General features: G+C 39.0%; 3 protein-coding genes across 9 annotated transcripts; all 3 read left to right on the forward strand.

Moving 5' to 3' along the window:
• Positions 1-66,300: 66,300 nt before the first annotated feature.
• On the forward strand, positions 66,301-93,527 carry LOC112715492 (protein LATERAL BRANCHING OXIDOREDUCTASE 1). 7 transcript variants are annotated; one of them, XM_025767272.3, is made up of 4 exons: positions 66,301-66,836; positions 66,961-67,024; positions 67,505-67,835; positions 93,110-93,527. In XM_025767272.3, exons 1-4 carry the CDS (start codon positions 66,728-66,730, stop codon positions 93,365-93,367), a joined length of 762 nt encoding a protein of 253 aa, XP_025623057.1. In that variant the 5' UTR covers positions 66,301-66,727; the 3' UTR covers positions 93,368-93,527. The 7 variants fall into 7 exon arrangements, with proteins under 7 accessions (XP_025623057.1, XP_025623054.1, XP_025623052.1 ...); XM_072204753.1 differs by lacking the exon at positions 93,110-93,527 and adding exons at positions 71,378-71,526; positions 72,700-73,987 and having other exon boundaries at positions 66,471-67,024; XM_072204752.1 differs by lacking the exon at positions 93,110-93,527 and adding exons at positions 71,378-71,526; positions 74,899-75,565 and having other exon boundaries at positions 66,472-67,024.
• Positions 93,528-96,135: 2,608 nt separating this feature from the next.
• LOC112718216 (jasmonate-induced oxygenase 2-like) lies at positions 96,136-100,842 on the forward strand. Its single transcript, XM_025770070.3, has 3 exons — positions 96,136-96,753; positions 97,752-98,082; positions 100,337-100,842. Exons 1-3 carry the CDS (start codon positions 96,248-96,250, stop codon positions 100,592-100,594), a joined length of 1,095 nt encoding a protein of 364 aa, XP_025625855.1. The 5' UTR covers positions 96,136-96,247; the 3' UTR covers positions 100,595-100,842.
• Positions 100,843-107,322: 6,480 nt separating this feature from the next.
• Positions 107,323-112,023, forward strand: LOC112718217 (jasmonate-induced oxygenase 1-like). The gene is made up of 3 exons (XM_025770071.3): positions 107,323-107,919; positions 108,918-109,248; positions 111,503-112,023. The coding sequence occupies exons 1-3, from the start codon at positions 107,414-107,416 to the stop codon at positions 111,626-111,628; spliced, it is 963 nt and encodes a 320-aa protein (XP_025625856.1). The 5' UTR covers positions 107,323-107,413; the 3' UTR covers positions 111,629-112,023.
• Positions 112,024-139,261: the final 27,238 nt, after the last annotated feature.

Here is a 139,261-nt window from a genome sequence, read left to right on the forward strand (position 1 = left end):
TTTGATAGCCCAAACCGGCGTTGCAAATCAGCTTCAGAATTCCCAGCGTTTAACGCGGGAACTGGCACAAAAATTGGAGTTAAACGCCCAAACTGGCATAAAAGCTGGCGTTTAACTCCAGAAAAAGTCTCTACACATGAAAGCTTCAATGCTCAGCCCAAGCACACACCAAGTGGACCCCAGAAGTGGAGTTTTACGTCATTTACTCATTTCTGTATACCCTAGGTTACTAGTTCACTATTAATAGGACCTTTTGACATTGTATCTCTACCTTATGACACTTTACACGTTTCTCATTGTATCTTCTACGGCATGAGTCTCTAAACCCCATGGTTGGGGGTGAGGAGCTCTACTGTGTCTCGATGGATTAATGCAATCACTACTGTTTTTCATTCAATCACGCTTGCTTCTATTCTAAGATATCACTTGTTCTTCAACTTGATGAATGTGATGATCCGTGCTGTGACAGAGCGCGTTGAACATTTTCACTGAGAGGATGGGAGGTAGCCATTGACAACGGTGAAACCCTACATACAGCTTGCCATGGAAGGAGCCTAGCGTGCTTGAAGAAGAAGACAGTAGGAAAGCAGAGGTTCAGAAGATAGAGCATCTCCAAAACCTCAACCTGTTCCCCATTACTGCAAAACAAGTACTTATTTCATATTCTTTTGCTTTTTACAATCAACCCTGATAATTATTGATATCCTGACTATGAGTTACAAGATAACCATAGCTTGCTTCAAGCCGACAATCTCTGTGGGATCGACCCTTACTCACGTAAGGTATTACTTGGATGACCCAGTGCACTTGCTGGTTAGTTGTGCGGGATTGCAAAAGTGTGATTGCAATTTCGTGCACCAAGTTTTTGGCGCCGTTGCTGGGGATTGTTCGAGTTTGGACAACTGACGGTTTATCTTGTTGCTTAGATTAGGACTGTTTTATTTTTGTTGGTTTAGAGTCTTTTATTTGAGTTTAGTTTCATATTCTAAGTTTGGTGTCTTCTTTGTGTTTTCCTTTAAGTTTTCGAAAATTTGTGTCTGATTTTCTAAAAAATTTTAAGTTTGGTGTCATTTTGTTGTTTTTCTCTTTCCTCATTTCAAAAATTGATTCTTTTTCAAAATAATTTTCAATCATATCTTTTCAATTGCTAATTCCAAAATCTTTTTTTTTATTAACTAATTGATTTAGTTTTGAATCTGTTTTGATCTTATTTTGTTAGTTTTCGAAATTTTATTTTATTTTTCTTTAAATTTTTTTGGTCACCTAAAAAAAATTACTTTACTTGTGAATCCATATCATATTCCCTTTCTCCATCATGGACCTAAGTGGAATTGAACAGTCCAGAAGGACTCTGGGGTCATATGCTAACCCCATTACAGCTGTATATGGGAGTAGCATCTGTATACCTCCCATTAAAGCAAGCAGCTTTGAGCTAAATCCTCAACTCATTATCATGGTGCAACAAAATTGCCAGTATTCCGGTCTTCCACAGGAAGAACCTACTGAGTTTCTGGCACAATTCTTACAACTTGCTGACACAGTACGTGATAAAGAGGTGGATCAGGATGTCTACAGATTATTACTGTTTCCATTTGCTATAAAAGATCAAGCTAAGAGGTGGTTGAATAACCAACCTACAGCAAGCATAAAGACATGGAAACAGTTATCAGACAAATTCCTGAATCAATTTTACCCTCCAAAAAGGATGACACAGCTAAGGCTGGACATCCAAGGCTTTAAACAAGAGGATAATGAATCCCTTTATAATGCCTGGGAGAGGTATAGAGGTACGCTAAGAAAATGCCCCTCTGAAATGTTTTCAGAGTGGGTACAGTTAGACATCTTCTACTATGGGCTTACAGAAAAAGCTCAGATGTCTCTAGACCACTCAGCTGGTGGATCTATACATATGAGCTTATAGATACTGTTGCTAGAAGTCAACATTTGTACTCTAGCAATGAGTCCTCTACAAAAGAAGAAGTTATGGCAGTAGCCACTGATCCTAATCCTCAAGAACAGATGGTTGAGCTTAATCAGCAACTACACCTGATGACAAAACAGTTAGCAGAATTTAAAGAGATGCTCCAAGAAACTAAAATTGCTAACAAGAACATAGAATCACAGTTGAATCAGACAAAATAGCAGTTATCTAAACAGATAACAGAATAATGCCAAGCAGTTCAACTGAGAAGTGGGAAGACATTGAATAACACTGCTCAAAGTAGCAAAAAGCCAACAAAGGAACAGTTGACAGAGGATAACCAAACCACTGCTCAAAATTCCTCTGAGGACAGTAAGAGCCCAGAGAGGAATACTCCTGGCGTTCAAACACCAGAAAGGGGGGAAAAGCTGGCGTTAAACGCCCATTCCCTGCCCAGTTCTGGCGTTCAAACGCCAGAAAAGGGGGAAAAGTTGGCGTTAAACGCCTATCCTTCACCCAATCCTGGCGTTCAAACGCCAATGAGGAATCAGACACCTGAGAGTGCTGATAGTAACCACTCTAAAAAGGCTTCTCCAACCACTTCTGTAAGGAATAAACCTGCAGCAACTAAGGTTGAAGAATATAAAGCCAAGATGCCTTATCCTCAGAAACTCCGCCAAGCGGAACATGATAAGCAATTTGCCCGCTTTGCAGACTATCTAAGGACTCTTGAAATAAAGATTCCGTTTGCAGAGGCACTTGAGCAAATACCCTCTTATGATAAGTTCATGAAAGAGATCTTAAGTCATAAGAAGGATTAGAGAGAAACTGAAAAAGTGTTTCTCACTGAAGAATGCAGTGCAGTCATTCTGAAAAGTTTACCAGAAAAGCTTCAAGATCCAGGAAGCTTTATGATACCATGCACATTAGATGGTGCTTGCACCAAGACAGCCCTGTGTGACCTTGGAGCAAGTATCAATCTAATACCTACATCCACTATCAGAAAGCTTGGGTTGACTGAAGAAGTCAAACCAACCCGGATATGTCTCCAACTTGCTGATGGCTCCATTAAATATCCATCAGGCATAATTGAGGACATGATTGTCAAGGTTGGGCCATTCGCCTTTCCAACTGACTTTGTAGTGCTGGAAATAGAGGAGCACAAGAGTGCAACTCTCATCCTAGGAAGACCTTTCCTAGCAACTGGACGAACTCTTATTGATGTACAAAAAGGGGAAGTAACCCTGAGAGTCAATGAGGATGAGTTCAAGTTGAATGCTGTCAAAGCTATGCAGCATCCAGACACATCAAATGACTGCATGAGCGCTGACATTATTGACTCTTTGGTGGAAGAGATCAATATGACTGAAAGTCTAGAATCAGAACTAGAGGACATCTTCAAGGATGTTCAGCCTGATCAGGAGGAACCAGAGAAAACAAAATAATTTTTGAAAATTCCTCAGGAAGAGGATAAGCCTCCCAAACCTGAGCTCAAACCACTACTACCATCCCTGAAGTATGCATTTCTGGGAGAGGGTGACACTTTTCCAGTGATCATAAGCTCTGCTTTAAATCCACAGGAAAAGGAAGCACTGATTGCAGTGCTAAGGACACACAAGACAGCTCTTGGGTGGTCCATAAGTGATCTTAAGGGCATTAGCCCAGCAAGATGCATGCACAAGATCCTATTGGAGGATAATGCCAAACCAGTGGTTCAACCACAAAGGCGGCTAAATCCAGCCATGAAGGAGGTGATGCAGAAAGAGGTCACTAAATTACTAGAGGCTGGGATTATTTATCCTATTTCTGATAGCCCTTGGGTGAGCCCTGTCCAAGTTGTCCCCAAGAAGGGAGGCATGACAGTGGTTCATAATGAAAAAAATGAACTGGTTCCTACAAGAACAGTTACAGGGTGGCGTATGTGTATTGACTACAGAAGGCTCAATACAGCCACCAGAAAGGATCATTTTCATTTACCATTCATAGACCAAATGCTAGAAAGACTAGCTGGTCATGATTATTACTACTTTTTGGATGGCTATTCAGGTTACAACCAAATTGCAGTAGATCCTCAGAACCAAGAGAAAACAGCATTCACTTGCCATTCTGGTGTGTTTGCCTACAGGAGAATGCCTTTTGGTCTGTGTAATGCTCCTGCAACTTTTCAGAGATGCATGCTATCCATCTTCTCTGATATGGTGGAAAAATTCTTGGAAGTTTTCATGGATGACTTCTCAGTATATGGAGACTCATTCAGCTCCTGTCTTAACCACCTAGCACTTGTTCTGAAAAGGTGCCAAGAGAATAACTTGGTTTTAAACTGGGAGAAACGTCATTTTATGGTGACTGAAGGAATTGTCTTTGGGCACAAAATTTCAAGCAAGGGAATAGAGGTGGATAAGGCAAAGGTAGAGGTAATTGAAAAATTACCACCACTTGCCAATGTTAAGGCAATCAGAAGCTTTTTGGGGCATGCAGGATTCTACAGAAGGTTTATAAAGGATTTTTTGAAAATTGCAAAACCTCTGAGCAACCTGTTAGCTGTTGACACACCATTTGTGTTTGACACACAGTGTCTGCAGGCATTTGAGACCCTGAAAGCCAAGCTGGTCACAGCACCAGTCATCTCTGCACCAGACTGGACATTACCATTCGAATTAATGTGTGATGCCAGTGACCATGCCATTGGTGCAGTGTTGGGACAGAGGCATAACAAGCTTCTGCACGTCATTTATTATGCCAGCCGTGTTCTAAATGATGCACAGAAGAATTACACAACCACAGAAAAAGAGTTACTTGCAGTGGTCTATGCCATGGACAAGTTTAGATCCTATCTAGTGGGATCAAAGGTGATTGTGTACACTGACTATGCTGCTCTTAAGTACTTACTCACAAAGCAGGATTCAAAACCCAGGCTCATAAAATGGGTATTGCTTCTGCAAGAGTTTGATATAGAAATAAGAGACAGAAAAGGGACAGAGAACCAAGTAGCTGATCATCTGTCCCGAATATAACCAGTAGCTGGGGCGTCCCTCCCTTCTACTGAGATCTCTGAGACTTTCCCAGATGAGCAACTTTTTGCCATTCAGGAAGCTCCATGGTTTGCAGATATTGCAAATTACAAAGCTGTGAGGTTCATACCCCAGGAGTACAGCAGGGTGCAAAGAAAGAAATTAATTTCAGATGCCAAGTACTACCTATGGGATGAGCCATATCTCTTTAAGAGATGTGCAGACGGAATGATCCGCAGATGTGTACCCAAAGAGGAAGCACAAAGGATCCTATGGCATTGCCATTGATCACAGTATGGGAGACATTTCAGAAGTGAGCAAACAGCCACTAAGGTCCTCCTATGTGGCTTCTACTGGCCCACTCTCTATATAGACGCCCGAGAGTTTGTGCGTAACTGTGACAGTTGCCAAAGAGCTGGTAACTTGCCTCATGGATACGCCATGCCTCAACAAGGGATTCTAGAGATTGAATTGTTTGATGTATGGGGTATTGACTTTATGGGTCCGTTCCCACCATCATACTCAAACACTTACATTCTGGTGGCAGTGGACTACGTATCTAAATGGGTAGAAGCAATTGCTACACCCACTAATGATACTATGACCGTGCTGAAATTCCTCCTGAAACACATCTTCAGCAGGTTTGGTGTTCCCAGAGTACTAATCAGTGATGGGGGCACTCATTTCTGCAATAAACAGCTGTACTCCGCTATGGTCCGATATGGAATTAGCCACAAGTGGCAACCCCATATCATCCACAGATAAATGGGCAAGCTGAAGTCTCTAACAGAGAGCTAAAAAGAATCCTAGAAACGGACTGTAATTGCCCGTAGAAAGGATTGGGCAAAGAGCTTGGATGATGCTCTGTGGGCATACAAAACAGCATTCAAGACTCCAATAGGAACCTCTCCATACCAACTTGTGTATGGCAAGGCCTGTCATCTGCCCGTGGAACTGGAACATAAAGCCTACTGGGCAACCAGATTCCTAAACCTGGACGCTAAGTTAGCTGGTGAAAAAAGATTGCTCCAGCTAAATGAGCTAGATGAATTTAGACTCAGTGCCTTTGAAAATGCAAAAATTTATAAGGAAAAGGCAAAGAAGTGGCATGACAAGAAGTTGTCATCCAGAGTCTTTGAGCCAGGACAAAAAGTTCTGCTCTTCAACTCTAGGCTCAGACTGTTCCCAAGAAAATTTAAATCCCGGTGGAGGGGTCCGTATGTGATTACAGGCGTGTCACCATATGGATATGTTGAGCTTCAGGATACTGATTCTGACAAAAAGTTCATTGTTAATGGACAGAGGATCAAGCATTATCTTGAAAGCAATTTTGAGCAAGAATGCTCAAAACTGAGGCTTGATTGATTCTCAGTGAAGGTCCAACTAAAGACATTAAAGAAGCGCTTGCTGGGAGGCAACCCAGTCATTAGCAGGTTATCTGTTTTGTTTAATCAAAGTTTGATACATATTCTCAAAGAAAAATCATCAAAATTGAAGGAATTCACAGAGTTACAGAAGGATTCAGTGCAGAAAGCAGAGAAAAGGAGCTTGCTGGCGAAAAAACGCCAGTAAGGGGTACTTTGGGCGTTAAACGCCAGAATGGGCACCATTCTGGGCGTTTAACGCCAGTAAAGGTGCCATTTTGGGCGTTAAACGCCAGAATGGGCTCCATTCTGGGCGTTTAACGCCAGGTGTGCAGCATCCTGGGCGTTTAGCAAAACGCCCAGTGATGAAGGGGTTTCTGGCGTTTAACGCCAGCCAGGGTACCTGGCTGGGCATTAAACGCCCAAATTGGCCAACATTTGGGCGTTAAATGCCAGAATGGATACCATTCTGGGCGTTTAACGCCAGAAAGGTAGGAGACAGAGATTTTGCTTTCCACTTAAATTTTTTTCAAACTTTCCTGTTTTAATCCATAATTTTCTACAATAATACATTTCAAACTTTCATCATTCACCTTCAAATTTTCAAATTTAAAATCATTCTTCAAATCTCTTTCAAATCCTTTCCAAATATTCAAAAAAAACTCAAATATCTCTCAATTTCTTCCCATATCTTCTCAAATCTCCTTCAAAATTTTCGAACTCTCTCTCCCTTCTTTATAAATATATGTTCGGCCACACCCCCCTTCCCCACCATTCGAATTTGCTCTCCTCCTCTCTCTCCTCTTTCCTTTCCTTTGCTTGAGGACAAGCAAACCTCTAAGTTTGGTGTGTTTTTCCGTGATCACTAAGTTAAGGCTCATCAAGATCATGGCCCCCAAAGAAAAACAAACCAACTCAAGAGGCAAGAAAGAGAATGCTCCAAAAGACCTTTGGAGTCAAGAGAAGTTCTTAACCAAAGAACATGCAGACCATTACCACAAAATAATGGGTCTAAGGTCAGTGATCCCGGAAGTTAGATTTGATCTGAAAGAAGATGAATATCCAGAGATCCAAGAGCAAATTCGAAACAGAGGATGGGAAGTTCTAACCAACCCTGAGACAAAGGTTGGGAGAAATATGGTTCAGGAATTCTACTCAAATCTGTGGCTGACAGATAAGCAGAGAATGACTGGAACCACTTTTCATACCTACAAAACCATCGTCAGAGGGAGAATTATTTACTTCCATCTGGATAAAATAAGAGAGGTCTTCAAATTACCTCAACTACAAGATGATCCTGAATCCTTTAATAGGAGAATGGTGAGAGTAGATAAGGGGTTGGATCAAGTTCTAGAGAACATATGCCTCCCTGGAACCAAGTGGATGACCAATTCAAAAGGTGTCCCAAACCAACTCAAGAGGGGAGATCTCAAACCAGTTGCAAGAGGCTGGTTGGACTTCATAGGGCATTCTATCTTGCCCACTAGTAACCGTTCTGAGGTTACTATCAAGAGAGCAGTGATGATTCATTGTATTATGCTGGGAAAAGAAGTGGAGATTCATCATCTGATTGCTTGTGAGATTTACACAATTGCAAACAAGAACTCCACTGAAGCCAAACTGGCTTACCCAAGCTTAATCTCTTTGCTATGTAAAGATGCTGGGGTGAGGATGGGAGTAGATGAATTCATCCCAATTGAGCACCCAATCAACAAGAGGTCAATGGAAGGACAAATGTAAGATAACTCTATCAAAAGGAGGGCGTAGGAGTTCCTCCCTGAACTTCCTGAAATTGACTACTGGACTCGTCTAGAAGCATCTGTTGCCAAGCTGCAAGAAGCTATGGAACAAATTAAGGAAGAACAGCAGAATCAAAACTGCATGCTCTGCAAATTGCTGAAGGAACAAGAGAAGCAGGGGCATGAGCTACAGGAGTTGAAGCGCCAAAAGCTCTCCCTTGAAGGGTCAAATACCCCACAAGTTGAGGGAGCATCCACTTCTCAAAATCAAGGTTGTTGAGTCCTAACTCTGTGATAACCTCTATCATTAGGAGTCTATTTAAATTTTTTTTTCTATTACTATTAGTCTTATCTTATATCTATTTTTGAGTCTTGTTCTTAATTCGTGATTAATAAAATTTAAGGTTCATGTCTTAAAGCTATGAATGTCCTATGAATCCATCACCTCTCTTAAATGAAAAATGCTTTAATCACAAAAGAACAAGAAGTACAGGATTTCAAATTCATCTTTGAAACTAGTTGAATTAGTTTGATGTGGTGACAATACTATTTGTTTTCTAAATGAATGCTTGAACAGTGCATATGTCTTTTGAATTTGTTGTTTTAAGAATGTCAAAATTGTTGGCTCTTGAAAGAATGATGGAAAAGGAGAAATGTTATTGAGGATCTGAAAAATTATCAAATTGATTCTTGAAGCAAGAAAAATCAGTGAATACAAAAAATATATATATAATAATAAAGTTGTGATCCAAGGCAAAAAGAGTGTGCTTAAGAACCCTGGACACCTCTAATTGGGGACTTTAGCAAAGCTGAGTCACAATCTGAAAAGGTTCACCCAAGTATGTGTCTGTGGCATATATGTATCCGGTGGTAATACTGGAAGACAGAGTGCTTTGGGCCACAGCCAAGACTCATAAAGTAGCTAGGTTCAAGAATCATCATACTTAACTAGGAGAATCAATAACACTATCTGAGTTCTGAGTTCCTATAGATGCCAATCATTCTGAACTTCAAAGAATAAAGTGAGATGCCAAAACTGTTCAGAAGCAAAAAGCTACTAGTCCCGCTCATCTAATTGGAGCTAAGTTTCTTTGATATTTTGGAGTCTATAGTATATTCTCTTCTTTTTATTCTATTTTGATTTTCAGTTGCCTGGGGACAAGCAACAATTTAAGTTTGGTGTTGTGATGAGCGGATAATTTATACGCTTTTTGGCATTGTTTTTAGTATGTTTTTAGTATATTTTAGTTAGTTTTTATTACATTTTTATTAGTTTTTAGTTAAAATTCACTTTTCTAGGCTTTACTATGAGTTTGTGTGTTTTTCTGTGATTTCAGGTATTTTCTGGCTGAAATTGAGGGACCTGAGCAAAAATCTGATTCAGAGGCTGAAAAGGACTGCAGATGCTGTTGGATTCTGACCTCCCTGCACTTGAAGTGGATTTTCTGGAGCTACCGAAGCCCAATTGGCGCGCTCTCAATTGCGTTGGAAAGTAGATATCCTGGGCTTTCCAGTAATGTATAATAGTCCATACTTTGCCCGAGATTTGATGGCCCGAACCGGCGTTGCAAATCAGCTTCAGAATTCCCGGCGTTTAACGCCGGAACTGGCACAAAAATTGGAGTTAAACACCCAAACTGGCATAAAAGCTGGCGTTTAACTCCAGAAAAAGTCTCTACACATGAAATATTCAATGCTCAGCCCAGGCACACACCAAGTGGACCCCAGAAGTGGATTTTTACGCCATTTACTCATTTCTGTATACCTAGGTTACTAGTTCACTATTAATAGGACCTTTTGACATTGTATCTCTACCTTATGACACTTTACACATTTCTCATTATATCTTCTACGACATGAGTCTCTAAACCCCATGGTTGGGGGTGAGGAGCTCTGCTGTGTCTCGATGGATTAATGCAATCACTACTGTTTTTCATTCAATCACGCTTGCTTCTATTCTAAGATATCACTTGTTCTTCAACTTGATGAATGTGATGATCCGTGACACTCATCATCATTCTCGCTTATGAACGTGTGCCTGACAACCACCTCTGTTCTACTTTAGATTGAGTGAATATCTCTTGGATTCCTTAATCAGAATCTTCATGGTATAAGCTAGAATTGATGGCGGCATTCAAGAGAATCCAGAAGGTCTAAACCTTGTCTGTGATATTCTGAGTAGGATTCAAGGATTGAATGACTGTGACGAGCTTCAAACTCCTGAGGGCTGGGCATTAGTGACAGACGCAAAAGAATCACTGGATTCTTTTCCGACCCGATTGAGAACCGACAGATGATTAGCCGTGCTGTGACAGAGCGCGTTGAACATTTTCACTGAGAGGATGGGAGGTAGCCATTGACAACGGTGAAACCCTACATACAACTTGCCATGGAAGGAGCCTAGCGTGCTTGAAGAAGAAGACAGTAGGAAAGCAGAGGTTCAGAAGATAGAGCATCTCCAAAACCTCAACCTGTTCCCCATTACTGTAAAACAAGTACTTATTTTATGTTCTTTTGCTTTTTACAATCAACCCTGATAATTATTGATATCCTGACTAAGAGTTACAAGATAACCATAGCTTGCTTCAAGCCGACAATCTCCGTGGGATCGACCCTTACTCACGTAAGGTATTACTTGGACGACCCAGTGCACTTGATGGTTAGTTGTGCGGGATTGCAAAAGTGTGATTGCAATTTTGTGCACCAACAACACTGATCATAAAAATAAGTCATACACCATAAACAGATCATCTAAATAGGTGCGAACTGGTGAAGCAACGACGGGGAACCCGTGTCCTTTGGCCTCTCCGGACGAGCGGCTCCTCATCCACGATGTCATCCTCATCATCATCCGGGTCTGCCTGTGTAAGTGGCCTAGTTTGGACTGGCAACGGTCGTGAGAAAGACCATGAAGGAACCAACTCTCCGCAGATAGGTGCCCTAGTCGGTTCGGAAACTGAATGTGACCCAGCAGTATAGGCGGAAGGAGGGGTACCACCCAATGCAAAATAGTCAAGAGCAGGCACGAAAGGAGGCTCATTCAGATCGACATCTAACGGTTCCTGTGTTCCCGTCATCTGAACCTGCCGAAGTGCCGCATCATCCTCCTACATAATGGCACTGATCTCATCTAGGAAGTGTGACCCGCCGAAATCCGCATCAAGACCATCATTGGCCAGCAAGTCTGAACATAGCGTCCCTGGACTAACCTATGGCTGACTCTCCTGAAGTGTGTGGTCGTCACCGGGGACACCAACGAAGTAATCGCCGAGCGGCCCTAATCCAAATCCCCCGTCACCATGGGCCGAACCATCTCCCATACCGGACCCATACCACTCTCCACCATGACCGCCATGATGAGGACTAACACCCCCTACACCAGCATGGCCTCCAGCGTCTCTCCCAGCAGGCCCGTGCTGATCACCATCATCGTCGTCATCGTCACCATGATCACCGTGATCGTCCACCGCAGCACGCGCTCTGCGTCTTCCTCGACGCCCTCGTCATCTATCTCCACCCCTACCCTCCGCGTCAACCTCCTCCATGGCCTAGTCGAGCCACCTCCACTCACGCTGGCTCCGTCGTGTCCCGACACGAGCTCTCCGCTCAACCCGATGCCAATCCAGAACGTTGTCAACACGGTCCATCTCAGGAACTCATTTGACACCCCTCTACGTCGCTTCAACAGGAATAGGCACGGCTCTCGAATCCCCCAGGTACATCTCTGGTGACAAGAACCTCTTTCCATGCTGACGCCACCAGTCCAAGAAGTCATGTGAGGGACCCGGGTCTGCGACAACATCAAATCGGAGAACGTGATCCGCACGGCTCTCCAAATGAAGATGCCAGAACTGCAAACTGTATGGGAACCAACGATCACCGCCTCTACCGTCCTTCGACATCAAGAAGTCGATGTTCATGGAGGGCTGGGGGCGGGGCGGTACTTCGCCAAACTGCGGTAACACCCGATCAATCTGATGCCACTCTATCACGGCAAAATATATCAATGCCGTCACACACCGCCATAACGCCGTATGACGAGGCTCCAACACCTCCGAATGCACAACCTGAAGGACATCGAGAAAGCTATACGGCATCCAGATAAACTGCAAAAACATATCATGAATGTTAGGCCATATCGTGATTCGAAGTATGAAAGGTTACTTAACTAAACATAAGCGGTTAGTGTTCCAAGGGTTACCTGAAACTGTGGGTCGATCTCGGACGAGACCTTCTATGCTGGTCGGTGCTGTTGTGTCTGACTTGGTGATGGTGCTAATCCTTCGTCCCAGAGGGTGGGGGGTACCTCCAAGGGACTCCGATGCTTAAGTTAGCAAGGGTCTTAAGCAGGTATTGAGTAGAATCAGAGTATGAGTTATACCTGGGTGCTCCAATGTATTTATAGTGATGAGGCGTGACCTTTAGATAAGATAAGTTAGTTATCTTATCTTATCTTACCTTCTATGTGAGGTCAGCTTATCTTTCATGGGAACCGCCCTTCCCTATGTAGGCTTGGGCTGCCTTAGGATTTGGGGCGTGTTCCTCTATTTGGGCCCTTCTTTGGGCTTTTCTGGTGACTTGGCTGAGCTCTTTGGAAAGTGGTCAGGTTGTCCTGACCTGAAGAGGTCGGTTGCTTTGTCTGTAGAACATCCCGGGTCGGATAGCTTGATCCAAGGTATGAACAGTGCCCCTGCTCGAGCTCGATCTTTATCTAGAGGTCAAGTCTTGGTCTTCGAGCCTGCTCGGGTAAAGCTGAACTCGAGCATTTTGTCGCTTTATCTTTGTAGAGCTCCTTTTTGAATGTGGAACGTTTCTGCTTCTTTAAGCGCGCGCTTTTGCATTAACGCTCTAGCTTTGGAAACGTGCGAGGGTTTAACACCCTCATTAATAGGCTTTTAATGCTCCACTTTCTCTAGGTCTCTTTATTGTTAAACTTCGCATTTAAGAAACGGTTTCTCTTCTTCGTAACCTTCTTTCTCTCTTTTCTGTTTTCTCTGTTCATTTCCTTCTGTGACGTTTGCTTGGCAATCGTTTGGTGTTGTTCTTGGAGTGCGATTTTGGTTTCCTTCTTTCTTCACCTTCTTCAGCGCTTCCTCTTTTCCTCAGGTTGGTTCTTTTCCCTGCTTCTTTACTTGCTTTGGAATGTGATTCTTCAATAAATTTTTGATCTTGCCTGCATCTATGTTGGAAAGCTTGAATCTTTTCATATTGCCATGCTTGACTGTGGCTGTGATGTACGTGTTTTGGTCCTCTCTTCGCCCTTTCGTTTAGTGTCTCTAGGGTTTTGCATGTTGCCGCTGCTTGAAAAAGGTTGCTCCTTTAGTGGTTTTAGGTTCTGTTGGTAGTTTCTCTTTTGATGAAGACGATATTTTCTTGATTATTTCTACTTCGGTTGTTGTTTCTGGTTTAAAAGGGAAGGATTGTTGCTGTGGTATGAATCTTGTAAATCTTCTTGGGTTCTTGTATTGTGGCTGCCTGACGTGGTGGAAATTGGCGAGTTAACAATTTATTAATATGGACACGTTGCAAGTACAGTCCTTAACCAGCCGAAAATCCGCTTATCAATTTAAAAGGGGTTGTCACAATATTGAAAATTAAAATACTGGGAGTATGAATCCCAGGTCGTCTCCCAACGAGTTGCAAGGAGGTGTGCTATTTTATCAATCGGGCATTTTCAAAAATGGTTTAGTTGATAAGCAGGAAATTAATCTAGAGAATTTTACTAATTTTAAATAAAATCCTTGATTGTGGGTGGATTAGTTGGACGCCCTATTCTTGTTGAAATACTCTCAAGATTAATTAATAATTGGAAGTTGCTCTGCTTAGTTAACCCTTACTAGGTAAAGGAAAGTCAAGCAAGTTAGAAATATGTTTCTAGTCATAAGTCCTAATCCTCTCCCTTGGGAAGGACTAGAGTTAATGATTAGAGGGTGATCCAACAATAAACCCAATTATAATTTCTCTCTTGAGTAGTTCAACCCAAGGGTTCCTTTCAATCATCCCCCAATCAAGTCATGGGACTACTCACTCATCATAATTATAAATTTCACAGAATCAATGGTGAAAATAAAAGAAGACATGATAAATAATAATAAAAGGATTAATTGAAAATAAAAATAGTCTATATTAATAACTTGTAGAAATAATCCAATGTCAACTCTAGAGGGATTAAGAATATGGAAGAATAAATATAAAAAGTAAATAACAAAATAAGATGACGAGTACCGGAGGTAGACTCTTCTCAAAAGCTAAAGCCAAAATCTTCCAATCCTAATTATGAATGCTCAAGTGAGTGAAAAACCTAGGGGAGGAGTAAATCCAGATCTAAAACTAAAAATTACGCAGAATGAAATGTGTCTCTCTGTTTCTGCATGTTCCCTGGCTCTAGTCTGTGTTTCTGGGCCAAAAACTGGGTTAAAATCTGACCCAGAAACTCTGCTAGCGACTTCTGAAATTTTGCAGATCGCGCAAGCCACGCGGTCACGTCATTCATGCGGACGCGTCATTTGGCGTTTTGCTTTCCCACGCGGGCACATCGTCCATGCCTCCGCGTCACTTATTCTTTTCCAATCCGCGCGGTCGCGTGAGCCATGCGGCCGTGTCACTGCGATTTCCTCTCTTTCACTCGGTCGCGTGAGCCATGCGGCCGCGTCACTTCTCGCTGGTCATCTCCTTAATTTCTTGTATTCCTTCCATTTTTGCAAACTTCCTTTCCAATCTCCAATTCATTCATGCCCTATAAAGCCTGAAACACTTAACACACAGATCACGGCATTGAATGGGATAAAGGAGAATTAAAATACCTAATAAAAAGTCTCTAGGAAGTAAGTTTTCAATCATGTAATAATTTTAGGAAGGAAATATAAATGCATGCTAATTTTATGAATAAGTGGGTAAAGATCATGATAAAACCACACAATTAAACACATTATAAACCATAAAATAGTGGTTTATCAACCTCCCCACACTTAAACATTAGTATGTCCTCATGCTTAGTTGAAGGAGATAAAATAAATGAGTAGGAACATGTAAAAACTCATGTAATGCAATGCAACCTATATATGTGAATGCAATTATATGATTCTTGTCCACTTGATCAAGAATAAATAAGCTCTTCAAAACAATTACAAATCAAGCTCCACTAATTCAATTCTCATATAGTAAAAACAGATAAAGATGCAAGAAGGTAGCTCATGAAAGCAGGGAACATAGAATTTTAAGCATTGAACCCTCACTGATGATGTATGTATATTCTAATATCTCCAGTGTATAGGGTAATCACTCTATCCTTCTCTAATCATGCTCCCTAAATTTTGTTCTTTTCCTAATCAATCAACAACATTTAATATACCAATGCAACATCATGAGGTTTTTTCAAGGTTGTAATGGGGACAAGGTAAAGGTAAGGATACATATATGGTTAAGTGAGCTTATAAATTGAATCTTTAATTAACTCAAACTCTAACATAACCTATATATTTTATATAACTATGGAGTTCGTACCTAGCTACCCAGAATTCTCTTTCACATTCCATACTCATGTATCAACTGTTTATTTTAATTTTATCATACATGCATTGACCTTTGAATTCTTAACTCAACATTGGGGTAATTTTGTCCCCTTATTTATTTATTGAATTTTTTTTAAAACATAGCTTATCAATGCACATGGATTTTTGATTTTATAGTTTCACATGAGTAGGTGTCCAAATTCCCATTATATTATCATGACATATCCCCTTATTATCTTTTGTTCCCATAATTTCCCATACTTAATTAGCACACACAATTCTATCTTAAGCTAACCAAAGATTCAAATTGGGGTATATAATTATTTTTCCGCTTAAGGCTAGTAATGTGGTAAATTATAGAACAAATGGGATTCAAAGGCTCAAAGTGGCTAACAAAGATAATTGAAAGGGTAGGCTTAATTTGGATAAGTGAGCTAAACAATTAATGGCCTCAATCATATGCAGCATATAAATATATTAAACATTGGACATATAGGATGGAACAAAATATAGGTTACAATCATAGAGAAGTAAACACACAAGAATAAATTCTCACAGGTTGTGTGTTCTTTAGCTTTAAAAATCATGTTCCAAATACAACTTCAAGCAAATTTAACATAAGAGTTTTAATTAAAATTAGTGAAATTTTGTTCCAAAGATAGAGTTTTAGAAGAAACTTATTGTCTTTTCAATCAAGTAGAACATGCATGCAACTAATATATTACTATGTAATTTATCCTATTCTACAAAAAAAAAAAGAAAAACTAACTAAATATCCTAATTTATTGGTGTTTAGGGAAGAAAAATTACCTTCGGAAGTCAGGAACTGACCGACCTCCCCACACTTAAGGATTTGCACCGTCCTCGGTGCCATCTGTCAGGAACAGTGGTGGGCTGGTGGCAGTGTCTCCACAGTCGGAACCATCATGGCTCCCTGTGCTGGTGAAGAAAGTGAAGTCCGGAGTGCCTAGATCGTCATTGGGTCTGTGATTGCCTGTAAGTAGCTCCTTGAGGTGTTTGAAACGACAGTGGTTGCAGCGCTCTCGGAGCTTTGCTTTCTTTTCTTGTTGGTCCAATCGCTTCAGTATTTGGTGCAGCAGCTGACTAGTAGATGATGGAGGAGCTGCATCATCCTCTGTGGACTGGCTGATAGTGGCAAATTGTGGCCTGAGATATCTCCCGTTAGGGACATTGAAGAATGGAAGATTGATGGTTTAGAAGTTATAGTAAACTCTCGTTGTAAATATAGTTACTAAACCAAGCAATCAACCTTTCTTACAAATGTTTTGGTTGTCACAAGTAACAAACCCTTTTAAAATTGATAACTGAGTATTCAAACCTCGGGGCGTCTTCTCAAGGAATTGCAGGGAGGTATATTCTTATTATTGGTTATGAGTTTTGTAAATTGGGGGTTTTGGAATTTGGGCAATGGGCACAGATATAAAGGAAAATAAATTAATAACTATATAATAAACTCTTGGCAAGATATGAAATTTCGGAAGTCCTATCCTAGTTACTCCTATAAGAATGGAAGTTAATCCCACTTAGTTAACCTTTGCGTAAGCAAGGGAAAGTCAAGTGAACTAATTGGTTAGATTTCCCAAGTCCTAGCCAAATCCTAAGGAAAGACTAGAGTTAGTGGAATTCCAGTTAATTAGCCGACATAACAATCAATCATGAATAGTTGATAACTCAAGAGCTTCCAGTTAATCAATTAAAGCCAATAATATAAAAAGCTAAATATGAATCTTAGATCTGAAATACCTCAAATAACATACATTCAAAGCAATAAAATCTAACATGGACAATATTCATAAGCCAATTGGGCAACATAAATAAAATACAAATAAAAGCATTAAAGTATCTCAAAGTAGAAGAGAAGTCAAAATAAAGGAATATTGAACCTGATGTGAAGATGAGATAAATCCCTAATTTCTAAAAATCCTAATCCTAAATCCTAAGAGAGAGGAGAGAGCCTCTCCCTCTAAAAACTACATCTAAAACATAAAATTGTGAATTATGAAAGCATGATTATGAATGGATGCATTTTCCTACTTTATAGCCTCTAATATGTATTCTCTGGGCCAAAAACTGGGTCAGAAACAGCCCAGAAGTCGCTGATTGTGAAATCTGGTCCGTACAGGTCGCAGCAAAGTGACACGGAGGCGTCGTCCACGCGTCCGCGCGAATTGAAGTTCGCAGATGCGACGCGTCTGCGTGGAGCGCGCGTTCGCGTCGCTTATCTGTACGGCCACTATGGCAAATTATATATCAAATCGAAGCCCCGGATGTTAGCTTTCTAATGCAAGTCGAACCGTATCATTTGGACCTATGTAGCTCAAGTTATGATTGTTTTAGTGCGAGAGGATCAGGCTGACAGCTTTTCAGTTCCTTCAACTTCTTGTATTCCTTCCACTTTTACATGCTTCATTTCCATCCTCTAAGTCATTCCTGCCCTGTAATTCCTGAAATCACTTAACACACATATCAAGACATCTAATCGTAATAAGAGAGGATCAAATAAAAGGAAATAAAAGCCAAGGAAGCATGTTTTCAATCAAAGCATATAATTAGGAAGGCAAATACAAAACCATGCAAATAATATGAATAAGTGGGTAAAGAATAGATAAAAACCACTCAATTGAGCACAAGATAAACCATAAAATAGTGGTTTATCAACCTCCCCACACTTAAACATTAGCATGTCCTCATGCTAAGCTCAAGAGAACTAAAAGAGTGAAGGAGAATTGTAAGAATGTATGAAATGCAACCTATAAATGCAACTACATGCTAAGATGTTTCTACCTACTTGGTTAAAAATAAGTTTTCCAAGACAAACATAAATCAGATTTCACTAATTCAAATCACATAAAATAAAGACAAGTAGACTTGTAAGAAGATAGCTCATGAAAGCAGGGAACATAGAATTAAGCACTGAACCCTCACAGGAAGTGTATATGCACTCTAATCTCTCTATAGGGTAATTCACTCTACTCTTCTCTAATCATGCTTTCTAAACTTTGTTCTTCATCTAACCAATCAACAAATATTTAGTATACCAATGCAAACATCATGAGGTCTTTTCAGGGTTGTAATGGGGCTGAGGTAAAGGTAAGGATGTACATATAAGGCTAAGTGAGCTAACAGAGTGAATCCTTGATTAGTCTAAGATCTCACCTAACATATACATACTTTATAAAATTTAAAATTCTTTACCTAGCTACCCAAATTTTTCCCACTTTTGTATTACATGCTCATGTATCAAACTTATTTTTGAATTTTGTCCCATGTGCATTGCTTTATTTTGCATTTGGGGAATTCTTTTGTATCCCCTTTATTTAAATACTGGATTTTTTTTATATGCACATGGTAATTTAATTACTTTGATTTCACATGAGCATGCTTCCCAAAAAATTTTATTTTGAAATATCTTTATTCTTTTTACTTTTTACCTTGTTTCTATCATCCGTGTTCCCATAAAGTTTCCCCACACTTAAACAATTACACAATTTCTATCTTAAGCTAACCAAGGATTCAACTTGGGATTTTTATTTTGTTTTTCTGCTTAAGGCTAATAATGTGATTTATAGAACAAGAGGAGATTAAAAGCTCAAGGGGGCTAACAAGGGTGATGTAAAAGGTAGGCTAATTTGGGAATGGTGTGCTAGAATCAAACAATAGCCTCAATCATATGCAAGTATGTAAATATACTAAATAATGGACATATAGAATGGAACAAAGCAAAGATTGCAATCATAGAGAAGAAAACACACAAGAATAAAATATTATGGTTAAATAATGTAACCATACAATTAAGCTCAAATCTTACAGGTTGTGTGTTCTAGCTTTTACCTATGTTCCAAATAAAACTTCCAAACAAGTTTTTCACAAATTTTTTGATTCAAATTAGTGAAATGCTATAAAAATTTCTTGAAAAAGAAAATATTACTTCAACCAAGTAGTAACTAAATGCATAAAATCAAACAAACATGCAATCAAATATGCAAATGCAGCAATGAACAAACAAAGAAAATAGAATATTGGTGTTGAAAAGAAGGTAACTAACCCCTGGAAGTCGGTATCGACCTCCCCACACTTAAAGATTGCACCGTCCTCGGTGCATGCTAAGTTGTACAAGTGGATGGGGGTTGTGGTTCCTCAGCTGGTGCTCTTTTTGTTCCTTTCCTTGTCAGTGGTTTGGGAGTAGCTTTCTCTTTACCTTTTTTGGTGGCCATCCTGAAAGGAAACGAGGAAAGACATTAGCATTCAAGGGTTATAGCAAGGAAAAGAATAGGAAAGGTGGTAATCAATGCACAGGTATGGATAATGATGTAAACACATGGTCATGACTACATGTGGCAAATCAACAATGGAAATATAGCAAGTGCATGTGAGGAAAATTGAATGCAAGGTGTTTATTGGCATGCCGGCAAAGGGCATGAGTAGCATAGGTCAAGCATTCAATGTCCAAATTAGATTACCAAGTCTCTCAAATTAATAATACGTTTGTAAAGACAATTATATTTAAATAATAAAATAGAAAAGGGGTTATGTGAAAAGTAGGCATTAAGAGTAGTAGATTTAAAAGAAATCCAAGAATAGTGCAAAATGCCATATGGGCATTTTCAAAAACACAAAGCATGCATATTCAATAAGGTATGGAAAATATTAATTAGAACATGCAAGTACCCTTATAATAATATATAATTGTTTAAACAAATCCCAAATAATCCATAAGCAAAATATGGGAAATAATGACCCAAATACATTTCCAACACCAATTAAAAGAAAAAAGAAAGAAAAAGAAAGGAAGGAAGAAAGAAATAAGAAGGGAAAGAAAAGATTTAGATTTGGGGAAGAAAAGAGAAGATATCTTGGCTGATCTGGATAAGCTGTGCGACACAGGCGACGCGGATGCGTGAGTGACACGTTCGCGCAGACAGCGCTTTTATGAAATGACGCGGACGCGTCATCCACGCGGTCGCGTGGATCGATTTGTGCCATTAGCGTGAGGGCAGCCTCGCGGTCGCGCAACTCTCTGTTAAAAATTCATATTGCCAAAACTTTGGGTGACGCGATCACGTGGTGGACGCGATCGTGTGGATGGCCTAGATTTGAAAATGGCGCGGACGCGTGAGGCACGCGTACGCGTAGTAGGGCTTGTGTTTCTAGAACGAGTCTAGCCCAATTTTAGCTCAACTTTCGGCCATACATCCGTTTTACGTCGATTTGGAGGCACGCGTTCGCGTGGGAGGCATTTTTTCCACATGACGCGGACGCGTCAATAACGCGGTCGCATGGATCAAGTTGTGCCAAAGGCACGCCTCCAGCCACGCTCTCGCGTGACTCTCTGTTTAAATTATTTTCTTCCCAACGCACTTGTGACGCGGACGCGTCAACGACACTGTCGCGTCGCGTGCAATTTTTTTTCCGTATGCAGAATGCAAAATGCAATGAATGTCATGCAAAAATTTCAGGTTCAATAAAAATTCAAAAACAGACTAAAATTAAAACTAAAAAGAGAACGATCATACCATGGTGGGTTGTCACCCACCCAGCACTTTTAGTTAAAGTCCTTAAGTTGGACATTTGGTGAGCTCCTTGTCATGGTGGCTTGTGTTTGAACTCATCCTGAAATCTCCACCAGTGCTTGGAGTGCCAGCATTCTCTAGGGTCCCAAACAAGGCACATAAAACCTTTGAGCAGTTTCAAACAAGTTTTCAGGGTCCCGGAGTGACAAATATCAGAATATTTTCCAGGATCCCAAACTTTGCTTTTGAATCCGCCTTTGTTTGGATCTATATGCTTCCATTCGGGCGGTTTAGAAGTTATATTCTCACCAAGGTGACCAAACGTCTTTCGAGATCCATTCGATTGAGCTTGACACCAATCCTTGCACTTCGAGTTGAAGCGTGGAACCTTATTGAACCTTGTGCACCAGCTCTGAGTATGAACCATTTCCCTCTTACTTTTAAAGCCGCAAAGAGCTCTAAGATGGCCATCTGTTTCAAGTAAACCATATTCAAGTGGAAAAGAAAAGATGAAAGTCAAGGATTCTACCCACTTAAAGTTGGAGTTGGGTGGTGGTGGCCTTGGGATAAATGTTTCCAGTGGTTCTGCAAGTTCTACTCCCTTGTGGTCTTCTGTGAATTCCTCCACTTCTTTGCAAATTTTTTCAACTTCACCCATGTCTTGATCAAAGTCATTGATATCTTCCTCGTCACTTGAGTCATAAACAGGAGGTTGAGAAAAGTTGACCTCTGCATCATCTTCATATTCACTTGGGGAAGATTCTTCCATCTCAAAGAATTCACTTGCGGATGCAAGTTCGTTACTAAGAGAACTTGACTCGTGATCATCGTCATCAAGGAAACTTGCTTCTTGGGTTATTCCGTCCAGTTCTTCATAAGATATCTGTATTGGAGGTTGTGCACTATCCTCCTTAGCATCAATTGTAGCATTCTTGACGGAATTCTCCACAACTCTAGATTTAGGTGGCGGTTCGGCATCTCCTAAATCTTCAACCAACTCTTCTTCTTCTACAATGACAGCTTCCTCTATTTGTTCCAGTACGAAGTTATGCTCTATGCTGTCCACTGGAGTTTCTAATGGCTTCTTCACACTACGTTCTTCATTAGATTCTCCATATGAAGCCATGGGAGTCTGTTGAGTGCCTGAACGTCTGGAAGAAAATTGATTTATTGCTTGCTCCAGTTGATGAAGGGTTGCATTAAATTGTTTTACTGATTCTTCGAGGCGAACCTATGATTCTGAGCTTGATGGATATGGACATGGTGTATAGGGGAGTGGTGGTTCTTGGGAGTAATTGGATTGGCGTTGGGGTGGATAAGGATCATGTGGTAGTAAATGGTGAAAAGAAGCTTGTGAGTGTGGTTGTTCGAAGTTATGTCGAGAGGATGGTCTCTGAGCACAGGGTGGGGCTTGTTGGTAGCTACAAGGCGGTCCACCGAATCTATCAGTTGGGTATGCATTGTAGAATGGTCTTTGTCCATGATATCTAGGAGGATGTTGTTGCCTAAAGGGGTGATCAGATCCTTGTGGCTCCATCCATCTTTGATTGCTTAGACCTTGATGCATAGTCCTGTTATAGCTTCTATTCCTTGCTACAAAATTAGAACCAAACTCAAAGCGAGAGGGGTGAGAATTCATAATAGATATCAGAAATAAGAGGGAAGAGAGAAAACAAATAAACAAGTAAAAGAAAAATATTTTTTATTTATTTTATTTTATTTTTTTTATTTTTTTTTGAAAAATATTTACAATAACTAATAATAAGGCACACGTTTGCAATTCTCCGGCAACGGCGCCATTTTGAAGAATGAAAGATTGATGGTTTAGAAGTTATAGTAAGCTCTCGTTGTAAGTATAGTTACTAAACCAAGCAATCAACCTTTCTTACAAACGTTTTGGTTGTCACAAGTAACAAACCCTTTTAAAATTGATAACCGAGTATTCAAACCTCGGGGCGTCTTCTCAAGGAATTGCAGGGAGGTATGTTTTTATTATTGGTTATGAGTTTTGTAAATTGGGGGTTTTGGAATTTGGGCAATGGGCACAGATATAAAGGAAAATAAATTAATAACTATAAAATAAACTCTTGGCAAGATATGAAATTTTGGAAGTCCTATCCTAGTTACTCCTATAAGAATGGAAGTTAATCCCACTTAGTTAACCTTTGCGTAAGCAAGGGAAAGTCAAGTGAACTATTGGTTAGATTTCCCAAGTCCTAGCCAAATCCTAAGGAAAGACTAGAGTTAGTGGAATTCCAGTTAATTAGCCGACATAACAATCAATCATGAATAGTTGATAACTCAAGAGCTTCCAGTTAATCAATTAAAGCCAATAATATAAAAAGCTAAATATGAATCTTAGATCTGAAATACCTCAAATAACATACATTCAAAGCAATAAAATCTAACATGGACAATATTCATAAGCCAATTGGGCAACATAAATAAAATACAAATAAAAGCATTAAAGTATCTCAAAGTAGAAGAGAAGTCAAAATAAAGGAATATTGAACCTGATGTGAAGATGAGATAAATCCCTAATTTCTAAAAATCCTAATCCTAAATCCTAAGAGAGAGGAGAGAGCCTCTCCCTCTAAAAACTACATCTAAAACCTAAAATTGTGAATTATGAAAGCATGGTTATGAATGGATGCATTCCCCCACTTTATAGCCTCTAATCTGTGTTCTCTTGGCTGAAAACTGGTCAGAAACAGCCCAGAAGTTGCTGATTATGAAATCTTGTCCGTACAGGTCACGGCAAAGTTACGCGGAGGCATCGTCCACGCATCCGTGCGGATTGAAGTTCGCAGATGCGACGCGTCCGTGTGGAGCGCGTGTTCGCATCGCTTCTCTGTACGGCCACTATGGCAAATTATATATCAAATCGAAGCCCCGGACTTTAGCTTTCCAATGCAAGTAGAACCGTATCATTTGGACCTCTGTAGCTCAAGTTATGATCGTTTTAGTGAGAGAGGGTCAGGCTGACAGCTTTTCAGTTCCTTCAACTTCTTGTATTCCTTCCATTTTTGCATGCTTCATTTCCATCCTAAGTCATTCCTGTCCTGTAATTCATGAAATCACTTAACACACATATCAAGGCATCTAATGGTAATAAGAGAGGATCAAATAAAAGGAAATAAAAGCCAAGGAAGCATGTTTTCAATCAAAGCACATAATTAGGAAGGCAAATACAAAACCATGCAAATAGTATGAATAAGTGGGTAAAGAATAGATAAAAACCACTCAATTGAGCTCAAGATAAACCATAAAATAGTGGTTTATCAGACATACTGATCATCCCGTGGAAGAATGGCTTTGGTGTCTCCAGCTCTGTAGGATACTCCGGCTGCTGAGATAAGATCAGAGACCAAGGTGGGGAAAGGTAGGTTGCCCGCGATCTGCACATGTTCCATAGCATTCCGGATATGTCTTGGTAAATTTAGAGGCTGGTCTGTGAGGATGCACCATAGTAGAACGGCCATGTCTGCTGTGAAGGAGGATTCATGAGTACTTGGGAAGACGTAATGGGACATAATCTGTACCCATACGTGAGCCTCTAAAGTAAGTGCGGAAGCCGAGATGCTCTTAGGATGAGAACGATGGTATCCAAAGATCCATTTGCTGCCAGGTTGAGCGATAACTCTGAGAACAGCGTCCCAGTCAAAGGTGTATGCCTGGCGCTTGATTGCGGCTTTCTGAAAGGCGTCCAATCCTTCTGGAGCAGGTGGAAGATCTAAGGCTCGCTGAATGGCTTCTTCTGTAATAGAGACTTGCTTCTGACGTATATAGACAGACTGCAGGATTGGCAGGTGGAAGTTAGAGTAGAACTCAACTACCCAAGAAAGATTGACCTGTCGTGGCTGTTTCTGTAAAAAGCCCCAGTGTCTTTGTGCAATTTACGGCTCAACAAAGGCGTCAATATGAGGCGGAAGGATAAGAAGGTGTTCATTGTTGTAATTCTGAGCTGCCAGAATAAGGAAGATCTGCTCACAGTAACGATTTGGAAATCGTGCAGTGTCCTTTGCTGGGAAAGCTCTCTCCTTTTCATCAACCTTTATTATCCTTTTAATTCTTTTTGTTGAGGGCTTGACTGCAGTTGAAGAAGGTTCTGCCACTAATGCTCTTTTTGTTCCTTTTCTTGCTGTGGGTTTGGGGTAGCTTTCTCTTTGCCTTTCTTAGTGGCCATTCTGAAAAAGGAAAGAGAAAGTAAATTAAATTTAAAGAGATAAAGTAAGGAAGAGGGTTGAGTGAGTGATAGTCAATGCACGGTAAAGATAAATGAAGGGAACACATGGTCATGACAACATGTGAAAAGTTCATCAAAGGGAATAAAATAAGTGCATTAGAGGGTAAGTAGATGCAAGATGTGTATTGGCATGCCGGCAAGGGCATGAGTAGCATAGATCAAGCATCACTTCATAACAAACTATCACGTTTGTATTGACAATTAAATTCACTTAATATAATAATAAAGGGAATTTGTGAAAAGTAGGCATTAAATAGTGGAATGGAATAATGTAGAAAAGTGCATGATGCCATATGGGCTTTTTCACAAACACATAGCATGCATGGTAACTAAGGTATGGAAATTATTAGATTAAACATGCAAGCAACCCTAAAAGAAATATATAATTGTCAAACAATATTTTTAACAATTCTCAAGCAAAACCATGACCCAAATAAATACTGACACCAATTAAAAGAAGGAAGAAAAGAAAAGGGGAAGAAAATATGGATAGTGAAAGTAATAGGAAAAGAGAAGAAAATAAAATAACATATAAAATTAAGAAGAATAATAGAAAAGTAAGGGGAGAAGAAGAAAAGAAAACCTTGATAATGGTGGTAAGAGAGAGAAAAAGTAGAAAGTGAGAAGGAGGGAAAAAGGAAGAAAGGGGAAGAAAGAAAGAAGGAGGAAAAAGAAAAAAAAGTAGGATTTGGGGAAGAGAAAGATAAGATATTTGGCAAATTAGGATAAGTTGTGCGGCGCAGGCGACGCAGACGCGTGGGTGACGCATTCGCGCATATGCGCATTAAGTTAATCGACACGGACGCGTCGGTCACGCGGTCGCGTGACACATATTATGCTACTGGCGTGAGGGCAGCCTCGCGCTCGCACAACTCTCTGTTCGAAATTTTATTATTGCCAGATCTTGGGGGACGCGATCACGTGGGTCATGCGATCGCGTGAGTGGCCATTAGAAGGATATGACATGGACGCGTGAGCCATGCGTCTGCGTGGGAAAAATTTGTGCGTTCAGCAACAATCCAGCACCACTCTAGCACAACTTTCGGTCGTGCACCCTTTTTATGTCGAATTCCAAGGCACGCGGCCGCGTGAGTGACACGGACGCGTGGGAGGCCAATGTTTTCACTTGACGCGGACGCGTCAGCGACGCGGTCGCGTGTGGAGATTTGTGCCAAAGGCACGCCTCCAGCCACGCTCCTGTGTGACTCTGTTCGTTTCTTAATCTTTCCAAACCACCTGCGACACGGACCGTCAATGATGCGGTCGCGTCGCGTAATTTTTTTTTATGCAAATGCAGTATGCAGATGAGGTGCAAGATATAGCTAGTAGTATGGAGAAGAGTTATAGATGAGGGAAGAGAAGGAGAAGAAGAGGAACGATCATACCGTGGTGGGTTGTCTCCCACCTAGCACTTTGCTTTAACGTCCTTAAGTTGGACGCTTTAGTAGCTCAGTTTTCAATTGCGAGTGGATCCTCCAGGAGGAAGATATCTAACTCCTTATTTTTCGTCGCCTTCTCACCATGGTAGAGCTTCAAACGATGTCCATTAACCTTGATGAGTTCAGAGCTTGAAGGGTGACTTAGATGGAAAACTCTGTACGGCTCAGCCCTCTCGACTCTATATGGACCTTCCCACCTTGATCACAGTTTGCCTGGCATAAGCCTCAGTCTAGAGTTGTAAAGAAGGACCAAATCCCCAGGTTGAAACTCCTTTCTCTTGATGTGTTGATCATGCACAACCTTCATTTTCTCCTTGTACAGTCTAGAGTTCTCATAAGCTTCTAGACGAAGGCTCTTCAATTCCTGCAGTTGCAACTTCCTTTCAGCTCCGGCTTTCTCAAATCCTATGTTGCATTCCTTTACTGCCCAAAAATCTTTGTGCTCCACCTCAACTGGAAGATGAAAAGCCTTTCCATAGACTAAGAGAAAAGGACTCATCCCAATGGGTGTCTTGTATGATGTTCTGTATGTCCAGAGTGCATCTTGTAGTCTGGTGCTCCAGTCTCTTCTATGAGGTTTGACTATCTTCTGTAAAATGCGCTTTATCTCTCTGTTAGACACCTCGTCTTGCCCATTAGTCTGAGGATGGTAGGCTGTTGCTATTTTATGAATGATCCCATGCTTCTTCAGTAATCCTGTTAGTCTCCTGTTACAAAAATAGGTGCCTTGATCGCTCATGATTGCTCGTGGTGATCCAAAGCGACAAATAATGTGGTTTCTAACAAAGGAAACAACAGTGTTAGCATCATCAGTACGGGTAGGAATCGCTTCCACCCATTTAGAAACATAGTCTACAGCTAACAGTATATAGAAGTGGCCATTAGAATTTGGAAATGGACCCATGAAGTCAATGCTCCAAACATAAAAAAATTCACAGAAAAGCATAGTTTGTTGAGGCATTTCATCCCTCTGGGATATATTACCAAACCTTTGGCATGGGGGACAAGATTTACAAAATTTAGCAGCGTCTTTAAAAAGGGTGGGACACCAGAATCCACAGTCTAAGATTTTTCTAGCTGTTCTTTGAGGGCCAAAATGTCCTCCACTCTCAGATGAGTGACAGGCCTTTAAAATGGACTGGAATTCTGATTGAGGCACACACCTTCTAATTATCTGGTCAGCGCCACATCTCCATAAATATGGGTCATCCCATATATAATATTTAGACTCGCTTTTCAGCTTGTCTCTTTGGTGCTTAGTAAAGTGTGGAGGAAAAGTGCGGCTAACTAGATAATTAGCTACAGGTGCATACCAAGGGACTACCTCAGATACTGCTTGTAGGTTATCAAATGGAAAATTATCAGCTATAGGGGTGGAGTCATCCTTAATGTGTTCAAGGCAACTCAAGTGGTCTGCCACTAGATTCTGGTTACCACTCCTATCCTTTATTTCTAAATTAAATTCTTGTAGTAGTAGTATCCAACGTATAAGCCTTGGTTTGGATTCCTTTTTAGCTAATAAATACTTTAGAGCTGCGTGGTCTGAGTACACTACTACCTTCGTACCAAGTAAATAGGCTAGAAATTTATCCAGAACAAAAACAATAGCAAGAAGCTCTTTCTCAGTAGTAGTGTAATTGGACTGAGCGGCGTCTAAAGTTTTAGACGCATAAGCAATAACAAAAGGGTCCTTACCTTCACGCTGAGCCAGCGCTGCTCCTACTGCATGGTTGGAAGCATCACACATGATTTCGAATGGCTAGCTCCAGTCCAGTCCTCTCACAATTAGAGCTTGAGTTAGGGCGATTTTTAGCTTATCAAACGCTTGCTTGCAATCCTCACTAAACTCGAATTCAATATCCTTCTACAGTAGTCTGGATAGGGGAAGTGCTACCTTACTAAAGTCCTTAATGAATCTTCGGTAAAAATATGCATGTCCAAGCAACGAACGGACTTCCCTCACAGAGGAGGGGTAAGGCAAACTAGAAATAACATCTACCTTTGCTGGATCTACAGAAATACCAGTATTAGACACAACATGTCCTAATACAATTCCTTGTCTTACCATAAAATGACATTTTTCAAAATTCAAAACGAGGTTTGTACTGACACATCTATCTAATATTCTAGATAAACTATCCAAGCAAAGGTTAAAAGAATCACCATAAACGCTGAAATCATCCATAAAAACTTCCATACAATCCTCGATAAGATCAGAGAAAAGACTCATCATGCACCTTTGGAAAGTAGCTGGTGCATTGCACAAGCCAAAGGGCATTCTCTTGTAAGCATAGGTCCCAAAAGGACAGATAAAAGTAGTATTTTCTTGATCCTCAGGAGCTATATGAATCTGGAAATATCCTGTATAACCATCTAAAAAGCAATAATGTGATTTACCTGACAGGCGATCCAGCATTTGATCAATGAATGGAAGAGGATAGTGATCCTTTTGAGTGGCTTGATTGAGACGCCTATAATCAATGCAGACCCTCCAGGCGTTCTGAACTCTGGTAGCTATGAGCTCTCCATGCTCATTCTTTACTGTAGTGACTCCAGACTTTTTGGGTACCACTTGTACTGGGCTCACCCATTCACTGTCTGAGATGGGGTAGATAATACCTGCCTCTAATAGTCTGGTCACTTCCTTCTTGACAACCTCTAAGATAGTGGGGTTCAGTCTTCTTTGGGGTTGACGAACAGGTCTTGCTCCTTCTTCTAAAAATATCCTGTGCTCACAAACTTGAAGGTCAATGCCTACTATGTCTACTAAACTCCACCCAATTGCTTTCTTGTGCTTCCTCAGCACACTAAGTAACTGCTCTTCCTGCTGAGAAGTGAGGTCCCATGCAATGATAACTGGAAACTTCTGCTTGTCTTCAAGGTAAGCATATTTGAGGTGTGGAGGGAGGGGTTTCAAATCTAACTTCTGTTCATGGTCCGGCTCTGGATTATCTGGAGCTGGTGGCAATGGTAGAGTACCGTTATTGTCCTTAGAATTCCCACACTTGGACCTTGTCCTATGTACTTATCTTCAAACTCTTCCTGGTGAATTTCAGCTTCGGTTTCATCTATGATATCACACTGGAAGATAGAACGGTCTTCTGAAGGGTGCTTCATAACTCCATTCAGATTGAAGCTTACTACTTGGCCGTCTATTTCAAAAGAGTATGTGCCTGCGAAAGCATCTAATTTGAACTTCGAGGTCTTCAAGAAAGGTCTTCCGAGTAGGATTGATGATGGTTTCTCTGAGTCATTTTAGGGCATCTCCAGGATGTAAAAATCAATGGGAAAGTGAGACCTTTGATACCCAGTAATACATCTTCAGCAACTCCAGCCACTATAATAATACTTTTATCGGCTAACACAAAACGAGCTGTCGACCTTTTTAAGGGGGGGGAACCTCAAAACATCATATACAGATAAGAGCATTATACTAACACATGCTCCTAAATCACACATGCAGTTAGAAAATATCACACCTCCAATTGTACAGTTAACTATGCATGGGCCTGGGTCACTACATTTTTCAGGTATATTTCCCATTAAAGCAGATATAAAACTTCCTAAAGGAATAGTTTCTAATTCATTAATTTTGTCTTTATATATGCACAAATCTTTTAGAAACTTTGCATATTTAGGTACCTGTTAAATGACATCAAAAAGGGGAATAGTTACCTCAACCTTTTTGAATATTTCTACGATTTTGGGATCAAGTTCCAACTGCTTCCTGGGCTTTCTTGCAAGTTGTGGAAATGGAATAGGAACGGCGTCCTCTATAGTGTCTGCGCCCTTTGGTGCTTCTTCCTGTGACTTAGTGTCTTCTTCCTCAGCCATGTCCTATATATCAGTTTCTTCCTCAACATCTTCTGATTTCACTACCACTTCAGCTGAGGCGTGTTCTGGTGAGTTTGACTCTTCTTGATTCCTCTCTTGCAATGTGGTTCTGGACCTTAGGGTGATGGCATTAATCCTACCCTTTGGATTGGGTAATGGTTGAGAGGGGAGTCCACCAGAGCTTGAAGACTGGTTGTTGGAGTTGGTCATTGATCCAATCTGTGAGATAAGGGCTTGCAAAGTAGAAGTCAAACCATTCAGAGTTGCATTAAAGTTATTTTCCATAGCCTGTTGTCTCTGATCAATGGCTTGTAGTAACTCATCATTAGGGGATGAAGAGGGATAAGTGATCTAAGAGGTTTGCTGAGAATTTTGAGGCTGTCTGAGATGAGGTGCTCTGTAGGCCTGATTCTGATTCTGCTGCCTGAAGTTGTTATTGTTATTCCACCTCTGATTTCCATTGTTATCTCTACCTCCTCTGTTATGATTGTCCCTCCAACCCTGGTTAGAATTGTCTCTCCAGCCTTAGTTAGAGTTATCCTGCCATCCTTGGTTATAGTTGCCACCTTGATTGTACCCTTGATTGGGGCGGTCATGAAAGTTATGAGTGGCTGCTACAGTGTTGTCTTCCGGTTGAAGTTGCGGACACTCATCGGTATAGTGACTGTAATCTACACAAATTTCGCATACTCTTTGTGGAACCAACTGCTGGTTGTGCTGTGGTGTAGATGGCTAAGCTTGTTGTGGTTGTTGTTGATTTAGCTGTATCTGCTTCAGCAAGTTAGTCATTTCACATAAGCTCTGAGCTATAGCAGCAGTCTCTTTACTAGTGGATACCTCTGCAACAGCTCTTGACCGGCCTTGTTTCTGTCTGTGATTTCTGGTAGATTCGGCCAAGTCGTTGATCAATTGCCATGCTTCTTTTGTAGTCTTGTTCTTTTTCATAGACCCATTGCTAGCACCTTCCAATGTGGTTCTATCTTGAGATTTCAAGCCATGTGTAAAGTAACCGAGCAACACTATCTTGTCAATCATATGGTGCGGACATGCTTCAAGAAGATTATTGAAGCGTTCCAAGTATTCATAAAGAGTTTTAGATTCATCCTAAACGATCATGGACATGTCTTTCCTTAGTTTATCGGCAACCTCAGCTGGAAAGAATTTCTCCAAAAATTCTCTTCTAAGTGTATCCCAGTTGGATACAGTTGTTCCGGGTTGAGTGTAGTACCACTCTCTTGCCTTTTTCTTAAGAGAGAATGGGAAGGCTTTTAATAGAATGGAGATCTCATCAGTGCCATTACGCTTGACAGTAGAACAAGCAGACTGAAAATTCCTCAGGTGTTTGATAGGCTCTTGAGCTGGTAAGCCATGAAACTTGGGCATCAAGTTGAGTAGTGAAGACTTTATTTTGAAATCTACAGCTACTACTGGGTGGTGTACCTGGAATGGTTGGAGCGTAAAATCAGGGGCTCCTTCTTCCTGGATAGTGACTCTCTTAGGTGCTGCCATGTTGCCTGCACGTAAATCAACTGGATCAGTAGAAGGGGAGCTTGTTTCTTCCTTAGATGACGGTTCAAGTTCGTCCTCAAAGAGGACTCGCCGACGCCGAGCTTGCCTTATATGTGAAATAGTTCTCTCAATCTCAGGGTCAAATGCTGGCAAGCTTAGATCAGGAAGTGAACGCGTCATTTAACGAAAGAAACGTACAGCTCATAGTGACAAAATAAAAATAAAAATATTGCAATAAAATAAATACCAATCACTAAATTAGCACACTGTTGCAACTCCCCGGCAACGGCGCCAAAAATTGACGTGGCGGAAATTGGCGAGTTAAGAATTTATTAATATGGACACGTTGCAAGTACAGTCCTTAACCAGCCGAAAATCCGCTTATCAATTTAAAAGGGGTTGTCACAATATTGAAAATTAAAATACTGGGAGTATGAATCCCAGGTCGTCTCCCAACGAGTTGCAAGGAGATGTGCTATTTTATCAATCGGGCATTTTCAAAAATGGTTTAGTTGATAAGTAGGAAATTAATCTAGAGAATTTTACTAATTTTAAATAAAATCCTTGATTGTGGGTGGATTAGTTGGAAGCCCTATTCTTGTTGAAATACTCTCAAGATTAATTAATAATTGGAAGTTGCTCTACTTAGTTAACCCTTACTAGGTAAAGGAAAGTCAAGCAAGTTGGAAATCTGTTTCTAGTCATAAGTCTTAATCCTCTCCCTTGGGAAGGACTAGAGTTAATGATTAGAGGGTGATCTAACAATAAACCCAATTATAATTTCTCTCTTGAGTAGTTCAACCCAAGGGTTCCTTTCAATCATCCCCCAATCAAGTCATGGGACTACTCACTCATCATAATTATAAATTTCACAGAATTAATGGTGAAAATAAAAGAAGACATGATAAATAATAATAAAAGGATTAATTGAAAATAAAAATAGTCTATATTAATAACTTGTAGAAATAATCCAATGTCAACTCTAGAGGGATTAAGAATATGGAAGAATAAATATAAAAAGTAAATAACAAAATAAGATGACGAGTACCGGAGGTAGACTCTTCTCAAAAGCTAAAGCCAAAATCTTCCAATCCTAATTATGAATGCTCAAGTGAGTGAAAAACCTAGGGGAGGAGTAAATCCAGATCTAAAACTAAAAATTATGCAGAATGAAATGTGTCTCTCTGTTTCTGCATGTTCCCTGGCTCTAGTCTGTGTTTCTGGGCCAAAAACTGGGTTAAAATCTGACCCAGAAACTCTGCCAGCGACTTCTGAAATTTTGCAGATCGCGCACGCCACGCGGTCGCGTCATTCATGCGGACGCGTCATTTGGCGTTTTGCTTTCCCACGCGGGCGCATCGTCCATGCCTCCGCGTCACTTATTCTTTTCCAATCCGCGCGGTCGCGTGAGCCATGCGGCCGTGTCACTGCGATTTCCTCTCTTTCGCGCGCTCGCGTGAGCCATGCGGCCGCGTCACTTCTCGCTGGTCATATCCTTAATTTCTTGTATTCCTTCCATTTTTGCAAACTTCCTTTCCAATCTCCAATTCATTCATGCCCTATAAAGCCTGAAACACTTAACACACAGATCACGGCATTGAATGGGATAAAGGAGAATTAAAATACCTAATTAAAAGTCTCTAGGAAGTAAGTTTTCAATCATGTAATAATTTTAGGAAGGAAATATAAATGCATGCTAATTTTATGAATAAGTAGGTAAAGATCATGATAAAACCACACAATTAAATACATTATAAACCATAAAATAGTGGTTTATCACTGCCCCCAAATGGTGCCCCAGGATTTTTAGTGTAAGTCCTGGGGACTCCTTTTGTTGCTTGTAATGCACTGGGTTGTGTAGTCGAGTTGTTTTGATGCTGTCCGAGATGTGTTTTAGTAATCCGATATTCTTTTCTTTATTGTAGGACTAGTTGGTCTTATGGCTTCTCGCAAGAATATTGTTGAGACGTCTTCCTAAGTCCCTGAAGGCATGGCCGATTGGGTGGATTCCATGGTTCTTCTATGTCTCTCAGTGGTGGATTCCGACTTCTATAGAGAGCTGCAAAAACACCATAGGGTTTGTGGCAGTAGTGCCCAGGAAGGAAATTACGAGCTGGTAGCGCCTGATTCCAGTGGGAGAGTTTGTTTTCCTACTTCAGTTGTGGGGGAGCATCCCTATTTTTATGCTTATGAATACTTCTTTAGTCTGTTGGACATTACTTTTCCTTTTTCCGCTTTTGAGACCGACTTGTTGTGGTCTTGTAACATTGCTCCATCCCAGCTTCATCCCAATTCGTGGGGTTTTATAAAAAATTTTTAGCTGTTGTGTCAAGAGTTAGGCATCAAGCCTTCTCTAACTCTTTTCCTCTATTTGTTTGTTTCGGCCAAGCCTAGGGCCTCTTCAAAAAAGAAAGCTTCTTGGGTTTCCTTTAGATCTGCTCAAGGGCACAAAGTCTTTGCCATGTATGATGAGTCCTTTAAGGACTTTAAAAACTATTTTTTAAAAGTTTGAGCTGTTGAGGGGGTTCGCCCCTTTTTTCTTGAGGAAAATGATGAACCTGCTTTTCCTCTTGAGTGGCAAAAGAATGTCATGGTGTCTTGGTATACTTGGGAGATGTTGGACGGGATCGAATAGGCCTTTGTGAGTGTATTGGAGGATATTTGCGGGGAGCCTCTGCATCTGGATACTAAGAAATTTTTGGGGGACCCATCTTTGGTCAGAAAAGTGTTGGGTATTGACTGACATGTTATTTTATTCTATTTTACCCCTGTGATCTATGACTTTTGTTTGTTGATTCTGTCTTTTCTATTTTTCAGAAATGTCGAAAAACAACGACTCCATGAAGGCTTTCAAAAAAGCCAGGAAGGCAGCCGCTGCACAAAACATCTCGGTCAAGGCGGCTGGGGAGGGATCTTCTCAAACCATCATAAAACTGCCCGTGCCGAGTTCCCCCAGGCCGAAGAGGGTAATCCCTACTCCTCAGGTTTACCTGGCAGATCCTCCATAAACTTTTACTGCTGCTTCTGGTGATCCTTCCTCGAAAAAGCAAAAAACATCTAAGCCCTTTAACATGGATGCCCCTAATTTTGATGCTGTCGAGTTTGTCGACCAGCAAATTGTCCCTTACGGTGCGCTTTCCATGGATGATGTGTCCCTTCTTCAACAGTTAGATTTCATCACCAGAAATAGTGTGAAGATGGCACATATGGGTGCGGCTATTTTCCGAACTGCTCAGGGTATCCTGATTCATGCTACGAAATCCTTCATGGAAGAGGCTAAATCGGAGTTTGATCGGATCAAGGGTCTGAAGGAGGAGTTGGAGGTGAAGTTGGCGGAGGTAGAAAAGGAATTGGAGGGTGAGAAGGCTAGCTCTATCGCCTTGGCGGCTTCCTTGAAGTTGGCTGAGGACATGGCATTGAAGCACAAGGATAGCTATGTCTCAGCTTATAGGGAGTTGGTGCATCTCCGAGATGACTTGAAAACTACTCGGGTTGATTATGCTGAGCTCCAGGGTCACCTTGTAGGTAGCGTGACTGCCGCCTATGAGAACCTGAGGGAGTAGGTCCGGATTATTGCCCCTGATGCCGATTTGACCCTCTTTAGTCTTGATAATGTAGTAAAAAATGGCAAGATTGTCCCGGATGATCCTGATGATGACGTTAAGCCTCTTCCTGCGCCTTCTCTTAAAGCTTCTGCTATGTCGGTCACTTCAGCCCCCTCGACCGTAGTTGAGTCAGATCCTGATTGTCAGATCTTTAGTCGAGGCAACGGGACAGTAGATGCGGTGCCTCTCCAGACTCATCCTCCTTCACCTCATGTTGATGCCGCTAATGAGGGACTTCTGACTTCTCTTTAATTATCCTTGGTATATTTTGGTGTAGCCCGGCCTGTAGGCTTTTGAACTTTTTATTTTGTAAAGCATGCTTCTGACTTTGGTACTTCTTTAGTTGCTTTGCTTAGCAACTTTATTTTCGTTAAACAAAGTAGTCTTCGAACTCTTGGGCTTGACTCTGCTGGCTTCTTGAGTGCATTCATTACTGTGACTTGTGTTTGGATTGGACCTTTTTTTTTTTTTGCTTTATGTTTGTAGCCCAACTTCTGTTAAGGCTGAATCCACCTTGTATGTTGGTCTTCTTTCTTTGTCCCGAAGTTATCTTTAGCAATCCATTTCGGTTGGAGCCTTTGTGAGGTCTCTATTAGGATTTGCTTTTTAAGGTTTTTGGGTGGCCATTTTTATCATGTCGAGCTCTTTATGAGTTATTTCTTGGACCTTGTTCAAGTCTCTTTCAGGGATTACTTTATAACTCTTTGTTGTTTATGCCGACTTCGTCATGTCGGGTTCTTCTGAGTTATTTCTGTAGCTTTATCTTTCCGGGCCGACTTTGTCACGTCGGGCCCTGTCGAGTTACTTGATAATCCTCTTTTTTGGACCTTGTTTTAGGTCTCTTTTAGGGATTATCTTTTGTAACTTTATCTTTCTGGGCCGACTTTGTCACGTCGGGCCCTGTCGAGTTACTTGATAATCCTCTTTTTTGGACCTTGTTTTAGGTCTCTTTCAGGGATTATCTTTTGTAACTTTATCTTTCTGGGCCGACTTTGTCACGTCGGGCCCTGTCGAGTTACTTGATAACCCTCTTTTTTGGACCTTGTTTTAGGTCTCTTTCAGGGATTATCTTTTGTAACTTTATCTTTTTGGGCCGACTTTGTCACATCGGGCCCTGTCGAGTTACTTGATAATCCTCTTTTTTGGACCTTGTTTTAGGTCTCTTTCAGTGATTATCTTTTGTAACTTTATCTTTCTGGGCCGACTTTGTCACGTCGGGCCCTGTCGAGTTACTTGATAATCCTCTTTTTTGGACCTTGTTTTAGGTCTCTTTCAGGGATTATCTTTTGTAACTTTTTGTAGGAGTCCGACTTCGCCATGTCGGGCTCTTCGAAGTTATAGTAATCCTCTTTTATAGGGATGGCCAGACATCTTTCCAGGGCTTTACTTATAACTTGGGTTGTTGTGGCTGGTCCGACTTTTTGTGCCGGCCAGTCTTTAAGTTATTTTATAGCAATTCATTTTATTAGGTCCTCGTCAAGTCCCTTCTATGGATCACTTTCTATAACTTCTTGCATTATTCTGTTTTCATCTTTGCCGATTTTATATAATTTGGGTTTTTAGCCCTCATTTTTATCGTGATTGCGCAGTGAATTCGATTTTCACTTTTTTTGTCGATCTGTAGCTTTACAATCGGGCAATAAATGTTTTTAGAATAATACGACTTGAGCGTTTGTAAAGAATCTAAACAAATTTTATTAAAAGAAAATGCAAATATGCGTGAGGAGTTAATTTCCTAAGTCGGGTGATTTGTAGGTCTTAGCGGGGCACCTCGTTAAAAAACCTTTTTTCAGGAAAAAGAGTGTGCCTTGTCCAAGATCTTTTATCATCCCTAGCTATAGTACCTTCTTAGGTTGCAGGCGGGCCATGATCTAGGAAGCTCTCGCCCGTCGAGTTCGGAAAGCATGTAGTAACCCTTTCCTAGTACTTCTATGACTTAGAAGGGTCCTTTCTAGTTTGCTGCCAGCTTTTCTTCTCCAGGTCGAGTTGTTCCTATATCGTTTCGGATTAGGATGAGGTTGTTTTCAACAAAGGCCCGCTGTATTACCTTTCGGTTGTATCTGGAGGCCATTCATCGTTTCAACGCCTCTTCCCTTATCCAAGCTTTTTCTCGGATTTCTGGAAGTAAGTCGAGCTCTTCCCTTTCAAGTTGGGAATTGGCTTTTTCCCTAAAATGGATTACTCTGGGTGATCCTTCTTTGACCTCCACTAGGATCATTGTCTCCATTCCGTAAGCTAATCAGAAAGGGGACTCTTTTGCCGTGGAATGTGGAGTCGTTCGATATGCCCATAGGACTTGTGGGAGCTCTTCAGCCCAGGCTCCCTTTGCCTCCTGTAATCTCCGTATTAACCCTGCTAATATAACTTTGTTAGCAGCTTCAACTTTCCCATTGGCTTGGGGGTGCTCAATAGAGGTGAATTGTTGTTTTATATTCAGGTCGGCCGCTAGTTTTCTGAAGCCTGCATCTGTGAACTGGGTACCATTGTCTGTATTGATGGAGTATGGAACTCCGAACCTTGTGGCGATGTTTCTATATAGGAATCTCCGACTTCTTTGAGCTGTGGCATTGGCTAGGAGTTCTGCCTCGATCCATTTTTTGAAGTAGTCTATTCCTACTATGAGGAATTTGACTTGTCCTGATCCTTGAGGAAAAGGTCCGAGGAGATCGAGTCCCCATTTTGCGAATGGCCAGGGTGATGTTACACTTTTGACATGCTTTTAACATGCTTTTGAAGTTGGCATGCTTTTGACATGGCGAACATGTCCTTACAAATTCTGTGGCTTCTTTTTGTAGAGTTGGTCAATAGAATCCTGCCCGAAGTACTTTTTAGGTGAGTGCTTGCGCTCCGAGGTGATTGCAACAAATGCCACTGTGTACTTCTTCTAGGATATCCTTAGTGTTGGAAGTCGGCACGCATTTTAGCAATGGTGTTGAAATCCCTCTTTTGTATAAAGTATTATTTATGATGGTGTAGTATTGTGCTTCCCGTTTTAACCTCTTTGCCTCTTTCTCATCTGTAGGGAGGGCTTCTATTGTGAGGTAATTAATTATGGGGGTCATCCATCCCTGATCACGACCTGTTATGGCTAGGACCTTTTCTTTTTCTGAGATTGATGGATTCTGTAGAATTTCTTGGATATGGCTTCTATTGTTGCCTCCTGGTTTGGTGCTGGCTAGTTTTGAGAGTGCATCGGCCCGGGCATTCTGTTCTCGGGGTATGTGTCGAATCTCGTACTCTCTGAGTTGTCCGAGCTGTTCCCTGGTTTTGTCCAAGTACTTTTTCATAGTGGGATCTTTGGCTTGGTAGCTGCCTGTTATTTGTGAAGTGACTACCTGTGAGTCGCTGAAGATGATAAGTTTTTGAGCTCCAACCTCCCTAGCCAGCTTCAAACCAGCTAGTAGTGCCTCATATTCCGCTTGATTGTTTGAGGCAGGGAACCCGAATTTGAGGGAGAGTTCAATCTGGGTCCTCTGGTCGCTTTCAATTATTACGCTTGTGCCACTTCCCATTTTATTTGAGGAGCCATCCACGTATAGATTCCATTCTGCGGGGATTTCCAGTGTGTCCGTAAATTCTGCAATGAAGTCGGCCAGATATTGAGATTTGATGGCCGTCTGAGCTTCGTATTGAAGGTCGAATTCGGATAACTCGACTGCCCATTGCAAGATTCTGCCTGCCAAGTCTGTTTTCTGTAAGTTTCCTTTTATGGGCTAGTTGGTCCGAATTTTAATGGTGTGAGACTGAAAATATGGGCGAAGTCGCCGAGATGTTATTATGAGAGCGTAAGCGAACTTTTCTATTTTCTGGTAGTTCTGCTCAGACCCTTGTAATGCTTTGCTGATAAAGTATATGGGTTGTTGCCCACTATTGTCTTCTCGGACCAGTGCTGAGGCTATTGCCCGATTTCCCACTGCAACGTACAAGATGAGTGGTTCTCCTTCCCATGGCCGACTTAATATAGGTGGCCGTCCCAGAAATTTTTTGAAGTCTTGGAAGGCTTGCTCGCATTCAGCTGTCCATTCAAACTCCTTTCCCTTCCTTAGAGTGGCGTAGAAGGGGAGAGATCTTATTGCTGATCCCACCAGGAATCTGGACAAGGCTGCCAACCGCCCGTTGAGTTGTTGTACCTCTTTGATATAAGTCGGGCTTTTCATGTCGAGTACGGCCCTGCACTTGTCCGAATTTGCCTCGATTCCACTCTATGTGATCATAAAACCCAAGAATTTACCAGCTTCTACTGCGAAGGTACATTTCGTGGGATTGAGTCGCATGCCGTGTCGTCTTATGGTGTTGAATACTTGTGTCAGGTCGGATAATAATATCTCTTCGTTTTGCGTCTTCACTAGCATGTCGTCTACGTAGACCTCCATGATCTTTCCGATGTGATCCGAAAAAACTTTATTCATTAATCTTTGGTAAATGGCTCCCGCATTTTTGAGACCGAAGGGCATAACAATATAGCAGTAATTTGCCTTTGGGGTTAAGAAAGAGGTTTTTTCTTGGTCGGGTGGTGTTCCGAGGGTTACCTGAAACTGTAAGTCGATCTCGGACGAGATCTTCTGTGCTGGTCGGAGCCGACGCGTCCGGCAGGTGTATAGCGGCCGGAGCTGGTGTGTCCGACTTGTGGAATTGAGAATGTTGTTGATCCCTTGTCACCGAAGGGTGGGGGTACCTGCAAGGGACTCCGATGCTTAAGTTAGCAAGGGTATTAAACAGGTATTGAGTAGAATCAGAGTATGAGTTATACCTGGGTGCTCTAGTGTATTTATAATGGTGAGGAGTGACCTTCTGTGGATAAGATAAGTAAGTTATCTTATCTTATCTTTATCTTCAAGTGAGGTCATCTTATCTTCAAGGGAACCGCCTTTCTCTCTGTAGGCTTGGGCTGCCTTAAGATTTGGGGCGTGTTCCTCTATTTGGGCCCTTCTTTGGGCTTTCTTGGTGACTTGGCCGAGCTCTTAAGAAAGAGGTCGGGTTGTCCTGACTTGGAGAGGTTGGTCGCTTTGTCTGTCGAACATCCTGGGTTGGACAGCTCGACCCAGGGTATGAACAGTGCCCCTGCTTGAGCTCGGTCTTCTTTTTTGAGGTCGAGTCCTTGACTTCGGTCCTTCTTTGGTGAAGCCGAACTCAAGCATCTTGTCGATTTCTTTGTAGCAGTTTTTGAATGTAGAACGTTTCCTCTAAAAGCGCGTGCTTTTATATCGGCGCTTTGGGAACGTGTGAGGGTTTAATGCTTTCATTAATTTTAGCATTAATTGCCCCGTTTCCCTTTGGCTCTTTACTCTGATTTTGAAAACCCAGAAACGGTTTCTCTCCTTCGCCCTTTTCGTAACTTCTTTTCTCCACTCCCTTCGCTCTCTATTTCTCGTTTGCGCTTCTACTTTCTCGTGTTGCGGCGTCGCTTGGCATTTTTTCTGGAGCTTCTGTTTTCACCTGGAGTTTTGCAGTTTCGTGTTTCTCCCTGAAAAGGTTCACCCAATTATGTGTCTGTGGCATGTATGTATCCGGTGGTAATACTAGAAGACAGAGTGCTTTGGGCCACAGCCAAGACTCATACACTAGCTATGTTCAAGAATCATTATACTCAACTAAGAGAATCAATAACACTATCTGAGTTCTGAGTTCCTATAGATGCCAATCATTCTGAACTTCAAGGGATAGAGTGAGATGCCAAAACTGTTCGGAGGCAAAAAGCTACTAGTCCCGCTCATCTAATTGGGGCTAAGTTTCCTTGATATTTTGGAGTCTATAGTATATTCTCTTCTTTTTATCCTATTTTGATTTTCAGTTGCTTGGGGACAAGCAACAATTTAAGTTTGGTGTTGTGATGAGCGGACAATTTGTACGCTTTTTGGCATTGTTTTTAGTATGTTTTTAGTATGATTTAGTTAGTTTTTAGTATATTTTTATTAGTTTTTAGCTAAAATTCACTTTTCTGGACTTTACTATGAGTTTGTGTGTTTTTCTGTGATTTCAGGTATTTTCTGGCTGAAATTGAGGGTTCTAAGCAAAAATCTGATTCAGAGACTGAAAAGGACTGCAGATGCTGTTGGATTCTGACCTCCCTGCATTCGAAGTGGATTTTCTGGAGCTACAGAAGCCAAATTGGCGCGCTCTCAACGGTGTTGGAAAGTAGACATCCTGGGCTTTCCAGCAATATATGATAGTCCATACTTTGCCCAAGATTTGATGGCCCAAACCGGCGTGGCAATTCGGCATCAGAAATTCCAGCGTTTAACGCTGGAACTGGCATAAAACTTGGAGTTAAACGCCCAAACTGGCATGAAAGCTGGCGTTTAACTCCAGAAAAGGTCTCTACACGAAAATGCTTCATTGCTCAGCCCAAGCACACACCAAGTGGACCCAGAAGTGGATTTTTACGTCATTTACTCATTTCTGTATACCCTAGGTTACTAGTTTACTATTAATAGGATCTTTTGACATTGTATCAGTACCTCATGACACTCTACACGTTTCTTTGTGTATCTTCTACGACATGAGTCTCTAAACCCCATGGTTGGGGGTGAGGAGCCCTGCTGTGTCTTGATGGATTAATGCAATTACTACTGTTTCTCATTCAATCATGCTTGCTTCCATTCTAAGATAATACTTGTTCTTAACCCGGATGAATGTGATGATCCGTGACAATCATCATCATTCTCAACTATGAACGCGTGCCTGACAACCACCTCCGTTCTACCTTAGATTAAGTAGTTATCTCTTGGATTCTTTAAACCAGAATCTTCGTGGTATAAGCTAGAACTGATGGCGGCATTCAAGAGAATCCGGAAGGTCTAAACCTTGTCTGTGGTATTCTGAGTAGGATTCAATGATTGGATGACTGTGACGTGCTTCAAACTCCTAGCAGGCGGGGCGTTAGTGACAGACGCAAAAGAATCATTGGACTCTATTCCGGCCTGACCGAGAACCGACAGATGATTAGCCATGCTGTGACAGAGCATAGGAACATTTTCACTGAGAGGATGGGAGGTAGCCATTGACAACGGTGAAACCCTACATACAGCTTGCCATGGAAGGAACTGTGCGTGTTTGATGAAGAAGACAGTAGAAAAGCAGAGATTCAGAGGACAGAGCATCTCCAAAACCTCAACCTATTCTCCATTACTGCAAAACAAGTAACCATTTCATGTTCTTTTGCTTTTCACAATCAATCCTGATAATTTCTGATATCCTGACTAAGATTTACAAGATAACCATAGCTTGCTTCAAGCCGACAATCTCCGTGGGATCGACCCTTGCTCACGCAAGGTATTACTTGGACGACCCAATGCACTTGCTGGTTAGTTGTGCGGAGTTGCAAAGGTGTGATTGCAATTTCGTGCACCAAGTTTTTGGCGCCATTGCCGGGGATTGTTCGAGTTTGGACAACTGACGGCTTATCTTGTTGCTTAGATTAGGACTGTTTTATTTTTGTTGGTTTATAGTCTTTTAGTTGAGTCTAGTTTCATATTTTAAGTTTGGTGTTAATTGCATGCTTTTGTTTTTCTTTTAATTTTCGATTTTGCATGTTCTTAGTTCCTTTTTGATTCATAAAAATTATAAGTTTGGTGTCCTCTTTGTGTTTTTTCCCTTAAAGATTTTCGAAAATTAGTGTTTGATTTTCTAAAAATTTTAAGTTTGGTGTCTTTTTGTGTTTTTCTCTTTCCTCTTTTCAAAAATCAAATCTGTTTCATAAACATTTTTCAATCATATCTTTTTAATTGCTATTTTCAAAATCTTTTCAATTAACTAATTGATTCAGTTCTCAATTTGCTTTGATCTTATTTTCTTTTTAATTTTCGAATTTTTTATCTTCTTTTTTTTACTTTATTTTATTTTTTTCGTTTAATTCAAAAAAAAAAAACAAAACAAAATTTATCTATTTGCAATCCATATCATTTCCCTTTATCCATTATGGACATAAGTGGAATTGATCAGTCCAGAAGGACTCTGGGGTCATATGCTAACCCCATTACAGCTGCATATGGGAGTAGCATCTGTACACCTCCCATCAAAGCAAGCAGCTTTGAGCTAAATCCTCAACTCATTATCATAGTGCAGCAAAATTGCCAGTATTCCGGTCTTCCACAGGAAGAGCCTACTGAGTTTCTGGCACAGTTTTTACAAATTGCTGACACAGTACATGATAAAGAGGTGGATCAGGATGTCTACAGACTATTACTGTTTCCATTTGCTGTAAAAGATCAAGCTAAGAGGTGGTTGAATAACCAACCTACAGCAAGCATAAAGACATGGAAACAGTTGTCAGACAAATTCCTGAATCATTTTTACCCTCCAAAGAGGATGACACAGCTAAGGCTGGACATCCAAGGCTTTAAACAAGAGGATAATGAATCCCTTTATAATGCCTGGGAGAGGTATAGAGGTATGCTAAGGAAATGTCCCTCTGAAATGTTTTCAGAGTGGGTACAGTTAGACATCTTCTACTATGGGCTTACAGAAAAAGCTCAGATGTCTTTAGACCACTCAGCTGGTGGATCTATACACATGAGGAAGACAATTGAAGAAGCTCAAGAGCTTATAGACACTGTTGCTAGAAACCAATATTTGTACTCTAGCAATGAGTTCTCTCCAAAAGAGGAAGTCATGGCAGTAGTCACTGACCCTAATCCTCAGGAACAGATAATTGAGCTTAATCAACAATTGCTCCTGATGACAGAACAGTTAGCAGACTTTAAAGAGATGCTTCATGAAACTAAAGTTGCTAACAAGAGCATAGAACTGCAGTTGAATCAAGCAAAACAGCAAATATCTAAACAGATAACAGAGGAATGTCAAGCAGTTCAACTGAGGAGTGGGAAGACACTGAATACCTCTGCTCAAAAGAGCAGAAAGCCAAACAAGGAACAATTGACAGAGGATAACCAAACCACTGTTCAAAATCCCTCTGAGGACAGTAAGAGCCCAGAGAGGAATATTATTGGCGTTCAAACGCCAGAAAGGGAAGGAAAGCTGGCGTTAAACGCCCATTCCTTGCCCAGTTCTGGCGTTCAAACGCCAGAAAAGGGGGAAAAGTTGGCGTTAAACGCCCATTTTCCACCCAATCCTGGCGTTCAAACGCCAAGGGAAGATCAGACACCTGAGAGTGTTGACAGTAATCCCTCTAACAAGGCTTCTTCAACCACTTCTGTAAGGAATAAAACTGCAGCATCTAAGGTTGAAGAATATAAAGCCAAGATGCCTTATCCTCAGAAACTCCGCCAAGCGGAACAGGATAAGCAATTTGCCCGCTTTGCAGACTATCTAAGAACTCTTGAAATAAAGATTCCGTTTGCAGAGGCACTTGAGCAAATACCTTCTTATGCTAAGTTCATGAAAGAAATCTTAAGTCATAAGAAGGATTGGAGAGAAACTGAAAAAGTGTTTCTCACTGAAGAATGCAGTGCAGTCATTCTAAAAAGCTTACCAGAAAAGCTTCAAGATCCAGGAAGCTTTATGATACCATGCACATTGGAAGGTGCTTGCACCAAGACAGCCCTATGTGACCTTGGAGCAAGCATCAATCTAATACCTGCATCCACTATCAGAAAGCTTGGGTTAACTGGAGAAGTCAAACCAACCCGGATATGCCTCCAACTTGCTGATGGCTCCATTAAATATCCATCAGGCATAATAGAGGATATGATTGTCAAGGTTGGGCCATTTGCCTTTCCAACTGACTTTGTGGTGCTGGAAATGGAGGAGCACAAGAGTGCAACTCTCATTCTAGGAAGACCTTTCCTAGCAACTGGACGAACTCTCATTGATGTACAAAAAAGGGAAGTAACCCTGAGAGTCAATGAGGATGAGTTCAAGTTGAATGCTGTGAAAGCTATGCAGCATCCAGACACACCAAATGACTGCATGGGCGCTGACATTATTGACTCTCTGGTAGAAGAGATCAATATGACCGAAAGTCTAGAATCAGAGCTTGAGAACATCTTCAAAGATGCTCAACCTGATCAAGAAGAATCAGTGGAAACAAAGGAATTTTCGAAAATTCCTCAGGAGGAGGATAAGCCTCCCAAACCTGAACTCAAACCACTACCACCATCCCTGAAGTATGCGTTTCTGGGAGAGGGTGACACTTTTCCAGTGATTATAAGCTCTGCTTTAAATCCACAGGAAGAGAAAGCACTAATTCAAGTGCTAAGGACACACAAGACAGCTCTTGGGTGGTCCATAAGTGATCTCAAGGGCATTAGCCCAGCTAGATGCATGCACAAGATCCTGTTGGAGGATAATGCCAAACCAGTGGTCCAACCTCAAAGGAGGCTAAATCCAGCCATGAAGGAGGTGGTGCAGAAAGAGGTCACTAAATTACTAGAGGCTGGGATTATTTATCCTATTTCTGATAGCCCCTGGGTGAGCCCTGTCCAAGTTGTCCCCAAAAAGGGAGGCATGACAGTGGTTCATAATGAAAAAAATGAACTGGTTCCTACAAGAACAGTCACAGGGTGGCGTATGTTTATTGACTATAGAAGGCTCAATACAGCCACCAAAAAGGACCATTTTCCCTTACCATTCATAGACCAAATGCTAGAAAGATTAGCTGGTCATGACTATTACTGCTTTTTGGATGGCTATTCAGGCTACAACCAAATTGCAGTAGATCCTCAGGACCAAGAGAAAACAGCATTCACTTGCCCTTCTGGCGTGTTTGCCTACAGGAGGATGCCTTTTGGTCTGTGCAATTCACCTGCAACCTTTCAGAGGTGCATGCTCTCTATCTTCTCAGATATGGTAGAGAAATTTCTGGAAGTCTTCACGGATGACTTCTCAGTATACGGAGACTCATTCAGCTCCTGTCTTAACCACCTAGCACTTGTCCTGAAAAGGTGCCAAGAGACTAACCTGGTTTTAAACTGGGAGAAATGTCACTTTATGGTGACTGAAGGAATTGTCCTTGGGCACAAGATTTCAAGCAGGGGAATAGAGGTGGATAAGGCAAAGGTAGAGGTAATTGAAAAATTACCACCACCTGCCAATGTTAAGGCAATCAGAAGCTTTCTGGGGCATGCAGGATTCTACAGAAGGTTTATAAAGGATTTTTCGAAAATTGCAAAACCTCTGAGTAACCTGTTAGCTGCTGACACACCATTTGTGTTTGACACACAGTGTCTTCAGGCATTTGAGACCCTGAAAGCTAAGCTGGTCACAGCACCAGTCATCTCTGCACCAGATTGGACATTGCCATTTAAATTAATGTGTGATGCCAGTGACCATGCCATTGGTGCAGTGTTGGGACAGAGGCATAACAAGCTTCTGCACGTCATTTATTATGCTAGCCGTGTTCTAAATGACGCACAGAAGAACTACACAACCACAGAAAAGGAGTTACTCGCAGTGGTTTATGCCATTGACAAGTTTAGATCCTATCTAGTGGGGTCCAAAGTGGTTGTGTATACTGACCATGCTGCTCTTAAATACTTACTCACAAATCAGGATTCAAAACCCAGGCTTATAAGATGGGTGTTGCTTCTGCAAGAGTTTGATATAGAAATAAGAGACAGAAAAGGGACAGAGAACCAAGTAGCTGATCATCTGTCCCGAATAGAACTAGTAGCTGGGGCGTCCCTCCCTTCTACTGAGATCTCTGAGACTTTCCCAGATGAGCAACTCTTTGCCATTCAGGAAGCTCCATGGTTTGCAGATATTGCAAATTATAAAGCTGTGAGGTTCATACCCAAAGAGTACAGCAGCGTGCAAAGAAAGAAATTAATTTCAGATGCCAAGTACTACCTCTGGGATGAACCATATCTCTTTAAGAGATGTGCTGACGAAGTGATCCGCAGATGTGTACCCAGAGAAGAAGCACAAAGGATCCTATGGCACTGCCATGGATCACAGTATGGAGGACACTTTGGAAGTGAGCGAACGGCCACTAAGGTCCTCCAATGTGGCTTCTACTGGCCTACTCTCTACAAAGATTCCCGAGAGTTTGTGCATAACTGTGACAGTTGCCAAAGAGCTGGTAACTTGCCTCACGGATATGCCATGCCTCAACAAGGGATACTAGAGATAGAATTGTTTGATGTATGGGGAATTGACTTCATGGGGCCATTCCCACCATCATACTCAAACACTTACATTCTGGTGGCAGTGGACTATGTATCTAAGTGGGTAGAAGCAATTGCTACACCCACTAATGATACCAAAACTGTGCTGAAATTCCTCCAGAAACACATCTTCAGCAGATTTGGTGTTCCCAGAGTACTAATCAGTGACGGGGGCACTCATTTCTGCAACAGACAGCTATACTCTGCTATGGTTAGATATAGAATTAGCCACAAAGTGGCAACTCCATATCATCCACAGACAAATGGGCAAGCTGAAGTCTGTAACAGAGAGCTAAAAAGAATCCTGGAACGGACTGTGATAGCCCGAAGAAAGGATTGGGCAAAGAGCTTGGATGATGCTCTGTGGGCATACAGAACAGCATTCAAGACTCCTATAGGATTCAGCTCAAAAAGCAGAGAAAAAGAGCTTACTGGCGAAAAAACGCCAGTAAGGGGCATTTTGGGCGTTAAACGCCAGAATGGGTACCATTCTGGGCGTTTAACGCCAGGAATGGTGCCATTTTGGGCGTTAAACGCCAGAATGGGCACCATTCTGGGCGTTTAACGCCAGGTGTGCAGCATCCTGGGCATTCAGAAAAACGCCCAGTGATAAAGGAATTCTGGCATTTAACGCCAGCCAGGGCACCTGGCTGGGCGTTAAACGCCCAAAAGGGGCAACAAATGGGCGTTAAACGCCAGAATGGGTGCCATTCTGGGCGTTTAACGCCAGAAAGGTGGGGGGACCACAATTTTGTTTTCAAATCAAATTTTTTCAAACTTTCCTTTTCTTACCCATACTTTTCTACAAAAACACATTTCAATCTCTCATCATTCACTTTCAAATTTTCAAAAATCTAAAATCATTCTTCAAATCTCTCAAATCATTCCCAAATTTTGTTCAAAAACTCACCCTTCTCTCAATTTCTTTCCATATCTTCTCAAATCTCCTTTCAATTTTTTCTTTTTTCGAAATCTCCTCTCCCCCACCTTATAAATACACGTTTGGCCCCCCTCATTCCACCACGCCATTCGAATTTACTCTTCCTCTCTCTCTCTCTTCTTTCCTTTCTTTTGCTTGAGGACAAGCAAACCTCTAAGTTTGGTGTGCTTTTCCGTGATCACTAAGCCAAGATTCATCAAAATCATGGCTCCTAAGGGAAAACAAACCAATTTAAGAGGAAAGAAAGAGAATAATCCAAAGAATCTTTGGAATCAAGAGAAGTTCTTAACCAAAGAACATGAAGACCATTATCACAAAATAATGGGTCTGAGGTCAGTGATCCTGGAAGTAAAATTTGATCTGAAAGAAGATGAATATCCGGGGATCCAAGAGCAAATTCGAAACAGAGGATGGGAAGTTCTAACCAATCCTGAAATAAAGGTTGGAAGGAACATGGTTCAGGAATTCTACTCAAATCTGTGGCTAACAGATAAGCAGAGAATGACTGGAACTGCTTACCATACCTACAGAACCATGGTCAGAGGGAAAGTTATGTACTTCCATCTGGACAAAATAAGAGAAATCTTCAAATTACCTCAACTGCAAGATGATCCTGAATCCTTTAATAGGAGAATGGTGAGAGCAGATAAAGGGTTGGATCAAGTTCTAGAGGACATATGCCTCCCTGGAACTAAGTGGATAACCAATTCAAAGGGTGTCCCAAACCAACTCAAGAGGGGAGACCTCAAACCAATTGCAAGAGGTTGGCTAGACTTTATTGGGCATTCCATACTACCCACTAGCAACCGTTCTGAGGTCACTATCAAGAGAGCAGTGATGATTCATCGCATTATGCTTGGAAAAGAAGTGGAGGTTCATCATGTGATTGCTTGTGAGATCTACACAATTGCAAATAAGAATTCCACTGAAGCCAAATTGGCTTACCCAAACTTGATTTCCTTGCTCTGTAAAGAGGCTGGGGTGAAGATGGGAGTAGATGAGTTCATACCCATTGAACACCCAATCACCAAGAAGTCAATGGAAGGACAAATGCAAGACAACTCTATCAAGAGGAGGGCGCAGGAATTCCTCCCTGAATTCCCAAGAATTGACTACTGGACCAGCCTAGAAGCATCTATCACCAAGTTGCAAGAGACTATGGAGCAACTGAAGGAAGAACAGCAGAATCAGAACTGCATGCTCTGCAAATTGCTGAAGGAACAAAGAGAAGCAGGGGCATGAACTCCAAGAGTTGAAACGCCAAAAGCTCTCCTCTCAAGTTGAGGGAGCATCCACTTCTCAAAATCAAGGTTGTTGAGTCCTAACTCTGTGAAAACCTCTATCATTAGGAGCCTATGTTTTTGCGTTTTTTTTTCTTTTTCTTTGTTTTCTATTTTTATTTTTTTTAGTCTCATCTTATATCTATCTTTGAGTCTTGTTCTTAATTCATAATTAATAAAATTGAAATTTTATGCCTTAAAGATATGAATGTCCTATGAATCCATCACCTCTCTTAAATGAAAAATGCTTTAATCACAAAAGAACAAGAAGTACAGGATTTCGAAATTTATCATTGAAACTAGTTGAATTAGTTTGATGTGGTGACAATACTTTTTGCTTTCTGAATGAATGCTTGAACAGTGCATATGTCTCTTGAATTTGTTGTTTTGAGAATGTTAAAATTGTTGGCTCTTGAAAGAATGAAGGAAAAAGAGAACTGTTATTGAGTATCTAAAAAAATTCATCAAAGTGATTCTTGAAGCAAGAAAAAGTAGTGAAATCAAAAAAAAAATTTCGAAAAAAAAAAGAGAGAAAAGAAAAATAAAAAAAAAGAAATAAAGTTGTGATCCAAGGCAACAAGAGTGTGCTCAAGAACCCTGGACACCTCTAATTGGGGACTTTAGCAAAGCTGAGTCACAATCTGAAAAGGTTCACCCAATTATGTGTCTGTGGCATGTATGTATCCGGTGGTAATACTGGAAGACAGAGTGCTTTGGGCCACAGCCAAGACTCATACACTAGCTATGTTCAAGAATCATTATACTCAACTAAGAGAATCAATAACACTATCTGAGTTCTGAGTTCCTATAGATGCCAATCATTCTGAACTTCAAGGGATAGAGTGAGATGCCAAAACTGTTCGGAGGCAAAAAGCTACTAGTCCCGCTCATCTAATTGGGGCTAAGTTTCCTTGATATTTTGGAGTCTATAGTATATTCTCTTCTTTTTATCCTATTTTGATTTTCAGTTGCTTGGGGACAAGCAACAATTTAAGTTTGGTGTTGTGATGAGCGGATAATTTGTACGCTTTTTGGTATTGTTTTTAGTATGTTTTTAGTATGATTTAGTTAGTTTTTAGTATATTTTTATTAGTTTTTAGCTAAAATTCACTTTTCTGGACTTTACTATGAGTTTGTGTATTTTTCTGTGATTTCAGGTATTTTCTGGCTGAAATTGAGGGTTCTGAGCAAAAATCTGATTCAGAGACTGAAAAGGACTGCAGATGCTGTTGGATTCTGACCTCCCTGCACTCGAAGTGGATTTTCTGGAGCTACAGAAGCCCAATTGGCGCCCTCTCAACGGCGTTGGAAAGTAGATATCCTGGGCTTTCCAGCAATATATGATAGTCCATACTTTGCCCAAAATTTGATGGCCCAAACCGGCGTGGCAATTTGGCATCAGAAATTCCAGCGTTTAACGCTGGAACTGGCATAAAACTTGGAGTTAAACGCCCAAACTGGCATGAAAGCTGGCGTTTAACTCCAGAAAAGGTCTCTACACGAAAATGCTTCATTGCTCAGCCCAAGCACACACCAAGTGGACCCAAAAGTGGATTTTTACGTCATTTACTCATTTCTGTATACCCTAGGTTACTAGTTTACTATTAATAGGATCTTTTGACATTGTATCAGTACCTCATGACACTCTACACGTTTCTTTGTGTATCTTCTACGGCATGAGTCTCTAAACCCCATGGTTGGGGGTGAGGAGCCCTGCTGTGTCTTGATGGATTAATGCAATTACTACTGTTTCTCATTCAATCATGCTTGCTTCCATTCTAAGATTATACTTGTTCTTAACCCGGATGAATGTGATGATCCGTGACAATCATCATCATTCTCAACTATGAACGCGTGCCTGACAACCACCTCCTTTCTACCTTAGATTAAGTAGTTATCTCTTGGATTCCTTAAACCAGAATCTTCGTGGTATAAGCTAGAACTGATGGCGGCATTCAAGAGAATCCGGAAGGTCTAAACCTTGTCTGTGGTATTCTGAGTAGGATTCAATGATTGGATGACTGTGACATGCTTCAAACTCCTAGCAGGCGGGGCGTTAGTGACAGACGCAAAAGAATCATTGGACTCTATTCCGGCCTGACCGAGAACCGACAGATGATTAGCCATGCTGTGACAGAGCATAGGAACATTTTCACTGAGAGGATGGGAGGTAGCCATTGACAACGGTGAAACCCTACATACAGCTTGCCATGGAAGGAACTGTGCGTGTTTGATGAAGAAGACAGTAGGAAAGCAGAGATTCAGAGGACAGAGCATCTCCAAAACCTCAACCTATTCTCCATTACTATAAAACAAGTAACCATTTCATGTTCTTTTGCTTTTCACAATCAATCCTGATAATTTCTGATATCCTGACTAAGATTTACAAGATAACCATAGCTTGCTTCAAGCCGACAATCTCCGTGGGATCGACCCTTGCTCACGCAAGGTATTACTTGGACGACCCAGTGCACTTGCTGGTTAGTTGTGCGGAGTTGCAAAGGTGTGATTGCAATTTCGTGCACCAGGAAGCGTCATAGGATTTGTGGTAACAATGCCCGTGAGGAGGATTATGAGCTTGTTGCTCCTGATTCTGATGAGAGAGTTTGTTTTCCGACTTCCATTGAGAGGGAGCGTCCCTTCTTCTATGCCTATAAATACTTCTTCAGATAGTTGAACGTTATTTTTCCTTTTACTGCTTTTGAGACCGACCTGTTGTAGTCGTATAATATTGCCCCATCCCAGCTTCACCCAAATTCATGGGGTTTTATAAAAAATTTTCAACTTCTCTGCAGAGAATTAGATGTAACACCTTCTCAGACTCTTTTCCTTTATTTGTTTGTTTCCGCCAAGCCTGGCGGTTTTTCAAAAAAGAAAGCTTCCTGGGTTTCCTTCAGGTCCGCCCAGGGCCATAAAGTTTTTGCTATGTATGATGAGTCCTTTAAGGACTTCAAGAATTACTTTTTTAAGGTTCGTGCTGTCGAGGGGGCCCGCCCCTTTTTTCTTGATGAAAATGATGAGCCTTTTTTCCCTCTAGAGTGGCAGAGGGATGTGAGAGTATCTCGCTATACCTCGGAGATGCTTGATGATGTTGAGCATGCCTTTGTTGTTGTTCTTGAGGGTATATGGGGGAAACCACCCCATCTTGATACAAAAAGGTTTTTGAATGACCCGTCCTTGGTTCGGACTGTTTTGGGTACTTGTCTGACTTGTTTCTATACTTGTTTCTTAATTTTTCCTTCCTTTTATTGAGATTGTAACTCTTTTCTGTGGCTGATTCTATATTTGCAGAGATGTCAAAGAACAATGACCCCATGAGGGCCTTTAAAAAGGTGAAGAAGGCAACTGCTGCTCTGAACATCTCGGCCAAGGTGGCCGAAGAGGGATCTTCTCAGGCCCCCGTGAAGCCTCCTGTGCCGAGTTCTCCCGGGCCGAGGAAAGCAATTCCTACTCCTCGGTTTCGTCAGGTCGATCCTCCACAGACTTCTGCCGCTGCTTCTGGTGCTCCTTCTAGTAAGAAGCAAAAAACAACTGAGCCTTTCAACCTTGTGCTCCCGACTTTGATCCGATCGAGTTTGTAGATCAACAAATCGGTCCTTATGGTGCCCTCTATATGGATGACATATCACTTCTTCATTATTTTGATTATGTAACTCGAAGTGGTATTAAGTTGGCACGCATGGGAGCGGCCTTGTATCGAACTGCTCAAAGTCTTCCTCTTCATGCCACCAAAGCTTTTATGGAGGAGGCCAAACGGGAGTTTGATCAGATAAAAGGCTTGAATGAGGAGCTCGAAGTGAAGGTGGCCAAGTTGGAAAAATATCTGGCGAATGAGAAGGCGAGTTCCCTCTCTTTGGCTGCCTCTATGAGGCTGGCTGAGGACACGGCACTGAGGCATAAGGATAGCTATGTCACGTCTTATCGGGAGGGAATGCGTGTAAAGGAAGAGTTGGAGAACGTCTGAGCTGATTACTCCGAGCTTCAAGGTCATCTTGTTGAAAGTGTAACTGCTGCCTACGAGAACCTGAAGGAGCAGGTTCGAGTTATTGCTCCTGAGGCCGACCTTACTTTCTTCAGCCTAGACAATATTGTGAGGGATGGTAAGATTGTCCCTGATGACCAGGATGATGATGATGCTGACCCTCCCCCAGTGCCTTCTGTCAAAGTGTCGACCTCCTCGGTTCCTCCTGTTATGTCTGATCCGGATTGCCAGATTCTGAACCGGGATGATGGAACTGTAGATGCTGTGCCTATTCAGACTTGCCCTCCTTCTCCCCATACTGATGCTTCCGGGAAGGCTCCAGATCTTGGTTGACCTCCTTTTTTAAGTATTTGTGTAAATAGCCCGGTTTGTGGGCTTTGAACTCTTTTTTGTAAATGATGTTTTGTTGACTGTTGATACTTCCAGTTGCTACTTTTAGCAACTTTATTTTGAAAAAAAAAATGGTTTCTCTTGCTTTTAGGATTGGCTTCAAGCGGCCTGTTGAGTCTTTGTTTTATGGTAACTGCGATATGCTTGCTTGCAGCTTTTTTTTTTACCTGGAATTTTCAGAGTTGTTTTTTATCGATCCTCTTTTGATTGCTTTTGTGGCGAGGTCGAGGTCTATCGGGTCGAGTTATCTCCCCTCTGTTGGTTGATCTTCTCAATTGATCTTTTTGAGCAACCCCTTGGGATTACTTTTTATAACTTTTTGTAGCTTTAGTCCGACTTCTTCATGTTGGTCCCCGTTTCGTTACTAGGTGATCCTTTTTCTTAGATCTTGTTCAGATCTCTTTTAAGGTTTTACCTTTTGTAACTTTATCTTTTTCGAGCCGACTTCGTCATGTCGGACGTCGTTGAGTTACTCGATAATCCTCTTTCTTGGACCTTTGTTCAAGTCTTTTTCAGGGATTTATCTTTATCTTTCCGGGTCGACTTTTGTCACGTCGGGCTCTGTCGAGTTATTTGATAATCCTCCTTCTTGGACCTTGTTCAGGTCTCTTTCAGGCACTCTCTTGTTTTGTAGGAGACCGACTTCGTTAGGTCGATCTCTTCTAAGTTATTTTTGTAATCCTCCTTGGACCTTTGTTAGGTCTATTTCAGGGATTACTTTTACAACTTGTCTTGTAGGAGACCGACTTCGTTAGGTCGATCTCTTCTAAGTTGTTTTTGTAATCCTCTTTCTTGGACCTTTGTTAGGTCTCTTTCAGGGATTACTTTTACAACTTGTCTTGTAGGAGACCAACTTCGTTAGGTCAATCTCTTCTAAGTTGTTTTTGTAATCCTCTTTCTTGGACCTTTGTTAGGTCTCTTTCAGGGATTACTTTTACAACTTGTCTTGTAGGAGACCGACTTTGTTAGGTCAATCTCTTCTAAGTTGTTTTTGTAATCCTCTTTCTTGGACCTTTGTTAGGTCTCTTTCAGGGATTAATTTTACAACTTGTCTTGTAGGAGACTGACTTCGTTAGGTCAATCTCTTCTAAGTTATAGCAATTCCTCTTTAATAGGGTTGGCCAGACCTCTTTCCAGGGATTTGCTGATAACTTGGGTTGACTTGGTCTGACTTTTTAGTGTCGGCCAGTCTTTTTAAGTTATTATATAGCAATCCATAAGACCTTGTCAGGTTCTTTTTGGGATCACTCTCGATAACTTCTTGCATTATTCTGTGTTCATCTTTGCCGATTTGTAGATGGTGGTTTCTGTCCTGGTAATCGACCTTTAGGTGAATCGCGTTTTCACCTTTGTCGGTCGATCATTCCTATCGAGATCGTACAGTGAATCTGTTCTTCACTTTCTGTTCGATCCATTGCTTTATAATTGGACGATGAATGCTTCAGATTAATGCGTCTTGGGAATTTGTAGAATATATGAAATGTATTTTATTTAAAGAAAGTGCAAATATATACAGGCGGGAGTTTTTCATATCCTTAAGTCGGATTAAATCTCAATCTTGACGCCTCATTAAAAAACCTTTTCAGGAAAAAGAGTGCATCTTGTGATGAGATCTTTTACCTTTCCTAACTATAGTACCTTATTAGGTTTTAGGCGTGCCATGATCTGGGGAGTTCTCATCCTTCGAGTTCGGACAGTCTGTAGTAGCCCTTCCCAAGTACTTCTGTGACTTGGTAGGGTCCTTTCCAGTTGGCTGCCAGCTTTCCTTCTCCGGGTCGAGTTGTTCCAATATCATTTCGGATTAAGATGAGATCATTCTCAGTGAAACCTCTTGGCACTACCTTTTGATTATACCTGGAAGCCATTCGCTGCTTTAGTGCTTCTTCTCTGATCCGAGCTTTTTCTTGGATTTTCGGAAGTAGGTCGAGCTCTTCTCTTTGAAGTTGAGAATTGGTTTGTTCATTGTAGTGGACTACTCGGGGAGACCCTTCCTCGACTTTTGTTGGAATCATTGCCTCCACTCCATATGCTAATCGAAATGGTGATTCATTCGTAGTAGAATAGGGGTTGTTCGATACGTCCATAGGACTTGTGGAAGTTTCTCAGCCCAAGCCCCCTTTGCTTCTTGCAATCTCCATTTTAGCCCGGCCAATATGACTTTGTTGGCCGCTTCGGCTTGTCCATTGGCTTGGGGATGCTCGATGGAGGTGAACTGGTGTTTTATATTCAAGTCGGCCACTAGTTTTCTGAAGCCTGCATCTGTGAATTGGGTGCCGTTGTCTGTGGTGATGGAGTATGGGACCCCAAACCTTGTAATGATGTTCCTATATAGGAATTTCCGGCTTCTTTGAGCAGTGGCGTTGGCTAGGGGTTCTGCCTCGATCCATTTCGTGAAATAGTCTACCCCTACTATGAGGAATTTTACTTGTCCCGATCCCTGTGGAAAGGGTCCGAGAAGATCGAGTCCCCATTTTGTAAATGGCCAGGGTGAGCTCACGCTGATGAGTTTTTCCGGCGGGGCAATGTGAAAGTTGGCATGCTTCTGACATGGTGGACATGTCTTTACAAATTTTGTAGCTTCCCTTTGTAGAGTTGGCCAATGGAATCCTGCCCGGAGTACCTTTTTGGTGAGAGCTTGCGCTCCAAGATGATTGCCACAAATGCCGCTGTGTACTTCCTCCAAGACTTCCTTTGTGTTGGAAGTCGGTACGCACTTTAACAGTGGTATTGAGATCCCTCTTTTGTATAGTGTGTTGTTTATGATAGTGTAGTACTGTGCTTCCCTTTTTAACCTCTTTGCCTCTTTTTCATCTGTAGAGAAAGTTTCTGTTTTGAGGTAATTAATTATGGGGTCATCCACCCTTGATCCCGACCTGTTATGGCTAGGACTTTTTCTTCTTATGATATTGATGGGTTCTGCAGTATTTCCTGGATGAGGCTTCTATTGTTGCCCCCTGGTTTGGTGCTGGCTAGTTTTGAGAGTGCGTCAGCTCGGGCGTTCTGCTCGCGGGGTATGTGGCAGATCCTATATTCCCCGAGTTGTCCGAACTGTTCCTTGGTTTTATCCAAATATTTTTTCATAGTAGGATCTTTGGCTTGGTAGCTCCCTGTTATTTGTGAGGTAACGACTTGTGAGTCACTATAGATGTTGAGTTTTCGAGCTCCAACTTCTCTAGCCAGCTTCAAGCCAGCTAATAACGCTTCGTATTCCGCCTGGTTTTTGAGGCCGGGAATCTGAATTTGAGGGAAAGCTCAAGTTGGGTTCCTTGGTTGCTTTCGATTATCACACCTGCACCACTTCCGGCTTTATTCGAGGAACCGTTCACGTCTATATTCCACTCTATGGGGATCTCTGGGGTGTCTGTGAATTCTGCAATGAAGTCGGCTAGGTATTGTAATTTGATGGCTGTCCGCGCTTCGTATTAGAGGTCGAACTTGGACAACTCGATTGCCCATTGTAGGATTCTTCCTACTAGATCTATTTTCTGTAATATCCCCTTTATGGGCTGGTTGGTCCGAACCTTAATGGTATGCGCTTGGAAGTACGGGCGAAGTCGTCGGGATGTGAGTATGAGAGCGTAGGCAAACTTCTCTATTTTCTGGTAGTTCATCTCTGACCCCTGTAGTGCTTTACTAATGAAGTAGACGGGTTGTTGCCCACCCTCGTCTTCTCTAATTAGTGCTGAGGCTATTGCTCGACTTCCTACTGCGAGGTACAATATGAGTGGTTCCGCTGCTCGTGGTCGAGATAGGATAGGTGGCTGTCCCAAGAATTTTTTGAAGTCTTGGAAGGCTTGTTCACATTCCATTGTCCACTCAAAGTCTTTTTCCCTTCCTTAAAGTAGCGTAGAAAGGGAGGGATCTTATCGCTGACCCTGGTAGGAATCTGGATAAGGCTGCCAGTCTCCCATTGAGTTGTTGTACCTCTTTGACGCAGGTTGGGCTCTTCATGTTGAGTATGGCCTGGCATTTATCTGGAATTGCCTTGATTCCTCTTTGTGTGAGCATAAAGCCAAAGAACTTACCGGCTTCCACTGTGAAAGTGCATTTAGCCGGGTTAAGTCATATGCCATGCTTCCGTATGGTGTCGAATACTTAAACCAAGTCAGACAGTAATGTTTCTTCACTTTGTGTCTTTATCAACATGTAATCCACGTAGACTTCTATGATATTTCCGATGTGGTCTGAGAAGACCTTATTCATTAGCCTTTGATAAGTAGCTCCCGCGTTCTTAAGGCCGAAAGGCATTACGATGTAACAATAGTTTGCTTTGGGTGTTAGAAACAAGGTTTTTTCTTGATCCAGTGGATACATTGGGATCTGGTTGTACCCCGAGTATGCGTCCATAAACGAGAGATACTTATATCCCGATGAGGCATCTACTAGAGTGTCAATTCTTGGTAGTGGATAAGGGTCTTTTGGGCAGGCTTTGTTGAGGTCGGTGTAGTCGGTGCACATTCGCCACTTCCCATTTGACTTTCTCACCAAGACGACGTTTGCTAGCCATAGTGGGTACTTAACTTCTCTAGTTCTCTTATGAACCCTGCCTCTAGTAGTGCTTGCCCCTGTTCTTCTACAGCCTGAGACCGTTCTAGCCTGAGTTTTCTTCGTCTTTGTTGTACCGGCCAGGATCCTAGATAGACTGCCAACTTGTGGCTGATCAGTTTGGGATCTATGCCTGGCATGTCGGCAGCTTTCCATGCGAAGAGATCAACATTATCTCGTAGGAACTGTATGAGTGATTCCTTTGCGTCTCCTTTCAGGATCGTGCCAATATTAGTTGTCTTATCCGAGGTGTCTCCGATCTGAACTTTCTCTACTTTACCTTCGGGTTGTGGACGGAGTTCTTCTCGTCTCTGAACTCCGCCAAGTTCGATTGTGTGGAACTCTCCTCCTTCGCCTCTGAGGTTTAGACTTTCGTTATAACAGCGACGCGCCATTTTTTGATCTGCTTTTATTGTAGCTATCCCTTCTGCAGTTGGAGAATTTCATACATAGATGTGGAGTTGAAACTATTGCACCGAGTTAGTTTAACGTCGTCCGACCTATTAAGGCATTGTAGGCTGAGCTTACGTTGACCACGATGTAGTCTATCTTAAGTGTTCTGGATTGGTTCCCCTTTCTAAAGGTTGTATGTAGCAATACGTATCCCACTGGTTGTACTGGGGTATCCCCAAGTCCGAACAAGCTGTTCGGATATGCTCTTAGCTCTTTTTCTTCTAAGCCGAGCTTGTCGAAGGCAGTTTTGAATAAGATGTCGGCGGAGCTTCCTTGGTCAATTAATGTACGGTGGAGGTTGGCGTTTGTCAGTATGATAGTGATGACCATAGGGTCGTCGTGTCCCGAGATGATTCCAGATGCGTCTTCTTTGGTAAACATGATTGCTGGGATGTCTGGCGCCTCCTTCTTTCCTTCGACATGGTATACTTCTTTGAGGTGTCACTTGCGGGATGATTTGGAGATTCCTCCTCCCGCAAATTCGCCGTGTATCACGTGGACGTGTCTTTCCGGTGTGCGAGGTGATCGTTCAGACCGTCCGACATCTTCATCCCTTCTTCTTTTTCTTGGCTCTTCGTCCTGGTTGGCCAAAAACCGATCTAGTTTTCCTTCTCTTACTAATTTTTCTATGACGTTTTTCAAGTCGAAGCATTTGTTGGTGGAATGTCCTCGAACTCGATGATACTCACAGTATTTGTTCCGATTCCCTCCTCCTCTTTTGCCTTTGAGTGGCCAAGCTGGGGGTATTTTTTCCGTATGGCAGACTTCTTTATAAACATCTACCAAGGATACCCTGAGAGGGGTGTAGTTATGATATTTTTGATTTTCTTCCCGTAGCGATCTTCCTTTTTCTTGGATTCTTTATCTTTATCTCGGTAGGCAGAACCGAACCTCGAGGCTTCCCCAAGTCGAGAATTCTCCTCCATGTTGATGTACTTCTGTGCCCGTTCTTGTACTTCGTCCAGGGATGCAGGGTACTTCTTTGATATATATTGGCTGAACGGTCCTTCTCGTAGGCCATTTGTGAGGCCCATAATGGCAGCTTCTGTTGGTAGACTTTGTATGTCCATGCATGTTTTGTTGAATCTTTCCATGTAATTACGAAGACTCTTCCGATCTCCTTGCTTGATTCCTAGTAGGCTGGGTGCATGTCTAGCCTTGTCTTTCTGTATGGAAAATCTGGCTAGGAACCTTTTGGCCAGGTCGTCGAAGCTCGAGATGGACTTTGGAGGTAGGTTGTCGAACCATCTAATAGTTGTTTTGGTAAGAGTTATTAGAAAGGCTTTGCAGCAAACTGCATCCGAGACGTCAGTGAGGTACATCCTACTTCTAAAATTGCTGAGATGATGGTTGGGGTCCGAGGTGCCGTAATACAGAGTCATATCCGGAAGTTTGAAGTCCTTTGGAATTTTGGTCTTCATAATTTCCCTGGTGAATGGATCTTGATCCTTGCGAGGGCTATCCTCTGGAGTGGATCGAGTAGCTTTAGTTTTGAGATCGGCTTCGAGTTTTAGAAGCTTATCTTCTAATTCTCGGCGTCGCCTTATCTCCCGATGTAGATCCTCTTCTTTTTTGCGTTGATGTTGGGCCTCTTTCTCAAGTTGCTTTAATCAATCTTGAAGCGCCTATATCACCCCTGGATTTGATGAATTTTTGTCCCCGTTGGGCTCCGGAGTATCTTTGAGTATAGCATCCACGTTCTTGTATGGCGTTCTATCTTCCAAACCTGAATCGTGGTCGTTGTCATGGTCGTCCGCCATGGTGATGGGATGACTTCCAGGCTCCCCGGCAACGGCGCCAATGTTCCGAGGGTTACCTGAAACTGTAAGTCGATCTCGGACGAGATCTTCTGTGCTGGTCGGAGCCGACGCGTCTGGCAGGTGTATAGCGGCCGAAGCTGGTGTATCTGACTTGTAGAATTGAGAATGCTACTGATCCCTTGTCACCGAAGGGTGGGGGGTACCTGTAAGGGACTCCGATGCTTAAGTTAGCAAGGGTATTAAACAGGTATTGAGTAGAATCAGAGTATGAGTTATACCTAGGTGCTCCAGTGTATTTATAATGGTGAGGAGTGACCTTCTGTGGATAAGATAAGTTAGTTATCTTATCTTATCTTTATCTTCAAGTGAGGTCATCTTATCTTCAAGGGAACCGCCCTTCTCTCTGTAGGCTTGGGCTGCCTTAGGATTTGGGGCGTGTTCCTCTATTTGGGCCCTTCTTTGGGCTTTCCTGGTGACTTGGCAGAGCTCTTAAGAAAGAGGTCGGGTTGTTCTGACTTGAAGAGGTCGGTCGCTTTGTCTGTCGAACATCACGGGTCGGACAGCTCGACCCAGGGTATGAACAGGTGGGTACATTGGGATTTGGTTATATTCCAAGTATGCGTCCATAAAGGAGAAGTATTTGTATTCGGAGGAGGCATCTACCAGTGCATTGATGTTTGGGAGCGGATAAGGATCTTTCAGGCAAGCTTTGTTGAGATCGGTATAGTCGGTGCACATTCTCCACTTCCCATTTAACTTTTTTACCAAAACGACATTAGCAAGCCATAGTGGGTATTTGACTTCGCTTATGAAGCCGGTCTCCAGTAAAGCTCGTACTTGCTCTTCCACTGCTTGAGAGCGTTCTGGTCCTAGCTTTCTGCGCCTTTGTTCTACCGGCTGAGATCCTGGGTAAACTGCTAGCTTGTGGCACATTAGTTTGGGATCTATGCCTGGCATGTCTGCGGCCTTCCACGCAAAGAGGTCGGCGTTGTCGCGTAGGAACTGTATGAGTGATTCTTTTATGTCCCCTTTTAGGAGTGTGCCGATGTTGGTTGTTTGGTCCGGGGTGTTCCCGATCTGGATTTTCTCTATTTCTCCTTCAGGTTGTCGGCGGAGCTCCTCCCGCCTCCGAACTCCACTGAGCTCGATTGTGTGGAATTCTTCTCCTCTGGCTCTGAGGTTTAAACTTTCGTTGTAACAGCGGCGCGCTATCTTCTGATCTGCCTTTACTGTGGCTATTCCTTCTTTTCTGCGACGTGGTATACGTCTTTGAGATGTCTTTTGTGGGATGATTTGGAGATTCCTCCCCCGGCGAATCCGCCGTGTATCATGTGGACATGTCTTTCTGGCGTCCGGGATGATCGCGCGGTTGGTCTGACATCTTCTGCTCTTCTTCTTTTCCTTTGTTCTTCATCATGGGCGGCCAGGTATCGATCTAGCTTTCCTTCGCGTACGAGCTTTTCTATGACATTTTTTAAGTCAAAACACTCATTGGTGGAGTGCCCGCGGATCCGATGGTATTCACAATATTCAGCCCGATTTCTTCCTCCTTTTTTGCCTTTGAGTGGTCGAGCTGGTGGTATTTTTTCAATGTTGCAAACCTCTCTGTAGACATCCCCAAGAGACACCCGAAGAGGGGTGTAATTGTGATATTTTTTTATTTTCTCTCCATGGCGATCTTTCTTCTTTCTGGAATCTTTGTCTTTATCCTGAGAGGTGAACCCGGCCTTTGAGGTCTCTCCTAATCGGGAGTTTTCTTCCATGTTGATGTGCTTTTCCGCTCGTTCTTGCACCTCGTTTAGAGACGTGGAGTACTTCTTCGATATAGATTGGCTAAAAGGCCCTTCTCGCAGGCCATTAATGAGGCCCATGATAGCAGTTTCCGTTGGCAAGTTTTGTATATCCAGGCATGTCTTGTTGAATCTCTCCATGTAGTTGCGCAGGGTTTCCCTTTCTCCTTGTCTGATTCCCAATAAGCTCGGCGCATGTTTAGCTTTGTCCTTTTGGATGGAGAATCTGGCCAGGAATTTCTTGGCCATGTCGTCGAAACTCGAGATGGATCTAGGAGGGAGGATGTCGAACTATCTAATTGCTGTTTTTGTTAAAGTAGTTGGAAAGGCTTTGCAACGAACTGCATCCGAGGCGTCGGTGAGATACATTCTGCTCCTGAAGTTGTTGAGATGATGGCTGGGATCCGTAGTGCCATCATACAAGGTCATGTCTGGAAGTTTAAAGTCTTTTGGGATTCTTGTCTTCATGATCTCCTTGGTAAATAGATCTTGCTGCTTGCGGGTGCTATCTTCGAGAGTGGATCGGCTGGCTTTAGTCTTGACATCGGCTTCAAGTTTTAGGAGTTTGTTCTCCAATTTCCGGTGTCGTCTTATTTCTCTTTGCAGGTCCTTCTTAGCTTCTCGTTGACGTAGAGCTTCTTCCTCAAGTTTTTTAAACCGATCTTGAAACGCCATGGTGTTGAAATGACATCCAGGTTCCCCGGCAACGGCGCCAATTTTCCGAGGGTTACCTGAAACTGTGGGTCGATCTCGGACGAGACCTTCTGTGCTGGTCGGTGCTGTTGTGTCCGACTTAGTGATGGTGCTGATCCTTCGTCCTCGGAGGGTGGGGGGTACCTGCAAGGGACTCCGATGCTTAAGTTAGCAAGGGTCTTAAGCAGGTATTGAGTAGAATCAGAGTATGAATTATACCTGGGTGCTCCAGTGTATTTATAGTGATGAGGCGTGACTTTTTAGATAAGATAAGTTAGTTATCTTATCTTATCTTACCTTCTAGGTGAGGTCAGCTTATCTTTCATGGGAACCACCCTTCCCTCTATAGGCTTGGGCTGCCTTAGGATTTGGGGCGTGTTCCTCTATTTGAGCCCTTCTTTGGGCTTTTCTGGTGACTTGGCCGAGCTCTTTGGAAAGAGGTCGGGTTGTCCTGACCTGAAAAGGTCGGTTGCTTTGTCTGTAGAACATCTCGGGTCGGACAACTTGATACAGGGTATGAACAGTTAGTATACTCACGTCCCTGGCCTGTAACAGGTCTATCCTCAGCCTCTACATCTGCATTCGAGGTCCCTTCTCGCTACCGGAAGGATTGTGACCTGACCACCTACAACTCACATCGGTGTTATAACGAAAGAAAAGTATGACAAAATAGTATAACATTATAAGTCATGAAATTAAATAATTTAACTCGAAATAGAAAAGCCCGACAACTTTACCTCGAGGCCAAGGGCAGCTGAACGTATCATACCCAGCAGGTCTAAACCCAGGAAAGCGCCAAAAGATCCAAGACTGAAGTAACTGTAACGGGCCAGCTAATTTGACCACATGTCTGTTGGCCACTCGGCACATACACCGGTACAACCACGCTAGTGCTGCCGAATCCCAGCTGTAGCCACCCATCTCCTCAAGCCTAGCCATATAGGGTAGCCATCTGATGTGAATACGGTTGCCGAACTTGTCGGTGAACAGCTGGGTACCCAATAGCATCATGATATAGGCACGAGCATAGCGCCTCACTGTCTCCTCGTCGGCTCCCTCGGGGCACTCTCCAAAAGTCTCCTGGAACCAAGTGCAGTTCACTGTGAACCTCTGAATTTGGTTTGCAGGAGGTAACACACCAAGCAACTCCTGGAACCACACCCAAGCTGGACGGCCACCCTTGATGTATATCTGGAAATCCGTCAAGCAACCACTGACATAACGTCCGTCGACTGGCAACCCCAACTGGTATGCCACGTCCTGTAGTGTGATCGTGCACTCTCCGAACGGCATATAGAATGTGTGCGTCTCCGGACGCCACCGCTCGACGAAAGCACTGACAAGGGGCTCATCCAATCTGAACCATCTATCGTTCAGTCTCATAAGATGGTATAATCCGGCCATCTGCAAGTACGGAACGTACCTCTCGTCGAGTCGCATGCCCTGCTGCCGCCGCATGCTCGAGATGCATAGCTGGGGCTGCGCATAAGATGGACCGCATAATTACAACAACTTATAAAACCACTAATAGAAACCACTAACAACATAAACCACTAACATAAACCACTAACAAAAACCACATGCAAAAACAAAAGCATAAACCACTTGCAAAACCGCATGCATAAACCACTAACATAAACCACATGCAAAATCACTAACATAAACCACTTGCAAAACCACTAGCATAGACCACTTGCAAAAACACTAGCATAAACCACTAATATAAACCACTTTCGAAACTACTAACAAAACCACTAATATAAACCACCAAGAAAACCACAAACAAAACCACTAAAATAAACCACATGCAAAATCACTAACATAAACCACATGCAAAACTACTAACAAAACCACTTTCAATACCACTAACATAAACCACCAACAAAATCGCAAACAAAACCACTAAAATAAACCACTTGCAATACTACTAACATAAACCACCAACAAAACCACAAGCAAAACCACTAAAATAAACCACATGCAAAATTACTCACATAAACCACTAAAATAAACCACTAAAAAAATTTCTAACTACTAACCTCGTCGTTGATGACCCCGGCTATATGAGCAACTCCATCCAAACGATATAGTCTTTCTGGATCGTCCCCCATCGGCTAAAGTATCCTGCTCGAGCCTTTGTTGAAGTGAATCTGGGTCGTTTTCTCTGAGATTTGGTGAGGTATGAGAATGGAAAAGTGATTCGAATGAGATGGGTTCGAACTCCTTTTATAACCGAATCCAGTGTAATTCGAAACAACCCCATTCGAATTACTACTAGAGGCAAAAAGTGAGTAATTTGAATCAACCAGATTCGAACTACTTGGGATTTCGTGCAAAAGGGTAATTCAAATCTCCCTTATTCGAATTAAGTAAAGTGTAATTCAAATCAGGTTGATTCGAATTAGTGAGTGTGTGCATGTGTGTAATTCGAATCTAGGTGATTCGAATTACATGTATTTTGAGTTCGAATTGACCTAGTTCAAACTATATAAAAACGTAATTTGATTGATTTATGAACTGATTTTCAATTTGGCTGATTTGTGTAATATTATGCTCCGATTGACTTAGTTATGTGATTTGCCCAAAAAAGAGCCATTGGTAGACCACAGCAAAAAAAAATATGACACTATGCTCCCTTAGCCATAGCGTGTCCTTCAAGCCTTCAACCATCACACAACGCATCATTTTTGTATATGTTAACGCACTTACATCTGTACAATAGAAGGATTCATTAAATTTTTATATAAATAAAAATAATTTTTTTATTTTTATATAATTTGATAAATAAATTAAATTATATATATAATAATTAATTATAAAAATTAATTTTTGATATATAAATAACATTTTTGATATTATATATATTGTGTTTCAAAAACCAAATTGAAACACAACCTTGATTACCAAATCGAAATTCAATACCACTGGAGTCTTTGGTTGGCTGCAAGAATGGAAGAGGAGGACCAAGCATTATTCATCCAAGAACCACAACACAGGCCAAGTGTCTCCACCATGGAAGCACAAGGAATTCCAGTCATAGACCTCTCCCCTGTAACATCAAGCAACCCTTCTATTTCTTCCATTGACGCGCTGGTGAAGGAGATCGGAAGCGTGTGCAAGGAATGGGGATTCTTCCAAGTAACAAACCACGGTGTGCCTCTCTCTCTGAGGCAGAACCTTCTGGAAGCATCCAAGAACTTCTTTTCTCAGAGCTTGCAAGAAAAGAAGAAGGTTAGCAGAGATGAAAGTTCTCCGAGCGGTTACTATGACACTGAGCTCACAAGGAACGTTAGAGATTGGAAAGAAGTGTTTGATTTTCTTGCAAAAGAACCAACTTTCTTCCCTGTTATTGCAGATGAACTTGATGATCGAGTCACGCAGTTGAGTAATAAATCTCCTCAACATCCTTCTCACTTCAGGTATTCATTCATTCATTCTTTTCCGTTTTTTGATAAGCTTTGTGATTTTTGTTCCCCTCTTTTGAGTCCATTGACTATTTGACTTGATGATTCAGTTTGACCTCCGTTTCTTTAATTCTGTTTTTCGTTTTTCTCTGATGTTTCTGGAACGTTTTCATTCTTAATTCGAGTAAATTACTATGAAATTTTAAAATTTTAATAAATTTAACAAATGAACGAAATTAATCTTTTTATTCAGGAAAGATAATTTTTGCGTGACAAAAGTAACAGAATGTTGATTTTGTTCTTGTAAAAATTTGTTAATATTTTAATTTTTTATGATAGAAATAATAATTTTTTATTTTTAATGAGTATGAAGTTAATTTCATTTATTTTAAGTAAATTTCTCAATATTATGAACTTTAATACGTACTTTACTTTTTAAATTAAATCCAAATTCAAGAAAGGAATTGAGTTTTGTTAAAAATGAATGTTAATCAGAGATATAATCCAAGAGTATATTGAAGAGATGGAGAAGCTAGCCTTCAAATTGATGGAACTTATAGCTATGAGTTTAGGCCTTCAACCGAAGAGGCTTGAGGAATTCTTTATGAGAGGTCAAACCAGTCTTATTCGTCTCAACTATTATCCTCCATGCCCCTTCCCTCACATAGCTCTTGGAGTTGGTCCACACAAGGATGAAAGTGCCTTAACCATTCTTGCTCAAGATGAAGTTGAAGGACTTGAAGTGAAACATAAGACACATCAAGAGTGGGTCAGAGTGAAACCAACCCCAAATGATTATATCATCAACGTTGGTGATATTATTCAGGTACAACTTCCGCAGAATTTTAACTTTGGAATGTGATTTCCTATCTATTTAGCTACATTATTTCTAATAGGAAATTATTTAAGAGTCAATATTTTTGTCTAGAATTATACGAGAATCTCACTGTTCGAAGGTTTATTTGAAACAGATAAATTTGGTTCTGAATGTGAGGTCTAGATTTTGTTTGTAAAAGCGTCCAACGCCTTTTCATGTTGAGGTATCGTCATCCGAGTTTTTCGTGAGGAGGTGAGGGTGATATTTATAAGGGATTCTGATACTTAAGTTAGTATGAATTTTTAGCAAGTTTTTAGTAGATTGAAATTTGAATTATATTTGAGAGTATTAGGATATTTATAAGTGTAAATGTAGTGTTAATAACCACATTTATAAATTTCATTTTGATGGTGGTTTAGTTACACTCTTTTTATAAAAAATTTGTTAAAATCTCCTTTTTAGATGAATTAAAAAGATAATAGAAGTTAGTTATTTATTTGAATTAAAAGTGTATACTGTAATAATTCACATTTTTTAAAATTTAAATATAAATAAGCTATATTATTTTATTAACGGAAATTTTTTTATTTTTAAAAATTATTTTATTAAAAATAATTAAATTAATTTTATAATTTGAATTGCTGACTCTTTAAACCTTAAAATTGCGACACCCAACCCCTTCATTTAATATTCTTGACACCTCATTAGTTTATCATTGATTACCATTCTCTTATCATCATCATCACTTGGCCGAAGCCTCTAAGGGAGCAAAAGAAAGAAAATTAGAAACGGTGCTTGATGCGCGCGCACGCACATATATATAATCATGAAACATGCTTTCTTTCATTAATTAAGCATGACACCTAATAAAGCTTTTACACCACAAATCTTCATTAATCATAATATTCACTTATCCCTTTTCATTAATTCATTCTTGTCACGGACAAGAAGGAGAAAGAATGAATGAAAGAGAGAATGTGAGCTTCCATAGAACCATGACTTCCAACCTCAATTTTTTTAGAATAGTAGCTTCAATAAAAAATTTAATAAAAAATTTAATCTGATCAAGGTGTTTGTATCGTTCTCCTTTTTACGTTGACGTTATTTTTATTCGGAAGAAATCAATAATGGAGTTGCTGTCCCTCTATGCAAAGTTTGGCCGAGAGAATTTCGGGGGTGGAGTAGCTGATTCTAATATTTTTTTCTTTAGAAGCTTGATAAAAAAGCTTCTTCGAAATTTCTGTTGTTTTGATTTCTTACGAAGGTAAGATTTGGTAATTTTATAATAATTAAATGTGACTTTGATAATTGAATGTTGGTTTGATTAATTATTGTTTGAGTTTGATTAAGTTTACGCTGAATTTTTGTTGTTTACTTGAGATTTTGGTTCGGCTATGTATGAACAGCCAATTGGGGTATTTTGATTATTTTGGACCTATTGTGATGTGGTATTTTGAGATAAATTTGACGAGGTTTGATGACCGCGAGATTAAATTAAAAATCGTGAAAAATCGGTTATCAAAATTGTTGAAAAACTAGTTAAAAAAGTCAAATAATTTGACGAACTTTTGATGAGTTTGATTTGGTTCTTTGAAATATACAAAACATATACAAAACCTTCATGTTTTGACTATTTTGTGGCCAAAATATAATTAAGAGTTTTGGGGCTGGATGTTAAATAAAAGAAAATTTGTGAGTTAAAATTGAATTTTTAGAAGTTTAGTGATTAAAGTATAATTTCTAAAAAATTTGGGAGTGAAATGAATTATTAAAAAAATGATTATGTTTTGAGTTTTATCGAAAAAAGTATTATGTTTGAATTTGATTTATCAAGAAAAGAGTTCGAAAAACAGTTTGGATGGGACTTGAGAAGGGTGATAAAGTCCGAGTTTTAGGGGAGGTGTTATCAAAATTTTTAGAAGAATTCTGAGAAGTTTTATTTTGGTTAATTTGGATTGAAAGAATTATTTGATTTGATTTGATTTATTTAAGAAAAAATGAATTATGTTGGAGTTTAAATGATTTGGTTTTGAAATGAGGTTGGTTGTCGCTCCGCTAAAGTCTAGAGGTTTCGCCGAGGGGTTTAACTAATAAATAGGTTTCCTCTGACTTTTGAAAAAAAAGTTTAAATTCAAAAACGATTTTGAAGTTAGCTCGAAGAATATGAGAATGAATGAGACATGAATATGGCAATGAGAATTTATAAATGAACGAGATATATGACCCCGTATAAGAGAGAGTGGCGTTGTCCACTTGATCCGGAAAGGAGATGAAGAAAAAGAATGAAGAAAGCTGAGTTTGAATTATGAAATTGAATGGTGAGTATTTCTGTATTTTTTCTCTAGATGTAAGGCTGACAGGGCACATATTCCTTCTAATGGTGACAGGGCATATAATCCCTCTAACGGTAACAGGGCACGTATTCCCTCTAATGGTATTAATGCGCAACAGAGAGACAGTGTCTGGATTAGCTATCGGACATGTCGGGTTTGGCTATATAACCGACAAATGAGCTCATTAACTGTAAGACTAGACATGCATCATACTTGTTTGTGCATACTTCTCTATGATATGTGTTTCTGTGATTGTGCGTGTGTGCTTCTTGACTTGTGATTTTCTTTGTATCTCTGATTTGTTAAAATTGTTTATATTATAAGATTTGTTGCTATTGGCCATCTGTTGAAGGTTGTAAGTATTTTGTTATAGAATTCATACGTGACTTGGTGTCATCTCTTCTTTCATTATTCTCATTGGAATTTTTTGTATTGGATTCTCTCCTTAAAATGTGACTTGATTATTTCTTTCAACTACATCTTATCGTTCATGCATATCTTTGTCTGATTCTGATCATATCTGTTCACTTGAATTTTTTTGAGTATTCATTCTTGACGTTGTTTGTATTTTTCTCATGAATCTAACTTTTTTTTGTAGAGTTCGAACTTATTTTATTGTATTAATTTTTCAGAACAAAAATTTTTATAAAATGGATAAAATGTAACGACCCACATTTTTAACCATTTAGCTATAATTTATTTTATTGATTAAAATTTATTATTTTTAAAAATTATTTTATTAAAAATAATTAAATTAATTTCATAACTTGAATCGCTAACTTAGTTGCCTTAAGGCCGCGACACCCAACCCCTTTCATTTATTATTTTTGACACCTCATTAGTATATCATTAATTATTATTCTCTTATCATCATCATCACATCACTTGACTGAAGCCTTTAAGGAAAAAAAAAGATGGCTTAACATATATATAATCATGACACATACTTTCTTGCATTAACTAGCCATGACATCTAATAAGGCTTTTACACCACAAATTCTCATCAATCATAATATTCACTTATCCCTTTTCATTCATTCATTCTTGTCACGGACAAGGAGAAAGAAAGACTAAGAGAGAGAGAGAGAAAATATATGAGCTTTCATGGAACCATGACTTCCAACTTCAATTTCTTAAGAATTGTAGTTCTAATAAAAAATCTAATTCAATTAAAGTATTTGTATCTTTCTCTTTCATGTTGATATTACTTTTGTTCAGAAGAAATCAATAATGGAGTTGTTGTCCCTCTATGCAAAGTTCGGCCGAGGGAGCTCCGAAGGTGTAGTAACTGATTTTGACGTTCTCTTCTTCAGCAGTTCGATCAAAAAGTTTTTCCAAAGTTTCTATCGTTCTGATTTCGTACAGAGGTAGAATTTGATAATTTTATAATAATTAAATGTGAATTTGATAAGTGAATATTAGTTTGATTGATTATTGTTTGAGATTGATTAAGTTTATGTTTAATTTTTGTTAAATTATCATTGTTTGCTTGAGATTTTGGTTTGGCTATGTATGAACATCCAGCTCGGGTGTTTTGACAATTTTGGAGCTATTGTGATATTGTATTTTGAGATAAATTTGATGAGGTTTGATGGCAGCGAGAATAAATTAAAAGCTGTGAAAAATCGGTTACCGAAACAACTGAAAAACTAGTTAAAAAATTAAGTAATTTTGATGAACTTTTGATGAGTTTGATTTGGTTCTTTGAAAAACACAAAACCCTCATGTTTTGACTATTTTGTGGCCAAAATATAATTAAGAAAGATTTTTGGGGTTAGATGTTAAATAAAAAAAAGTTTGTGAGTTAAAATAAAATTTTTAGAAGTTTAGTGATTAAAGTGTAATTTCTAAAAAATTTGGACATTAAAATGAATTTCCAAAAGTTTTAAGGATTATATTAGCTGATTTTGAATTATTAATGAAATGATTATGTTTTGAGTTTTATCGAGAAAAGTATTATGTTTGAATTTGATTTATCAAGAAAAGAGTTTGAAAAACGGTTTGAAAAGTATTGTGTCTAGAGGCCTTGTCGAGGGGTTTAAATAATAAATAGTTTTCTTTTCTCATTTGAAAAAAAGTTTAAATTCAAAAACGGTTTGTTAAAGTTGTTTGTATTAGAAGGTTTGTTGCTAATGGCCATCTGTTGAAGATTGTAAGTATTCTGTTATGGAATTCTTGTGCACCAAAGAATAAAATGAATGTAACTATCCATACCGACCCTATTAAAAACTCTCCAATTCTTACCTCTCTATTTCAACCCCTTTTAGCTATAGGGGCGAAGGTTTTATGCAGAGTTACAGGAGTATAGAAGATTATGTTTACGAGTTGAGTTGTTAGAATTTATTTTTTCGTCGCCTTGTTAGTTAAAGTTTTATTCAGAGAGGTAAGTTTTGTAATTACTTTTGTATGTAATACTATAATGTATTATTAATATTAAGTATGTGAGTATGTGTTGTTTGTTCTTGTTGGAAAAGTTTTAAGTTTTTAGTAAAACCATCGATAGATTTATACGTAAAGGCTCATACCTTATTATCTAATAGATGAGATTCGTCGTAATACCCCGGCTATCAGAGTGGCGCACCCAAAAACGTGACATTTTAGTGTTACATACACGGTCCAGTCTGGCCTGAAGACCCGGCCCGGGCTCGAACCATTTTGGAAGATGATGGCCCGGACCCGAAGTGTCCCGGGGCTGACCTGGGGAGAAAAAATGAAACCTAGAAAGAAAGTGAAACTAGGACCGAGTCATAGCTCGTGTAAGACCTCAAATTTTTGGAAATTAGATAATAAAGTTATTTATGATTTATTTTATTTCTTCAAGAATATATTTTTTGAGATATTTATACCAATTAGGTATTTTCTTATTTATGATTTCAAGTTTTAGTAATTTAAAAATAATGAGTATTTTATCTGCTTTAATTTGAATAATTAGATTTTTAGCTCTATTTTATAATATAAAGGAAATTAATTTGATTATTTCTAATTATTGAATTAGAGTAGAGTTGAAAATAAATTGTAAATCGATAATTAAATGATAATTTTATAGATATTATTGGATTCAAAATTAGTTTTCAATTACTCTATTATCCCTTATTTTATTAAAATTACCAAACTACCCTTATACCTAATTTTTTACCAAAACCCTAATCCCCCAAATACACAACTTTAACCCTTGTTTTCCAAAATGTGCAACCACCCACGTCCCTCTTTCTCTTCTCAATGTCACACACACACACGAGGAAAAGAAAGTGGGAATCAGACAGAAGAAAAAAAGGAGAAGAGAGAACCAACGGAGAAGGGGGAAAGGAAGGGGAGAGCGTCACCGACGGAGGGGGAGCTCGCCACCATCGCATTGCCGTTGTCCAGCCGTTAAGCCGTCGCCGCCATTCTATCGAGCTACCATCGCCGCATTGCTCAGGACTGCCGCGTCGCCACAGCCATCGCCCATCACGTTGCACCACGCCACGTCCCCGCTGGGAACAGAGTCTTAATGAGAGAGAGCTCGCGAGTGAGGGAGAAGGTTGCAAGCCTGGAGACCGTCACTCCTAGTCAGATCCGTGAAGCCCATCGCCGCCGCTGCTATACTCGCGCTACCGTTGTCCTCATATTGGAGTCAGAGTCGCCGTCACCATGGAGGAGATCCGAGGAAAAGAGTGGGAGAGCGCGGACAGGAGGTGCTGCCGAAATTTCTATAAAATCTGAGACTTTGTTTGTTTGAACTATTATTTAGAAAATTATGAATTTTAGAATTATATTATTTCACTTGAATTATTTAAGAAAATAATGAATTTTTTTAAATTGAATTATTGAAAGGAGAATTACAATTGAGCTTTATTTCCTAACAAATGTATTATATGTTGAGTGCAAGTTATTAAGAAAAGACTTATATTCTGAGGTTGATGTAAATGCAAAAAGGGGTTTATATTTTGAATTTGATTAAAGAATCACATTCGAAGGAAAGTAGATTAAAAGGAAATTGGACTTTGATTGAGTAATTCTGTTTGTGGCATTTTGGAAGAAGTCAGAGAATTGGTTTTAAAAGTGAACTTGAAGGTGGTTTTGATTTCAATAAACTGGTTTGTTATAAGTGATTTGACTTTTAAAATTGTTTGGAACTTCTGATTCTTATTATTTGATTTTGATTCAAATTAGGAAAACAATGATTTTTAAGTATCTTTAATGAATTTAAAAAATTGAAATTTAGTAGATTCTCCCTCAAAATCTTGAGATTTTGTTGTGATAATTAATTAATGACTCCTAATTTAAAGTGGATAAGCAGATGGTTTAAGAATGAAATGATTTTTGAGTTTGGTTTGAAAAAATTAGATTGTGTGGAAAAGAATGTTATAGGATTTTGGTTTCAAAGTACATTCATTTGAAGAAAAAGTGATATATGGCATGAATAATGATTTAGTTGATGTGGATTGTTGAAGAGGAAGTGTGAACAATGATTATAAATGAATTGAAAGGATAATGAAAATGAGCTTAAATTTGATTGTAATATGCCTCCCGGTAAGATGCAGTGGTATTATCCATTTGCTCCGATTGAGAGTTCGAAACTTCGGGTAAGATGCAAGGGTGGAATTCTGATGAGCGGATAATTTATACGCTTTTTGGCATTGTTTTTATATAGTTTTTAGTAAGTTTGAGCTACTTTTAGGGATGTTTTCATTAGTTTTTATGTTAAATTCACATTTCTGGACTTTACTATGAGTTTGTGTGTTTTTCTGTGATTTCAGGTAAATTCTGGCTGAAATTGAGGGATTTGAGCAAAACTCTAAAGAAGGCTGACAAAAGGACTGCTGATGCTGTTGGAATCTGACCTCCCTGCACTTGAAATGGATTTTCTGGAGCTACAGAACTCCAAATGGCGCGCTCTCAACGGCGTTGGAAAGTAGACATCCAGAGCTTTCCAGCAATATATAATAGTCCATACTTTATTCGGAGATTGACGACGTAACTTGGCGTTGAACGCCAAGTACATACTGCTGTCTGGAGTTAAACGCCAGAAAAACGTCATGATCCGGAGTTGAACGCCCAAAACACGTCATAACTCGGAGTTCAACTCCAAGAGAAGCCTCAGCTCGTGGATTAATCAAGCTCAGCCCAAGCATACACCAAGTGGGCCCCGGAAGTGGATTTATGCATCAATTACTTACTCATGTAAACCCTAGGAGCTAGTTTATTATAAATAGAACATTTATCTATTGTATTAGATATCTTTTGACAGTTTAATCTCTGGAATATTCGGTCACTTGATCATGGAGAGGGCTGGCCATTCGGCCATGCCTGAACCTCTTTCACTTATGTATCTTCAACGGTGGAGTTTCTGCACACCATAGATTAAGGGTGTGGAGCTCTGCTGTACCTCAAGTATTAATGCAATTCTATTCTCTTTTATTCAAATCTCTCTTATTCTTATTCCAAGATATTCATTCGTACCCAAGAACATGATGAATGTGATGATAAGTAACCCTCATTATCATCCTCACTTATGAACGCACGTGATTGACAACCACTTCCGTTCTACATGCAACAAGAGCTTGAATGTGTATCTCTTAGATTCCCCAACATAATCTTCGTGGTATAAGTTAGATAGATGGCGGCATTCATGAGGATCCGAAAAGTCTAAACCTTGTCTATGGTATTCCGAGTAGGATTCTGTGATTGAATGACTGTGACGAGCTTCAAACTCCTGAAGGCTGGGCGTGATGACAAGCGCAAAAGAATCAAGGGATTTTATTCCAACCTGATTGAGAACCGACAGATGATTAGCCGTGCTGTGACAGAGCATAGGAACGTTTTCACTGAGAGGATGGGATGTAGCCATTGACAACGGTGATGCCCTATATACAGCTTGCCATGGAAAGGAGTAAGAAGGATTGAGTTGAAGAAGTGGGAAAGCAGGCGTCCTTGAGCCATACAGTATCTCCATTCTCTTATCAGAAATTCCCACCAATGAATCTGCATAAGTATTCTATCCCTTTTATTATTTATTTTCTTATTTCTATTTTCGAAACCATAAATCAATTTAATCTGCCTAACTGAGATTTACAAGGTGACCATAGCTTGCTTCATACCAACAATCTCTGTGGGATCGACCCTTACTCACGTAAGGTTTATTACTTGGACGACCCAGTACACTTGCTGGTTAGTTGAACGGAGTTGTGTCCACTCGTGCCAATTTCAAATTCCATAATTTTACAATGAAAACAACTTAAAGAATAGTGATCACAATTTCGTCCACCAAATTCTATCGCCGCTTGCTCCAAATTGAGAACAATAACACCACATGGGTAAGAGGCAGGGTGAAGTTGTCCCCTACTCCGGATACGCAGATAAGATACAAGGGTTGCGGTGTTGTCCCACTTGCTCTGTGTTTGGTGTTCTGTCCAGGGTTAGCTACCGGACATGTCGGGTTTGGCTTTATAACTGACAGATGAGACTCATCAGCCATAGGACAGGCATTCATCATATGAATTTATGTGACACTTTTTGGGTGTGCATATTGTAATTAGTTTGCCTATATAAATAATTATGTTTAACTACTAATTGTTCTACTTGATATAACTGCTTTTATTGTGTTTGAATTTTCTTACTTGTGTTTGTGACTAAAATTGAGTGTATTGTGGTGAATTGGATGTTGATTGAGTTGTTTGGACCTAGGACCATGATTGGTTTGTGTTTTTGGTTTAGTAATGTATGAAAAATCAAAATGGTTCAGCATAGACTTAATGAACCTATGCTTGGAATAGCTTGGTCATCATACTGTCTAGGAAAACTTTTAATATTTGATACAAAAGGAAAAATGTTTTGGATTTTTGAAGAATTCACGGATTTCTCTTTTAAAAATAATTTTAGATTTTTGAATGTAAATCGTTGGTTTTTGAAAAGATGCATAAGGCGGGTAACAATCACTGTATATTGAAAACAGTTTTATTTTACGTATCTTATTATAGCAATTCTCTAACCCTATAGTGAGAACCAGCGAGGACAATGTTCTCACTCCCCTACAGATTTTTTTATTTTCAAGATGTCGACGACGAAGTTCAGAAGTTTATTACTTTTCCTTTTATTCTATGTATTGTGTTGTATTAGTTATGTTTTCCCTAGCCTTTAACTTTTCACATTTTGTGAAAGGGATATAATTTGTATTATGTAATGCTTGTAAGTTAATATTATGTTATGTATGTATATGGTGTAAGTGTGAATTTATGTTTTGTTATATATGGTCTTCAAAAAATACGGTTTTAAGTTTTAAACAGGTTCCTATTTTATTATTAAATATGTTAAGAGTCGTCGTAATACTCGAGCTATCAGAGTGGCGCAGCCGGAAGCGTGACATTCAGATAGTTAGGGTGTTACATTATGGTATCAAAGTAGTCTTTCCTTAGAGTCTAAGGAATCGACCCACTATGCTTCAATTGCATGCTCTAAGCGTCTATCATGTAGTAGGTCTTGTTCGGATAACGAGAATTAGAGCTTTATGCACATGACGATCTATTGATTAATGCCATTAGTTTTGCATTGCATAATTAGGATTGAGTTTGGCCGGCTTAATAACTAGTGGATTATGTATATGGAAGCACTAATAGGTTATCATAGACGATATACAAGTTACGGTTAATGCAAATCGCGGGTGTTGGGAACATTGGAAACTTTTTCTTGAGGTTACTCAGTTATGTGTCTTGAATTTTGTTGAAGTTATGTGATTTGTTCTTTCCTAGCCTATCTTGAAATTCTTGTTTGCTATTGCTTTGGTAAAGTAGTTTGATTTTTTAACCCTATTTCTCTATTCGTATGCATTCTTATTTGATCCTAATTGCATATGCCTGCCTGAAATTCTTGGTGTATCTGCCTTATTCTGATTAAATTCTTCTTCTTGATTCATGTATTTTTCGATATAATTCTGAACTTGTTTTGATGCAGTGTGCCTTTTTAAATTCTTTTTCAGAGTCCCTTTTAAAGAAATTGTGATTCAGTTCTTCTTTTATGTAACTATATTTACAATCATCTTTCAAATTTTTATAGAATTGCTTTTGATTCGATATGCACTTCTCTACATAAAACTTTGAAAATCCCTGATACAATTTAAAAACTATTTAATTCCAACATCTCGCCTGTTCTTTTATTGGTCTACGGAAATATACTTACTTTAAATGTAACTTGATTTTTCTAATGACTTTACTACCGTTCTTATGCATATCTTTACTCGATTATGTACTTAGGTAATTTTTTCAAAATTCTTGAAAGAAAGGATTTTCGCCTTTATCCCGGTTGATCTTCGTTTGATAAACTTTCACCTAAATTATTTTTAATTTAAATTTGGTTTAGCATAACACATTGTCTATGCAATTTGTGTTCTTTTGAAAATATTGAGCTCATATCCTTCCTTTTTTTGAATGGATCAATTCCTTTTTTTTACTTTTCATTTCTATGGATGTCATACTTGGTCCTGTTTTTAATTATTCTTTTACTTTTATGAACAACACTATTAGTCTTAGTTTTCCTTCTTTTGTGAATCTCATAATCATCCAAGTCAGCTTGAATTTGTTTCAATCTAGTGCATCGTTTTCCCTCTTATTCGTCTTCCTTTAGTCAAAGGTTTTTTCTTGATTATTCACTATTGATTAAGTTGTCTTTCCTTACGAGTTTTGTATTCTTTTGGATCAATTGAAAGCTTTTTCGTATGGCCTGATTTCTTTTTAAGTACATCTTAATATTCTTGAATGTTCCTATGAGGTGGCGATTTCAACTATATTCTTGGAGTCTTGATGTGAACTTTTAAAACAAGTTTTGGATTCTCTTCTTAAGAAATCTTAAATCAATTTTTCTTACTTAATTGCATCCATAGTCATTCTTTAAATTTGACAAAGTTGTTTTGAAGTTGGCATGCACTATTTTAAACGAAGTTTTGAAAAGCTTCCTTATTTAACAGAAATCTTTCTGTTTGCAACGCACCACTTATTTTTTTTACTGACCTATAAGCAAATTTTACCTCAGAATTCCTTTTCTAAATGGAGTTTGAATATGAATTTTAAAGTTTATGTAGTTTAAAACTTGACCCCAGACTTTCTTTTTTCTAACAAAATTTGATTTTCCTCCAACTTTGCTATGATTCCATTGCACAACTTTATTTGATATAGTACCTAAATGTCTTTCGAGAATTGTGAAATTATTTTTGGTCATAACACAATTGACTTTTATTTTTTAAACTTCACCTATTTTGTCTTTTACTTGGAAATTGTTTGGACGAAATGCAATTTAATTTTCTTTTAACCATATTGCAGTTTTGATATATGTTTCTGTCATCCTTTTGCAAAATGCAGGTTGCGTACCTTTTCTTTTAGAGCATGAAGTGATCTTCCTTAAGTTTTTCATTCTTTATATTCAAATGTATTAGAAGGAGTTGTTAATCATAAATTTTTAAACCTTGCGAGCGTCATCACTGACTTTAATTAATCTTCTTCTATGATTTCATACTTCTTTGACTCAGCTTGATTTTGTTTCAAACTATCACATTGCTTTTCTTTTGTTGTTCCTACCGGTCTTCTCTGATTCGTGGGTCATTATTGAGGTTGGCAAAGTGATTTTTCTTTCTACTCTTCATTCCTTATACATCCTTGATTACTTGTGATCCCAATAATCTTTTCAAGTTCTTGCGGATATTGTCCTCGTCGCTTGTCCTTTTTACAAGGTCTTGTATTCTTCTGAGTAAATTCGAGAATTATTTTAATGTCACGTGCGACCTTTAAGTATAGTAATGTGATGCATTAGTTCTTTAAGACGAAGTTTGTGAATATAAAAGGTGAGTTTGTGGAGTGATTGATGAGGTGGAGAGTTCTCGGAGGATCTGTTTAAAAAGTGTGGTTGGGAATAATGAAGTTACGTCATGTTGAAGTTTAGGAAGTTGAATCTCTAGAGTTGGTGCGAGATCAGTGTTACGAACGTTAATCACGTTGTTTTAATGCCAGCCAGTTTTGTAATCTTTTGCATCAAACCCATCTTATAGCTTCTATTTCGTATCACACTTATATCCTTGTATCTTATAGACCTTTTTGCCTTTTGCTTAAGTGTGTTTAAAAAGTGATGCTAATGAAAGTCTCTTTTATTTTATATCAATTTTCGAGAACAAAAATTTTTGTAAGAGAGGTAGGATGTAAGACTCCAAATTTTAGGAAATCAGATAATAAAGTTATTTATGATTTATTTTATTTATTCAAAAATATATTTTCTGAGATATTTATACCAATTGGGTATTTTCTTATTTATTGTTTAAAGTTTTAGTAATTTAGAAATAATGAGTATTTTATATGCTTTAATTTGAATAATTAAATTTTTAACTCTATTTTATAATTTAAAGAAAATTAATTTAATTTTTCTAATTATTGAATTAGAGTAAAGTTGAAAATAAATTATAAATTGATAATTAAATATAATTTTATAAATTTATTAGATACAAAATTAGTTTTCAATTACTCTATTACTCCATAATTTTATTAAAATTATCAAACTACCCTTATACCTAATTTTTTTTACCAAAAACTTAATCCCACAAATACACAACTTTAACCCTAGTTTTCCAAAATGTGCCGACACCCACATCCCCATTTTTCTTCTCAATGTCACACACACACACACACACACACACGAGGGAAAGAGAGCGGGAATCAAACAAAGGAAGAAAGGGAGAAGAGAGAACCAGCGAAGAAGGGAGAAAGGAAGGGGAAAACGTCACCGGTGGAGTGGGGGAGCTCGCCACCGTCGCATCGCCGTCGTCCAGCCGCTAAGCCATCACCGCCATTCTATCGAGCTACCACGGCCGCGTTGTTCTGGACTGCCACCTTCCCATAGCCACCGTCTATCGTGCCGCACCACCGTACGTCGCCGTTGGGAACAGAGTCGCAAGGAGAGAGGGCTCGCGAGTGAGGGGGAGGGTTGCGGACCTGGAGACCCCCACACACAGTCATGTTCGTGAACCTCGTCAACGCCGCTGATGTACCCGCGTCGCCGTTGTCCTCATCGTGGAGTCAAAGTCATCGTCACCATGGTGGAGATCTGAGGAAGAGAGTGGGAGAGTACACACAGGGGAGGTAGACCGCCGTGCCTTTGTCGTCGTTCCTTGCCGCCTCTGCTGCCGAAAACAGCCACTAAATTCCCTTTTTCCTTGGTAAGTGTTATCGTCTCTAAAACCTTTGAAATTAGTTTTCCGTCCTAGCCTGTCCGAGTAACTGAGATGATGGTAACGCAGGGTCGAGTTGTGGTTCTTGCATGCCGAGTTTAGTAGTCGTGCATGCGATATCGAGCAGTCGTGTCGTCAACAGAGTCACCGCCATTCCGTTTTTTTAGCTATTTATAAGTTCGGTAAGCTGTTTCTTGTTTCGAATTCGTTTAGTCGCTATTTTGTTATGTGTTTCTAAGGTCCTTGCAACATTAATGCTTTAGGTTTGAGTTTCGGTTCTTATGTGTCGTGATAAGAGTTGCTGTAGTTGCGGCTGCCACCGATTGTGCACTAAGAAAAGGTTTTCGTGATGCGTTCAGGTTACGGGTTCACTTATCGAGGTAGTGGCTTTTTCAGAAAACTAAACTTTATAATTTGGAATTGTTATAAATGGATATTGATGTGAGAAATGTACCTTTAGTGATTGTATAAGTCTTATGTATTGTTTAGTTGTCTTGGATGGATATGAATGTTTGTTTGACTGGATTATTATTTGGTTTTGCTAAACGGACGGTTCTTGAAGTGTTTCTTTAAAGTTTTGAAAATGAGTTTAATCCGTTGAAAATTGATTTGAGTTTTAATCGGTTTTCTTGAGATATAAAAATGACGAATTGTTGGAATCAGTTTGATTTTGAACAGATTTTGTTTTGAACCCGTTGGTAAGGGTTGCAGAATGGTTTGGTTGGGACCCGAAAAGGTGGTAAAGTCTAAGTTTTAGGGGAGGTGCTGTCAAAATTTTTATAAAATCTGAGACTTTGTTTGTTTGAACTATTATTTAGAAAATTATGAATTTAAGAATTATATTATTTCACTTGAATTATTTAAGAAAATAATGAATTATTTTTTAAATTGAATTATTGAAAGGAATATTACAATTGAGCTTTTTCCTAAGAAAAGTATTATATGTTGAGTGCAAGTCATTTAGAAAAGATTTATGTTTTGAGGTTGATGTAAATACGAAAAGGGGTTTATATTTTGAATTTGATTAAAGAATCACATTCGGAGGAGTTTTAGTGGATTAAAAGGAAATTGAATTTGATTGAATAACTCTATTTGTGGCGTTTTGGAAGAAGTCGAGAATTGGTTATAAAAGTGAACTTGAAGGTGGTTTTGAATTGATTGGACTGGTTTTATTCTAAGTGATTCGGCTTTAAAAATTGTTTGGGACTTCTGATTCTTATTAACTAATTTTGATTCAAATTAGGAAAATGATTTTTAAGGATCTTTAATGAATTTTAGAAATTAAAATTTAGTAGATTCTCCCTCAAAATCTTGAGACTTTGTTGTGGTAATTAATTAATGACTCCTAATTTAAAGTGGATAAGCGGATGGTTTAAGAATGAAATGATTTTTGAGGTTGGTTTGGGAAAATTAGATTGTGTGGAAAAGAATGTTATAAAGAGAAGTGATTTTGGTTTCAAAGTAAAGTGATTTGAAGAAAAAGTGATATGCGGCATGAATGATGATTTACTTGATGTGGCTTGTTGAGGAGGAAGTGCGAAAATGATTATGAATGAGTTGGAAGGATAAGGAAAATGAGCTTAAATTTGATTGTAGTATGCCTCCGGGTAAGATGCAGTGGTGTTATCCACTTGCTCCGGGTAAGAGACGAAAATATCGGATAAGATGCAGTGGTGTTATCCACTTACTCCGATTGAGAGTTTGAAACTCCGGGTAAGATGCAAGGGTGGAATTCTATCGTCGCTTGCTCCGGATTGATAACTGTAACACCACCTGGGTAAGAGGCAGGGTGAAGTTGTCCCTTGCTCTAGGTACGCAGGTAAGATGCAAGGGTTGTGGCATTGTTCCACTTGCTCCGTATTTGGTGTTCTGTCCAGGATTAGCTACCAGACATGTCGGGTTTGGCTTTATAACCGACAGATGAGACTCATCAGCTATAGGACAGGTATTCATCATATGCATCTATGTGACATTGTTTTGGGGTGCATATTGTAATTCATTTGCCTATGTGAATAATTATGTTTAACTGCTAATTGCTCTACTTGATGTAACTGCTTTGATTGTGTTTGAACTTTCTTACTTGTGTTTGTGACTAAAATTGAGTGGAATGTGGTGAATTGGATGTTGATTGAGTTGTTTGGGCCTATGGCCATGATTAGTTTGTATTTTTGGTTTAGTAAAGTATGAAAAATCAAACTGGTTCAGCATAGACTTAATGAACCTATGTTTGGAACAGCTTGGTCATTTATATTATCTAGGAAAACTTTTAATATTTGATACAAAAAGAAAAAAGGTTTTGGATTTTTGAAGAATTAACAGATTTCTCTTTTAAAAAGAATTTCGGATTTTTGAATGTAAATCCTTGGTTTTTGAATATCATAAGGCGGGAAACGATCACCGTATAATTAAAATAGTTTTATTTCACATATCTTATTATAGCAATTCTCTAACCCTATAGTGAGAACCAGCGAGGATGATGTTCTCACTCCCCTACAGGTTTTTTTATTTTCAGGATATCGACGACGAAGTTCGGAAGTATATTACTTTTCCGTTTATTCTATGTATTGTGTTGTATTAGTTATGTTTTCTCTCGCCTTTAGCTTTTCACATTTTGTGAGAGGGATATGATTTGTATTATGTAATGCTTGTAAGTTAATATTATGTATATGTATGTATATGGTTGTAAGTATGGATTTATGTTTTGTTATATATGGTCTTTGAAAAATACGGTTTTAAGTTTTAAACAGGCTCCTATTTTAATATTAAATATGCTAAGAGTCATCATAATACCCAAGCTATCAGAGTGACACAGCCGGAAGCATGACATTCAGGTAATTAGGGTGTTACAGGTCGGGTCACCCGGACCCCCAGTCATCATAAAAAATTAGGGCAAATAGTGCCCACTGCCCAGGCCATTTAACGCATTCAATTCAGCCTCATCCCTCAAGCTCCCTTAGCCATTCAACCTCCTTCTCACAGTCCCTAATGCCCAGTGCCTAGTCTCCACGCTAATCCCTGACCTCTTCTTCTCTCCCGTTCCCAGTCTCCCAGCACGCATGACGCACTCCCAGCATGCACCACGCAGTTGGACCCTCCTCCCCTTACGCATGCCGCCACCATTTCTTTCTTAGCCTTCTTTGTCTCTAACCATGCACCGGCGAAGCTCCTCATTTGACTAACGATGGTGACGATTGATGATTGATGTCCGATGACAGACGACCGATGGTGCTGCCCTGCTTCTCGGTGACGACTGACGCTTCTCTACTCGGCCTGGTCATCTTCTTCTTCTTTTTCTCTGTTATTGCCCCGCCATTGCTCTGCTCTATGAGTCCCGCCCCCTCTGCTTCACTCTCTTCTCCGGTCTTCTTCTTCTTCTTCTCTTCTCAGGTAAATAATTAATTTTATTATTTAATTAATATTCTAATTAGGAAATAGGTATTTTGATTATCAGAATTTGTGAATTTAGGGGTGTGGGTGTTGATTTTGATTATTATAATTCTGATTAAGGGTATGTGTATTGATTTTTTATTATTAGAATTCTGATTAGGTGCAGGTGTTGATTTTTGATAATTAGAACTTTTGAATATTAGGGGTGTTGATTATTGTTCTATTTAGTTGACGTGTTTACTGATTTGTTCTAAATTATTGCTTGTTTTTTTTCTGATTTGTTTAGTTGATTCTTGTTCTATTTAGTTGATGTGTTTATTGTTTAGTTGATTATTATCTGTTTTTCATGTTTTAGTTGATATGTTCTTCATGTTTTATTACAAGGAACAAGTTGACAAGATTAATGGCTTTTAATGGATTATGGCTATTCTTTTGTCGAATTTAAGTATTATGAACATTAATATTTTGTGTTATTAGTCGTTATAAGACTATAAGTTAATGTTTTATGTATAGGATGTATAAGACTTTAGACTAATGCATAATATTTTGTGTTATTTGTATTGACTTAAATATTTGGTGTTATTAGACAATATTAGTATTGATTGTGGTTATGCTTTAATTTTGGTGAATGGTTGGTTCTTGTTATATTTTTCTAAGTGAATTTTATCATGTCAAATAAAGGTTGAAGTCTTGAAAATTTGGAGATTTTCACATGCTAGATTACAAGAAGATATCAAGGTAATATGTTGTCTTGAACGGGCCGATTTTCACCCGATATAATTGTGGCCCAAAGGTGTGTAGGTTTTTTTGGGTATAGGGCCGGTATATATTTTGGACTGGGTCTGGGTCAAATCAAACCCAGATTCACCCAGCCCATGTACACCCCTAATTTAAATAAAGAGGGCTGAGCCCATGTTGCCGTGTTTGACCTCTTATAAGGTCGGGTTGGTGTTGGTCTGATTTATATCTGTAAATTAGACTTTATTCATTTTGGGTCTGGCTAGGTAATGGGTTAGGGTATGAACAGTGTCACTTCTTGAGGCTGAGCTTCAATGGTTCGGACTCAAGCATTCTCAAGTTGGTCTTGATCTTTTGTGGCTTTTAGTTCATCACGTCTGGTATACTGCCTTTCTCAGAGTTAGGTCGGGTACTCGACGTGTTTTTTGAAAATGAAAATATTACGTCTTTTTGTAACCGTTAGCACGTCTTTTTAGTTACCTTGGTAACCGTGTGTGTTATTAAATGAAGGGTAAATTTATCGTTTTCCCCTAATGACTATATAAATATAATCATTTTTCTCTTTCCTCTTTTTCGCTTTCACTCCTACAAATTTGCCTCTTCTTTTCTCGAAACTTTCCTTCTTCCTCACCGTGACTCCATTTTAACTGATCTTCTTCCAAGATTTCTCTATCTTGGGATTTTGCTTCGAAGTTTCATTGTACACTAGTTGAAGTCATAAAAAAGAGTACAACAGGAAGCAAGGTTCACTTTCTAGCTATAGTATCTCTTCATGTTGCATGCATGCCATGACTTAGGAAGCACGTTTTCTTGTAGGTCAGACACTTTGTAGTAACATTTTTCCAAAACTTCAAAGATGTTGTAAGTTCCTTTTTAGTTTGCAGTCATCTTTTTTTCGTCCGACCTTTGTACTTCGATGTCATTCCTGATTAGTATGAGATTATTTATAGTGAAATTTTGTCTAATGACTTTCTTGTTGTATCTCATGGACATCCTTTGTTTTAATGCTTCCTCCCATATCCGAACTTGCTCTTGGATTTTTCAGAGGAGGTCGAGCTCTTCCGTTTGAGCTTGGATGTTTCCCACTTCATTGTAGAACCTTACCCTTGAGCTTTCTTCGTTAACTTCAATAGGAATCATGGCTTTTATCCCATAAGCAAATCGAAACAGAGATTCTTCCATTGTAGAATGGAGAGTTGTCCGATATGTTCATAGAACTTAGGAGAGATCCTCAGTCTAGGCTCCTTTTACATCTTGTAGTCTTCTTTTGAGCCCTACAAATATTACTTTATTCACAGCTTCTGCTTGTCTATTGGTCTAAGGGCGCTCTATTGATGTGAATTGGTATTTAATTTTGAGGCTTGCCACCAGGCTTCTGAAGGTCGATTCGATGAACTGGGTCCTATTGTTCGTGGAGATGGAGTATAGGACTCTAAATCGGGTGACAATATTTTTGTAGAAAAATTTTTTACTTCTTTGGACCGTGATGGATGCCAAAGGCTCTGCCTCAATCTACTTAGTAAAATAATCAATCCTAACTATGAGGTATTTCACCTATCCAGATGCTTGAGAAAATAGTTCGAGCAGGTCCAAACTCCACTTTACAAAAGGCCACGGCGAGGTGAAGCTGATGAGCACTTCAAGTAGTGCCACATAGAAATCGGCATGCATTTGACAGGGTGGGAATTTTTTGACGAAGTTGGCCACTTCTCTTTGCAAAAAAAACCAGCTTGTAACACATTCTTAGCTAGTGACCGTGCTCCTAGACTATTTTTACAGATGTCACTATGGATTTCTTCAGTCTTGGAGGTTGGAATGCACTTCAGTAAGGGTGTAGATATTCCTCTTTTATAGAAAACGTTGTTAACCAGAGTATAGCACTGTACTTCCCTTATGAGTTTCCTTACTTTCCTTTTTTCTTTAGGTATGTTATCGAATTTTAGATACTCGATAATAGGAGTCATCCAACCTAAGTTTTCGTTGGAGATTGTTAAAGCGTCTGACTTGTCGATCTCTTTGGCCACTGAAGGTGCGTGGAGAGTTTTCTGGATCTGGTTTTTTCTCCCTGGGTTTGTGCTAGTCAGTTTGGAGAGGGCATCAGCTCGGTAATTAAGCTCACGAGTTATATGTCTGACTTCTATTTTCTGAAATTGTGTTAGCTGTTCCATTGTATTCTCTAAGTACCTCTTCATGCTATGATCCTTGGCTTGGTAACTCTATTTATCTGAGAGGTTATCACTTGGGAGTCATTAAACACTATGATCTTTGATGCTACCGACTTCTTTGGCTAGCGTTAAGCTAGCAAGCATGGCTTTATATTCAACTTGGTTATTGGAGGCTGGACACTCAAATTTTAATGAAAGATCTACATGGGTTCCTTCCTCATTCTCAAGAATGATTCATGTTTCAATACTAACTTTATTTGATGATCCATCTACATATAGTTGCCAAGCTGCAGGGCTTCCTTGTGGTTTGCCTGTGTATTCAGCTAAGAAGTCGGTCAAATATTGAGATTTGATGGCTATACGAGCTTCATACTTGAGGCCGAACTCAAATAATTTCACAGTCCCATTGTAGCATCCAAACTGCAATATCCGTCTTTTAGAAGAAATGCTTCATAGGTTGGTTAGTTCGGACTCTGATGGTATGGGCTTGAAAGTAAGGTCGGAGTCTTCTGGAAGCTAGGATGAGGGCATAGGTAAATTTTTCTATTTTTTGATAGTTCAATTCTTCCCCTTGTAACGCCTTACTCGTGAAGTACACAGGTTGTTGTCCGTCTTTATCTTCTCGGATGAGGGTAGAGGTGATGGCCTTATCTACTACGGCCATATACATTATGAGTTCTTCTCTTTCTTCGGGTCGGATTAGGATAGGTGGCTGGATCAAGAATTTTTTTTAAGTCTTGAAAGACTTGGTCACATCCTTGAATTCACTAGAATTGATATCCCTTTTTGAGTATTGAGAATAAAGGCAAGAATTTCAAAGATGACCCTGCTAAATATCTTGACAAGGCTGTCAGTCTGCCATTTAGCTGTTGAACTTCCTTCAGACAGGTCGGACTTTTTATCTCTAGTATTTCCTTGTATTTGTCCAGGTTGACTTTAATGCCTCTTTAGGTGAGCATGAATACCAAGAATTTCCTGACTTCCACTGCGAAGGTGCACTTTATGGGATTTAATCTCATCACATGCAACCATATTGTGTTGAACACTTCTGCTAAGTTAGATAGCAGACTGGTTTCTTCTCTTGTTTGGAAAAGCATGTTGTTCACATAAACTTTCATCAACTTTTCGAGGTGAGATGAAAACACATTATTTTTTAACGTTGATATATGGCTCCAATATTTTTCAACCCAAAGGGCATTACCACATAACAGTAATTCGCCCTGGGAGTAATGAAAGAGGTTTTCTCCTAATTTGACTTTGTATATTGGAATTTGATTATACTTCTATCCAAAAGCCGAATCTACCAGAGCGTCAATATTGGGGAGGGGATAAGGATCCTTGGGACAAGATTTATTGAGGTCGGTCTAGTCAACACACATGCTCCAATTCCCGTTTTGTTTATTCACAAGTACTATGTTAGCAAGCCATAGCAGGTACTTTACTTCTCTTATGAACCCGGCATCTAACAATGCATGGACTTACTCTTCTACGACTTCTGTTCTTTCAAGGCTGAGCTTTCATCATTTCTACTGGACATGTCATGAACCCGAGTAAACGACATTCTTGTGGCTCATGAGATCAGAGTGGATTCCAAGCATGTCAGAAGCTTTCCATGAAAAAAGATCAAACTTTTCTTGCAGAAGCTTAATGAGGTCTTGTTTTAGCTATTCTTCCAGGTTAGCCCTTACGTCAGTTGTTTTTCTGATTTCATCCCCAATCTAGATTTCTTCAATCTTTCCATTAGGTTAGGGTCTCAGTTTTTCCCTCATTCGAACACCTCCGAGTTCTATGGTGTTGACTTATTTTCTTTTTGTATACCCTCATAGGTTTGAGCTTTCATGGTAGCATCTTCTTGCTAATTTCTGGCCTTCCTTTATAGTGGCTATTCCCTCATGAGTGGAAATTTCATGCAAAAGTGAGGGGTGGAAGCTACTGTAGCAAGTCGGTTTAGCGTTGTCCGACCTATCAGGGCATTGTAAGCCGATGCTATGTCGACCACTATGTAGTTTATACTCAAGGTCCTTGATTTTGTACCCTTCCCAAAGGTGGTGTAGAGAGAAATAAACTCTAGAGGTCGGATTGGAGTATCTCCCAGACCGAAGAGGGTATTTGGGTATGCTCTCAAGTCCTTTTTCTCTAGACCCAACTTATCAAAAGCGGGTTTAAACAGGATGTCAGTCGAGCTTCTTTGGTCTACCAAAGTTTTGTGAAGGTTTTCTTTGGCAAGTATCGTTATGATCACCGGGTCAACATGTCCAGGTGCTATCCCTTGGGTTGTGAAGGTGATGGTAGGTAGATCAAGCGTTTCAGCTTCCTTACCGACCTAGTAAACGTTTTTCAAATGTCTCTTGTGGGGGGATTTGGTTATTCCTCCTCCTCCTGCAAATTCTCCAGTGATCATGTAGATTTGTCTCTCACGGATTCGTAGTGGCCGATCTCGCGAACCCTGTCTTCTACATCTATTTTCCTCTTACTCAAATCATTCGACCTTTCTGCTAAATACCTATCTAACTGACATTTTCTAGCCAATTTTTATCACATTTTTTAAATCATAGCAATTATTGGTGGAATGGCCGTAGATTTTATGGTATTCGCAGTATTCTGACCGACTTCCAAATTTTTTATTTTTAATTGGTCTGGGAGGTGGAATCTTTTCTATGTGGCAGATCTTTCTGTAGACGTCAACAAGAGAAACTAGCAATGGGGTATAGTTGTGATACCTTCAAGTTTTGTCCGAGTTGTATTCTTTTTTTTCTTGGGTTCTTTCTCTTTGTCTCGAGCTTGATATTGATTGTGCTGCCTTGTGCAGGATCTCTTAACCGAGCATTTTCTTTCATATTGATGTACTTCTCTACTCGCTCTTGTACTTCATACAATGAGGTCGGGTGTCTTTTTGATATGGACTCGAAGAAGGGACCTTCTCTAAGGCCGTTAACTAGTCCCATGATGACTGATTTGGTGGATAGGTTCTGAATCTCCAAGCACGCCTTATTGAATCTTTCTATATAAGTCCATAGAGATTCTCTTACTTCTTACTTTTACTCCCAAGAGGCCTGGTGCATGCTTGACCTTATCATTTTGGATGCGAAATCGGGTGAGAAAATTTCACGCCAAGTTGTCGAAGCAGGTGATTGATATAGGTGGTAAGCTATCGAACCATTTCATTGCTACCTTGGTTAACGTAGTCGAGAAAACTTTGCAGCAAGGATGCATCTGCCAGATACTTTTAAAGTTGTTCAGATGATGTCTCGGGTCAGTGGTTCTATCATAAAGGTCCATGTTTGGGATTTTAAAGTTTCTAGAAACTTTAGCACACACGATTTCTTCTATAAATGGATCTTCATCCGCCAGAGATATTTCTTCTCAATAAGTTCGGGCTCTCCTACCCTTGAAGTCTGGTTACAATTTCAAGAGTTTTTCTCCTGATTTCCTTTGCCATCGTACCTCTCTTCTCAGGGCTCTTTCGGATTCTCGTTGTTGCTCTAGTTCCTGCTCGAGTTGTTCTAGCCAAACTTGATGTCGTGGACAAGTCCTATGATTTCTGTGGAGTCTCTTAGCCCAGATCCATCAAGTTAATAAACTTTCAAGCTTATCCTGTGTCCTTCCGAGTTTGATGGATGCGCGTCTCTGGCAACACCTTTCTCTTTATCAATTCGGGGAGGTATGACTAATGCATGCTCATCGTTATATTGCTCTTCTTCTACGGCTTCAGAATTGGAAGCCGTGTGTCCATCTTCTAGAATATCGTCTACCATCGTGCGATATTGATTACCAGGTCCCTGACAACGGCGCCAATGTTTCGAGGTTTACCTAAAACGGATGAATTTGGGTCTGAACGTGAGGTCTAGACTCCTTTTGTAATAGCATCCGACGTCGTTCCTCATGAGACAGTGGGGGATGGTATCTACAAGGGACTTCGATGCTTAAGTTAGCAAGAATTTTTAGCAGGTTTTAGTAGATTGGAATTCGAATTATACCTAAGGGTGTTAGGATATTTATAAATGTAGATGTAGGGTCAATAACCACTTTTGAAGTAGTTCCACCTTTGATGGTGGGTTGGTTACTCCCCTTTTGTAAGGAGTTTGCTGAGATTTCCTTTCTAGATGAATTGGAGAGATAGTAGAGGTTAGTTTCTTATTTGAATAAGGAGGACTGAGCCCATGTCGCCGTGTCTGACCTCTTATATGGTTGGGTTAGTGTCGATCTGATTTATATCTATAGATTGGACTTTATTCATTTTGGGTCTGGCTAGATAATATGTCAGTGTATGAACAATGCCCCCTGTTTGAGGTTGAGCTTCATTGGTTCAGACTCAAGCATTCCCAAGTCGGTTTTGATCTTTTGTGGCTTTCAGTTCATCACGTCGGGTATATTGCCTTTCTTGGAGTTAGGTTGAGTACTAGACGTGTTTTTTGAATCTGAAAATATTACGTCTTTTTGTAACCATTCGCGCGTCTTTTCTGTTACCTTGCTAACCGTGCGTGTCATTAAATGAAGGGTAAATTTATCGTTTTACGCCTAATGACTATGTAACCATAATCATTTTTCTCTTTCCTGTTTTTCGCTTTCACTCCTACAACTTTGCCTCTTCTTTTATCGAGACTTTCGTTCTTCCTCACTGTGACTCCATTTTTGCTGATCTTCTTCCAAGATTTCTCTATCTTGGGATTTTGCTTCGAAGTTTTATTGTATGCTAGTTGAAATCGGAAAAAAGAGTACAACATGGAGCAATGTTCGCTTTCTAGCTCTAGTATCTTTTCATGTTGCATGCGTGCCACGACCTAGGAAACTCATTTTCTTGTTGGTTGGACACTTTCTAGTAACCTTTTTTCCAAGACTTCAAAGATCTTGTATGGTCCTTTCAGTTTACAGCCATCTTTCTTTCGCCCGATTTTTGTACTCTGATGTCATTCCTGATTAGTATGAGATCGTGGTGAAATTTTGTCTAATGACTTTCTTGTTGTATCTCGTGGACATCCTTTGTTTCAATGCTTCCTCCTTTAGCCAAACTTGCTCTTGGATTTCTGAGATAAGGTCAAGCTCTTCCTTTTAAATCATAGCAATCATTTTTATGGATTTGATGGTATCTTTAATTTAGGAACAAAATATTTGTTAATCTAAACATTTTTGTCACTACAGGAACTTAATTAAAAATTTTAAAATGATTTAGAGACTTAATTAAAAAAAAGTATAAAAATTTAATTAAAAATTTAACGAAATTATGGGACCAACAGATAATTAAAGCTTTAATTAACAAGTAAATTTTGAGAGGATATTTTAATCATTTACTCTTTGAAAAGGAGAAAATTTGTTAAATAAGCTTAAATTTTTTAGGTACTATAACAAGTAACTTTACTATTTTATTTTATCCAAAAAAAGTGTTTCTGGTAATATATTCTAATAGAGTAGTATTATTAGTCTTGTTAATATTGTGTTTGTTATTACTTGGTATGTGATTGGAGTATTTTATGCACGTAGGTTTGGAGCAACGATGCCTATGAGAGTGTGGAACACAGAGCAATAGTTAATTCAGAGAAGGAAAGGTTTTCCATTCCATACTTCTTCTTCCCTGCACATGACACTGAAGTGGAGCCATTGGAGGAGCTAATAAATGAGAAAAGTCCTTCAAAATATAGACCATATAAATCCGGAAAGTTTCTTCTAAGCAGAATGAACAGCAATTTCAAGAAGCAAACAGACGAGAATCTACAAATTCATTATTATAAGCTAGCTTAAAGATTTTAATAAGATTTCATCACTTGGACATAACTCTAGTATTAATGCTTGTTCTGAAAATTAGACTGATCAGTAAATTAGTCACCAGTAATGTCAAGTAGATAAAAAAAATTTTAAATTTGTATTATTTAATATTTATTAATAGAATAAATTTTGACTATTTTGACTAATTTTTTTTATTTTTTAAACATTATTGATTATTCACAAGGCTGGTTCAAAAGTTTAATTATCTAATAGAGGTTTAATCATAGTTAAATCAAATATAGTTAAATATATAATGAAATACTAAAATTGTGTAAAATATTTCTATATAAAATTATAAAATTATAAAATTTTAATTTAAAAAATCATAAATTTTTAGGGAGTTAAAATTATAAACAAGCAAATATCATAAACATCAACCATTAAATAGAATTAAAAATGATAGGTTTGTACAAAGCAAAAATTTTATAAACAACAACAATTAAATAGGCAAATAAAAAAAATCAGATTTCAACCTATATTGAGAGAGTCAAATTCTTGATTAAGATGTGCTAAAACTGGAGCTCCATACTGTTTTCTTGATTAAGACTGTACGTGACTGCGTTGGGAGAAAGAATTTAGATTCATAATTGTCGAGCCCGATTCAGTTTAGACTTCTCAGTAGTTAGTGGCTATTTTTTTAAGAACTCACATGAGCTAAATGAAATTGTCTATGATATAATTTATTAGTTTGGCTAATAATTAGTCAATAATATTTAAAAATATTGACTAAAAAAATTAATTTTTGGCTAGTTGACTAAAAATATTGTATTAAAAGTACTAATTTGTGCTAGGATGATTGTACTGATTTTTTGTTAGTAAATTAAAGATATTAGACTGCTAGCTAAAAATATTGTTCAATATAAATTAAAATTGTTGGTTTTTAAATTTTTTTTATTGTAATTTTTGTTGTCTAAAAAAATTAGTTTTTCTTTTAAAATGTCAAAAGATGGTGCCAACCTATTACTAAATGCAAGCCACCTTAATTAAATGGTGGCTACTTCAATGAAGATCTTATCATTATCATCATGTAAAAATATTTTATTTTGACAACTGAATAATAAATTATAGAGCTTGATTTTTATATGTTATAAAAATGTTACTTTTATTTAAAGTGTGGCCGAACAAATAAATTATACTTTTTAAACAAAAATTATTATAAAAAAATATTTTTAACATTTTCATTAAAGTAGTTACCTAATTAAATAGCCATCAATAATTCAATATATTGACATGATATAGAAAAGCGCCACAAGACAAAGACTTCCTCCCAAGCAAGTCCTGAGACACAAGAAATTTCTTCTCCTTTAGGGTTGGACCTTTTTCGTTTGTCTTTAAAATAGATATTTTATAGGACAATTCACTCAACTAAGTCAATGAGTGAATAAAATTATACCAATCAGCCAAATATAAAACTGATTCATGAATCAATTAGAGTGGTATTTCTATGTAGTTCGAATTAGGATAATTTGAACTTTCACACTCTATGTAATTTGAATCAGTCTAAATCGAATTACACACACCCACTAATTCAAATCAACCTGATTCGAATTACACACACTAATTCGAATTAGGGTGATTCGAATTACACACACGCAATTCAAAGTAATTCGAATTGATGTGATTAAAATTACACACACTCTATCCACGATACCAACCTCTCCGCCTCCACTACAATTGAGATCAACAACGAACGATGACGAGGCGACAGGTTCGTCCAAAGGTTCATTCACTGGGACGGATGAAGATGCACCAACAGGTCTGGAGCTAGAACTGGCTACCGTGCCTAAAGTGTGGGTATTCCGGTTCGAACCCCTCGAGCTAGATACCATATCAATCAACTTCGCCATCAACTCAGGTGTCTTAATCTCGGGAAACTGCTGACGACAATGAAATAGGACCTGCAAGTCCTCATCACTCCCTATCGTGAAACAATCATACTTCATGATTTTTTGTAGCACTGAGATCGGAATGCGATAGAATAACTTATGAACCCGTTTCACGTCTTGCACTCCAAGTTTCTGTAGTATAGAATTCACAAAGTCATCATAGCTCGTCGTAGGCCTCATAAAAATACTAAGAGGATCCTTATCAGTGAACTTCACACCAAATCGTGTTTTTCTCTTAATCGATCCTCTGTGATGAATAAACATTACAAAACTTTTCTTACTAGCCATTTTCTGACTCTAATGAGATCAATTCATGTTCACACGATATTTATACACATCTAACCCTGTATAATTCGAATCACCCCAATTCAAATTACATTGAATTGCATGTGTGTAATTCGAATCAGGTTGATTCGAATTAGTAGATGTGTGCGTGTATGTGTAATTCGAATCACACTGATTCGAATTAAATTGAAGAAGGAGTTCGAATTACCCTAATTCGAATTACATAGAATTATGCCTCTGATTGATTTATGAACCAATTTTGCTTTTGGCTAATTAGTGTAATTTTTTACACTCGTTGACTTATCAAGATGAATTGTCTTATTTTATATTTGACAATATTAGAATATATTATAATCAATTAATTTTTATTAAAATTATTTTAACATATCTAAATATTTATTATAAGATATTATATTTTTATTATTTTAATTTTTTTAATACTTATAAATATCATCTTAAGTTATATTATTCTATTCAATTTAAATATACACAATTTTTTTTTTCTAATGCTCTTTATCTTATCCTTTCCACAGACACTATTAATGCATTCAAATTAGCTTATAAATATATCACAACAATAATTCATTCTGCTTCATCAAATTGTGTCCAGATACGTTATGTCTGTATGTATCCACAAAGAGTATAAAAGTGATCAGTTATTGTGATAAAGCATTCAAATAAATGAATGAATGAATCATCATCATCGTCATCACAAGCCATGGGGACAATTGACGTTGACCAAGCATTCATCCAAGAACCAGAACACAGGCCAAGTCTCTCCACCATTGAAGGACAAGGGATTCCAGTCATAAACCTCTCCCCTGTAACATCAAACAACCCTTCTCTTTCTTCCATCGACGCGCTGGTGAAGGAGATCGGAAGCGCGTGCAAGGAATGGGGATTCTTCCAAGTAACAAACCATGGTGTGCCTCTCTCTCTGAGGCGGAACCTTCTGGAAGCTTCCAAGAGCTTCTTTGCTCAGAGCTTGCAAGATAAGAAGAAAGTTAGCAGAGATGAAACGTCTGCCAGCGGTTACTATGACACTGAGCACACAAAGAACGTTAGGGATTGGAAGGAAGTCTTTGATTTTCTAGCCAAAGAACCGACTCTTTTTCCCCTCACTTCTGATGAACACGATGATCGAATCCTTCATTGGACTAATAAAAATCCTCAATACCCTCCACACTTCAGGTATATATCATTATTCATTCATTCTCCTCGTATAAATTAGTGATTTACTTTTCTTTTTAATTTCTCTTGTTCGTTGTATAATGCATGCATATCCATAGACGGAAAATTGTCACTAAATTAATGGATTAATGTTACAAAAATGTTAGTGCGTCAACGACTTTTAGTTACAGTTGACCAACACTAAACTCTGCACATATGGCCATATGCACATGAAAGAGTTTAGACCACACAAAAGATTCATAAACCCTAAACCCTTACTATTAAACTACACTCGGAAGAATATTTTTTATGGATAAAAATATCAAAAAATATTTTTAATATAGAGATGAAGATGGTATTTTAGTTAAATATTGATATTTAAAATGTATTATAGTATTATAAATGAATACAAAAGATGTTCAACACGCATCTTGCGTGTTGTCAGGATGTTGTCACGTGTTTAACACGCACCTTATATATTACCAGGATAATGACACGTGTCTAACACGTATTCTGCGTGTTGCCAACATGACAGATCTGCTTGTTGACTTTTCACTTGCAAAATTCGCTTATTTATAATTATACCAAATAATTCCATTTTTAACAAAATTACCAATATATTTTTCATATAAAAAATATTAACCTAAAAATGTCATAGTGTTAATAAAGTTGGTAAGAATTAAGGTATATTTTAATATTTATAAATTTTGATGTATATTTTTGTTTATCTCAAACTATTTTACGTATACTTTTGTCTATTTATTTTGTATAAATTAATATAATTTTATATTGCATAAAATTTGTATATACAAATTATAATTATGCTATGTATACACAAAAAATAAGTCATTAAATATATAGTGATTTTGGAGTGTAAATAATATTTTGATAAGGAATATGGGTACACAAATTATTATATTTTGCATCATATTTACAAGTCTTAGCCACTTATGGATAAAAAAAATCTAACTATAAAATTGAATTGAGATTTTTTTTTGTTATTTCAAAATGATATTTAGAGATATACTAAAGGAGTATATCAAGGAGATGGAAAAGCTGAGCTACAAATTGTTGGAGCTGATTGCTCTGAGCTTGGGACTTGAATCTAAGAGGTTCGAAGAATTCTTTGGAGACCAAACAAGTTTTGTTCGATTGAACTATTACCCTCCATGCCCTTACTCTCACCTAGCTCTTGGGGTGGGTCCACACAAGGACTCTGGTGCCTTAACCATTCTTGCCCAAGACGATGTTGGAGGTCTTCAAGTCAAACGCAAGACGCACGACCAAGAATGGATCAATGTTGAACCAATCCTACATGCTTATATCATCAATCTCGCTGATATTATTCAGGTGCCAATCTCACCATACTCTATACATATTTAGATTCCATATTTGATATGCTGATTCAAGATGACAGAGGGAGCATTTTGTTTTGTTTTCTATAGACTCTAATGTTGAAAATTTGTTTGTGGTTTAGGTTTGATTTGGTAAAATTTTTTAAAAAGGTGCTTGCAAGCAGGGACGGATTCAGAAATAGTTATAGGGACTAATAACATATATAATATTAAAAATTTATGCAAAAAATTATATAATGTAAAATGTATTACAAAAATATATCTAAGGATTCAGAAATATTGTTATGGGGCCAATAATATATATAATAGTAAAAATTTATGCAAAAAGTTATATAATATAAAATGTATTACAAAAATATATCGATAGAGAATATATTTTAAAATACAAAAAATATGTATGTATTTTTTATTAACGAAGTAGTCAATTTTTCGTATCATAAAATTCATCGATAATAGAATCTCTGTCAAATTTTTTAACAATTTTTTTAATATAATTAAAAGACAATTAGCAAGAAATTCATCTTTCATTTTGTTTCTGAGTTATTTTTCATAACATTCATAGCTGAAAAAGATCTCTCAATTGTAGTAGTTGAAACATAGAAAATTAATACCAAATAAATCAAGAAGGACGCTCACAAGAAGAAAAAAATATATACTTTATGAGATTTGAAAATTTTTATTTAATTTAAAAATATTAGTAATAATATATTTTCAGATTTTTTAAATATTGTTACTTACTTTTTAGATATTAGAAATCATTGATATTTAAGTTAGATTAGACTTTTATTTATATTAAACTAAATACTAAATAAATTTTTAAAAAATTAAATCATATTTAATAACTTATTGCTATTAATCCTTTTTTTTAAAGTTGGGGGACCGAGGCCTCCACTCGCCCCCCCGTATGTCCGTCCCTGCTTGCAAGCACTTAATTTTGCATTTGGTAAATTAAAAAAATTTGTGTACTTATTATTCTTGCAACTTTTAATAGATAAGAGTGTTTTTCAAAGCACCTAAGAGGAAACTTTCCAAAGTTGGTTTGTATTTATTAAAATTAAAAAGTTTATTATAACTTTGTATATTAATTAATGAGTAAATGGTTAAATTAGTCCTAAAAGATTATTCATTCTCTAACTTAACTCTCAAAAGATTTTTATAATCAAATTTGTCATTCAAAGATTTTAAATTAGTCATGTTAGTTCTTCTGTGTTAAAATTTGCTAATGTAAGACGTTAAGAAACATCCCAACACACACCTAGGGGGTCTTAATTGACTATTAATATAATAAATTTATGAAATTAGATTAAATCAAAATCTAATTGAAGAGAAAATTTGAAGCATTAAAATTCCTCAATTTAAGATTGATTTGATATAATTTTATAAACTTATTATGTTAATAATCAATTTAAATTCTTAGGTGTGTGTTGAGATGTCGCTTAATGTGACATATTAATAAATTTTGATACCATCAATAAAGAAAGTAATGAAATGACTAACATGACTAGTTTAAAATCTTTAAATGATGAACTTGATTAAAAAAAACTTTTAGGGGACTAATATGGAGAACTGAGTGATTTTTTAGTGACTAATTTGACTATTTATTCATTAATTAATATTTAAATTTAATTTTTACATTAATGTTTATTATAATATTTTTAAAATTTAAAAGATATTTTATCAAACACATTTGTTGTTGCTTATGCTTATTAAAAGCCATTTTTAATTTAAGTTACTGAACATAAATGCTAGAATTTTTAAAAAGTTAACTTTTAAAAACTAACTTTTATAAGTTATTTTTGAAAAGTAAAAGTTTTACCAAACCAAATCTTAGTCTGATTAATATTAATATATAGAGCGTATATCCAAATTAGTCCCTAATAAATTTTAGATCTATTTTGTAATAAATTTTTATTATTTAAAAATTTTTGATAATTATATTTGTTGGACAGATTAATCCATTTATTACTTTCAATAAAATTTTTAATATGCTCATTGGATAAATAAGTTCATAATCAATTTTATTATAAGACAATTAGATTCCGACAAATATTTTTATAAGACAAATTTTACAAAAGGATCAATCCGTCTCAGAGACATTTAAAATAATAAAAATTTATTAAGAATTAAAATGCCTTATTACAAAATTTTTGTAGACTAATTTAAGTGTTTATTCTAATTTTTTTTGTCATAGCACCGTTATTTCTTAGTATGTATATTGAGTATTGTGTTCTTTTGTTCGGGATATGTAGGTTTGGAGCAACGGTGCATATGAGAGTGTGGAACACAGAGTAATAGTTAACTCGGAGAAGGAAAGGTTTTCCATTCCATACTTCTTGTTCCCTGCACATGACACTGAAGTGAAGCCATTGAAGGAGCTGATACATGAACATAACCCTCCAAAATATAGGCCTTACAAGTCAGGGAAGTTTCTTCTCAAAAGATTTGAAGGCAATTTCCAGAAACAGAGAGAGGAGAACCTTCAAATTCATCACTTTAAGATAGCCTAAAGTTATTAATCACAGAAGAGACTATGATTTGTACTACAAATCTACAATGGCTATGCTGTTGATTGGCTAATAAGTGATAAGTGGTAAAATCTTACTAGATTAATTTTCTGTGTTAAGTTAATAAATGTGTTAATAAAAGGTAAGACACAATAATTTGCTCAAGATTTATTGTCAGAATAAGTACTACACAAAAATATTTGAGTACTATCGGATATATTGATAGAATAATAAAAAGAAGTTATTAGTAATATATTTAGTGGCAAATTTTCTGTCAGTATAACTTTCGTCGATAACTAACTATCGTCGAATTTTTTAATCTGTCCATAATTACCGTCGGATTCTGCGACGGATTCATTTTTACTCCGTTAGTAATTACTGACAGAAAAGTTTCGTGGGTAATTTTGGCACTTCACTATTTTCTTTCCCGCTTAATTACTGTCGGATGTTACTCCCGGTAAATCTATTTTTTTCAACACAATAGGTGGTCAAATTCTTTTTTTATTTATTTTTTTGCACAATTAGTAGTCGAATTTTAAATAATAGAAATCAAATATTATAAATCCGATATCAAGGGTACAAAATACAACAAAAAATAAAAAAAATAAGAGATACAAACAGTCTAGAACAAAAACTCTAATCACCAAAAATTCTGGTAGTCGTTGTCGTTGTCATCCTTCTAGTCCTACTGAGGCGACGGACTAAGCGGTGATGTCGGTGCCCCTCTAGCTAGCAGTGGCGCTGCCGATAGTAGTGTCGTGGCCACTGATCTGCATCTGATCTTGGTACACCATCATCTGTTGCTCCATTCGCTGAAGCCTCTCCAACTTTCGCCTCTACTCCAGCTTGAGGAAATCTGTGTCTGCCACGCGTGTGAGGATCTCCTGATATCTCTCCTCAGACTACTACAGCTGCTAAGCCTGTTTGTGAAGGCTCCGAGTGAGCTTTAGCACCTCCTCCCTCAAATCGATGTCGTCCTCGAGATCGACAGGCCGACTAGTGGCAGAGGCGGATGAAGGTCTCAATGTGGAGGTGCGGAGGTTTTCTTGAAGAATGATCTCAGTCTATATATGCGGTTCTTGTACGGTTCAGATGCAATCTCACACCAAACCGTATGTCAGGATCGACTTTTGATGCAGCAGAGTTGTTACTGTCGTCTCCAGTCTGCTGAGATTGCTGGGTTGCATCCTCCAATCTCTGTGTGTAGGACTCCTATGTAACACATGTTATGATTAATACTGCAGTTAATTGAAAACTTTATACCACATGATATTTACTCACATAATGATCCGTAGACCACTGATAAGCGAATCTCTCATTGTTCTCCTTCAAGGTGTGAGTGTATTTGAAGGTCTCCGTCATCGTCACTTCACGACTCGACAACTTAGACTACGCAGGTTGAAACAATATGTTAAATCAAGTAAGACATTATATTTCAAAGACAAAACGAACTTAATAATGAATTGGGGTCCAAGTTACACACCAGCCTGGCCTTTATCTTCATGAAAGTTGCTGACCCACCAGTATGCTTCAACGATCTGGCGATGTCCTATTAGCTCTGTTCGTGAGATGGTGATGTTTGAACCCATCATCAGTCCCCCAATGGACGTACAGTGCCTTTTTAAGGTCCGGATGAAGCCAAATAGTGAGCTGGTCGCCGCTCACGTGCATCCTCCATCATCTGCTGTAGCCGTCGCAATTAATCGAACTGATTAATTAAGTGGTTATATTGCCAAATTTGATTCTGAAAAGTTAGAGTGATGATTTGAGGTTTTAAATATCATTTTTGGACTCAGAGGGTTTTTCCGAGTCAGAAAATGTGTTATGTGTATCCTGCAAAAAATCATGAAAGGCCACAAACCGACAGTTGAACCGGTACCTGGTGCTGCGCGAGAAAAAGTAGAAACAGTCAAAAACCTTAGAAAAATAGTAGAAATAAAAAACCGAACATTAATTTTAAAGGTTTGGCCCGAAGTTGTGCCAAAAATGGGCTAAAAACGCTAACGGGTTGAACCGGGCCCAAGTTGGGCCCAAGTCCAACATATATAAAGGTTCATTTAATGAACCCTAACCTCATAAACACACACACTTCAGAAATTGAGAAGGGAGGAGAGGAAGAAGAAAACCCTATTCACCTCAATCTTCCCAAGCTCATATCTTGAGCTATAGAGTTCCGATTTGCGTGCCATCAGCGGCTACACGTTCCTTGTGAAGAGCTCTACAAAACGCATCCAGAAAACTCTAGAGGTAAGCTCTAAATCTTTCCAGTTCTTCTCTTCAAAATTTTGGGTATCTAGGGCTTGGGATTAAGTGAGTTTTTGTGATTCTTGGTGTTTAGGTTCACTTTAATCGTTGCTTAGCTTTGGATTTTGACATCTAAATATGTGGGAAAGGTAAGAGGCTTTGAAATCTTGTGAAATTTTGATTTATGTTGAGCCCTAGGTTGATTATGTGGTTATTTATATGTATATAGCTTGATTATTGTGAGTTTGGAGCTTGTTGGAGCTACATTGGTGGTTGGATTTTGGTTGAAAGCTCATTTGGTTCATATTGGAAATCGGTCAAGGTATGGTTTCAGTTTTCTCTATGTAGTATATAATATTCATGGACACTTAGGCTAGTGACCCATAAGATAGGATTGGATTTGAAAGGTTGATGAATTGTTGGATGTAATTGTATGATGATGCTTGATAATATGATGATTTTTGAGTCTGATATTGATGATTAAAAGTGATATGATGAGGATGATTGATTGGTGACATTGAGGAGTGAATTATGTTGATAAATGTGATATTGGTGTTGATTGATTGGTAATGTAGTTGGAAAATTGTTAATGAAGTTTGATATATGAGATATATTGATGTTGATGTGACGGGCGAGGAAAGATGAAGGAAAAATGTGGTAAGTTTGCTGTAATACGATATAAGGGATTGATTTTGATGAAAAGTGGAGTTTGGAATGGTTTGGTTTGGGTTTGGTTATGTTTTATAAAGAAATTGTGGAAATTATGATTATGGGTAAAAGTTGAATTTTGGTGAACTTTGTCTGATCATAACTTTTGCCTCGATTTTCAAAATTAGTTGATTAGAATTAAAGATCTTTGAAAACCCTTTAAATCGGTATAAAGTTTGTGAAATTTGAAATTTTGTAGAGGAAGTTATGATCATTTGAAAATTGGTGTTGAAAATCTAAAAATTCTGGAGAGTTACAGAATTTTATGTTTTCTGGTAGGTGCGCACACACAGCCTTGTGCACACACACACTTTGCATAAATGGTGACCTGTACACACGCACAGACCTGTGGGTCTGAACACGCAGAGGCAGGCAGTCTGCTTGCAGCGCTGGAACAGCCTGTGCGCGTGCACGACAATGGAAAATTGCAACATGTGCATACGCACAGACCTGTGCGCAGACCTGTGCGCATGCACACATTGGGGAGGCCAGTCTGTTGGGGATGCTAGCACAGGTTGTGCGAGTGAACAAACCTTTTTATGTTTTGACACATGTGCTTACGCACACTTTTAAAAATTTTCCTGGGCGTGCGCACGCACAGGCCCTGTTTCTCAAATTTTACTTTGTTTTCAACTATTTCACCTTCCCAACGAGGTTGTAAGCTTCTGTAACACCTTTTTAAGACTTTTGGGCAAATTCTTGGGTGCTCAAACATGGGAAATAGTTTAAGGGTTTTAGATACTGTTATTTGGAAAAAAGTTAGCAAACGGAGTACTAGGTTTCTGTTGTACTGGGGAAGGTTTGAGGACGTGTGATGAATGGTTGATGAATGAGATGCGAAATCAAGGAACTAAAATATGAATGAATAGTGGTTGAAAAGAGTCTAGGACTCTTAATGAAGTGTTGGATCTATCTTGTACTAAAAAATATTTTGAAAACCACTGTACCACTTTTTCATTGAGATTATGAGATGCTATGCGCCCGGCAGGGGCCGAGGTTGGATCCTGCCTGTCGAGGTAGCAGCGGTGGCATAAGGGCGGTGGTTCGTCCCGCTTGCACTTAGATGTGAAGTTGAAGGCAATTGATCTCACTCGTATCCCTTCGGATCATCAGAGCGTGCAGGCCCCAAATCCTGGACAGTGATTTGAGCACTATATCTCGGGGGTTCCCACACCATGAATCCGAAGGGCAACATCTCCATGGAGATGTGTCGAGTTGGCAGTTGAACCGACAATGTGATATCACAGCCAATGGGGAAGGAATTCATCATGTGCATCTTCTACCTGTTTGTATGCTTTGCTGACTTGGTATTGTTTTCCCTCTCTGTTTAACATGTCTAATTGCTACTTGTATTAATTGTTGTATATGCCTCTTCTTGTGTTTTACTTGTATTGTATATACTTGTGCTTTTACTGGGGTTGAGGAGGTTCGGAAGGCGGTGGCGATTGGATCGCATGGCAGATTGGTTGGTGAAGGCTATGGGACAGTGGTGTTTGATTAGAATAAAAATCCCCTAAGATAGAATACTCTTATATGGTGCTACTGTTTTCTTGATTAAGACTGTACGTGATTGCATTAGGAGAAAGAATTTAGATTCATAATTGTCGAGCCCGATTCAGTTTAGACTTCTCAGTAGTTAGTGGCTATTTTTTTAAGAACTCACATGAGCTAAATGAAATTGTCTATGATATAATTTATTAGTTTGGCTAATAATTAGTCAATAATATTTAAAAATATTGACTAAAAAAATTAATTTTTGGCTAGTTGACTAAAAATATTGTACTAAAAGTACTAATTTGTGCTAGGATGATTGTACTGATTTTTTGTTAGTAAATTAAAGATATTAGACTGCTAGCTAAAAATATTGTTCAATATAAATTAAAATTGTTGGTTTTTAAATTTTTTTTATTGTAATTTTTGTTGTCTAAAAAAATTAGTTTTTCTTTTAAAATGTCAAAAGATGGTGCCAACCTATTACTAAATGCAAGCCACCTTAATTAAATGGTGGCTACTTCAATGAAGATCTTATCATTATCATCATGTAAAAATATTTTATTTTGACAACTGAATAATAAATTATAGAGCTTGATTTTTATATGTTATAAAAATGTTACTTTTATTTAAAGTGTGGCCGAACAAATAAATTATACTTTTTAAACAAAAATTATTATAAAAAAATATTTTTAACATTTTCATTAAAGTAGTTACCTAATTAAATAGCCATCAATAATTCAATATATTGACATGATATAGAACAGCGCCACAAGACAAAGACTTCCTCCCAAGCAAGTCCTGAGACACAAGAAATTTCTTCTCCTTTAGGGTTGGACCTTTTTCGTTTGTCTTTAAAATAGATATTTTATAGGACAATTCACTCAACTAAGTCAATGAGTGAATAAAATTATACCAATCAGCCAAATATAAAACCGATTCATGAATCAATTAGAGTGGTATTTCTATGTAGTTCGAATTAGGATAATTTGAACTTTCACACTCTATGTAATTTGAATCAGTCTAAATCGAATTACACACACCCACTAATTCAAATCAACCTAATTCGAATTACACACACTAATTCGAATCAGGGTGATTCGAATTACACACACGCAATTCAAAGTAATTCGAATTGATGTGATTAAAATTACACACACTCTATCCACGATACCAACCTCTCCGCCTCCACTACAATTGAGATCAACAACGAACGATGACGAGGCGACAGGTTCGTCCAAAGGTTCATTCACTGGGACGGATGAAGATGCACCAACAGGTCTGGAGCTAGAACTGGCTACCGTGCCTAAAGTGTGGGTATTCCGGTTCGAACCCCTCGAGCTAGATACCATATCAATCAACTTCGCCATCAACTCAGGTGTCTTAATCTCGGAAAACTGCTGACGACAATAAAATAGGACCTGCAAGTCCTCATCACTCCCTATCGTGAAACAATCATACTTCATGATTTTTTGTAGCACTGAGATCGGAATGCGATAGAATAACTTATGAACCCGTTTCACGTCTTGCACTCCAAGTTTCTGTAGTATAGAATTCACAAAGTCATCATAGCTCGTCGTAGGCCTCATAAAAATACTAAGAGGATCCTTATCAGTGAACTTCACACCAAATCGTGTTTTCCTCTTAATCGATCCTCTGTGATGAATAAACATTACAAAACTTTTCTTACTAGCCATTTTCTGACTCTAATGAGATCAATTCATGTTCACATGATATTTATACACATCTAACCCTGTATAATTCGAATCACCCCAATTCAAATTACATTGAATTGCATGTGTGTAATTCGAATCAGGTTGATTCGAATTAGTAGATGTGTGCGTGTATGTGTAATTCGAATCACACTGATTCGAATTAAATTGAAGAAGGAGTTCGAATTACCCTAATTCGAATTACATAGAATTATGCCTCTGATTGATTTATGAACCAATTTTGCTTTTGGCTAATTAGTGTAATTTTTTACACTCGTTGACTTATCAAGATGAATTGTCTTATTTTATATTTGACAATATTAGAATATATTATAATCAATTAATTTTTATTAAAATTATTTTAACATATCTAAATATTTATTATAAGATATTATATTTTTATTATTTTAATTTTTTTAATACTTATAAATATCATCTTAAGTTATATTATTCTATTCAATTTAAATATACACAAATTTTTTTTTCTAATGCTCTTTATCTTATCCTTTCCACAGACACTATTAATGCATTCAAATTAGCTTATAAATATATCACAACAATAATTCATTTTGCTTCATCAAATTGTGTCCAAATACGTTATGTCTGAATGTATCCACAAAGAGTATAAAAGTGATCAGTTATTGTGATAAAGCATTCAAATAAATGAATGAATGAATCATCATCATCGTCATCACAAGCCATGGGGACAATTGACGTTGACCAAGCATTCATCCAAGAACCAGAACACAGGCCAAGTCTCTCCACCATTGAAGGACAAGGGATTCCAGTCATAGACCTCTCCCCTGTAACATCAAACAACCCTTCTCTTTCTTCCATCAACGCGCTGGTGAAGGAGATCGGAAGCGCGTGCAAGGAATGGGGATTCATCCAAGTAACAAACCATGGTGTGCCTCTCTCTCTAAGGCAGAACCTTCTGGAAGCTTCCAAGAGCTTCTTTGCTCAGAGCTTGCAAGATAAGAAGAAAGTTAGCAGAGATGAAACGTCTGCCAGCGGTTACTATGACACTGAGCACACAAAGAACGTTAGGGATTGGAAGGAAGTCCTTGATTTTCTAGCCAAAGAACCGACTCTTTTTCCCCTCACTTCTGATGAACACGATGATCGAATCCTTCATTGGACTAATAAAAATCCTCAATACCCTCCACACTTCAGGTATATATCATTATTCATTCATTCTCCTCGTATAAATTAGTGATTTACTTTTCTTTTTAATTTCTCTTGTTCGTTGTATAATGCATGCATATCCATAGCGGAAAAATTGTCACTAAATTAATGGATTAATGTTACAAAAATGTTAGTGCGTCAACGACTTTTAGTTACAGTTGACCAACACTAAACTCTGCACATATGGCCATATGCACATGAAAGAGTTTAGACCACACAAAAGATTCATAAACCCTAAACCCTTACTATTAAACTACACTCGGAAGAATATTTTTTATGGATAAAAATATCAAAAAATATTTTTAATATAGAGATGAAGATGGTATTTTAGTTAAATATTGATATTTAAAATGTATTATAGTATTATAAATGAATACAAAAGATGTTCAACACGCATCTTGCGTGTTGTCAGGATGTTGTCACGTGTTTAACACGCACCTTATATATTACCAGGATAATGACACGTGTCTAACACGTATTCTGCGTGTTGCCAACATGACAGATCTGCTTGTTGACTTTTCACTTGCAAAATTCGCTTACTTATAATTATACCAAATAATTCTATTTTTAACAAAATTACCAATATATTTTTCATATAAAAAATATTAACCTAAAAATGTCATAGTGTTAATAAAGTTGGTAAGAATTAAGGTATATTTTAATATTTATAAATTTTGATGTATATTTTTGTTTATCTCAAACTATTTTACGTATACTTTTGTCTATTTATTTTGTATAAATTAATATAATTTTATATTGCATAAAATTTGTATATACAAATTATAATTATGCTATGTATACACAAAAAATAAATCATTAAATATATAGTGATTTTGGAGTGTAAATAATATTTTGATAAGGAATATGGGTACACAAATTATTATATTTTGCATCATATTTACAAGTCTTAGCCACTTATGGATAAAAAAAATCTAACTATAAAATTGAATTGAGATTTTTTTTTGTTATTTCAAAATGATATTTAGAGATATACTAAAGGAGTATATCAAGGAGATGGAAAAGCTGAGCTACAAATTGTTGGAGCTGATTGCTCTGAGCTTGGGACTTGAATCTAAGAGGTTCGAAGAATTCTTTGGAGACCAAACAAGTTTTGTTCGATTGAAATATTACCCTCCATGCCCTTACTCTCACCTAGCTCTTGGGGTGGGTCCACACAAGGACTCTGGTGCCTTAACCATTCTTGCCCAAGACGATGTTGGAGGTCTTCAAGTCAAACGCAAGACGCACGACCAAGAATGGATCAACGTTGAACCAATCCCACATGCTTATATCATCAATCTCGCTGATATTATTCAGGTGCCAATCTCACCATACTTTATACATATTTAGATTCCATATTTGATATGCTGATTCAAGATGACAGAGGGAGCATTTTGTTTTGTTTTCTATAGACTCTAATGTTGAAATTTTGTTTGTGGTTTAGGTTTGATTTGGTAAAATTTTTTAAAAAGGTGCTTGCAAGCAGGGACGGATTCAGAAATATTGTTATGGGGACTAATAACATATATAATATTAAAAATTTATGCAAAAAATTATATAATGTAAAATGTATTACAAAAATATATCTAAGGATTCAGAAATATTGTTATGGGGCCAATAATATATATAATAGTAAAAATTTATGCAAAAAGTTATATAATATAAAATGTATTACAAAAATATATCGATAGAGAATATATTTTAAAATACAAAAAATATGTATGTATTTTTTATTAACGAAGTAGTCGATTTTTCGTATCATAAAATTCATCGATAATAGAATCTCTGTCAAATTTTTTAACAATTTTTTTAATATAATTAAAAGACAATTAGCAAGAAATTCATCTTTCATTTTGTTTTTGAGTTATTCTTCATAACATTCATAGCTGAAAAAGATCTCTCAATTGTAGTAGTTGAAACATAGAAAATTAATACCAAATAAATCAAGAAGGACGCTCACAAGAAGAAAAAAATATATACTTTATGAGATTTGAAAAATTTTATTTAATTTAAAAATATTAGTAATAATATATTTTCAGATTTTTTAAATATTGTTACTTACTTTTTAGATATTAGAAATCATTGATATTTAAGTTAGATTAGACTTTTATTTATATTAAACTAAATACTAAATAAATTTTTAAAAAATTAAATCATATTTAATAACTTATTGCTATTAATCTTTTTTTTTAAAGTTGGGGGACCGAGGCCTCCACTCGCCCCCCGTATGTCCGTCCCTGCTTGCAAGCACTTAATTTTGCATTTGGTAAATTAAAAAAATTTGTGTACTTATTATTCTTGCAACTTTTAATAGATAAGAGTGTTTTTCAAAGCACCTAAGAGGAAACTTTTCAAAGTTGGTTTGTATTTATTAAAATTAAAAAGTTTAATATAACTTTGTATATTAATTAATGAGTAAATGGTTAAATTAGTCCTAAAAGATTATTCATTCTCTAACTTAACTCTCAAAAGATTTTTATAATCAAATTTGTCATTCAAAGATTTTAAATTAGTCATGTTAGTTCTTCTGTGTTAAAATTTGCTAATGTAAGACGTTAAGAAACATCCCAACACACACCTAGGGGGTCTTAATTGACTATTAATATAATAAATTTATGAAATTAGATTAAATCAAAATCTAATTGAAGAGAAAATTTGAAGCATTAAAATTCCTCAATTTAAGATTGATTTGATATAATTTTATAAACTTATTATGTTAATAATCAATTTAGATTCTTAGGTGTGTGTTGAGATGTCGCTTAATGTGACATATTAATAAATTTTGATACCATCAATAAAGAAAGTAATGAAATGACTAACATGACTAGTTTAAAATCTTTAAATGATGAACTTGATTAAAAAAAACTTTTAGGGGACTAATATGGAGAACGAGTGATTTTTTAGTGACTAATTTGACTATTTATTCATTAATTAATATTTAAATTTAATTTTTACATTAATGTTTATTATAATATTTTTAAAATTTAAAAGATATTTTATCAAACACATTTGTTGTTGCTTATGCTTATTAAAAGCCATTTTTAATTTAAGTTACCGAACATAAATGCTAGAATTTTTAAAAAGTTAACTTTTAAAAACTAACTTTTATAAGTTATTTTTGAAAAGTAAAAGTTTTACCAAACCAAATCTTAGTCTGATTAATATTAATATATAGAGCGTATATCCAAATTAGTTCCTAATAAATTTTAGATCTATTTTGTAATAAATTTTTATTATTTTAAAATTTCTGATAATTATATTTGTTTGACAGATTAATCCATTTATTACTTTCAATAAAATTTTTAATATGCTCATTGGATAAATAAGTTCATAATCAATTTTATTATAAGACAATTAGATTCCGACAAATATTTTTATAAGACAAATTTTACAAAAGGATCAATCTGTCTCAGAGACATTTAAAATAATAAAAATTTATTAAGAATTAAAATGCCTTATTACAAAATTTTTGTAGACTAATTTAAGTGTTTATTCTAATTTATTTTGTCATAGCACCGTTATTTCTTAGTATGTATATTGAGTATTGTGTTCTTTTGTTCGGGATATGTAGGTTTGGAGCAACGGTGCATATGAGAGTGTGGAACACAGAGTAATAGTTAACTCGGAGAAGGAAAGGTTTTCCATTCCATACTTCTTGTTCCCTGCACATGACACTGAAGTGAAGCCATTGAAGTAGCTGATACATGAACATAACCCTCCAAAATATAGGCCTTACAAGTCAGGGAAGTTTCTTCTCAAAAGATTTGAAGGCAATTTCCAGAAACAGAGAGAGGAGAACCTTCAAATTCATCACTTTAACATAGCCTAAAGTTATTAATCACAGCAGAGACTATGATTTGTACTACAAATCTACAATGGCTATGCTGTTGATTGGCTAATAAGTGATAAGTGGTAAAATCTTACTAGATTAATTTTCTGTGTTAAGTTAATAAATGTGTTAATAAAAGGTAAGACACAATAATTTGCTCAAGATTTATTGTCAGAATAAGTACTACAAAAAAATATTGAGTACAATCGGATATATTGATAGAATAATAAAAAGAAGTTATTAGTAATATATTTAGTGGCAAATTTTCTGTCAGTATAACTTTCGTCGATAACTAACTATCGTCGAATTTTTTAATCTGTCCATAATTACTGTCGGATTCTGCGACGGATTCATTTTTACTCCGTTAGTAATTACTGACAGAAAAGTTTCGTGGGTAATTTTGGCACTTCACTATTTTCTTTCCCGCTTAATTACTGTCGGATGTTACTCCCGGTAAATCTATTTTTTTCAACACAATAGGTGGTCAAATTCTTTTTTTATTTATTTTTTTTTGCACAATTAGTAGTCGAATTTTAAATAATAGAAATCAAATATTATAAATCCGATATCAAGGGTACAAAATACAACAAAAAATAAAAAAAATAAGAGATACAAACAGTCTAGAACAAAAACTCTAATCACCAAAAATTCTGGTAGTCGTTGTCGTTGTCATCCTTCTAGTCCTGCTGAGGCGACGGACTAACCGGTGATGTCGGTGCCCCTCTAGCTAGCAGTGGCGCTGCCGATAGTAGTGTCGTGGCCACTGATCTGCATCTGATCTTGGTACACCACCATCTGTTGCTCCATTCGCTGAAGCCTCTCCAACTTTCGCCTCTACTCCAGCTTGAGGAAATCTATGTCTGCCACGCGTGTGAGGATCTCCTGATATCTCTCCTCAGACTACTGCAGCTGCTAAGCCTGTTTGTGAAGGCTCCGAGTGGGCTTTAGCACCTGCTCCCTCAAATCGATGCCGTCCTCGAGATCGACAGGCCGACTGGTGGCAGAGGCGGATGAAGGTCTCAATGTGGAGGTGCGGAGGTTTTCTTGAAGAATGATCTCAGTCTATATATGCAGTTCTTGTACGGTTTAGATGCAATCTCACACCAAATCGTATGTCAGGATCGACTTTTGATGCAGCAGAGTTGTTACTGTCGTCTCCAGTCTGCTAAGATTGCTGGGTTGCATCCTCCAATTTCTGTGTGTAGGACTCCTATGTAACACATGTTATGATTAATACTGCAGTTAATTGAAAACTTTATACCACATAATATTTACTCACATAATGATCCGTAGACCACTGATAAGTGAATCTCTCATTGTTCTCCTTCAAGGTGTGAGTGTATTTGAAGGTCTCCGTCATCGTCACTTCACGACTCGACAACTTAGACTGCACAGGTTGAAACAATATGTTAAATCAAGTAAGACATTATATTTCAAAGACAAAACGAATTTAATAATGAATTGGGGTCCAAGTTACACACCAGCCTGGCCTTTATCTTCATGAAAGTCGCTGACCCACCAGTATGCTTCAACAATCTGGCGATGTCCTATTAGCTCTGTTCGTGAGATGGTGATGTTTGAACCCATCATCAGTCCCCCAATGGACGTACAGTGCCTTTTTAAGGTCCGGATGAAGCCAAATAGTGAGCTGGTCGCCGCTCACGTGCATCCTCCATCATCTGCTGTAGCCGTCGCAATTAATCGAACTGATTAATTAAGTGGTTATATTGCCAAATTTGATTCTGAAAAGTTAGAGTGATGATTTGAGGTTTTAAATATCATTTTTGGACTCAGAGGGTTTTTCCGAGTCAGAAAATGTGTTATGTGTATCCTGCAAAAAATCGTGAAAGGCCGCAAACCGACAGTTGAACCGGTACCTGGTGCTGCGCGAGAAAAAGTAGAAACAGTCAAAAACCTTAGAAAAATAGTAGAAATAAAAAACCGAACATTAATTTTAAAGGTTTGGCCCGAAGTTGTGCCAAAAACGGGCTAAAAACGCTAACGGGTTGAACCGGGCCCAAGTTGGGCCCAAGTCCAACATATATAAAGGTTCATTTAATGAACCCTAACCTCATAAACACACACACTTCAGAAATTGAGAAGGGAGGAGAGGAAGAAGAAAACCCTATTCACCTCAATCTTCCCAAGCTCATATCTTGAGCTATAGAGTTCCGATTTGCGTGCCATCAGCGGCTACACGTTCCTTGTGAAGAGCTCTACAAAACGCATCCAGAAAACTCTAGAGGTAAGCTCTAAATCTTTCCAGTTCTTCTCTTCAAAATTTTGGGTATCTAGGGCTTGGGATTAAGTGAGTTTTTGTGATTCTTGGTGTTTAGGTTCACTTTAATCATTGCTTAGCTTTGGATTTTGACATCTAAATATGTGGGAAAGGTAAGAGGCTTTGAAATCTTGTGAAATTTTGATTTATGTTGAGCCCTAGGTTGATTATGTGGTTATTTATATGTATATAGTTTGATTATTGTGAGTTTGGAGCTTGTTGGAGCTACATTGGTGGTTGGATTTTGGTTGAAAGCTCATTTGGTTCATATTGGAAATCGGTCAAGGTATGGTTTCAGTTTTCTCTATGTAGTATATAATATTCATGGACACTTAGGCTAGTGACCCATAAGATAGGATTGGATTTGAAAGGTTGATGAATTGTTGGATGTAATTGTATGATGATGCTTGATAATATGATGATTTTTGAGTCTGATATTGATGATTAAAAGTGATATGATGAGGATGATTGATTGGTGACATTGAGGAGTGAATTATGTTGATAAATGTGATATTGGTGTTGATTGATTGGTAATGTAGTTGGAAAATTGTTAATGAAGTTTGATATATGAGATATATTGATGTTGATGTGACGGGCGAGGAAAGATGAAGGAAAAATGTGGTAAGTTTGCTGTAATACGATATAAGGGATTGATTTTGATGAAAAGTGGAGTTTGGAATGGTTTGGTTTGGGTTTGGTTATGTTTTATAAAGAAATTGTGGAAATTATGATTATGGGTAAAAGTTGAATTTTGGTGAACTTTGTCTGATCATAACTTTTGCCTCGATTTTCAAAATTAGTTGAAATTTCTTTAGAATTAAAGATCTTTGAAAACCCTTTAAATCGGTATAAAGTTTGTGAAATTTTGAATTTTGTAGAGGAAGTTATGATCATTTGAAAATTGGTGTTGAAAATCTAAAAATTCTGGAGAGTTACAGAATTTTATGTTTTCTGGTAGGTGCGCACACACAGCCTTGTGCACACGCACACTTTGCATAAATGGTGACCTGTACACACGCACAGACCTGTGGGTCTGCACACGCAGAGGCAGGCAGTCTGCTTGCAGCGCTGGCACAGCCTGTGCGCGTGCACGACAATGGAAAATTGCAACATGTGCATACGCACAGACCTGTGCGCATGCACACATTGGGGAGGCCAGTCTGTTGGGGGCGCTAGCATAGGTTGTGCGAGTGAACAAACCTTTTTATGTTTTGACACCTGTGCTTACGCACACTTTTAAAAATTTTCCTGGGCGTGCGCACGCACAGGCCCTGTTTCTCAAATTTTACTTTGTTTTCAACTATTTCACCTTCCCAACGAGGTTGTAAGCTTCTGTAACACCTTTTTAAGACTTTTGGGCAAATTCTTGGGTGCTCAAACATGGGAAATAGTTTAAGGGTTTTAGATACTGTTATTTGGAAAAAAGTTAGCAAACGGAGTACTAGGTTTCTGTTGTACTGGGGAAGGTTTGAGGACGTGTGATGAATGGTTGATGAATGATATGCGAAATCAAGGAACTAAAATATGAATGAATAGTGGTTGAAAAGAGTCTAGGACTCTTAATGAAGTGTTGGATCCATCTTGTACTAAAAAATATTTTGAAAACCACTGTACCACTTTTTCATTGAGATTATGAGATGCTATGCACCCTGCAGGGGCCGAGGTTGGATCCTGCCTGTCGAGGTAGTGGCGGTGGCATAAGGGCGGTGGTTCGTCCCGCTTGCACTTGATGTGAAGTTGAAGGCAATTGATCTCACTCGTATCCCTTCGGATCATCAGAGCGTGCAGGCGCCAAATCCTGGACAGTGATTTGAGCACTATATCTCGGGGGTTCCCACACCATGAATCCGAAGGGCAACATCTCCATGGAGATGTGTCGAGTTGGCAGTTGAACCGACAATGTGATATCACAGCCAATGGGGCAGGAATTCATCATGTGCATCTTCTACCTGTTTGTATGCTTTGCTGACTTGGTATTGTTTTCCCTATCTGTTTAACATGTCTAATTGCTACTTGTATTAATTGTTGTATATGCATCTTCTTGTGTTTTACTTGTATTGTATATACTTGTGCTTTTACTGGGATTGAGGAGGTTCGGAAGGCGGTGGCGATTGGATCGCATGGCAGATTGGTTGGTGAAGGCTATGGGACAGTGGTGTTTGATTAGAATAAAAATCCCCTAAGATAGAATACTCTTATATGGTGCTACGGCTTAAGTTTGGTTGAGGTTTTTCATATTATGCTTAATTATTTTAGAATGCTTTAAACTTGAATCTTGTGATGAATATGGAGTCTAGGATTGCCTTTGGCATTCCGGGGTCTTATATCCTACATCATTGGGCACTGTTACCATACTGAGAACCTCCGGTTCTCATGCCATATTTCTGTTGTGTTTTTCAGATGTAGGTCGTAACCCAACTTGGTGAGTTGTCTGGTTGGTGACAGAAGCGGAGGATCTGGATACTTTTTTTGAGTCTTTGATGTATTTTGAATATGTCTCTCACTTTTGTATTTTGTTTCGCCTAGAGGCTTGTGTTTGAGAGAAAAAACTTGTATAAGCTATTTTTACTGTCTGGTTTCATATATGGTCTGTACATGGCTAGCCGGCTTAAACTCCGCGAATCGTGGCTAGCATCTTATGATATTATACTATTATACTATGATGTTTTGTTGTTCTATATTTGTTCTTATGCGTTAAGTCAGTAGCTTCGTTAGTATGTTTTGAGCTTTTGAAATCCTATTTTTGAGCTATATTCTTCATCGGGCTTCTAGATATTATTAATTCCTTCTATATAATATATGTAAAAGCTTAGAACTATCATAACCTTTGATTAACCTTTGCTTTACGACGCAAGGTAAGGCTAAGGCTAATTAGGGTGTTATATTTAGTGGTATCAGGGCCTGGTTCGTCCTCGTGAGCCTGAGAGATGAACCGATTGTGCTTCATTGCATGCTCTGTGTGTCTTTTCTTTGATGCTATTAGGTTATCTATTTGATATGTGCATAGCATGATTATTTGTGAGTGTCTGTTTGGGATAAATTGAAGCACTAGACTTTGGATTTTGAGACGGATCACCTTGATATCGATTGTTTGGTGTAGACAAAAATCCTACATGGCCACTCGTGAACGAGGTCGAGCACGTTCACGTGAGAGTTGGAATGAGCAACCAGCGGACAATCATGCTGAATTCATGGTAGCGATGGCAAATTTGGCCAACACTATGGAGGCGAATGCTGCTGTGACTCTGTAAGTTGTGCAAAGGCTTGGTCAACTGGCCGGGAACAGCAATGGAAATGGGAACGGCAACGAAAATGTTAATGGCAAAGGGAATGCTCATGCTAATGCTAAAGAAAATAGAGATAACATGGGAGGCATTCCGATGACTTTGGCAACCTTCCTCAAGGTTCATCCACCAACGTTTCGAGGATTACCTAATCCTACTAAAGCGGACCACTGGTTCTAGGCCATGGAGCATGCTTTACAGGCTCAGCATGTTCCATACAATCAGTATGTGGAGTTTGCCACTTATCAGCTTGCGGGAGAGGCCCAGCGCTAGTGGCAAGCAGAGTGTCGCTTGCTACAGCTACAAAACGTTGATGTTCCGTGGGAAGTGTTCCGAACGGCCTTTTACAAGAAGTACTTCCCTGAGTCTGCAAGGGAAGCGAAGGAAATAGAGCTAATGCAGCTGAAGCAAGGTTCCATGTCTATGGCAGAGTACACCAACAAGTTCGAAGAGCTTTGTAGGTGATGAGCGGATAATTTATACGCTTTTTGGCATTGTTTTTAGTATGTTTTTGGTATGATCTAGTTAGTTTTTAGTATATTTTTATTAGTTTTTAGTTAAAATTCACTTTTCTGGACTTTACTATGAGTTTGTGTGTTTTTCTGTGATTTCAGGTATTTTCTGGCTGAAATTGAGGGTCCTGAGCAAAAATCTGATTTGGAGACTGAAAAGGACTGCAGATGCTGTTGGATTCTGACCTCCCTGCACTCAAAGTGGATTTTCTGGAGCTACCGAAGCCCAATTGGCGCGCTCTCAACGGCATTGGAAAGTAGACATCCTGGGCTTTCCAGCAATGTATAATAGTCCATACTTTTCCCGAGATTTGATGGCCCAACACGGCGTGGCAAATCAGCCTCAGAAATTCCAGCGTTTAACGCTGGAACTGGCATAAAACTTGGAGTTAAACGCCCAAACTGGCATGAAAGCTGGCGTTTAACTCCAGAAAGAGTCTCTACACACGAAAAGCTTCAGTGCTCATCCCAAGCACACACCAAGTGGACCCAGAAGTGGATTTTTATGTCATTTACTCATTTCTGTATACCCTAGGTCACTAGCTCACTATTAATAGGATCTTTTGACATTGTATCTGTACCTCATGACACTTTACACGTTTCTTTGTGTACTTTCCACGGCATGACTCTCTAAACCCCATGGTTGGGGGTGAGGAGCTCTGCTGTGTCTTGATGGATTAATCCAATTACTACTGTTTTTCATTCAATTACGCTTGCTTCCAATCCAAGATATTACTTGTTCTTAAACCGGATGAATGTGATGATCCGTGACACTCATCATCATTCTCAATTATGAACGTGTGCCTGACAACCACCTCCGTTCTACCTTAGATTAAGTAGATATCTCTTAGATTCTTTAACCGGAATCTTCGTGGTATAAGCTAGAACTGATGGCGGCATTCAAGAGAATCCGGAAGGTCTAAACCTTGTCTGTGGTATTCTGAGTAGGATTCAATGATTGAATGACTGTGACAAGCTTCAAACTCCTGAAGGCGGGGCGTTAGTGACAGACGCAAAAGAATCACTGGATTCTATTCCGGCCTGATTGAGAACCGACAGATGGATAGTCGTGCCGTGACAGGGTGCGTTGAACATTTCCACTGAGAGGATGGGAGGTAGCCACTGACAACGGTGAAACCCTTGCATACAGCTTGCCATGGAAGGAGCCTTGCGTGCTTGAAGAAGAAGACAGTAGGAAAGCAGAGATTCAGAAGATGGAGCATCTCCAAAACCTCAACCTATTCTCCATTACTGCAAAACAAGTACTTATTTCATGTTCTTTTACTTTTCACAATCAATCCTGATAATTTCTGATATCCTGACTAAGATTTACAAGATAACCATAGCTTGCTTCAAGCCGACAATCTCCGTGGGATCGACCCTTACTCACGTAAGGTATTACTTGGACGACCCAGTGCACTTGCTGGTTAGTTGTGCGGGATTGCAAAGTGTGATTGCAATTTCGTGCACCAAGTTTTTGGCGCCGTTGCCGGGGATTGTTCGAGTTTGGACAACTGACGGCTTATCTTGTTGCTTAGATTAGGACTGTTTATTTTTGTTGGTTTAGAGTCTTTTAGTTGAGTCTAGTTCATATTTTAAGTTTGGTGTCAATTGAATGCTTTTGTTTTCTTTTAGTTTTTCGAATTTGCATGTCCTTAGTCTCTTTTTGATCTTTAAAAATTCTAAGTTTGGTGTCCTCTTTGTGTTTTTCCCTTAAAAATTTTCGAAAATTAGTGTTTGATTTTCTAAAAATTTTAAGTTTGGTGTCATTTTGTTGTTTTTCTCTTTCCTCTTTTCAAAAATCAGATCTTTTTCATAAAAATTTTTCAATCATATCTTTCTAATTGCTAATCTCAAAATCTTTTTAATTAACTAATTGATTCTGTTCTCAATTTGCTTTGATCTTATTTTCTTTTTGATTTTCGATTTTTTTTTTATTTTAATTTCCTTTTATTTTATTTTAATTTTTTCGGTTAATTCAAAAAAAAAAAACAAAATTTATCTATTTGCAATCCATATCATTTCCCTTTATCCATTATGGACCTAAGTGGGATTGATCAGTCCAAAAGGACTCTCGGGTCATATGCTAACCCCATTACAGCTGCATATGGGAGTAGCATCTGTACACCTCCCATCAAAGCAAGCAGCTTTGAGCTAAATCCTCAACTCATTATCATAGTGCAGCAAAATTGCCAGTATTCCGGTCTTCCACAGGAAGAGCCTACTGAGTTTCTGGCACAGTTCTTACAAATTGCTGACACAGTACATGATAAAGAGGTGGATCAGGATGTCTACAGACTATTACTGTTTCCATTTGCTGTAAAAGATCAAGCTAAAAGGTGGTTGAATAACCAACCTACAGCAAGCATAAAGACATGGAAACAGTTATCAGACAAATTCCTGAATCACTTTTACCCTCCAAAGAGGATGACACAGCTAAGGCTGGACATTCAAGGCTTTAAACAAGAGGGTAATGAATCCCTTTATAATGCCTGGGAGAGGTATAGAGGTATGCTAAGAAAATGCCCCTCTGAAATGTTTTCAGAGTGGGTACAGTTAGACATCTTCTACTATGGGCTTACAGAAAAAGCTCAGATGTCTTTAGACTACTCGGCTGGTGGATCTATACACATGAGGAAGACAATTGAAGAGGCTCAAGAGCTTATAGACACTGTTGCTAGAAACCAATATTTGTACTCTAGCACTGAGTTCTCTCCAAAAGAAGAAGTCATGACAGTAGTCACTGATCCTAATCCTCAAGAACAGATGACTGAGCTTAATCAACAATTGCTCCTGATGACAGAACAGTTAGCAGAATTTAAAGAGATGCTACATGAAACTAAAGTTGCTAACAAGAACATAGAACTGCAGTTGAATCAAGCAAAACAGCAAATATCTAAACAGATAACAGAGGAATGTCAAGCAGTTCAACTGAGGAGTGGGAAGACACTGAATAACACTGCTCAAAAGAGCAAAAAGCCAAATAAGGAACAATTGACAGAGGATAACCAAACCACTGTTCAAAATCCCTCTAAGGACAGTAAGAGCCCAGAGAGGAACACTTTTGGCGTTCAAACGCCAGAAAAGGGGGGAAAGCTGGCGTTAAACGCCCATTCCCTGCCCAGTTCTGGCGTTCAAACGCCAGAAAAGGGGGAAAAGCTGGCGTTAAACGCCCATTTTCCACCCAATCCTGGCATTCAGACGCCAAGGGAAGATCAGACACCTGAGAGTGCTGACAGTAATCCCTCTAACAAGGCTTCTTCAACCACTTCTGTAAGGAATAAACCTGCAGCATCTAAGGTTGAAGACTATAAAGCCAAGATGCCTTATCCTCAAAAACCCCGCCAAGCGGAGCAGGATAAGCAATTTGCCCGCTTTGTAGACTATCTAAGGACTCTTGAAATAAAGATTCCGTTTGCAGAGGCACTTGAGCAAATACCTTCTTATGCTAAGTTCATGAAAGAAATCTTAAGTCATAAGAAGGATTGGAGAGAAACTGAAAAAGTGTTTCTCACTGAAGAATGCAGTGCAGTCATTCTGAAAAGCTTACCAGAAAAGCTTCAAGATCCAGGAAGCTTTATGATACCATGCACATTAGAAGGTGCTTGCACCAAGACAGCCCTATGTGATCTTGGAGCAAGCATCAATCTAATACCTGCATCCACTATCAGAAAGCTTAGGCTGACTGGAGAAGTCAAACCAACCCGGATATGCCTCCAACTTGCTGATGGCTCCATTAAACATCCATCAGGCATAATAGAGGATATGATTGTCAAGGTTGGGCCATTCGCCTTTCCAACTGACTTTGTGGTGCTGGAAATGGAGGAGCACAAGAGTGCAACTCTCATTCTAGGAAGACCTTTCCTAGCAACTGGACGAACTCTCATTGATGTACAAAAAGGGGAAGTAACCCTGAGAGTCAATGAGGATGAGTTCAAGTTGAATGCTGTAAAAGCTATGCAGCACCCAGACACACCAAATGACTGCATGGGCGCTGACATCATTGACTCTCTGGTAGAAGAGATCAATATGACTGAAAGCCTAGAATCAGAGCTTGAGGACATCTTCAAAGATGCTCAACCTGATCAAGAAGAACCAAAGGAAACAAAGAAATTTTCGAAAATTCCTCAGGAGGAGGATAGGCCTCCCAAACCTGAACTCAAACCACTACCACCATCCCTGAAGTATGCATTTCTGGGAGAAAGTGACACTTTTCTAGTGATTATAAGCTCTGCTTTAAATCCACAGGAAGAGGAAGCACTGATTCAAGTGCTAAGGACACACAAGACAGCTCTTGGGTGGTCCATAAGTGATCTTAAGGGCATTAGCCCTGCTAGATGCATGCACAAGATCCTGTTGGAGGATAACGCCAAACCAGTGGTCCAACCACAAAGGAGGCTAAATCCAGCCATGAAGGAGGTGGTGCAGAAAGAGGTCACTAAATTACTGGAGGCTGGGATTATTTATCCTATTTCTGATAGCCCCTGGGTGAGCCCTGTCCAAGTTGTCCCCAAAAAGGGAGGCATGACAGTGGTTCATAATGAAAAAAATGAACTGGTTCCTACAAGAACAGTCACAGGGTGGCGTATGTGTATTGACTACAGAAGGCTCAATACAGCCACCAGAAAGGATCATTTTCCTTTACCATTCATAGACCAAATGCTAGAAAGACTAGCTGGTCATGATTATTACTGCTTTTTGGATGGCTATTCAAGCTACAACCAAATTGCAGTAGATCCTCAGGACCAAGAGAAAACAGCATTTACTTGCCCTTCTGGCGTGTTTGCCTACAAGAGGATGCCTTTTGGTCTGTGCAATGCACCTGCAACCTTTCAGAGGTGCATGCTCTCTATCTTCTCAGATATGGTAGAGAAATTTCTGGAAGTCTTCATGGATGACTTCTCAGTATATGGAGACTCATTCAGCTCCTGTCTTAATCACCTAGCACTTGTCCTGAAAAGGTGCCAAGAGACTAACCTGGTTTTAAACTGGGAGAAATGTCACTTTATGGTGACTGAGGGGATTGTCCTTGGGCACAAAATTTTAAGTAGGGGAATAGAGGTGGATAAGGCAAAGGTAGAGGTAATTGAAAAATCACCACCACCTGCCAATGTTAAGGCAATCAGAAGCTTTCTGGGGCATGCAGGATTCTACAGAAGGTTTATAAAGGATTTTTCGAAAATTGCAAAACCTTTGAGTAACCTGCTAGCTGCTGACACACCATTTGTGTTTGACACACAGTGTCTGCATGCATTTGAGACCCTGAAAGCTAAGCTGGTCACAGCACCAGTCATCTCTGCACCAGATTGGACATTGCCATTTGAACTAATGTGTGATGCCAGTGACCATGCCATTGGTGCAGTGTTGGGACAGAGGCATAACAAGCTTCTGCACGTCATTTATTATGCCAGTCGTGTTCTAAATGACACACAGAAGAATTACACAACCACAGAAAAAGAGTTACTTGCAGTGGCCTATGCCATTGACAAGTTTAGATCCTATCTAGTAGGATCCAAAGTGGTTGTGTACACTGACCATGCTGCTCTTAAATACTTACTCACAAAGCAGGATTCAAAACCCAGGCTTATAAGATGGGTGTTGCTTCTGCAAGAGTTTGATATAGAAATAAGAGACAGAAAAGGGACAGAGAACCAAGTAGCTGATCATCTGTCCCGAATAGAACCAGTAGCTGGGGCGTCCCTCCCTTCTACTGAGATCTCTGAGACCTTCCCAGATGAGCAACTCTTTGCCATTCAGGAAGCTCCATGGTTTGCAGATATTGCAAATTATAAAGCTGTGAGGTTCATACCCAGGAGTACAGCAGAGTGCAAAGAAAGAAATTAATTTCAGATGCCAAGTACTACCTCTGGGATGAACCATATCTCTTTAAGAGTTGTATAGACGGAATGATCCGCAGATGTGTACCCAGAGAAGAAGCACAAAGGATCCTATGGCACTGCCATGGATCACAGTATGGAGGACATTTTGGAAGTGAGCGAACAGCCACTAAAGTCCTCCAATGTGGCTTCTATTGGCCTACTCTCTATAAAGATGCCCGAGAGTTTGTGCGTAACTGTGACAGTTGCCAAAGAGCTGGTAACTTGCCTCATGGATATGCCATGCCTCAACAAGGGATATTAGAGATAGAATTGTTTGATGTATGGGGAATTGACTTCATGGGTCCATTCCCACCATCATACTCAAAAACTTACATTCTGGTGGCAGTGGACTATGTATCTAAGTGGGTAGAAGCAATTGCTACACCCACTAATGATACCAAGACCGTGCTGAAATTCCTCCAGAAACACATCTTCAGCAGATTTGGTGTTCCCAGAGTACTAATCAGTGACGGGGGCACTCATTTCTGCAATAGACAGCTATACTCTGCTATGGTTAGATATGGAATTAGCCACAAAGTGGCAACTCCGTATCATCCACAGACAAATGGGCAAGCTGAAGTCTCTAACAGAGAGCTAAAAAGAATCCTGGAACGGACTGTGATAGCCCGAAGAAAGGATTGGGCAAAGAGCTTGGATGATGCTCTGTAGGCATACAGAACAGCATTCAAGACTCCTATAGGAACCTCTCCATACCAACTGGTGTGTGGGAAGGCCTGTCATTTGCCCGTGGAACTGGAACATAAAGCCTACTGGGCAACCAGATTCCTAAACATGGATGCTCAGTTAGCTGGTGAAAAAAGGTTGCTCCAGCTAAATGAGCTAGAGGAGTTCAGACTCAATGCCTTTGAAAATGCAAAAATTTATAAGGAAAAGGCAAAGAAGTGGCATGACAAGAAGTTGTCATCCAGAGTCTTTGAGCCAGGACAAAAAGTTCTGCTCTTCAACTCTAGGCTCAGATTGTTTCCAGGAAAACTCAAATCCCGGTGGAGGGGTCCGTATGTGATTACAGGAGTGTCACCATATGGGTATGTTGAGCTTCAGGATATTGATTCTGACAAAAAGTTCATTGTTAATGGACAGAGAATCAAGCATTATCTTGAAAGCAATTTTGAGCAGGAATGCTCAAAACCGAGACTTGAGTGATTCTCAGTAAAGGTCCAGCTAAAGACAGTAAAGAAGTGCTTGCTGGGAGGCAACCCAGTCATTAGCAGGTTATGTGTTTTGTTTCTACAAAGGCAAGTATCAAAAATGAAGGAATTCACAGAGTTACAGAAGGATTCAGCGCAAAAAGCAGAGAAAAAGAGCTTACTGGCGAAAAAACGCCAGTAAGGGGCATTTTGGGCGTTAAACGCCAGAATGGGCACCATTCTGAGCGTTTAACGCCAGTAAAGGTGCCATTTTGGGCGTTAAACGCCAGAATGGGCACCATTCTGGGCGTTTAACGCCAGGTGTGCAGCATCCTGGGCGTTTAGCAAAACGCCCAGTGAAAAAGGAATTTTCGCGTTTAACGCCAGCCAGGGCACCTGGCTGGGCGTTAAACGCCCACAATGGGCAACAAATGGGCGTTAAACGCCAGAATGGGTGCCATTCTGGGCGTTTAACGCCAGAAAGGTGGGGGCACCAAGATTTTGATTTCCAATCAAATTTTTTCAAATTTCCCTTTTCTTACCCATACTTTTCTACATAAATGCATCTCAACCTTTCATCATTCACTTTCAAATTTTCAAAAATCTAAAATCATTCTTCAAATCTCTCAAATCAATCCCAAATCTTGTTCAAAAACTCACCCTTCTCTCAAATTCTTTCCATATCTTCTCAAATCTCCTTTCAAATTTTTCTTTTTTTCGAAATCTCCCCTCCCCACTTTATAAATACACGTTCAGCCTTTAATTGCCCCACACCATTCGAATTTGCTCCTCTTCTCTCTCTCTCTTCTTTCCTTTCTTTTGCTTGAGGACAAGCAAACTTCTAAGTTTGGTGTGCTTTTCCGTGATTACTAAGCCAATATTCATCAAGATCATGGCTCCTAAAGGAAAACAAACCAATTTAAGAGGAAAGAAAGAGAATAATCCAAAGAATCTTTGGAATCAAGAGAAGTTCTTAACCAAAGAACATGAAGACCATTATCACAAAATAATGGGTCTGAGGTCAGTGATCCCGGAAGTTAAATTTGATCTGAAAGAAGATGAATATCCGGGGATCCAAGAGCAAATTCGAAACAGAGGATGGGAAGTTCTAACCAATCCTGAGATAAAGGTTGGAAGGAATATGGTTCAGGAATTCTACTCAAATCTGTGGTTAACAGATAAACAGAGAATGACTGGAACTGCTTACCACACCTACAGAACCATGGTCAGAGGAAAAGTTATGTACTTCCATCTGGACAAAATAAGAGAAATCTTCAAATTACCTCAACTGCAAGATGATCCTGAATCCTTTAATAGGAGAATGGTGAGAGCAGATAAAGGGTTGGATCAAGTTCTAGAGGACATATGCCTCCCTGGAACTAAGTGGATAACCAATTCAAAGGGTGTCCCAAACCAATTCAAGAGGGGAGACCTCAAACCAATTGCAAGAGGTTGGCTATACTTTATTGGGCGTTCCATACTGCCCACTAGCAACCGTTCTGAGGTAACGATCAAGAGAGCAGTGATGATTCATTGCATTATGCTTGGAAAAGAAGTGGAGGTTCATCATGTGATTGCTTGTGAGATCTACACAATTGCAAATAAGAATTCCACTGAAGCCAAACTGGCTTACCCAAGCTTGATTTCCTTACTCTGTAAAGAGGTTGGGGTAAAGATGGGAGTAGATGAATTCATACCCATTGAACATCCAATCACCAAGAAGTCAATGGAAGGACAAATGCAAGACAACTATATCAAGAGGAGGGCGCAGGAATTCCTCCCTGAATTCCCTAAGATTGACTACTGGACCAGCCTAGAAGCATCTATCAACAAATTACAAGAAACTATGGAGCAACTGAAGGAAGAACAGCAGAATCAGAATTGCATGCTCTGCAAATTGCTGAAGGAACAAGAGAAGCAGGGGCGTGAACTCCAAGAGTTGAAACGCCAAAAGCTCTCATCTCAAGTTGAGGGAGCATCCACTTCTCAAAATCAAGGTTGTTGAGTCCTAACTCTGTGAAAACCTCTATCATTAGGAGCCTATTCAAATTTTTGTTTTCTATTTTTATTTTCTAGTCTCATCTTATATCTATTTTTGAGTTTTGTTCTTAATTCATAATTAATAAAATTTAAAATTCATGTCTTAAAGCTATGAATGTCCTATGAATCCATCACCTCTCTTAAATGAAAAATGCTTTAATCATAAAAGAACAAGAAGTACAGGATTTCGAAATTTATCCTTGAAACTAGTTGAATTAGTTTGATGTGGTGACAATAATTTTTGTTTTCCGAATGAATGCTTGAACAGTGCATATGTCTCTTGAATTTGTTGTTTTGAGAATGTTAAAAATTGTTGGCTCTTGAAAGAATGAGGAAAAAGAGAACTGTTATTGAGGATCTGAAAAAAATCATCTAATTGATTCTTGAAGCAAGAAAAAGCAGTGGATACAAAAAAAAAATTTGAAAAAAAAGAGAGAAGAAAGAAAGAAAAAGAAAAAGAAAGAAATAAAGTTGTGATCCAAGGCAAAAAGAGTGTGCTTAAGAACCCTGGACACCTCTAATTGGGGACTCTAGCAAAGCTGGGTCACAATCTGAAAAGGTTCACCCAATTATGTGTCTGTGGCATGTATGTATCCGGTGGTAATACTGGAAGACAGAGTGCTTTGGGCCACAGCCAAGACTCATACATTAGCTATGTTCAAGAATCATTATACTTAACTAGGAGAATCAATAACACTATCTAAAGTTCTGAGTTCTTATAGATGCCAATCATTCTGAACTTCAAAGGATAGAGTGAGATGCCAAAACTGTTCGGAGGCAAAAAGCTACTAGTCCCGCTCATCTAATTGGAGCTAAGTTTCCTTGATATTTTGGAGTCTATAGTATATTCTCTTCTTTTTATCCTATTTTGATTTTCAGTTGCTTGGGGACAAGCAACAATTTAAGTTTGGTGTTGTGATGAGCGGATAATTTATACGCTTTTTGGCATTGTTTTTAGTATGTTTTTGGTATGATCTAGTTAGTTTTTAGTATATTTTTATTAGTTTTTAGTTAAAATTCACTTTTCTGGATTTTACTATGAGTTTGTGTGTTTTTCTGTGATTTCAGGTATTTTCTGGCTGAAATTGAGGGTTCTGAGCAAAAATCTGATTTGGAGACTGAAAAGGACTGCAGATGCTGTTGGATTCTGACCTCCCTGCACTCGAAGTAGATTTTCTGGAGCTACAGAAGCCTAATTGGCGCGCTCTCAACGGCATTGGAAAGGAGACATCCTGGGCTTTCCAGCAATATATGATAGTCCATACTTTGCCCAAGATTTGATGGCCCAAACCGGCGTGGCAAATCAGCCTCAGAAATTCCAGCGTTTAACGCTGGAACTGGCATAAAACTTGGAGTTAAACGCCCAAACTGGCATAAAAGCTGGCGTTTAACTCCAGAAAAGGTCTCTACACGAAAATGCTTCATTGCTCAGCCCAAGCACACACCAAGTGGACCCAGAAGTGGATTTTTACGTCATTTACTCATTTCTGTATACCCTAGGTTACTAGTTTACTATTAATAGGATCTTTTGACATTGTATCTGTACCTCATGACACTTTACACGTTTCTTTGTGTAATTTCCACGGCATGAGTCTCTAAACCCCATGGTTGGGGGTGAGGAGCTCTGCTGTGTCTTGATGGATTAATGCAATTACTACTGTTTCTCATTCAATCATGCTTGCTTCCATTCTAAGATAATACTTGTTCTTAACCCGGATGAATGTGATGATCCGTGACAATCATCATCATTCTCAACTATGAACGTGTGCTTGACAACCACCTCCGTTCTACCTTAGATTAAGTAGTTATCTCTTGGATTCTTTAACCGGAATCTTCGTGGTATAAGCTAGAACTGATGGCGGCATTCAAGAGAATCCGGAAGGTCTAAACCTTGTCTGTGGTATTCTGAGTAGGATTCAATGATTGGATGACTGTGACGTGCTTCAAACTCCTAGCAGGCGGTGCGTTAGTGACAGACGCAAAAGAATCACTGGATTCTATTCCGGCCTGACCGAGAACCGACAGATGATTAGCCATGCTGTGACAGAGCATAGGAACATTTTCACTGAGAGGATGGGAGGTAGCCATTGACAACGGTGAAACCCTACATACAGCTTGCCATGGAAGGAGCCTTGCGTGTTTGATGAAGAAGACAGTAGGAAAGCAGAGATTCAGAGGACAGAGCATCTCCAAAACCTCAACCTATTCTCCATTACTGCAAAACAAGTAACCATTTCATGTTCTTTTGCTTTTCACAATCAATCCTGATAATTTCTGATATCCTGACTAAGATTTACAAGATAACCATAGCTTGCTTCAAGCCGACAATCTCCGTGGGATCGACCCTTGCTCACGCAAGGTATTACTTGGACGACCCAGTGCACTTGCTGGTTAGTTGTGCGGAGTTGCAAAAGTGTGATTGCAATTTCGTGCACCAAGTTTTTGGCGCCGTTGCCGGGGATTGTTCGAGTTTGGACAACTGACGGCTTATCTTGTTGCTTAGATTAGGACTGTTTTATTTTTGTTGGTTTAGAGTCTTTTAGTTGAGTCTAGTTTCATATTTTAAGTTTGGTGTCAATTGCATGCTTTTGTTTTTCTTTTAATTTTCGAATTTGCATGTTCTTAGTCCCTTTTTGATTCATAAAAATTCTAAGTTTGGTGTCCTCTTTGTGTTTTTCCCTTAAAAATTTTCGAAAATTAGTGTTTGATTTTCTAAAAATTTTAAGTTTGGTGTCTTTTTGTTGTTTTTCTCTTTCCTCTTTTCAAAAATCAAATCTTTTTCATAAAAATTTTTCAATCATATCTTTTTAATTGCTGTTTTCAAAATCTTTTTAATTAACTAATTGATTCAGTTCTCAATTTGCTTTGATCTTATTTTCTTTTTTATTTTCGAATTTTTATTTTAATTTCCTTTTGTTTTATTTTATTTTTTTTCGGTTAATTCAAAAAAAAAACAAAACAAAATTTATCTATTTGCAATCCATATCATTTCCCTTTATCCATTATGGACATAAGTGGGATTGATCAGTCCAGAAGGACTCTGGGGTCATATGCTAACCCCATTACAGCTGCATATGGGAGTAGCATCTGTACACCTCCCATCAAAGCAAGCAGCTTTGTGCTAAATCCTCAACTCATTATCATAGTGCAGCAAAATTGCCAGTATTCCGGTCTTCCACAGGAAGAGCCTACTGAGTTTCTGGCACAGTTTTTACAAATTGCTGACACAGTACATGATAAAGAGGTGGATCAGGATGTCTACAGACTATTACTGTTTCCATTTGCTGTAAAAGATCAAGCTAAGAGGTGGTTGAATAACCAACCTACAGCAAGCATAAAGACATGGAAATAGTTGTCAGACAAATTCCTGAATCATTTTTACCCTCCAAAGAGGATGACACAGCTAAGGCTGGACATCCAAGGCTTTAAACAAGAGGATAATGAATCCCTTTATAATGCCTGGGAGAGGTATAGAGGTATGCTAAGGAAATGTCCCTCTGAAATGTTTTCAGAGTGGGTACAGTTAGACATCTTCTACTATGGGCTTACAGAAAAAGCTCAGATGTCTTTAGACCACTCAGCTGGTGGATCTATACACATGAGGAAGACAATTGAAGAAGCTCAAGAGCTTATAGACACTGTTGCTAGAAACCAATATTTGTACTCTAGCAATGAGTTCTCTCCAAAAGAGGAAGTCATGGCAGTAGTCACTGACCCTAATCCTCAAGAACAGATAATTGAGCTTAATCAACAATTGCTCCTGATGACAGAACAGTTAGCAGACTTTAAAGAGATGCTTCATGAAACTAAAGTTGCTAACAAGAGCATAGAACTGCAGTTGAATCAAGCAAAACAGCAAATATCTAAACAGATAACAGAGGAATGTCAAGCAGTTCAACTGAGGAGTGGGAAGACACTGAATACCTCTGCTCAAAAGAGCAGAAAGCCAAACAACGAACAATTGACAGAGGATAACCAAACCACTGTTCAAAATCCCTCTGAGGACAGTAAGAGCCCAGAGAGGAATATTATTGGCGTTCAAACGCCAGAAAGGGAAGGAAAGCTGGCGTTAAACACCCATTCCTTGCCCAGTTCTGGCGTTCAAACGCCAGAAAAGGGGGAAAAGTTGGTGTTAAACGCCCATTTTCCACCCAATCCTGGCGTTCAAACGCCAAGGGAAGATCAGACACCTGAGAGTGCTGATAGTAATCCCTCTAACAAGGCTTCTTCAACCACTTCTGTAAGGAATAAAACTGCAGCATCTAAGGTTGAAGAATATAAAGCCAAGATGCCTTATCCTCAAAAACTCCGCCAAGCGGAACAGGATAAGCAATTTGCCCGCTTTGCAGACTATCTAAGGACTCTTGAAATAAAGATTCCGTTTGCAGAGGCACTTGAGCAAATACCTTCTTATGCTAAGTTCATGAAAGAAATCTTAAGTCATAAGAAGGATTGGAGAGAAACTGAAAAAGTGTTTCTCACTGAAGAATGCAGTGCAGTCATTCTAAAAAGCTTACCAGAAAAGCTTCAAGATCCAGGAAGCTTTATGATACCATGCACATTAGAGGGTGCTTGCACCAAGACAGCCCTATGTGATCTTGGAGCAAGCATCAATCTAATACCTGCATCCACTATCAGAAAGCTTAGGCTGACTGGAGAAGTCAAACCAACCCGGATATGCCTCCAACTTGCTGATGGCTCCATTAAACATCCATCAGGCATAATAGAGGATATGATTGTCAAGGTTGGGCCATTCGCCTTTCCAACTGACTTTGTGGTGCTGGAAATGGAGGAGCACAAGAGTGCAACTCTCATTCTAGGAAGACCTTTCCTAGCAACTGGACGAACTCTCATTGATGTACAAAAAGGGGAAGTAACCCTGAGAGTCAATGAGGATGAGTTCAAGTTGAATGCTGTAAAAGCTATGCAGCACCCAGACACACCAAATGACTGCATGGGCGCTGACATCATTGACTCTCTGGTAGAAGAGATCAATATGACTGAAAGCCTAGAATCAGAGCTTGAGGACATCTTCAAAGATGCTCAACCTGATCAAGAAGAACCAAAGGAAACAAAGAAATTTTCGAAAATTCCTCAGGAGGAGGATAGGCCTCCCAAACCTGAACTCAAACCACTACCACCATCCCTGAAGTATGCATTTCTGGGAGAAAGTGACACTTTTCTAGTGATTATAAGCTCTGCTTTAAATCCACAGGAAGAGGAAGCACTGATTCAAGTGCTAAGGACACACAAGACAGCTCTTGGGTGGTCCATAAGTGATCTTAAGGGCATTAGCCCTGCTAGATGCATGCACAAGATCCTGTTGGAGGATAACGCCAAACCAGTGGTCCAACCACAAAGGAGGCTAAATCCAGCCATGAAGGAGGTGGTGCAGAAAGAGGTCACTAAATTACTGGAGGCTGGGATTATTTATCCTATTTCTGATAGCCCCTGGGTGAGCCCTGTCCAAGTTGTCCCCAAAAAGGGAGGCATGACAGTGGTTCATAATGAAAAAAATGAACTGGTTCCTACAAGAACAGTCACAGGGTGGCGTATGTGTATTGACTACAGAAGGCTCAATACAGCCACCAGAAAGGATCATTTTCCTTTACCATTCATAGACCAAATGCTAGAAAGACTAGCTGGTCATGATTATTACTGCTTTTTGGATGGCTATTCAGGCTACAACCAAATTGCAGTAGATCCTCAGGACCAAGAGAAAACAGCATTTACTTGCCCTTCTGGCGTGTTTGCCTACAGGAGGATGCCTTTTGGTCTGTGCAATGCACCTGCAACCTTTCAGAGGTGCATGCTCTCTATCTTCTCAGATATGGTAGAGAAATTTTTGGAAGTCTTCATGGATGACTTCTCAGTATATGGAGACTCATTCAGCTCCTGTCTTAATCACCTAGCACTTGTCCTGAAAAGGTGCCAAGAGACTAACCTGGTTTTAAACTGGGAGAAATGTCACTTTATGGTGACTGAGGGGATTGTCCTTGGGCACAAAATTTTAAGTAGGGGAATAGAGGTGGATAAGGCAAAGGTAGAGGTAATTGAAAAATCACCACCACCTGCCAATGTTAAGGCAATTAGAAGCTTTCTGGGGCATGCAGGATTCTACAGAAGGTTTATAAAGGATTTTTCGAAAATTGCAAAACCTTTGAGTAACCTGTTAGCTGCTGACACACCATTTGTGTTTGACACACAGTGTCTGCATGCATTTGAGACCCTGAAAGCTAAGCTGGTCACAGCACCAGTCATCTCTGCACCAGATTGGACATTGCCATTTGAACTAATGTGTGATGCCAGTGACCACGCCATTGGTGCAGTGTTGGGACAGAGGCATAACAAGCTTCTGCACGTCATTTATTATGCCAGTCGTGTTCTAAATGACACACAGAAGAATTACACAACCACAGAAAAAGAGTTACTTGCAGTGGCCTATGCCATTGACAAGTTTAGATCCTATCTAGTAGGATCCAAAGTGGTTGTGTACACTGACCATGCTGCTCTTAAATACTTACTCACAAAGCAGGATTCAAAACCCAGGCTTATAAGATGGGTGTTGCTTCTGCAAGAGTTTGATATAGAAATAAGAGACAGAAAAGGGACAGAGAACCAAGTAGCTGATCATCTGTCCCGAATAGAACCAGTAGCTGGGGCGTCCCTCCCTTCTACTGAGATCTCTGAGACCTTCCCAGATGAGCAACTCTTTGCCATTCAGGAAGCTCCATGGTTTGCAGATATTGCAAATTATAAAGCTGTGAGGTTCATACCCAAGGAGTACAGCAGCGTGCAAAGAAAGAAATTAATTTCAGATGCCAAGTACTACCTCTGGGATGAACCATATCTCTTTAAGAGATGTGCTGACGGAGTGATCCGCAGATGTGTACCCAGAGAAGAAGCACAAAGGATCCTATGGCACTGCCATGGATCACAGTATGGAGGACATTTTGGAAGTGAGCGAACAACCACTAAAGTCCTCCAATGTGGCTTCTACTGGCCTACTCTCTATAAGATTCCCGAGAGTTTGTGCGTAACTGTGACAGTTGCCAAAGAGCTGGTAACTTGCCTCATGGATATGCCATGCCTCAACAAGGGATATTAGAGATAGAATTGTTTGATGTATGGGGAATTGACTTCATGGGCCATTCCCACCATCATACTCAAACACTTATATTCTGGTGGCAGTGGACTATGTATCTAAGTGGATAGAAGCAATTGCTACACCCACTAATGATACCAAGACCGTGCTAAAATTCCTCCAGAAACACATCTTCAGCAGGTTTGGTGTTCCCAGAGTACTAATCAGTGACGGGGGCACCCATTTCTGCAATAGACAGCTATACTCTACTATGGTTAGATATGGAATTAGCCACAAAGTGGCAACTCCGTATCATCCACAGACAAATGGGCAGGCTGAGGTCTCTAACAGAGAGCTAAAAAGAATCCTGGAATGGACTGTGATAGCCCGAAGAAAGGATTGGGCAAAGAGCTTGGATGATGCTCTGTGGGCATACAGAACAGCATTCAAGACTCCTATAGGAACCTCTCCATACCAACTGGTGTATGGGAAGGCCTGTCATCTGCCCGTGGAACTGGAACATAAAGCCTACTGGGCAACCAGATTCTTAAACATGGATGCTCAGTTAGCTGGTGAAAAAGATTACTCCAGCTAAATGAGCTAGAGGAGTTCAGACTCATTGCCTTTGAAAATGCAAAAATTTATAAGGAAAAAGCAAAGAAATGGCATGACAAGAAGTTGTCAACCAGAGTCTTTGAGCCAGGACAAAAAGTTCTGCTCTTCAACTCTAGGCTCAGACTGTTTCCAGGAAAACTCAAATCCCGATGGAGGGGTCCGTATGTGATTACAGGAGTATCACCATATGGATATGTTGAGCTTCAGGATATGGATTCTGACAAAAAGTTCATTGTTAATGGACAGAGAATCAAGCATTATCTTGAAGGCAATTTTGAGCATGAATGCTCAAAACTGAGACTTGAGTGATTCTCAGTAAAGGTCCAGCTAAAGACAGTAAAGAAGCGCTTGCTGGGAGGCAACCCAGTCATTAGGAGGTTGTATGAATTGTTCTTACAGAGGCAAGTATCAAAAATGAAGGAATTCACAGAGTTACAGAAGGATTCAGCTCAAAAAGCAGAGAAAAAGAGCTTACTGGCGAAAAAACGCCAGTAAAGGGCATTTTGGGCGTTAAACGCCAGAATGGGTACCATTCTGGGCGTTTAACGCCAGGAATGGTGCCATTTTGGGTGTTAAACGCCAGAATGGGCACCATTCTGGGCGTTTAACGCCAGGTGTGCAGCATCCTGGGCGTTTAGAAAAACGCCCAGTGATAAAAGAATTCTGGCGTTTAACGCCAGCCAGGGCACCTGGCTGGGCGTTAAACGCCCAAAAGGGGCAACAAATGGGCGTTACACGCCAGAATGGGTGCCATTCTGGGCGTTTAACGCCAGAAAGGTGGGGGGACCACAATTTTGTTTTCAAATCAAATTTTTTCAAACTTTCCTTTTCTTACCCATACTTTTCTACAAAACACATTTCAATCTCTCATCATTCACTTTCAAATTTTCAAAAATCTAAAATCATTCTTCAAATCTCTCAAATCATTCCCAAATTTGTTCAAAAACTCACCCTTCTCTCAATTTCTTTCCATATCTTCTCAAATCTCCTTTCAATTTTTTCTTTTTTTCGAAAACTCCCCTCCCCACCTTATAAATACACGTTTGGCTCCCTCTTTCCACCACACCATTCGAATTTCCTCTTCCTCTCTCTCTTCTTTCCTTTCTTTTGCTTGAGGACAAGCAAACCTCTAAGTTTGGTGTGCTTTTCCGTGATCACTAAGCCAAGATTCATCAAGATCATGGCTCCTAAGGGAAAACAAACCAATTTAAGAGGAAAGAAAGAGAATAATCCAAAGAATTTTTGGAACCAAGAGAAGTTCTTAACCAAAGAACATGAAGACCATTATCACAAAATAATGGGTCTGAGGTCAGTGATCCCGGAAGTTAAATTTGATCTGAAAGAAGATGAATATCCGGGGATCCAAGAGCAAATTCGAAACAGAGGATGGGAAGTTCTAACCAATCCTGAGATAAAGGTTGGAAGGAACATGGTTCAGGAATTCTACTCTAATCTGTGGCTAACAGATAAGCAGAGAATGACTGGAACTGCTTACCATACCTACAGAACCATGGTCAGAGGGAAAGTTATGTACTTCCATCTGGACAAAATAAGAGAAATCTTCAAACTACCTCAACTGCAAGATGATCCTGAATCCTTTAATAGGAGGATGGTGAGAGCAGATAAAGGGTTGGATCAAGTTCTAGAGGACATATGCCTCCCTGGAACTAAGTGGATAACCAATTCAAAGGGTGTCCCAAACCAACTCAAGAGGGGAGACCTCAAACCAATTGCAAGAGGTTGGCTAGACTTTATTGGGCGTTCCATATTGCCCACTAGCAACCGTTCTGAGGTCACCATCAAGAGAGCAGTGATGATTCATTGCATCATGCTTGGAAAAGAAGTGGAGGTTCATCATGTGATTGCTTGTGAGATCTACACAATTGCAAATAAGAATTCCACTGAAGCCAATTGGCTTACCCAAGCTTGATCTCCTTGCTCTGTAAAGAGGCTGGGGTGAAGATGGGAGTAGATGAGTTCATACCCATTGAACACCCAATCACCAAGAAGTCAATGGAAGGACAAATGCAAGACAACTCTATCAAGAGGAGGGCGCAGGAATTCCTCCCTGAATTCCAAGAATTGACTACTGGACCAGCCTAGAAGCATCTATCACCAAGTTGCAAGAGACTATAGAGCAACTGAAGGAAGAACAGCAGAATCAGAACTGCATGCTCTGCAAATTGCTGAAGGAACAAGAGAAGCAGGGGCGTGAACTCCAAGAGTTGAAACGCCAAAAGCTCTCCTCTCAAGTTGAGGGAGCATCCACTTCTCAAAATCAAGGTTGTTGAGTCCTAACTCTGTGAAAACCTCTATCATTAGGAGCCTATGTTTTTGCGTTTTTTTTTCATCTTATATTTATCTTTGAGTCTTGTTCTTAATTCATAATTAATAAAATTGAAATTTTATGCCTTAAGCTATGAATGTCCTATGAATCCATCACCTCTCTTAAATGAAAAATGCTTTAATCACAAAGAACAAGAAGTACAGGATTTCGAATTTATCCTTGAAACTAGTTGAATTAGTTTGATGTGGTGACAATAATTTTGTTTTCTGAATGAATGCTTGAACAGTGCATATGTCTCTTGAATTTGTTGTTTGAGAATGTTAAAATTTTTTGCTCTTGAAAGAATGAGGAAAAAGAGAACTGTTATTGAGGATCTAAAAATCATTAGATTGATTCTTGAAGCAAGAAAAAGCAGTGATACAAAAAAAAAATTTCGAAAAAAAAAGAGAGAAAAGAAAAGAAAGAAATAAAGTTGTGATCCAAGGCAATAGAGTGTGCTTAAGAACCCTGGACACCTCTAATTGGGGACTCTAGCAAAGCTGAGTCACAATCCGAAAGGGTTCACCCAATTATGTGTCTGTGGCATGTATGTATCGGTGGTAATACCGGAAGACAGAGTGCTTTGGGCCACAGCCAAGACTCATACACTAGCTATGTTCAAGAATCATTATGCTTAACTAGGAGAATCAATAATACTATCTGAGTTCTGAGTTCTTATAGATGCCAATCATTCTGAACTTCAAAGGATAGAGTGAGATGCCAAAACTGTTCGGAGGCAAAAGCTACTAGTCCCGCTCATCTAATTGGAGCTAAGTTTCCTTGATATTTTGGAGTCTATAGTATATTCTCTTCTTTTATCCTATTTTGATTTTCAGTTGCTTGGGACAAGCAAAATTTAAGTTTGGTGTTTGTGATGAGCGGATAATTTATACGCTTTTTGGCATTGTTTTTAGTATGTTTTTAGTATGATCTAGTTAGTTTTTAGTATATTTTTATTAGTTTTTATTTAAAATTCACTTTTCTAGACTTTACTATGAGTTTGTGTGTTTTTCTGTGATTTCAGGTATTTTCTGGCTGAAATTGAGGGTTCTGAGCAGAAATCTGATTCAGAGACTGAAAAGGACTGCAGATGCTGTTGGATTCTGACCTCCCTGCACTCGATGTGGATTTTCTGGAGCTACAGAAGCCCAATTGGCGCGCTCTCAACGGCGTTGGAAAGTAGACATCCTGGGCTTTCCAGCCAATATATGATAGTCTATACTTTGCCAAGATTTGATGGCCCAAACCGGCGTGGCAAATCAGCCTCAGAAATTCCAGCGTTTAACGCTGGAACTGGCATAAAACTTGGAGTTAAACGCCCAAACTGGCATAAAAGCTGGCGTTTAACTCCAGAAAAGGTCTCTACACGAAAATGCTTTCATTGCTCAGCCCAAGCACACACCAAGTGGACCCAGAAGTGGATTTTTACGTCATTTACTCATTTCTGTATACCCTAGGTTACTAGTTTACTATTAATAGGATCTTTTGACATTGTATCTGTACCTCATGACACTTTACACGTTTCTTTGTGTAATTTCCACGGCATGAGTCTCTAAACCCATGGTTGGGGGTGAGGAGCTCTGCTGTGTCTTGATGGATTAATGCAATTACTACTGTTTCTCATTCAATCATGCTTGCTTCCATTCTAAGATAATACTTGTTCTTAACCCGGATGAATGTGATGATCCGTGACAATCATCATCATTCTCAACTATGAACGTGTGCTGACAACCACCTCCGTTCTACCTTAGATTAAGTAGTTATCTCTTGGATTCTTTAACCGGAATCTTCGTGGTATAAGCTAGAACTGATGGCGGCATTCAAGAGAATCCGGAAGGTCTAAACCTTGTCTGTGGTATTCTGAGTAGGATTCAATGATTGGATGACTGTGACGTGCTTCAAACTCCTAGCAGGCGGGGCGTTAGTGACAGACGCAAAAGAATCACTGGACTCTATTCCGGCCTGACCGAGAACCGACAGATGATTAGCCATGCTGTGACAGAGCATAGGAACATTTTCACTGAGAGGATGGGAGGTAGCCATTGACAACGGTGAAACCCTACATACAGCTTGCCATGGAAGGAGCCTTGCGTGTTTGATGAAGAAGACAGTAGGAAAGCAGAGATTCAGAGGACAGAGCATCTCCAAAACCTCAACCTATTCTCCATTACTGCAAAACAAGTAACCATTTCATGTTCTTTTGCTTTCACAATCAATCCTGATAATTTCTGATATCCTGACTAAGATTTACAAGATAACCATAGCTGCTTCAAGCCGACAATCTCCGTGGGATCGACCCTTGCTCACGCAAGGTATTACTTGGACGACCCAGTGC

Source organism: Arachis hypogaea, chromosome 10 (assembly GCF_003086295.3).
Source record: "Arachis hypogaea cultivar Tifrunner chromosome 10, arahy.Tifrunner.gnm2.J5K5, whole genome shotgun sequence".
Classification (NCBI taxonomy): Eukaryota; Viridiplantae; Streptophyta; class Magnoliopsida; order Fabales; family Fabaceae; genus Arachis; species Arachis hypogaea.

What these genes read in the sequence shown, in the direction of transcription:
- LOC112715492 (XM_025767267.3), top strand. Translation starts at nt 66,555, where the DNA reads ATGGAAGAGGAGGACCAAGCATTATTCATCCAAGAACCACAACACAGG. An exon ending in CAACATCCTTCTCACTTCAG is followed by an intron (nt 67,025 to 67,504) that starts GTATTCATTCAT and finishes AATGTTAATCAG; the next exon opens with AGATATAATCCAAGAGTATA. An exon ending in ACGTTGGTGATATTATTCAG is followed by an intron (nt 67,836 to 93,109) that starts GTACAACTTCCG and finishes TTATGCACGTAG; the next exon opens with GTTTGGAGCAACGATGCCTA.
- LOC112718216 (XM_025770070.3), top strand. Translation starts at nt 96,248, where the DNA reads ATGAATGAATCATCATCATCGTCATCACAAGCCATGGGGACAATTGAC. An exon ending in CAATACCCTCCACACTTCAG is followed by an intron (nt 96,754 to 97,751) that starts GTATATATCATT and finishes AATGATATTTAG; the next exon opens with AGATATACTAAAGGAGTATA. An exon ending in ATCTCGCTGATATTATTCAG is followed by an intron (nt 98,083 to 100,336) that starts GTGCCAATCTCA and finishes CGGGATATGTAG; the next exon opens with GTTTGGAGCAACGGTGCATA.
- LOC112718217 (XM_025770071.3), top strand. Translation starts at nt 107,414, where the DNA reads ATGAATGAATCATCATCATCGTCATCACAAGCCATGGGGACAATTGAC. An exon ending in CAATACCCTCCACACTTCAG is followed by an intron (nt 107,920 to 108,917) that starts GTATATATCATT and finishes AATGATATTTAG; the next exon opens with AGATATACTAAAGGAGTATA. An exon ending in ATCTCGCTGATATTATTCAG is followed by an intron (nt 109,249 to 111,502) that starts GTGCCAATCTCA and finishes CGGGATATGTAG; the next exon opens with GTTTGGAGCAACGGTGCATA.